Source organism: Mobula birostris, chromosome 10, assembly GCF_030028105.1.
Source record: "Mobula birostris isolate sMobBir1 chromosome 10, sMobBir1.hap1, whole genome shotgun sequence".
NCBI lineage: Eukaryota > Metazoa > Chordata > Chondrichthyes > Myliobatiformes > Myliobatidae > Mobula > Mobula birostris.
The window spans coordinates 43,937,736-44,081,914 of NC_092379.1; the positions used below are offsets into that span (position 1 = coordinate 43,937,736).

At 45.7% G+C, this 144,179-nt stretch overlaps 2 protein-coding genes across 2 annotated transcripts; both read left to right on the top strand.

The window, feature by feature from the left end:
• Positions 1 to 320: 320 nt before the first annotated feature.
• Positions 321 to 59,414, top strand: LOC140204491 (tubulin polyglutamylase ttll6-like). Its single transcript, XM_072271197.1, has 10 exons — positions 321 to 404; positions 3,569 to 3,699; positions 11,682 to 11,838; positions 19,433 to 19,576; positions 34,642 to 34,727; positions 40,152 to 40,377; positions 43,671 to 43,852; positions 50,431 to 50,598; positions 52,964 to 53,137; positions 59,343 to 59,414. The coding sequence occupies exons 1-9, from the start codon at positions 384 to 386 to the stop codon at positions 53,079 to 53,081; spliced, it is 1,233 nt and encodes a 410-aa protein (XP_072127298.1). The 5' UTR covers positions 321 to 383; the 3' UTR covers positions 53,082 to 53,137; positions 59,343 to 59,414.
• LOC140203643 (uncharacterized) lies at positions 54,143 to 66,773 on the top strand. Its single transcript, XM_072269691.1, has 5 exons — positions 54,143 to 54,183; positions 55,515 to 55,632; positions 59,343 to 59,819; positions 63,733 to 64,162; positions 66,520 to 66,773. The coding sequence occupies exons 1-5, from the start codon at positions 54,143 to 54,145 to the stop codon at positions 66,771 to 66,773; spliced, it is 1,320 nt and encodes a 439-aa protein (XP_072125792.1).
• Positions 66,774 to 144,179: the final 77,406 nt, after the last annotated feature.

Below are 144,179 nucleotides of genomic sequence, written 5' to 3' on the forward strand. Positions count from 1 at the left end.
TGAGGACTGAAAAGGGTTTTCGGCTTGAAACATCGACTGTGTATTCAATACCTTAGATGCTGCCTGACCTGCTGTGTTCCTCCGACAGTTTGCATGTGTTGTCTGGGTTTCCAGCTTCTGCAGAGCCTCTCGTGTTTATGAAGACCCTCCCCATTCCTGCAATTGTTGCTCCGGTGTTTCTCCATTCTCCAGTCCCCCACCTTCCTTCCTTCCTCCTGCGACGGCGGCAATCTACTGGTCTCCAGTCTACAATCACAAACTGAACTGGCATTATTTCTTTCGCAGTTTGCCGTGCAGCCGCACTCTTTGGGTTGAAAGAGGTCGGCGAAGATGAGCAACGGACATTGCTGTGGTCGGACAATTTCGTGTCACGGGATAAAGCCATGTCACTAAAGCGGTACCAGGTAATTGACCCACGGAAGAGCCAATGAGAAGCTCCCATTCCGCCCCCGCCCCCAGAAACTGCACCATTGTGAAACTCCACTCAGCTTTTAAATTTCATGATGTTGATGCTGTAGTTACAAGGCATTCCTTCCCTCCACTAGCCTGCATGTCAGCCTTGGGCAAGGTGTAGCACCTGGTTAGACCCCCCCCCCCACCACTGATCAGGGTCACGTGAAGCCATGGGGGCAGCTGGTGGATGGTCGTATGAGCAGCCAGTGCAGATCAAAAGTCCTGGTGATATAACCACTGACGCCAGGCAAACAATCTCCGAAGAGTATTGACAATGGTTTGGTGGGCGAGGGGGTGGGGATTAACCATAGAACATAGAATAGTACAGCACAGTACAGGCCCTTCGGCCCACAATGTTGTGCCAACCCTTAAACCCTTCCTCCCATATAACCCCACCACCTTAAATTCCTCCATCTCCCTGTCTAGCAGTCTCTTAAATTCCACCAGTGTATCTGCCTCCACTACTGACTCAAGCAGTGCATTCCACGCACCAACCACTCTCTGAATAAAAAACCTTTCTGTAATATCCCCCTTGAACTTCCCACCCCTTACCTTAAAACCATGTCCTCTTGTACTGAGCAGTGGTGCCCTGGGGAAGAGACGCTGGCTGTCCACTCTATCTATTCGTCTTAATATCTTGTATACCTCTATCATGTCTCCTGTCATCCTCCGTCTCTCCAAAGAGTAAAGCCCTATTTCCCTTAATCTCTGATCATAATCCATACTCTCTAAACCAGGCCCCATCCTGTTAAATCTCCTCTGTACCCTTTCCAATGCTTCCACATCCTTCCTAAAGTGAGACGACCAGAACTGGACACAGTACTCCAAGTGTGGCCTGAGCAGGGTTTTATAGAGCTGCATCATTACCTCGCAACTCTTAAACTCTGTCCCTCGACTTATGAAAGCTAACACCCCATAAGCTTTCTTAACTACCCTATCTACCTGTGAGGCAACTCATATTGTCCCCACCTTCATCAAGTTCCCTCTCATTGGTAAATACCGAAGAGAAGTATTCATTGAGGACCTCGCTCACTTCCACAACCTCCAGGCACATCTTCCCACCTTTATCTCTAATAGGTCCTACCTTCATTCCTTTCATCATTTTGTTCTTCACATTATTGAAGAATGCCTGGGTTTTCCTTTACCCTACTCGCCAAAGCCTTCTCATGCTCCCTTCTTGCTCTCCTCAGCCCCTTCTTAAGCTCCTTTCTTGTTACCCTATATTCCTCAATAGATCCATCTGATCCTTGCTTCCTAGACCATGTATGCCGCCTTCTTCCACCTGACTAGATTTTCCACCTCACTTGTCACCCATGGTTCCTTCAGCCGATCATTCTTTATCTTCCTCACCGGGACAAATTTATCCCTAACATCCAGCAAGAGATCCCTAAACATCGACCACATGTCCATAATACATTTCCCTGCAAAATCATCATCCCAATTCACACCCGCAAGTTCTAGCCTTATAGCCTCATAATTTGCCCTTCCCTAATTAAAATTTTTCCTGTCCTCTCTGATTCTATCCTTTTCCATGATAATGTCAAAGGCCAGGGAGCGGTGGTCACTGTCCTCCAGATGCTCACCCACTGAGAGATCTGTGACCTGACCTGGTTCGTTACCGAATACTAGATCTAGTATGGCATTCCCCCTAGTCAGCCTGTCAACATATTGTGACGGGAATCCATGCTGGACATACTTAACAAACTCTGCCCCGTCTAAACCATTGGAACTAATCAGGTGCCAATCAATATTAGGGAAGTTAAAGTCACCCATGACAACAACCCTGTTATTTTTGCACATTTCCAAAATCTGCCTCCCAATCTGCTTCTCGGTATTTCTGCTGATACCAGGGTACCTATAGAATACTCTCAATAGAGTAACTACTCCCTTCCTGTTCCTGACTTCTACCCATACTGACTCAAAAGAGGATCCGGCTACATTACACACCCTTTCTGTAGCTGTAATAGTATCCCTGACCAGTACTGCCACCCCTCCTCCCCTTTCCCCCCTCTCTATCCCTTTTAAAGCACTGAAATCCAGGAATATTGAGAATCCATCCCTACCATCTTGTAAAGACAATACCCAGAAGAAGGCGATGGCAGACCACTTCTGTAGATAACATTTGCTGAGAACATTCACGGTCAGCAGACCGTGATTGCCCACGTCATATGACATAGTGGTTATGATGTGCACACAGTACTGTATTTGTCATCGTGGAGCAGAAAGCGAGTTTGTAACTCCGGCGGGAACAAAGGATTTTGGGAATGGCGAGGGTGGAGCACCCCAGGAGGCGTGTGGGACAGGTGGCAGAGAAGGAGTGCCAGGGGTGGGGGGGTGCAGACACACCCAGCCCTGAGACACCAGGCAAGGTCACTTGATTCCAAAAATTGGTTTATTAATCATTACAGGATGTCTCTCTGGTGCCTCCCCCTCCCTTTCCCTTTTTCCAACCATGATTCATTCCCCTCTCCCTGCCCCACTTCCCACTCAGTCCGCAATAGACACCCGTATCAAAATCAGATTTATCATCGCTCACACATGTCATGAAATTAGATTTCTTTTGTGGCAGCAGTACATAAAATCACTACAGTACTGTGCACCCTTGATCTTTAGATGTGCTCCTAAGACTTTTGTACAGTACTCTTCCTCATTATGATCTTGCATTTTGCCATTTACCTGTGCTGCATTTTCTGGGCAGCTTTTACACTTTATTCTGTACTTTGATTATTTTACCCTGTTCTGCCTCATTGTACTGATCTGTGTGAACAGTAGGCAAGACAAGCTTTTCACTGATTCTTGGTATGTGCATGAAAATCACAGGAGGTCAGCAGTTTCTGACATACTCAAACCACCGTCTGTCACCGGCAATCATTCCACGGTCAAAGTCACTTAGATCACAAATTCTTCCCCCTCTATTCTGATGTTTGGTCTGAACAATGACTGAACTTCTTGACCATGTCTGCATGTTTTTATGCATTGAGTTTCTGCCACATGCTTGGCTGATGAGATATTTTATATTAAGGAGCAGGAGCACCTAGTAAAATGGTCACTGAACGTATGCCACGTCATACTGGTATACCGTCTGCATGGATTGATACTTCTTTTCCTCACACAGAAAATGAATTACTTTCTTGGGATGAACGGAATCTGTATGAAGGATTTGCTGGTCATGAACTTAAATCGCATGCTAAGGCAATACCCAGAAGATTACAACATCTTCCCAAAAAGCTGGCGTTTACCATCTGAGTAAGTTTAAAGACCACCTCGAAATGGAGTGGGGCTCTGTTCATGCGTGTGTGTGTTTCAAACTTTCAAAGTACATTTATTATCAAAGAATATGTAAATTATGCAACCCTGAGATCTCCTTGCTTGTCAGCAGTTGCAAAGGAAGAAATCCAAAAGAACCCAATTAAAACTAAAGGCCAACACCTGATGCGCGGAGAAAGGGAAAAAGCACAAATCATGCAAACAGTAGAAGCAGCGACAACGTTGTGAACCAAAATCTGTATGGTCTCTCTGAACCATAAAGTGTGTGTGTGTGTGTGTGTGTATAAGTTATGAAAAGATTAAAGATTAGCCTTACTTGTCACATGTACAGTACATCGAAACATGCAGTGATATGTGGTCTCAGGCACAGAGCCGAGAGTGCATCGAACCGGCAGAGCCCGGGTCACAAGAGCGAGGAACGACCTGAGATTTGGACGATTTAAGTGCCGGGCCAGATTGAAAAGGTCAGGAGGTGATGAATGGGCTGGTATTCAGCTCACTGCTTGGCAAGGTTTATTGAGCAGTGCGCTGAACTGAGGCCGTGGCCTGCAACGAACAGGCTCCTGGACTGGCTGCAGTGACGACTGGCTTCATGTCAGTGCATTCACTTCTGTCAGCTTCAGTTCTGAAAGTTATTTGCTTACTTTTATTGTTGGCACGATTTAATTTTGTTTCTGCCCATTGGGTGTCTGGCAGTCTTCACTTTTTTAATGGGTTCTTTTATGTTTCATTGTTCTGTGGCTGCCTGTAAGGAGACGATTCTCAGGATTGGATGTCGTATACCTACTTTGATAATAAATGTACTTTGAACTGCGTCAATGACACTTAGCACCACTTTCCCATCTCTATTACATCAAAGATTAAAGTTCAAAGTAAATTTATTATCAAGGTACATATATGATATGACCTTGAAATTTGTTTTCTTGCAAGTAGGATAGAATTTGTGAAAGACTATAAATAACAAAGACTGACAAACAACCAATGCGCAAAAGAAGACGGATTGTGCCAAGTTGCAGAGTTCTTGAAAAAGAGTCCATAGAGTTGTAGAATGAGTTGAGGGTGGAGGTGAGTGAAGGTATCCATGCTGATGGTTTAGGGGTAATTACTGTTCCTGAACCTGATGGTGTGGGACCCCAGTCTGCTTGGACCTCTTTGTCCAATGAGCTAAGAGCATGGGTGTGGATGTTGGATGCTGTTTTCTTGTGGCAGTTAAGTGTACTCAATGGTGGGGAGGATTTTGCCTGGCATGGACTCTCTATAAACTCTTCCATTAATGCACTTTGGTCTGAAGATGAGATACGTTTAAAAAAAAAACCTCAACATATTTCATCTTAGCAATCTTTGTTGAACATACACTCAAGTTGCAAGGGTCCATTAAGTTAACACCTAATGGAAAGAGATATTAAATGACCATTACCAGTCTCTCCTTCCATGTCCCCACCATCGCCCCCTCATACTCTCCCTGTCACTTCCTCTGTTGCTTCCTCTTCCCACTCATCCCCACTCCCCTCTTCCAATACTCCTCCCACTCCCCTGCCACTCTGCTCTTGCACTCCCCTGCTCCCAATCCCCCATGCATGCCCTCCAACACACACCTCCCAATCCCCTCTTTCACTCCCCCCAACACCCCTCCCACTCCCCTCTCTGAGTCCTCTCTCCCACTCCTCCCTCCACTGCCGCCTCCCCTCCCCTCTCACATCTGTATCATACAGCTCTCCAGTGATGTGGATGCAGTGTATAAGATATAGCTGACCAATCTCCCATCATTGCCCAAAGGCAAAAGTACCCACATGATCCACCTCCAAGTTTGCGGATGACACGAAGCTGGGCGGCAGTGTTAGCTGTGAGGAGGATGCTAAGAGGATGAAGGGTGACTTGGATAGGTTAGGTGAGTGGACAAATTCATGGCAGATGCAATTTAATGTGGATAAATGTGAAGTTATCCACTTTGATGGTTAAAAACAGAAAACAGATTATTATCTGAATGGTGGCCGATTAGGAAAAGGGGAGGTGCAACGAGACCTGGGTGTCATTATACACCAGTCATTGAAAGTGGGCATGCAGGTACAGCAGGCGGTGAAAAAGGCGAATGGTATGCTGGCATTTATAGCAAGAGGATTCGAATACCGGAGCAGGGAGGTACTACTGCAGTTGTACAAGGCCTTGGTGAGACCACACCTGGAGTATTGTGTGCAGTTTTGGTCCCCTAATCTGAGGAAAGACATCCTTGCTATAGAAGGAGTACAAAGAAGGTTCACCAGATTGATTCCTGGGATGGCAGGACTTTCATATGAAGAAAGACTGGATGAACTACGCTTATACTCGTTGGAATTTAGAAGATTGAGGGGGGATCTGATTGAAACGTATAAAATCCTAAAGGGATTGGACAGGCTAGATGCAGGAAGATTGTTCCCAATGTTGGGGAAGTCCAGAACGAGGGGTCACAGTTTGAGGATAAAGGGGAAGCCTTTTAGGACCGAGATTAGGAAAAACTTCTTCACACAGAGAGTGGTGAATCTGTGGAACTCTCTGCTACAGGAAACAGTTGAGGCCAGTTCATTGGCTATATTTAAGAGGGAGTTAAATATGGCCCTTGTGGCTAAAGGGATCAGGGGGTATGGAGAGAAGGCTGGTACAGGGTTCTGAGGTGGATGATCAGCCATGATCATACTGAATGGTGGTGCAGGCTCGACGGGCCGAATGGCCTACTGCTGCACCTATTTTCTATGTTTCTGTGTTTTCTATGATTGTTATAATGACTGCATCTCTCACCTGCTTAAAAAAATTATGGTGTCAAAGGCAAGTTCTCATTCAATAGTCAACAAATTAGGAAAAGAGGTGGCGCGGTGGGACTTGTGAGGCAAAGGGATGGTGTGGTGGGACTTGTTAGGCAAAGGGATGGCGCGGTGGGACTTGTTAGGCAAAGGGATGGCCCGGTGGGACTTGTTAGGCAAAGGGATGGTGTGGTGGGACTTGTTGGGCAAAGGGATGGCGCGGTGGGACTTGTTAGGCAAAGGGATGGCCCGGTGGGACTTGTTAGGCAAAGAGATGGCCCGGTGGGACTTGTTAGGCAAAGGGATGGCGTGGTGGGACTTGTTGGGCAAAGGGATGGCGTGGTGGGACTTGTTAGGCAAAGGGATGGCCCGGTGGGACTTGTTAGGCAAAGAGATGGCGTGGTGAGACTTGTTGGGCAAAGAGATGGCCCGGTGGGACTTGTGGCCTCCAGTTAAATTGACAGCAACAAAAGAGAGTTAATTTAAAATAAGTCTCTGCAATCAGCAGCAAATATAATTCAGCCATGTCTCCTGACTAAAAGCAGTGAGTGAAGGAGAGCTGAACAAGGTACGGAGGGAATGGATCTTTGATGTAGAAAGGAAAGCTAAGGGTCCAAGTTCATAACTCCCTGCAAATGGCCATGCAGATAGGTAGGGTGGTCAAGAGGGTGTACAGAAGTCTTTGCCTTCTTGGTTGTACACTCAGTACCCGAGTAAAGACAACATTTCACAGCTGTAAAAAGCTTCAGTCAGCCTCCATTTGGAGTATTGTTGCAGTCTGGTCACCCTATTGCAGGAAGGATACGGAGGCTAAGACTGCAGGACCATAAGACACAGGTGCAGAATTAGGCCATTTGGCTCATCGAGTTACACAGGCGTGGGGACACTTGGTTGGATTTTGAGGACGGGTAACTAGACCATAGACAGGGACTTGGCCTCCACAGCTGTCTGTGGCAACAAACTCCGCTGATTCACCACTCTAGCGGTAGCTCGGGAGTTACCAACCTGTTTTATGCCATTGAACCCTACCGTTAACCAAGGGATCCGTCGACCACAGAATGGGAATCTCTACAAGACTAGCTGAGAAATTCTTTCTCGTATCCGTTGAAAATGGACGTCTCTCTATTTTGAGGCTGTGCCCTTTGGTCTGAGACTCACTTGAGAGAGGATGCAGAAAAGGTTGGCCAGGATGCTGCCTGACTGAGAGAGTATAAATCTCCTTTGTCTCTACATTGAGGTTGGACAAGATTGGGATTTTTTTCTTGGGAGTGCAGGAAGCCGATGGAAGTTTATAAACATTGGACAAGATTAGATTAAGAGATTAGATTATGAGGACACTGAGTCCATGTTTATTGTCATTTAGAAATGCATGCATTAAGAAATGATTCAATGTGCCTCCAGCATAATATCACAGAAACACAGGACAGACCAAGACTAAAAGGGACACAAACCACATAATTATAACACATAGCTACAATAGTGCAAAGGAATACCGTAATTTGATAAAGAGCAGACCATGGGCATGGTTTAAAAAAAAGTCTCAAAGTCCCAATAGCCCCAACATCTCACGCAGACAGTAGAAGGGAGAGACTCTCCCTACCATGAGCCTCCAGTGTTGCAAACTTGCCGATGCAGCATCCTGGAAGCACCCGACCACAGCCGACTCTGAGTCCGTCCGAAAACTTTGAGCCTCTGACCAGCCCTCCGACACCGAGCACCATCTCTGCTGAGTGCTTCGACCCCGCCCCGGCCGCCAAGCAACGAGCAATGCCGAGGATTTGGGGCCTACCCCTCCGGAGATTTCAGATCACACAGTAGCAGAGGCAGCGAAACGGGCATTTCAGAAGTTTCACCAGATGTTCCTCCGTGCTCTCACGTCTGCCTCCATCAAATCAGAATTGTGCACGGCGCCCCACTTGACAGATAACAGATATTCATCACCGGAGTGGCCGCAGCGCGCTGTGTCGTGCCATCATCTTCTCCTCTGCAATTGGGTTATTTTATCTGGAGGATGAGGAAAGTTTATAAAGGTTGGACAAGTTTGGGTTATAGACAATGGACAATAGGTGCAGGAGTAGGCTATTCGGCCCTTCGAGCCAGCACCGCCATTCACTGTGATCATGGCTGATCATCCACAATCAGTACCCCGTTCCTGCCTTCTCCCCATATCCCTTGACTCCGCTATCATTAAGAGCTCTATCTAACTCTTTCTTGAAAGCATCCAGAGAATTGGCCTCCACTGCCTTCTGAGGCAGAGCAGTCCACAGATCCACAACTCTCTGGGTGAAAAAGTTTTTCGTCAACTCCGTTCTAAATGGCCTACCCCTTATTCTCAAATTGTGGCCCCTGATTCTGAACTGCCCCAACATCGGAAACATGTTTCCTGCCTCTAGCGTGTCCAATCCCTTAATAATCTGAAATGTTTCAATCAGATCCCCTGTCCTTCTAAATTCCAGTGTATACAAGCCCAGTCGCTCCAATCTTTCAACATATCACAGTCCCAGCATCCCAGGAATTAACCTCGTGAACCTCCGCTGCATTCCCTCAATAGCAAGGATGTACTTCCTCAAATTTGGAGACCAAAACTGTCCACAGTACTCCAGGTGTGGTCTCACCAGGGCCCTGTACAACTGCAGAAGGACTTCTTTGCTCCTATACTCAACTCCCCTTGTTATGAAGGCCAACATGCCATTAGCTTTCTTCACTGCATGCTTACTTTCAGTGACTAATGAACAAGGACACCTAGATCTTGTTATACTTCCCCTTTTCCTAACTTGACACCATTCAAATAGAAATCTGCCTTCCTGTTCTTGCCACCAAAGTGGATAACCTCACATTTATCCACATTAAACTGCATCTGCCTGCTCAACCAACCTGTCCATCCTGCATTATCTCAACATCCTACACACATTTCACACTGCCACCCAGCTTCGTGTCATCTGCAAATTTGCTAACATTACTTTTAATCCCTTCATCTAAATCATTAATGTATATTGTAAATAGCTGCGATCCCAGCACCGAGCCTTGCAGTACTCCACTAGTCACCGCCTGCCATTCTGAAAGGGACCCATTAATCCCTACTCTTTGTTTCCTGTCTGCCAGCCAATCTTCTATCCCTGTCAGTTCCCTACCCCCAATACCAGGTGCTCTAATTTTGCCCACTAATCTCCTATGTGGGACCTTATCAAAGGCTTTCTGTAAGTACAGGTACACTACATCCACTGGCTCTCCCTTGTCCATTTTCATAGTTACATCCTCAAAAAATTCCAGAAGAATAGTCAAGCATGATTTCCCCTTCATAAATCCATGCTGTCTTGGACTGATCCTGTTTCTGCTATCCAAATGTGCCACTATTTCATCCGTTATAATTGACTCCAGCATCTTCCCCAGCACTGATGTCAGGCTAACTGGTCTATAATTCCCTGTTTTCTCTCTCCCTCCTTTCTTAAAAAGTGGGATAACATTAGCTACCCTCCAGTCCTCAGGAACTGATCCTGAATCTATAGAACATTGGAAAATAATTACCAATGCGTCCACGATTTCTAGAGGGTTGTTTTGTCTGGGGTGCAGGATAGAAACATAAGGTTTCGGGGCTAAGGACTGGAGGCCTGTCTGAATGTATGAGTGGATGGGTGAGTGGCAGAGTGAGAAAGGAGCTTTACAGAGTCATAGAAAAGTACAGCACAGAAACAGGCTCTTTGGCCCATCTAGTCCATGCTGAACCATTTAAACAGCCTAGTCCCATTGGCTGCACCGGGACAACAGCTCTTCATACTTCCTACCATCCATGTACCTATCCAAACTTCTCTTAAACATTGAAATCGAGCTTGCAGGCACCACTTGCGCTGGCAGCTCGTTCCACACTCTCACCACCCTCTGGGTGAAGAAGCTTCCCTTCAGGTTCCTGTTAAACTTTTCAGCTTTCACCTTTAACCTGTGACCTCTGGTTGCACTCCCTCCTAACCTCAGTAGAAAAAGCCTGCTTGCTTTTACCCTATCTCTACCCCTCATAATTTTGTGTACCTCTCATTCTTCCGCATTCCAAGGAATAAATTCCTGACCTACTGAGCCGTTCCTTGTAACTCCTCCAATCTATCTCCCAGACCCGGCAGCATCCTTGTAAATTTTCTCCGTATTGTTTCAACCGTACTTACGACTTTCCTGTACGTTTGTAGGTGACCGAAACTGCACAGAATACTCCAAATTTGCCATGTTTTGTTGCTTGTGTTGCTCTGCTGAACATCGTGGGCATGCTACGTTGTCACCGGAATGTGCTGCCCCCCAGCACACTTTGGTTGTGTTGTCTGTTAACACAAGTGGCATGTTTCACTGTCTGTTTCAGTGCACCTCCGATAAGTAAATGAACCTGATCTGATCTGAATTGTGGTCTGTAAAAAAATAAGGTTGTATAATCAACGCATAGAGTTGGCATGATGTTTATCATTGTTTTATGCCCCAAAGCTGGTTTGTTTAAAGATGATCTTAAAGGAGAGTTTAACCTGTCAAATCTCACCCATTTTTGCCAGAATGTGTGTTGATATTTGTCCCTGCTGATCCTTTGTTTTGCCAATGCAAATGACACATTTCACTGTATGTTTTGACGTACCTGTGACGTATCTATGAATCTGAACTTTTAACAGTGAAATCAGCAAATCTGGTTGATGGAGGGTTTACAGAAACGTAAACCACAGTAGACAGTAGTGATGGCTGGAGTTGAGTAGTGTGGAAGAGAACAGGGGTGCAGCGGGCGTGCTGGAATCCGTGCTGGTCTGGGGTGGCTGGTTGCTCCTGTCGGTGCTGTCCTCTAGTGTCCACTCCATGGAATACAAGCTTGATTGCTTGCGGCGGACCCAGCACGAGACAAGCTCATTTGCCCTCGCCTGCTGAACCGGGGCAAGTTGAGGAACTGCTGCATGCTTATTCCTGCCTCCAGGTAAACATCCCAAGCACACCATCAAACTTCAGGCCTGTGCTATAATTTTTGGTGACTGTATGTCCTATCATAACTGTATGTACTATGTGTGTCTTTGTGTGCTTGTGCTTTGCAACTTTGGCCCCAGAGAAATGCTGTTTCATCTAGCAGCATACATGTGTACGGCCAGATGAGAATTAAACTTGAGCTCAACCTTGAACTTAAAGACCTTATGACCTTCTTCTCTCAGTACTAATGAGTGCTTCTCGCTGCAGATATCTTGATTTTGCGGCCTACTATAAAGCCGGGAAACCCGAGACCTTCATCTGCAAGCCAAATCCTGAATATGACTGGCGTGACATCTTTTTGACCCAGGACATCAGAGATACGCAGTCCGGGAAGGACGTGATCTGCCAGATCTACATTCCGAAGGTACTTTACTGCACTCATGACTCTCTGCCTAGAACGTTAACTCTTTATCTGCATTCTGGTTTCCCTCTTGCCCCTTCTCTTCTCCTCCTCCTTCCCTTTCTCCCACAGTCCACTGTCCCCTCCTATCAGATTCCTCCTTCTTCAGCCCCTTGCTTCTTCCACCTATCACCTCCCAGCTTCTTACTTCATCTCCTGCCCCGTCCCCACCCACCTTTCTCCTCACCTGGTCTCACCAATCGAGCTCAGCTCTCCTCAGGTCTACCACCAGCTCCTTAATCTTTTTCACAGTAAGCTGCAGGTAATTCTGCTCACACCATGTGACACAGTTTCCTACTGTAGCCCTGTACTCAGCCTCATCTCCCTTGCTGATGCATCCAACTATGGCAGAGTCATCAGAAAACTTTTGAAGATGACAAGACTCTGTGCAGTAGTTGAAGTCCAAGGTGTAAATGGTGAAGAGAAAGGGAGACAAGACAGTCCTCTGTGGAGCCCCAGTGCTGCTGATCACTCTGTCGGACACACAGTGTTGCAAGCACACGTACTGTGGTCTGCCAGTCAGGTAGGCAAGAATCCATGACACCAGGAAAGCATCCACCTGCATCGCTGTCAGCTTCTCCCCCAGCAGAGCAGGGCGGATGGTGTTGAACGCACTGGAGAAGTCAAAAAGCATGACCCTCACAGTGCTCGCTGGCTTGTCCAGGTGGGCGTAGACATGGTTCAGCAGGTAGACGATGGCATCCTCATCTCCTAGTCGGGGCTGGTAGGCGAACTGGAGGGGATCTAAGTGTGGCCTGACCATAGGCCGGAGCAGCTCCAGAACAAGTCTCTCCAGGGTCTTCATGATGTGGGAGGTCAATGCCACCGGTCTGTAGTCATTGAGGCCGCTGGGGTGCAACGTCTTCAGCACAGGGACGAGGCAGGATGTCTTCCACAGCACAGGAACCCTCCGGAGCCTCAGGCTCAGGTTGAAGACGTGGCGAAGTACTCCATATAGCTGAGGGGCACAGGCTTTGAGCACCCTGGTACTGACACCATCCGGTCCTGCAGCCTTGCTTGGGTTGAGACGTTTCAGCTGTCTTCTCACCTGTGCAGCTGTGAAGCCCACTGTGGTGGTTTCGTGTGGGGAAAGGGTATCATCATGAGAGCAGAGTGGGCGGCTGTGAGGAGGGGTAGGAGGGGAGAGTGGAATATGTGTTGGTTGCGGGCCGACAACAAGTGACTCATGTGGAGGATGGGCAGGGGCCACAATGTCAAATCTGTTAAAGAACAGGTTAAGTTCATTGGCCCTGTCCACACTGCCTTCAGCTCCTCTGTTGCTAGTTTGCCGGAACCCAGTGATGGTCCTCATCCCACTCCAGACCTCTCTCATGTTGTTCTGCTGGAGCTTCCACTCAAGCTTCCTCCTATACCTGTCTTTAGCCTCCCTGATCCTGGCTTTCAGGTCCCTCTGTATTGCCCTGAGCTCCTCACTATATCCATCTCTAAACACCCTCTTTTTAGCGTTCAGGATGTCCTTAATGTCCTTTGTTACCCGTGGCTTGTTATTTGAATAACGAAGGACAGTTCTTGTCGGAACATTGCAGTCCTTCCGTGACCATGATAGTTCTTGGCCAATTTTTCCACCGAAGTGGTTTGCCATCGCCCTGTTCTGGGTAGGGGTGGGTGACCCCCAGCCATTATCAATACTCTTCAGAGATTGTCTGCCTGACACCAGCGATCGCATAACCAGGACTTGTGAACTGCACCGGCTGCTCATACGACCATCCACCCCCTGCTTCCACGGCTTCACGTGACCCTGATCCAGGAGCTAAGCAGGTGATACACCTTGCCCAAGGGTGACCTGCAGACCTTACATCTCCTTTGGTGGAGACCTATCCCACCCCGTTACTCAACCAAGATAATGGAAATTTTATTACTGCCCTGGTGGTAATTTTGTGTTTGGACCGGGTATCCACAGCATTCGGTCACTGTGAATGATAGGCTGGTGGGAATGGTGGAAATTTGGGTAAGAAGGAAATCGGGGGATTTGAAGATGTGTGGGTTGAGTGGGATAGTGGGGGGCATAATTCACGAATGGAATAAGGACTTGAGGGATAGGGTGGGCAGGAATTTCCATTAGCAAATCCCTTTTCTGATTGTTGAGCCAACTTCACATGCTAAACTGATTATGCATTGGAAAACCATAGAAAACTACAGCAGAGAAACAGGCCTTTTGGCCCTTCTTGGCTGTGCCGAACCATTTTCTGCCTAGTCCCACTGACCTGCACACGGACCATATCCCTCCATACACCTCCCATCCACGTATCTGTCCAATTTATTCTTAAATGTTAAAAAAGAACCCGCATTTACCAGCTCATCTGGCAGCACATTCCATACTCCCACCACTCTCTGTGTGAAGAAGCCCCCCCTAATGTTCCCTTGAAACTTTTCCCCCCTCACCCTTAACCCATGTCCTCTGGTTTCTTTCTCCCCTTGCCTCAGTGGAAAAAGCCTGCTTGCATTCACTTTATCTATACCCATCATAATTTTATATACCTCCGTCAAATCTCCCTTCATTCTTCTACGCTCCAGGGAATAAAGTCCTAACCTATTCAATCTTGCTCTGTAACTGAGTTTCTCAAGTCCTGGCAACATCCTTGTAAACCTTCTCTGCACTCTTTGAACCTTATTTATATCCTTCCTGTAATTTGGTGATCAAAACTGAACACAACACTCCAGATTCGGCCTCACCAATGCCTTATACAACCTCATCATAACATTTCAGCTCTTATACTCAATGCTTTGATTAATAAAGGCCAATGTACCAAAAGCTCTCTTTACGACTCTATCTACCTGTGACGCCACTTTTAGGGAATTTTGTATCTGTATTCCCAGATCCCTCTGTTCCACTGCACTCCTCAGTGCCTTACCATTAACCCTGTATGTTCTACGTTGGTTTGTCCTTCCAACGTGCAATACCTCACACTTGTCTGTATTAAACTCACTCTGCCATTTCTCAGCCCATTTTTCCAGCTGGTCCAAGTCCCTTTGCAGGCTCTGAAAACCTTCCTCACTGTCTACTACACCTCCAGTCTTTGTATCATCAGCAAATTTGCTGATCCAATTTACCACATTATCATCCAGATCTTTGATAAAGATGGCAAATAACAATGGACCCAGCACTGATCCCTGTGGCACACCACTAGTCACAGGCCTCCACTCGGAGAAGCAATTCTCTACTACCACTCTTTGGCTTCTTCCATTGAGCCAATGTCTAATCTAATTTACCACCTCTCCATGTATACCTAGTGACTGAATTTTCCTAACTAACCTCCCATGCGGGACCTTGTCAAAGGCCTTACTGAACTCCATGTAGACAATATCCACTGCCTTAAGTGCACTTAAAGGATTGACGGTGGATATGCAATGGCAAGCATTTAAAGGTTGCATGGATGAACTACAACAATTGTTCATCCCAGTTTGGCAAAAGAATAAATCAAGGAAGGTAGTGCACCCGTGGCTGACAAGAGAAATTAGGGATAGTATCAATTCCAAAGAAGAAGCATACAAATTAGCCAGAAAAAATGGCTCACCTGAGGACTGGGAGAAATTCAGAGTTCAGCAGAGGAGGACAAAGGGCTTAATTAGGAAGGGGAAAAAAGATTATGAGAGAAAGCTGGCAGGGAACATAAAAACTGACTGTAAAAGCTTTTATAGGTATGTTAAAAGGAAAAGACTGGTAAAGACAAATGTAGGTCCCCTACAGACAGAAACAGGTGAATTGATTATGGGGAGCAAGGACATGGCAGACCAATTGAATAATTACTTTGGTTCTGTCTTCACTAAAGAGGACATAAATAATCTTCCAGAAATAGTAGGGGACAGAGGGTCCAGTGAGATGGAGGAACTGAGCGAAATGCTTGTTAGTAGGGAAGTGGTGTTAGGTAAATTGAAGGGATTGAAGGCAGATAAATCCCCAGGGCCAGATGGTCTGCATCCCAGAGTGCTTCAGGAAGTAGCCCAAGAAATAGTGGATGCATTAGTGATAATGTTTCAAAACTCGTTAGATTCTGGACTAGTTCCTGAGGATTGGAGGGTGGCTAATGTAACCCCACTTTTTAAAAAAGGAGGGAGAGAGAAACCGGGGAATTATAAACTGGTTAGCCTAACGTCGGTGGTGGGGAAACTGCTGGAGTCAGTTATCAAAGATGTGATAACAGCACATTTGGAAAGCGGTGAAATCATCGGACAAAGTCAGCATGGATTTGTGAAAGGAAAATCATGTCTGACGAATCTCATAGAATTTTTTGAGGATGTAACTAGTAGAGTGGATAGGGGAGAACCAGTGGATGTGGTATATTTGGATTTTCAAAATGCTTTTGACAAGGTCCCACACAGGAGATTAGTGTGCAAACTTAAAGCACACGGTATTGGGGGTAAGGTATTGATGTGGATGGAGAATTGGTTAGCAGACAGGAAGCAAAGAGTGGGAATAAACGGGACCTTTTCAGAATGGCAGGCGGTGACTAGTGGGGTACCGCAAGGCTCAGTGCTGGGACCCCAGTTGTTTACAATATATATTAATGACTTGGATGAGGGAATTAAATGCAGCATCTCCAAGTTTGCGGATGACACGAAGCTGGGTGGCAGTGTTAGCTGTGAGGAGGATGCTAAGAGAATGCAGGGTGACTTGGATAGGTTGGGTGAGTGGGCAAATTCATGGCAGATGCAATTTAGTGTGGATAAATGTGAAGTTATCCACTTTGGTGGCAAAAATAGGAAAACAGATTATTATCTGAGTGGTGGCCGATTAGGAAAAGGGGAGGTGCAACGAGACCTGGGTGTCATTATACACCAGTCATTGAAAGAGGGCATGCAGGTACAGCAGGCGGTGAAAAAGGCGAATGGTATGCTGGCATTTATAGCTAGAGGATTCGAGTACAGGAGCAGGGAGGTACTACTGCAGTTGTACAAGGCCTTGGTGAGACCACACCTGGAGTATTGTGTGCAGTTTTGGTCCCCTAATCTGAGGAAAGACATCCTTGCCATAGAGGGAGTACAAAGAAGGTTCACCAGATTGATTCCTGGGATGGCAGGACTTTCATATGAAGAAAGACTGCATGAACTGGGCTTATACTCGTTGGAATTTAGAAGATTGAGGGGGGATCTGATTGAAACGTATAAAATCCTAAAGGGATTGGACAGGCTAGATGCAGGAAGATTGTTCCCGATGTTGGGGAAGTCCAGAACAAGGGGTCACAGTTTGAGGATAAAGGGGAAGCCTTTTAGGACAGAGATTAGGAAAAACTTCTTCACACAGAGAGTGGTGAATCTGTGGAATTCTCTGCCACAGGAAGCAGTTGAGGCCAGTACATTGGCTATATTTAAGAGGGAGTTAGATATGGCCCTTGTGGCTACGGGGATCAGGGGGTATGGAGGGAAGGCTGGGGCGGGGTTCTGAGTTGGATGATCAGCCATGATCATAATAAATGGCGGTGCAGGCTCGAAGGGCCGAATGGCCTACTCCTGTACCTATTTTCTATGTTTCTATGTTTCCCTTCATCCACTCTCCTGGTAACCTCCTCGAAAAACTCCAACAGATTGGTCAAACATGACCTACCATACACAAAGCCATGTTGACTCTCCCTAATAAGTCCTTGTCTATCCAAATGCTTGTAGATTCTGTCTCTTAGTACTCCCTCCAATAACTTACCTACTACCTACGTTAAACTTACCGGCCGATAATTTCCTGGATTACTTTTCGATCCTTTTTTAAACAACGGAACAACATGAGCCACTCTCCAATTCTCCGGCACCTCACCCGTAGACAGCGACATTTTAAATATTTCTGCCAGGGCCCCCGCAATTTCAACACTAGTCTCCTTCAAGGTCCGAGGGAACACCCTGTCAGGTCCCGGGGATTTATCCACTTCAATTTTCCTCAAGACAACAAGCACCTCCTTACTTTCAATCTGTACAGTTTCCATGATCTCACTACTTGATTCCCTTAATTCCATAGACTTTATGCGAGTTTCCTTAGTAAATACAGATGCAAAAAACCTATTTAAGATCTCCCCCATTTCCTTTGGCTCCGCACGTAGCCGACCACGCTGATCTTCAAGAGGACCAATTTTATCCCTTACAATCCTTTTGCTCTTAATATACCTGTAAAAGCTCTTTGGATTATCCTTCACTTTGACTGCCAAGGCAACCTCATGTCTTCTTTTAGCCCTCCTGATTACTTTCTTAAGTATTTTCTTGCACTTCTTATACTCCTCAAGCACCTGATTTACTCCCTGTTTCCTATACATTTCATACAACTCCCTCTTCTTCTTTATCAGAGTTGCAATATCCCTTGAGAACCAAGGTTCCTTATTCCTATTCACTTTCCCTTTAATCCTGACAGGAACATACAAATTCTGCACACTCAAAATTTCTCCTTTGAAGGCTTCCCACCTACCGATCACATCTTTACCAGAGAACAACCTGTCCCAGTCCGTGCTTTTCAGATCCTTTCTCATTTCTTCAAATTTGGCCTTCTTCCAGTTCAGAACCTCAACCCTAGGACCAGATCTATCCTTGTCCATGATCAAATTGAAACTAATGGTGTTATGATCACTGGAACCAAAGTGCTCCCCTACACAGACTTCTGTCACTTGTCCTAACTCATTTCCTAACAGGAGATCCAATATTGCATCCCCTCTAGTTGGCCCCTCTATATATTGATTTAGAAAACTTTCCTGAACACATTTTACAAACTCTAAACCATCTAGACCCCTAACAGTATGGGAGTCCCAATCAATATATGGAAAATTAAAATCCTCTACCACCACAACTTTATGTTTCCTGCAGTTGCCTGCTATCTCTCTGCAGATTTGCTCTTCCAAGTCTCGTTGACTATTTGGTGGTCTGAGTGGGATTGATCAGAGGGAATTTTGAGGGTTTCTGCGTCGAGGGCTGGAGTAGGGGTAAGTCTGAAGGAAAGAACCAGATGCAGGTAGACACAAGAGTTTCTGCAGGTCCAAAATGCTGGGGGAAGTTAGCAGGTCAGGCAGCATCTATGCAAAGGAAAAAAGAGTCGACATTTCAGCCCAAGACCCTTCATCTGGAATGCAGACACACATTTCAAAAATTAGTTACCAATGCGGATGGCAACCGGATGCCTGCGTTCTGATCACTGATGGGATCCCTCTGCCTCCAGGGAAGGAGCCTGTGGCAGCCTATCGCTGTGTGGTGGCTCAGGTGGCCAGAGGGTAGGCCTCTACAGTGTCTCTTTCTCTTTTGACAATGGATTTTATATTCTGGGTTTTTCCCCATTCTTTCCTGTTTTTTATTTGAGTGGGCAGAGGGTGGGGGGATTTGGGGGTTGATGTTCTGTGTTTTGTGCAGGGGGTGGGGGATTTGTGGGGGTTGATGATTGTGTTGCTGTTCTTTTTTCTATGGGGGGTGGGTGCATGTGTTTGATGTTTCTCTTTCAATGACCTCCATGTTTTTTCCTTTGTTTCGTGGCTATCTGGAGAAGATGAATCTCAGAGTTGTACACTGCATACATACTTTGATAATAAGTGAAACCTTTGAACCTCACAGTGTGTTAACTCTTCCTCTACTTGTGCAGCCCTTCACTTTGGATGGTTTCAAGTTCAACCTCAGGCTCTACGTCTTGGTTACTTCCTGTGACCCTCTGCGGATATACCTCTACAATGAGGGTCTGGTCTGCTTTGCCACTAAAAAGTATTCCGAACCGACCGAAAAGAATTTAGTAAGTGACACATTGACTTATCTTGAAGACATACAGTTAATTCTCTGAAAGTACGATCCTACTTTTATAAGAGGTTAATTCTTGCCTAATTCACTGTTGTATGGAAGTAATCGACTCGGGTGGGATCTTGCTGTTACGTTCCCAACCCCAGCCAAAAGCTGACTACTCTGTCTGTGGGGGCGGGGAGTGGGAGGTTGGTGTGGTTACAGAAGCATCTCCTAACGAGTCTAGTTCGCAAAGTTTACAAGACAAGGTCAGGAAAAGCCCTTCCCACCATTGAGCATGTCTACAATGAGCGCTGCCATAAGAAAGCAGCAACTATCATCAGGGATACCCACCATCCAGACCATGCTCTCTTCTCATCAGGAAGAAGGCACAAGAGCCATAGATCTGTCACCGTAAGTTTCTGGAACAGTTATCACCCTACAACCATCAGGCTCCTGAACCAGTGTGGATAACTTCACTCAGTTCAACACTAAACTGGTTCCACAACCTATGGACTAACTTTCAAGGGCTCTACAACTCATGTCCTCAATGCTTCTGTCTGTCTTTATGTATTTGTGCAGTTTGTCTTCTTTTGTACGGGTTATTTGGCCGTGTCTGTGTGTTGTTTTTCGTCAGTTCTATTGTATAAGACCATATGAGATAGGAGCAGAATGGGCCGTTCAGCTCACCGAGTCTGTCACCATTTCATCATGGCTGATCCACTTTCCCTCTCAACCCCAATCTCCTGCCTTCTCCCGGTAACCTTTCACACCCTGAGTAATGAACAATCTGTCACCTCTGCCTTCAGTATACCCAATGACCTGGCCTCCACAGCCCTCCATCTGCACAGTTAATTCCACAGATTCACAACCCTCTGGATAAAGAAATTCTCTTCATCTCCATTCTAAATGAACGTCCTTCTATTCTAAGGCTGTGCCCTCTGGTGCTGGAATCCCCCACCATAGGAAACACCCTCTTCACATCTAATCTGCCTATGCCTTTCAACATTCAATAGGTTTCTTTTTTTTTAAATTTTATTTTTATTTGGATAAGGAATTCACAAATATCATGTACTTTTTTCACACATATAACCTTTTCCATTTTTTATATGTATAAAACTACAATTATTTATACATTCTTAAGTACACATTGAGATGATATAAAAGGAAAATAAACATTTAAATAGATAATTATGTACTGTGGTAAATCTAACCTATTAGGCTAAGTAATGGAATTAGTTGTTAAGAAAAATGGTAATAATAGTTTCCATATAACCCCTCTGGACCATTTCCACTGGTCCAAAATGTTGTATATAAGCCTATATATCAACCATTGTAGGTGTTTATATCCTAATTTGTTCATGCTTGCTCCTGCCCGCAGACATAATTATCCAATCCCTATGTACTTATTTACTTAATTTTTTCATTTTTTTATCCCTTTCCCAAATCTTTCCCTTTACTTGTGTTAATTCTCTATTTTCCAAAAGAAAACAAAAAAAAAAACAAACATTTAGACTAGGGGTGCTTACGTTAGCAATATTACTGTGTTGATGAGAAGAGCAGTATAAATCATTAGGAGAGTCATCTAAAGTCTGCTCGCATTGGGGTTATATATTCAATCCACTTATTCCAGATTTGATAAAATTTTTCTTTTTGAGTTCTCAGGGAGTAAGTCAACTTTTCCATTTTAAATATTTCCAAGATAATTTCGTACCAATCTTCTAATGTAGGTGGTATTGGATTTAGCCATTCTCTAGTGATTGATTTCTTACTTGCCGCTAAGAGGGCCTGCAGCAACTTTATATCTTCCTTCTGTTCAAGAAACAATACATGCCCCAAATAGAGCGTCTCAAAGTTCAGAGGTATCTGGGACCTAAGCACCTTAACTAATGTTCTATGAATACCTTCCCAAAATAGACTTAATTTAGGGCAATCCCAAAAAATATGAAAATGATTTGCCTCCTTGGAGCCGCACCTTCTCCAACACATCACATTTGTATCTTTATATTTTTCCTGATATGGGGTCTTGAAGTATCTTATAATGTTTTTCCAACAATGTTCCCTCCAAGTCAAAGAATTAGTCGAGGACCATTGAAAGCTGCAGATTTTCTCCCAAGCCTCCTCTGAAAGTACCAACCCCGCTTCTTTCTCCCACTTCTCTTTAATATACAGTGTATTTACATTTTTAGCATGGGAGAGTGCATTATATAATCGAGAAACTGATTTACTAGGTATTGAACTGCAAGCCGAATTCAGAATCTTGAAAAATTCTAATTCTACTGTTGATAGGTCTGTATATCTACAACTCTGGTTAACATAGTTTCGTACTTGAAGGTACCTAAAAAAGTCATTATGTTCTAGGCCATGTTTGTCCTGCAGGATTTGGAAACTTTGTAATACTCTTTTATCTATAAACGAGAGGTAGGTTGTAAGACCTTTCTTTATCCATAGCTCAAATCTTTTATCTCCTCTGTTGGGAAGGAATTCGGTATCATATGCACACCATCTAAAGAGTTTTAACATGTTATTAATTCCACGTGAATTAACCACCTTCTGCCATACTTTTAATGTAAGATTTATCCAAGCGTTTTTAAATTTTTCCAACTGGGCCATCAATCCTTTGTCAGCTATTGAGGCCTGAAGAGGAAAACTGTCAACTAATCCAAATTCTATTTCCTTCCATCTAGCCTTATATTCCCTATTACACCAATATAACAGAGGGGTTATCATAAAAATAATTTCTCAGGCAAGGAAGAACCATACCTCCTCCTTCCTTCCCTAACTGTAAGGTGTTATATCGAATTCTAGGTTTCTTTCCTTGCCAAATGAAGCGGGAAATCCATTTGTCCCATTCCCTGAATTGATTATCATCCACCTCCACCGGTAAAGTACGGAAAAGATACAATAACCGAGGAAGAATATTCATTTTTATAGTATTTATCCTTGAATTTAAACTTAAAAAGAGGATAAGATTCCATCTATGCATATCTGCTTTTATCTCTGAGATTAATGGCCCATAATTTCCCTGTGACTGTGTTGAAAGATCCTTCGGCAGGGTTATTCCTAAATATTTTAATGATTTAGCTTCCCACTTAAGATCATATGTATCCTGCAATTTTTTGGATGGTGTATAATTTAGGGACATAACCTGCATTTTCTTTACATTTATTTTATAACCTGATATTTTCCCAAAGTTATCCAACAGTGTAAACAATCCTATAAATGATTTTTCTGGTTCACTCAGATAGACCAAAACATCATCTGCGAATAACGCCACTTTCTGTTCAATCCCTGCCACCTTGATACCTTTTACGATTTCGCTCTGTCTTATTAGTTGGGCAAGCGGTTCAATATATAGCGCAAAAAGGAGAGGAGAAATTGGGCATCCCTGTCTAGTGCTTCTCTCTAAGATGAAGGAGTCAGAGAGGTCCCCATTTATCTTAATTCGGGCTGTAGAGCTGTCATATAGAGTCTGAATTACTTTAATAAACTTTTCTTGAAAGCCGAATCTTCCTATACTCTGTATAGGAATGCCCAACTAACCGAATCAAAAGCTTTCTCAGCGTCCAATCCTACTACCATTGTCTCTGTCTCATTCTTATTAACCTGTTCTAATATGTGCAGAGTTCTCCTTATGTTGTCCTGTGTTTGTCTTTGTTGAATAAATTCAGTCTGGTCTAAGTGGATTAGGCCAGGTAAAAGTTTTTCCAATCTGCGTGCTAATATAGATGTAAATAGTTTGTAATCTAAGTTAAGAACACTAATTGGCCGATAATTGCCACATTCTAGTTTATCTTTACCCTCTTGAGGAATAACTGAAATAATCACTTCTCTCCAGGAAGGTGGAGTTTCTCCTCTCTGCAAGATCCAATTAAAGGTGTTAAGTAGTAATGGGGCTAACTGTGTCTTCAGGGACTTGTACCACTCTGAGGTAAACCCATCAGAACCCGGGGACTTTCCAGCCTTTAACCTAGAGATGTCCACGTTCAGTCCTTTGACAGTTACTGGTTCTAATAAACTTTCATTTTGTAAATCTGTAAGTTTAGGTAGATCTAAAAAATTCAATACACTGTCTATATAGGGCTCATTGGGGGCCCGGGGTTGGGAGTACAGCTCTCGATAGTATGTTTCAAAACTCTCTTGAATTTTCCCTATTGTACTCTCCACAAGCTTTGTCTTTGGATTCTTTATTTTATGAATTGTATTGTCTGCTTGTTGTTTTCGTAATTTATATGCTAATAATCTAGCTGATTTACCTCCTACTTCATAATTCCTTTGTCTCAGGTAAAGAAAGTTTCTTTGAGTTTCCAACGTATAAATATCGTCAATTTCACTTTGCAATTTCCTAATTTCCTGTTTTCGATTTGAACTACTTTTGTTGCTATCTACAACTTGAAGTTGTTTTAATTTTCCTTGAAGGTCTGCTAATTTTTGTGCATTGATTTGTTTCATGTGAGTGGTAATGGAAATAATTTTCCCCCTCAGTACAGCTTTCAATGTATCCCATAAGATCACTGGTGATGTTTCTCCCGTGTCATTAAGGTCTAGATATTCTTTGATTTCTCCCCTTAATCTCTCCATTACTTTCGGGTTATTGAGTATATGTGAGTTTAGCCTCCATAGTGTTTTCCTCATTTTCCTTTCCAGGATTAGAGACATAGAGACTGGGCTATGATCCGACAGATCAATTGTTGCAATATTACAGTTTTTTATCCTGAGTCTATCTGTATTAAAGATAAAGAAATAGTCTATCCTTGAATAGGCTGAATGAGGGAAAGAGTAATATGTATAATCTTTACTAGTAGGGTGTAATTCCCTCCAGACATCTATAATTCCCAACTCCTCCATCAATGAATTCACTTTCCGAGTCAGAGGTTTATTCTGAGTAACTGTTCTTGAAGGATCTAATATAGGATTTAATCTAATATTAAAATCCCCTCCACAAATTACTACCCCTTGAGAACTGACCATTAGGTCAAAAGTGTGTCTATAAAATGACCATTCACAACCTGGAGGAGCATAAACATTCAGCAATGTTATTTCTGTACCTTCTATTCTTCCTGTGATTTTTACGAACCGTCCTTCTTTGTCTCTAGTCTCTGAAATATGTTCATAATTAAGAGTACTTGATATTAAAGTAGCTACCCCTCTTTTGTGATTCAATTTATATGATAAATAAAATACATGCTTAAAGCCCATTCTTTTTAATTTTCCATGTTCAGATTGGCTAATATGTGTTTCCTGGAGGAAAGCTAATTGTGCCCTCTCTTTTTTCAACTTAGACATAATCTTATTTCTTTTAATTGGATTCAAAATCCCATTAACATTATAGGAAATTATTTTTACCAATTCAGTTTGCATTTTTCTCTAGTAGAAAAAAAAACACTCTCCTTTTCTAACCAAACAGTAAGCAATCCCTTCTCAACAGTAAACCAAGACATATAACCACACCCTAGACATTTTTGAACGTGCAACATTTGAAAATTTTTCCCGACTTCCCACAGTGAGGCCTGAGCACCGACCCGCCTCAGTTCAGAGGGATAACCTTAGAGGGCCCTCAGCAGTTTGAATAATCATGGAGAATTCTCTCCTATTTATGTCTCGACCATATTGCTATCATTCAAGTTATTCCGTCTAGTTTATTTTCAGTTACCAGTTTTCATTTTACCTTTAAGTCCGATTTACTCTTTTCAGTCATTTCTCTTAATTAATCTGTGTTCTCTGTACATTTGCGTCTGAATACTTGCAGCTTTTCCTTGTAGTTTGACACTCTGGTTCGTGTGGAGCGTCCTCGCCGCACTAACTGCCACGACTTCTGCCGAATCCTCTCCAGTAGCGACTCCGGTTAGGTGATAACTTTAATCGGTAGTCCCCGGTCCGCCAGGTCCAATGTTGCCTCCTCCACTGTAGCGTAAGTTTTTGTCCCTTCGTCGTAAAAGACTCTCAGCCAGCTGGATACAGGGTCTGGAATCTGATGTTGTTTTCCTTCAGGACTCTCCATGTTTCCATATATTCCTTCCGTCTGGCAAGAATCCCCGGTGCGTAGTCGTGGCCTAAACTGATTTTACAGTTGTTCCACATGAAACCTTTCTTTTGCCATGCCCTTTTAAGCACCTCTTCCTTCGTTCTGTAACTGAGAAATCTGACCAGAATCGATCTGGGCTGGGCGCCTGCTGGAGGCTGTGGTGCCAACGCGCGGTGAGCTCTTTCTATCTGTAGGTCTTTTGCGGCCGGTATATCAAGGTTCTCTCTAAGTAGCTTCTCCACGAAGGGAATCATCAATCCGGGTTTACCTTCAGTTCCTTCGGGAACTCCGTAAATCCTCACATTTTCCCTTCTCGAGCGGCCTTCTTGATCTATTAGTTTCCACTGGAGCTGGTCTTGCAGCTTCAGCATTTCTGCTATCACTTCCTCTGCGTTTTGTAGCTTCTCTTCAATTCCAACAATCCTCGCTTCAGCTTCATCTATCTGTGAGTTAGTTTTTACTATTTCTCCTTTAATATCTTCCAGCTGTTTGCCGTTATCTTGTTGGAACTCGCGAATCTCTCTCAGAATCAAGGACAGAGTCACCGATTCCCCCTCATTATCTCCGTCCTGGCTTGCTGTGGGGGAGCTAGGCCCGTCTACATTCAATAGGTTTCAATGAGATGGCCTCTCAGTCTTCTAAATTCTCATGCGTACGGGCCCAGAACCATCAAGCGCTCCTCCTGTAGTCATTCTGGTGAACCGCCTCTGAACCCTCTCCAATGTCTGCTTATCCTTTCTTGGATAAGGGCTCACGATACTCCGTGAGGCCTCACCAGTGCTTTATAAAGCCTCAACATTAACTCCTTGTTTTTATATTCTAGTCCTCTCGAGATGAATGCTAACATTGCATTTACCATCATCACCACAGACTCAACCTGCAAACTAACCTTTAGGGAACCCTGCATGAAGGCTCTCTCATCCCTTGCACCTCAGGTTTTTGGGTTTTCCGCCTGCTTAGAAAATAGTCTACCCTTTTGTTCCTTCTGCCAAAGTGTATGACCATAAACTTCCCGACACTGTTATAGGACGCTCAAAGCAGCTGTGCAGGTTGACTCTGTGGTTAAGAAGGCATACGGTGTATTGGCCTTCATCAATCGTGAAATTGAATTTAGGAGCCGAGGGGTAATGTTGCAGCTATATAAGACCCTGGTCAGACCCCACTTGGAGTACTGTGCTCAGTTCTGATCGCCTCACTGCAGGAAAGATGTGGAAGCCATGGAAAGGGTGCAGAGGAGATTTATAAGGATGTTGCCTGGATTGAGGAGCATGCCTGATGAAAACAGGTTGAGTGAACTCGTCCTTTTCTCTTTGGAGCAACGGAAGATGAGAGGTGACCTGATAGAGGTGTACAAGATGATGAGAGGCATTGATCGTGTGGATAGTCAGAGGCTTTTTCCCAGTGCTGAAATGGTTGCCACAAGAGGACACAGGTTTAAAGTGCTTGGGAGTAGGTACAGAGGAGATGTCAGGGGTAGGTTTTTTTAGTGAAAGTGGTGAGTCCGTGGAATGGGCTGCCAGAAAGAGTGGTGGAGGCGGATACGATAGGGTCTCTTAAGAGACTTTTGGGTAGGTAGATGGAGCTTAGAAAAATAGAGGGCTATGGGGAAGTCTAGTAACTTCTAAGGTAGGGACATGTTCAGCACAACTTTGTGGGCTGAGGAGCCTGTGTTGTGCTGTAGGTTTCCTATGTTTCTATCCATGTGGCAATCTAAGTGTTTCTTAAATGCCTCTCATGTATCTGCCTCTACCAGTGCCACTGGCAGTGCATTCCACACACCCATTGCTCTTTGTGTAAAAAGATTACCTCTGACCTCCCCCTTCCCCATACTTTCCTCCGATACCCTCTTGCTTTAGCATTTCCCTGGCTATCCACTCCATCTATGCCTCTGATCAGTTTCTACACCTCTATGGAGTCACCTCTCATCCTCCTTCACTCCAGGGAGAAAAGCCATAGCTTTCTCAACCTATCTCAACTCTGTGGCTAAGAAGGCATACGGTGCATTGGCCTTCACCAATCGTGGGATTGAGTTTAAGAGCCGAGAGGTAATGTTACAGCTATATTGGACCCTGGTCAGACCCCACTTGGAGTACTGTGCTCAATTCAGGAAGGACGTCGAAACCATAGAAAGGGTGCAGAGGAGATCTACAAGGATGTTGGGGAGCATGCCTTATGAGAATAGGTGAACTCGGCCTTTTCTCCTTGGAGCGATGGAGGATGAGAGGTGACCTTATAGAGGTGTTTAAGATGATGAGTGGCATTGATTGTCAGAGGCTTTTTCCCAGGGCTGAAATGGCTAGCACGAGAGGGCATAGCTTTAATGTGCTTGGAAGTAGGTACAGAGGAGATGTCAGGGGTAATTTATTTACTCAGAGAGTGGTGAGTGAGTGGAATGGGCTGCCGGCGGTGGTGGTGGAGGCGGAAATGACAGGGGTCCCCACCTTTTTTGCACCACGGACCGGTTTAAGATTGACAATATTCTTGCGGACCGGCCAACGGTGTGGGGGGTGGGGGTTGTTCAAATTCGACAGTGTGTGACAGGGAATGAGGAAAGGTGCAGCTGATTCATATCGTTTCATATTGCCAAATCATATCATTTCCTCGCGGCCCGGTAGCACATGCTTTGTGGCCTGGTACCTTTCCGCGGCCCGGTGGTTGGGGACCACTGTTTTAAGAAACTCCTGGATGGATACATGGAGCTTGGAAAAATAGAGGGCTATGGATAAGCCTAGGTAATTCTAAGGTAAGGACATGTTTGGCACAGCTTTGTGGGCCGAAGACCTGTGTTGTGCTGTAGGTTTTCTGTGTTTCTATCCTCATAATCCAATCCAGGCAGTATCCTGGTAATCCTCCTAAATATTGAAGAAAATTGATGATTCCATCGTAAATCAGATTGAAAATGGGAAGTTGTCTGATATGACACTCAAGGATATATCTAGCCAGGGTTATTGGCCCTGCATCTTGCCCGGAGTTAATCTGCCTTGATTTCAAGAAAAAGCAATAGAGTCATAGAAAAGTACAACACAGAAACCGGCTTTTTGGCCCGTCTAGTTGGTGCCAAACCATTTAATCTGCCAAATCCCATCAACCTGCACCCGGACCATAGCTCTCCATACCCCTCCCACCCAAACTTCTCTTAAATGTTGATATCAAAATCATATTCACATGAGGTTACGCATTGTATCGGAGGGATAGGAAGGTAGGCAGAGGGGGTGGTGTTGCTCTGCTGGTAAAGAACAGCATCAAATCAGCAGAAGGGTGTGGCATAGAATCAGAAGGTGTTGAATCCTTGTGAGTTCAGATAAGAAACTGCAAGGGTAATGGCAGTTATATACAGGCCTCCCAACAGTAGCTGAGACATGGAGCACAGATTACAACAGGAAATGGAAAAAGGTGTTTCAAAAGGGTAACGTTATGGTAGTCATGGGAGATTTTATCATGCAGCTCGATTGGGAAAATTAGGTCGGTAATGGATTTCAAGAGAGTGAGTTTGTTGAATGCCTAAGAGATGGATTTTTAGAGCAGTTTGTCATTGAGCCTGCTAAGGGATCACCTACACTGGATTGGGTGTTATGTAATGAACTGGAGGCGATTTGGAAGCTTGAGGTAAAGGAACCCTTAGGAGTCAGTGAACACAATATGATTCAGATAGGGAGAAAGTAGAGTCTGATGTAGCGATATTTCAGTGGAGAAAAGGAAATTGGAAAGGAAAGTAAAGTAAAGGTATGAGAGAGGAATTGGCCAGAGTAAATTGGGAGGAGATGCTGGCAGGGAAGACAGCAGAGCAGCAATGGCACAAGTTTCTGGGACAAAATGGGGAAGGTGCAGGATGAATGTATTCCAAAAACAAAGAAATACTCGAATGGCAAAATGCTACAACCGTAGCTGACAAGGGAAGTCAAAACTAATGTAAAAGCAAAAGAGAGGGTATACAACAGAGGAAAAATTAGTGGGAAGAAAGAAGGCTGGGAAGCTTTTAAAACCCTAGAGAGAGCAACTAAGAGAATCATTAGGAGGGAAAAGATGTAATATGAAAGCAAGCTAGCAGATAATATCAAAGTTGATAGAAAAAGCATTTTCAAGTATATAAAAGATAAAGGAGAAATGAGATTTGATATAGGACCGCTGGAAACTGAGCCCAGAGAAATAATAACGGGGGACAAGAGGTGGCAAATGAACTAGGTAAGTATTTTGCACCAGTTCTCACTGTGGAAGACACTAGCAGTGTGCCAGATTTGAAGAATGTGAGGGAAGAGAAGTGAGTGCAGTTTCTATTACAAGGTTGAAGGTGCTCAAAAAGCTGAAAGACCAAAAGGTACTTTTTTTACCTGGACCAGATGAACTGCAAACTGGGGGTTTGAAAGAGGTAGTGGTAGCGAGTGTTGAGGCATTTGTAATGATCTTTCAAAAATCATTGGACTCTGGTATGAAAATTCCAAATGTCACTTCACTCTTTAAGAAAGGAGGGAGGCAGCAGAAAGGAGATTATAGACCAGTCAGCCTGACCTCAGTGGTTGGGAAGATGTGGGAGATGATTGTTAAGGATGAGGCTATAGAGTACTTGGTGACACAGGACAAGATAGGACAAAGTCAACATGGTTTTCTTAAGGGAAAATACTGTCTGACAAACCTGTTGGAATTCTTTGAGGAGATTACAAGTAGGATAGATAAAGGGGACGCAGTGGACGTTGTATATCTGGGCTTTCAGAAGGTGCCACACATGAGGCTGCTTACCAAGTTAAGAGCCCATGGTATTACTGGGAAGTTATTAACATGGTTAGAGCATTGGCTAATTAGTCGGAGGCAGCGAGTGGGAATAAAAGGATCCCTTTCTGGATGGCTGCCAGTGAGTAGTGGTGTTCCGTAGGGGTCGGTATTGGACCACTTCTTTTTATGCTGTATATAAATGTCTTAGATGGTGAAATAGATGGCAAGTTTGCAGATGATACGGAGATTGGTGGAGGGGCAGGTAGTGTGGAAGAAGCAGGTAGGATGCAGAAGGACAGATAGATTAGGAGAATGGGCAAGAAAGTGGCAAATGAAATACAATGTTGGAAAATGCATAGTTGTGCATTTTGGTAGTAAGAGATAAATGTTCAGATTATTTTCTAAATGGGAAGAAAAATTCAAAAATTTGTGATGCAAAGGGACTTGGGAGTCCTTGTACAGAACACCCTAAAGGGTAACTTGCAGGTTGAGTCAGTGGTGAGGAAGGCAAATGCAATGTTAGCATTCATTTCAAGAGGTCTAGAATACAAGAGCAGGGACAGGATGCTGAGGCTTTATAAGGCACTGCTGCGGCCTCACCTTAAGCACTGTGAACTGTTTTGGGCTCCTTATCTAAGAAAAGATGTGCTGGCATTGGAGAGGGTTGAGAGGAGGTGCACAAGGATGAATCTGGGAATGAAAGGGTTCACATATGAGGAACATCTGATGTATCTGGGCCTGTGCTCGCTGGAATTTAGAAGGATGAGAGGGGATCTGATTGAAATCTTTCGAATATTGAAAGTCCTAGGCAGAGTAGATGTGGAAAGAATGTTTCCCATGGTGGGGGAGTCTAGGACAAGAGGGCAGAACCTCAAGGTAGAAGGGCATCCGCTTAAATCAGAGATGCGGAGAAAGTTCTTCAGTCAAAGGGTGGTGAATTTGTGGAATTTGTTACCACAGGCAGCTGTAGAGGACAGGTCGTTGGGTGTATTTAAGGCAGGAATTGATCAGTTCTTCAATGGCCGTGGCACCAAAGGTTACGGGGAGAAGGCTGTGTGGTGGGGTTGAGGAGGGGAGGAAAAGGATCAGCCATGATTGAATGGCGGAGCTGACGATGAGCCAAATGGCCTAATTCTGCTCCTGTGACTTATGATTTTATGGTAGTACAGAGAATTTAACACTGTGAACGTTAGGACTGAGAAATGCATTGAAGCAGAGAGATCCGTAACTTCTTGAAAAAGAAATCACAGGTAGGTAGGGTCGTAAAGAGAGCTTTTGGCACACTGGCTTTCATAAGTCAAGGTATTGAGTACAGAAGTTGGGATGTTATGTTGGAACCACTTCTTTTTACATTATATATCAAGGATTTCGATGATGGAGTTGATGGCTTCGAGGCTAAGTTAGCGAACGATCCGAAGATCGGTGGGGGTGGGGGGTGCAGGTAGTATGGAGGAAGCAGAGAGGTGCAGAAGGATTTAGACAGTGTAGGAGAATATGCAAAGAGGTGGCAGACGGAAAACAGTGTTGGGAAGTGTATGGTCATGCACTTCGGTAGAAAACTTAAAAGCATAGACAATTGTATGACTGGAGAGAAAACTCAAAAATCAGAGGTTTTTGTTGGTTAACTCAGTGATAAGGAAGGTGTTAGCATTCATTTTGAGAGGAATAGAACATAAAAACAAGGATATAATGTTTTATATGGAACACTCGCAGAATGCTGGAAGAACTCAGCAGGCCCAGGAGCATCTATGGAGTATTTGGGGCCCTGAATGGAAGTGAGAGAGGAGGTGTAGGGCAAGCGGGTGGAACAAGCATTGCACCTAACACTACACCTCGTCCTCACTGCCATTCAGGAGGCAAAACTTCATCTGTGAGTGTGTTGGGGTTCATCTACTGTATCTGATGCTCTTGGTGTGACCTCCTGTATGTCAGTGAGACCCGACGCAGATTGGGAGACCGCCTTGCAGAGCACCTACACTCCGTCTGTCAGAAAAACCCATTTCAAGTCTACTTCCCATTCCCATTCTGACATGTTAGTCCTCGACTGCCACGATGAGGCCACACTCAGGTTGGAGGAGCAGCACCTTGTATTCCGTCTGGGTAGCCTCCAACCTGATGGCATGAATGTCGATTTCTCTAACCTCTGGTAATTGCCTCCAACTTTATCATTCCCATTCCCGTTTCCCTCTTTCACCTCATCTCCTTACCTGCCAATCACCTCCTACTGATGCTCCCTCCCCTTCCCTTTCTTCCAAAGTCTTCTGTCCTCTCCTATCAGATTCCCCCTTCTCCAGCCCTTTACCTCTTTCACCAATTGACTTCCCAATTCTTTACTTCACCCCCTCCCCCTCCAGGTTTCACCCATAACCTGCCACCTTGTACTCCTTCCTCTCCTCCCCCCCCACCTTCTTGCTGTAACTGCTCATCTGTCCTGATGAAGGGTCTTGGTCTGAAACATCAACCTCTTGCTGTTTCCCATAGATGCTGCCTGGCCTGCTGAGTTCCTCCAGTATTGTGTGTGTGTTGCTCAGATTTCCAGCATCTGCAGGGTTTCTCCTCCTTGAGGCTTTAGAAGGCACTGGCGAGGCCTCCCTCCCTTGGGGTATTGTGAGCTGTTCTGGGCCCCAGAAAGGATATGGTGACACTGGAGAGGGTTGAAAGGAGGTTGACAAAAATGATTCTGGGATTGAAAGGCTTATTATATGAGGAACATTTAATGGCTCTGGGCCTTAACTGACTGGAATTTAAAAGAATGAGGTGTTGGGGGAGGGTGTGAAATCTTATCAAAACCTATCGAATGTTGAAAAGCATTGACAGAGTGGATGTGGAGAGGATGTTTCCTATAGTGGGGGAGGCCAAGACCAGAGGACACAGCCTCAGAGTAGAGGGACGTTGATTTAGAACAGAGATGAGGAGGAATTTCTTTAATTTGTAGAATTCGTTACTACATGCTGTGAAGGCCAAGTCGTCGGGTATACTTAAGGCAGAGCTTGTTAGGTTCTTGATTAGTCAGGGCATAAATGGATACAGAGATTGGGGCTGAGAGGAAAATAGATCAGCCATGACGAAATGTCAGACAAGACTGGATGGGTCAAATGGCCCAATCCTGCTCCTACATCTTACAATCTTGTGACGTGGACTACTCCGAAAAGAAAAACTCAGCCCATATTTCATAACCAGAATTGGAATCAGAATCAGGTTTACTATCATTGTCATTTGCCATGAAATTTGAGGTTATGCGGCAGCAGTACATTGCAGTACGTAATAATGAAAGTTATAAATTACAAAAAGAAATATATTTTAAAAATTAAATAAGTTGTGCAAAACAAGACCAAGAGACAAATGTTATTGAGGTACTGTACATGGGTTCATTGTTCATTCTGAAATCTAATGGCGGAGGGGAGCAATCTGTTCCTGAATTGTTGAGTGTGTGTCTCCTCCCTGACGGTAGAAATGAAAAGAGGCTTTACCTGGGTGGCGAGGCTCCCTCAAGATGGATGTTGCCTTTTGAAGATGTCCTCGAAGGTGGGGAGGATTGTGCTCAGGATGGCTGATTTATTATCCCTCTCGACTGTTTTCTCCTGCCTTCTCCTGTTAACCTTTGGTGCCCTGACTAAACAAGAACCTATCAACCTCTGCTTTAAATACACGCAATGACTTGTCCTCCACAGCCGTCCGTGGCAGCAAATTCCACAGATTCACCACCCTCTGGCTAAAGAAATTCCTCACCTCTGCCCTAAAGGGAAGTTCTTCTATTCTGAGGCTTTGCCCTCTGCTCTTAGAGACAGCCGTCCCCCCTCCCACTACAGGAAACATCCTCTCCACGTTGATTTTCAATATTTGATGGTTTCGTTGAGATCCCCCATCATCCTTTTAAACTTCAGCGAGTACAGGCCTAGAGGGAGCAATGCTCCTCAAATGACAACCCTTTCATTCTCGTGAACCTCCCCCAGACCCTCTCCAATACCAGCTCACCAATTCTTAGATAAGGGGCTCAGAACTGCTCACAATACTCCAAAGTTCGGTCTGAGTTATAAAGCCTCAGCCTCACATCCTTGCTCTGACTGACAGCACCCATCCTTCTGCACTGCGCTTCAGGTGAGCGATCCTTTGACTTGGCGATGTTTTGGGGCTGCAAAAACTGCTTTAAGATGCAAGGCTTCCTTCAGTTTCACCTTCTTGCCACCTGCTGACTGCTCTTCATCACCGCAGGAAAAGTGAAGCCGAGAGGAATGAGGAAAATAGCATTTGAGCAGCATCTGGCTGGGGTGGCGTTAGTGTGACGCAATAACTGAGGGCAATGTCCCTGACTGAGAAACCAACATCTTTATCTTCTGCCTCTCTCACAGGATGACGTCTGCATGCACCTCACCAATTACGCCATCAACAAGCGTATCATGAACTTTGTCCCGGATGAAAAGAAAGGCAGTAAAAGGTGAGACCATATGCAGCAGGGTGCACCCTTCACCACAAGCAGGCACATTATAGAAGGTCAGCGTTGGAGTGATTTTTGGGGTTAGGACATAGACATTTAGCAATTGAATTTGGCTACCAGTCTTCATATCTGAATATGTGTTGTGGATTTTATTTGGAGTGCAGATCTGAACTTTATATGTAGGCGTCTGTCTTGTGAGACCATGGAAGGTTCCCCTTGGAAGTTTACACCTTGGAAGCTTTCCAGGGCTCAGGCCTGGGCAAGGTTGTATGGAAGACCAGCAGTTGCCCATGCTGCATGTCTCCCTTCTGTCTCACCGATGTTGTCCAAGGGAAGGGCATTAGGACCCATACAGCTTGGCAGTGGTGTTAATGCAGAGCAATGTGTGGTTAAGTACCTTGCTCAAGGACACAACACGCTGCCTCGGCCAAGGCTCGAACTAGCGACCTTCAGATCACTAGAGGGACACTTTAACCACATGCCAACACGTGACCAAGTCCGAACATGTGGCCAGCTCTGAACAATGGGTTCCTAAAACCCATGAATCCCAGCCGACAATGGTGATTAAAATTCATTTGGATGTGTGTGGTGTGGCTGTGAATCAGGAGGCGTGAAGGTCGAATGTAGTTTCAAAGAAAACATTGTCCATGTGTTGTATGTATGGAGTTGCCCTTTGCCGTTTGGCACATAAAATATCGAGCCCCACGTCAGGCCGGCCAGACCTTTCGACCAGAAGTGTCTCCATAAAATGCCTTCTCTACCTTGCTTTGTCGAATAAAGAAGCTGCTTTGTATCTACCAGTAATTTTCTTCGCTGGCTTCATTCACGCAACAACCTTAGCGAGCAGGCACATTGTAGAAGGAAGGGGCACACAGCAGCAGCTTAGTGAAGCCCTTAACTCTGTTGCCACTACTTTAGGTTGTCATAACTGGCGGAATGCTCCCAATGGCATGCTATAAGACCGTCAGATATAGGGGCAGAAGTGGGCCATTTGGCCCATTGAGTCTGCTCTGCCATTTAATCATGGGCTGATCCAATTCTTTCAGTCATCCCTACTCCCCTGCTTTCACCCCATACTCTGGCTAATCAAGAATCTATCTATCTCTGCCTTAAATGAACTCAATGACTTGGCCCCCACAGCCGCTCATGGCAACAAATTCCACAGATTTACCACCCTCTGACTAAAGTAATTTCTCTGCATCTCAGTTCTAAATGGACGTCCTTCAATCCTGAAGTCACGCCCTCTTGTCCTAGAATCCTGTACCATGCCCTCCAGTAACTTCTGACAACCAAGTCTAGCTCCTGGCCTTCACATGTGGCTTAGCCATTAAGCTGGGCAGAATCATTTCTACTGACAGGAGAAGGGGCAAAGGTGAGTTAATGGCATCTTAAATCCAGTCGCTTCAGGCAGATGGGACTCATCAACCATGGCTGGCCCCTCATCTAGGAGAAGGAAAACTCTGATCTCAAACCTCCCATTGCCCTGCGACTACACCCACTCATAGGGAAGGCTTCAGGAGTAAACCCTGAGGGAGAACATCTGCGGCAGTCCCACGTTGAGTTCAACACTGACTGGCAACTCCTGCGATGCTGCTGGTACCAGGCTGTGTTGCTCTCTGCCGTTCCTTTGGGTTCATCAACTGCGTGGAGATGGGGAGCTTGCTACATGGGCAACAGCTTGCTCTCCATATCCGGGCTTAGTAGCTAAGCCACACGTGAAGGCCAGGAGCTGTGACTTGGTTGTCAGAGGCAATATTGAGGCACTCGCCATTGGGAGCATTTAATAGGCGGCGGGAGCTCGTCCCCATTACCACCCCATGGCTATAACAACCTTAAGGAACGGAGTGAAGCTGAAATTGTTGCAATGGACGACTGGAAGCGGACCCAAGTGCAGAACATCGACACGGAGGTAGAATTAACAGAAGTGTGCTTATTAATAGTTGCGAGGAAGGCCGGAGAGTGAGGATTAGATGCTTACATGGACAACAAACCGGAGTAGCCTGGACCCAGAGCTTGGTTATGCAGCTTGGACACGGAGCCCGGACTCGGACTCGGACTCGGACACGGAGCCCGGACTCCGACTCGGGCTCGGACTCGGACACGGAGCCCGGAGTCGGACATGGAGCCCGGACTCGGACTCGGACACGGAGCCTGGACTCGGACACGGAGCCCGGACACGGACTCGGACTTGGACACGGAGCGCCCGGACTCGGACACGGAGCCCGGACTCGGACACGGAGCCCGGACTCGGACTCGGACTCGGATACGGAGCCCAGACTTGGACTTGGACTGGGACTGGGACACGGAGCCCGGACTTGGACTCGGACTCGGATACGGAGCCCAGACTTGGACACAGAACAACAAAACCAAACAACAACAGACAATTTATATCTTGATTCGGAGTAGCAGCAAACGGCCAGCAATACTCAGCAGGACACGAAACTACAAAACCAAACAATGACGGTCCGTTCGTATCTTGACTCGAAATAGCAGCAAACGGCCGGCAATACTCAACTGGACACGAGACAACAGAATTCCCAAAGCAACCCCAGGCACCGAAGCAACTTAGAGTCGACTATTCTTAGTGGCCCGGAACGTGCTTTGCCGCACTGGCTGAGGTGACGGTCCAGTCCCAAGTAGATTTCAGCCGGAGTTATTATGTTTCCAGTTCAGATGGGAATCAGGTGCCTTAGTCAAGGAGGTAAAACACGGGGAAAAGGAAATGAACAGAAATGAGGAGTCAACTGACTGGACCGTGACTGAAATAACAGATAAAAGTGAGTGGAAAGACAATGCTAAACACTCTCTCATTCAAATCTGCAGACAGGAGTCATTATTAATGATGAATAAATAATGACAGTAATGAGCAGGAGTCAATTCTACGTCCCTTGCCACAGGGAATGTCCCTGGACTGGAATATCTCTTAGGATGTCCTGCTAATTGGGATCGTCCCAATCTGGTATTTCGTGTCCAGCAAGAACCATGGACCTAGAAAAAAGAAATGTGAGCTAAATCCCATGAAGGCAGACAAATTTACATAAGTGATCGGATAAATCTGGAATAAAGGTCTGTAAGACATGGCAACTATTGAGCTGTTGTTTAAAAGCTCTTTAGTGAGGGAAATCTCCCATTTCCTCTTCATATTTGAGGCCTACAACACTGCTGTGGCCTTACCATTGCTTGCAATGGGCCGTAAATTCATGGACCCTATGCAGATTACAGAGAAGGAGATGCTTGCTGTCCTGAGGAAAATCAGAGTGGGTAAATCCCCAGGGCCTGACAAAGTGTTCCCTCAGACCCTGGGGGGAGGCTAGTGCAGAAACTGCAGGGGCCCTAGCAGAGATATTTAAATAATTCTTAGTGACAAGAAAGGTTCTAAACATAGACCAGGAAATTACAGACTGCTCAGTCTGTCATCAGTAGTGGGATAGTTATTGGAAAGTATTCTAAGGGACTGGATATATGAGGATTTGGATAGACATGGGACTGATTCAGGATAGTCAGCATGGCTTTGTGCATGGTAAGTCATGTCTAACCAATCCTGGAGAGTTTTTTGAGCAAGTTACCAGGAAAGCGGATGAAGGCAAAGCAGTGGATGTTGCCTACATGGACTTTAGCAAGGCATTTGACAAGGTCCTGTATGTGAGGTTGGTCAAGAGGGTTCAGTCGCTTGGCATTCAGCATAGGTTGTAAATTGGATTAGACATTGGCTTTGTGGGAGAAGCCAGAGAGTGGTAGTAGAGGTTTGCCTCTCTGACTGGAGGCCTGTGACCAGTGGTGTGCTGCAGGGACCAGTGCTGGGCCCATTGTTGTTTGTCATCTCTATCAGTGTTCTGGATGATAATGTAGTTACCTGATCAGTAAATTTGCAGATGACACCACGTTTGAGGATATAGTGGACAGTGAGGAAGGCGGTCATGGCTTGCAGAAGGATCTGGATCAGCTGGAAAAATGGGTTGAAAAAATGGCAGCTGAAAATCAATGCAGACAAGTGCGAGGTGTTACATTTAGGTAGGACCAGCCGGGGAAGGTCTTACACAGTGAATGGTAGGGCACTGAGGAGTGCGGTAGAACAAAGGGAACTGGGAATAGAGGTCCAAAATTCGTTGAAAGTAGTGTCACAGGTAGAAAGAAAGCTGTTGTCACATCGGCTTTCATAAATCAATATATCGAGTACAAGAGATGGGATGTTATGTTGAAGTTGTATAAGACATTGGTGAGGCCTAATTTGGAGTATCGTATGCAGTTCTGGTCACCTACCTACAGGAAAGATGTATAGTAAATAAGGTTGAAAGAGTAGAGGAAAAATTTACAAAAATGTAGCTGGGTCTGGAGGACCTGAGTTATAAGGAAAGATTGAATAGGTTAGGACTTTCTTCCTCAGAATGTAGAAGGTTGAGAGGAGATTTGACAGAAATATTCAAGATTATGAGGGGTAGAGATAGGGTAAATGCAAGCAGGCTTTTTCCACTGAGGTTGAGTGTGACCACAACCAGGGATCATGGGTTAGGGTGAAAGGTGAAAAGTTTAAGGGAAACATGAGGAGAAACGTCTTCACTCAGATGGTGGTGACCAGTGTGGAATGAGCTGGCAACACAAGTGCTGCATGCGTGCTCGGTTTCAACGTTTCAGCGAAGTTTGGATAGGATGGAGGACTATGATCCTGGTGCAGGTCAATGGGTGTGGGCAGTTTAGCAGGTTTTGGCATGGACTAGATGGGCCAAAAGGCCTGTTCCTGTGCTGTACTTTTCTATGACAATGACTCTAGAAACACTGATTCGTTACGTCAGGCTTGTTACACGGAGCTTGGGAGGGTGAGACTAGAGCTAGAGCTCGTGGGTTAAGGGTGAAAGGTGAGAAGTTTAAGGGGAACATGAAGGGAAACTTCTTCACTCGGAGGGTGGTGAGAGTATGGAGCAAGCTGCCAGCAGAAGAGATAGATGGAGGTGTGATTTCAACATTTAAGATAAATTTGTACATGGATGGCAGGGCTACAGACTGGGTGCCGGTCAATGGGACCAGACAGATTAATGATTCAGCATGGACTAGATGGGCCAAAGGGCCTGTTTGTTTACTGCAGTGCTTTCTGACTGTGAATGTAAACCACCAGACAACTTCACAAGATGGAATATCGTGGGTTCAGGGTGCGGTCAACCTTTTCAAAGGCAACTATGAATCGGCAAGAAATCACTTCCAATAAATCCTGTCAAAAAGGGGGGAAATTAATCAAGAGAGCTGATATTTCCTTCAATGGATACGCAGTCTATCTTGTGGCTTGCAGTGCTATTGACCTGTCACACAATAACACAAATGGTGGGGCAGAGTACTTGATCAGCGAAGTCACTCGGCAATGCCATCCGATGGATGAACGGTGGCCTGCGATAGATTAGAACTGACGGCTGTGTAAAATGTTGTTCCTTGCAGAAAGCTGTCTTTCTTTAACCAGTACATGGAGAGCAATGCCTATGACCTGGAGGTGCTGTGGAGCAGTATTGAAGACGTGATCATCAAAACCATTCTGTCTGTGTATCTGGCCCTGAGGAACACCTACTTCACCTGCTTCCCAAATCACGTGTCTGGGAGTGCTTGCTTTCAGCTCCTCGGCTTTGACATCCTGCTGGACCACCCCTTGAAACCCTGGCTGATGAAGGTATGCGCACCTCTGGGATACATAAAGATTAAGCAGATAATTTAGGTGACCGCATAAAACATGCAAATGTAACATCATGATGGGATGGCCAGTAATATCGTGAAGGATCCCACCAACCCTGCTCACTGTTTGTCCCCACTCCCATCAGGGAGGAGGCTCTGTAGCATCCACACCAGGACCAGCAGACTCAAAAACTGTTACTTTCCCCTAGCAGTCCTCCAAGAGGACCACAACCGTGTTGTAGGGTTTGGAGGCTTGCGCGCCTCAATGACCCGGAGAGGTCTGCACGCTGGAGCCGGGGCTTTAGGCTTTGGCTCTGGATAGGGTCACCCATGACAAACAGGTCAAAGGGTAGAGGCCAGACTGAGAGCGGTGTACCGGACCTCCAGGTTCGAGGGCTCAACTCAGCACTACCAGCACTGACCACTAAAACAAAACCGTTACGCAAACAGCAATGAAGAATCCTCCTACATCTGAGTCTGGCGGTGTTCCTGAGTCTCCACCTGGGATTTACATGTCCAACAGTAGTGAAAACCGAGCGGAAGCTACGGGCATGATCAAGGAATCTCTGAACACCACCACAGATGGAGGACCTTCACCGTTGTCCTAAACACCAGCGCTGTAATGGTCAGTCAGTAATTCCCCAAGTACTGAGGCTGATCAACACCCCCACCCGCTAACCCACCCCTCCACATACCCGCAACCACCACTACTTTATCATTTCCTGTCAGAGTCACCTTATGTACAGAAACTCCTGTGCCCAGCGTCACTTTATGGACATACAGTCAAGCTATGCATATAAGCTATCTAATGTATTTATATTTACTGTGTTTTTTCCCATTATTATTGTTTTTTTTCCACTTTTCCATTATTATTGTTATCGAAAAGGTGTTATATTTGGACATGTGCAGTGTACAGAATAAGGTCGATGAACTAGTGGCACAGTTGCAGATTGGCATATATGATCAGAATTAGAATTAGGTTTATTATCACCGGTATGTGTCGTGAAATTTGTTAACTTAGCAGCAACAGTTCAATGGAACTGTTCAGGAACAGTTATTACCCCACTCAACCATCAGGAAGAAGGTACAGGGTCGTGAACCAAAGGGGATATCTTCGCTTAACTTTACTCACCACAGCATTGAACTGCTCCCACAGCCTATGGACTCACTTTGAAGGACTCTTCATCTCATATTCTTGATATTTATTGTTTGTTTATTTATTTATTCTGGATGTTTTGTTTGATTCCTTTTAAATACTGTGAATGTCCTCAAGTAAGTGAATCTTAGTGAATCAACATATGCCTATGGTCATATGTACTTTGATAATAAATTTACTTTGAACTTGACTTTGAGTAGAAGAGTGAACACAGTGCAGAAGCAGTTTGACAATGACAGCCTTAAAGTAAAAAAAAGTTAAACCAACTTTCTGACTGTTATCCCAAAATCTGCTCCCTGTGGAAACAGATAGATGGGTTCATAAAGAGAGATTTTGGCACATTGGTCTTCATTAATCAAATTGTTGAGTACAGAAGCTGAGTTGTTAGATTGAAGCTCTTGAAGATATTGGTGAGGCCTACTTTGGAGTATTCTGGTCACCTAACTACAGGAAAGACATCAATGATTTGAAAGATAGCAGAGAATATTCACAAGGATGTTGCTGGGTCTCGAGGGCCTGAGTTACAGGGAAAGTTATTCTCTGGAGCACAGGGAATCAAGGAAGATTTGATAAAGGTGTACGAAACCATGAGGAACATAGAGTAAATGGAAGCATGCTTTTGCTGCTGAGGATGGGTGAGACTAGAACTAGAGGTCATGGGTTAATTGAGAAAGGTGAAATGTTTAAGGGGAACATGAAAGGGATCTTCTTCACTCAGAGAGTGGTGAGGGTGTGCCAGCAGAAGTGGCGGATGCGACATTTAAGAAAAGTTTAGATAAGTATGTGGATGGCAGGGGTATCGAGGTCTATGGTACAGGTGCAGATTGATAGGAATTGGCAGAATAATATTTTGGCATGGACTAGATGGGCCAAATGGCCTACTTCTGTCTTTTAGTGCTCTTAGACTATGACACAATGGAAGATATGCATCTGTAGATGGGTGGAAGACCATGGTCGTTTATGATAGTTCCCATAGACAAAGACCTGGCATTTGTCCATAGTTAAATCCACATTAAAATGGTTCCAGAGAGGAAGACACCAGAGGGTGATTAAAAACAAGAGAAAATCTGCAGAGGCTGGCAATCCAAAGCAACACACACACACACACACACACACACACACACACACACACACACAGACACACCCAGACGGAATAAGGAGTTGTTCCTCCAACCTGAGTGTGGCCTCATTGCGGCAGTAGAGGTGGCCATGGACTGACATGTTGGAATGGGAATAGGAAGTAGAATTAAAATTGGTGGCCACCAGGAGAAGTGCCACACCTGCACTTGGATCTCCTCCCTCACTACCATTCGGGGCCAAACGGTCCTTCCAGGTGAGGCGACATTTCACCTGTGAGTCTGTTGGGGTCATCTGTTGTATCCGGTGCTCCTGGTATGGCTTCCTGTATATCGGAGAGACCCGGCCCAGTTTGGGAAACCGCTTCAACGAGCACCTACAGTCCATCCACCAGAGAAAAACGGGACCTCCCGGTGGCCACCAATTGACCTGGATGAGGAAGTGGAGGGATGGGTTAGTAAATCTGCTGATGACACAAAGGTTGGAGATGTTGTGGATAGTGTGGAGGGCTGTCAGAGGTTACAGCAGGACATTGATAGGATGCAAAACTGGGCTGAGAAGTGGCACCCTACCTGGGTCACCTTCTTAATGGCTCTGGTCCAGGGCTCCAGCCAGCATTGTTCAATGGTCTTTACCCCCAGACCCGTGCCTTTGTTTTTTTCAACTTGGCCTGGTTCAAAGCAGCTAAGGTAGCTGACCCAGGCACTGAGCCTAATGAGGTTGTAGATTTCTTCTCCAAGTCTGCCACTTTACATTATAAATAGCTGCTTGTCTGAGAGTGGTCCCGGGTTAGCCGGTCGTTAGCTGAAACTCCTTGCGTCCACATTCAATTGCTCTGATTCGATAATCCCAGAGCTAGAATCGAAGAGTTCACAAAATGGAGGGTGTGCAAGGACAGTCTCACAAAATGGCCACCTCCACCTCCTTTCAGCATGTGGTAAGAACAAAGACAGTTTGTTTGCCTACTTCCACTGCCCTTGATTCATTTGAATTCACTGATTTGTAGACTGTTGTTCTTTTTGGCCAACACTATTAATTTTTAATTATTAATGTTGCAGGTTAAGCATTCCCTGAGCTCTGTGATGGACTCCAATCTTGATCAAGAGGTGAAGGAGGATCTTCTTTATGATACACTCTGCATGATTAACCTTGCAGCTTGTGGCCGGCAGGAAGACATGGAGGAAGAGAGGCCGCGAAAGAAGGAACAGCTGCCTAAGATCTGGTGGTCGCGGGAGTACAGGTGACTGAAAGACTGAAGAGTGCCACGTTGGGCAACGATAATTAATGAATATTCCTGCTGTCAAATTCAGCTGCACACACAAAGTGCTGGGGGAACTCAGCAGGCCAGGCAGCACCCATTTAGAACAGAGATGACGAGAAATTTCTTTTGCCAGAGGGTGGTGAATCTGTGGAATTCATCGCCACAGATGGGAGTGGAGGCCAAGTCATCGGGTATATTTAAGGCAGAGGTTGATAGATCCTTGATTAGTCAGGGCATGAGGGGTTATGGGGAGAAGGCAGGATATTGAGGCTGACATGGGAAGGGATCAGTCGTGATCAAATGGCAAAGCAGCTTCGATGGGCCAGATGGCCTAATTCTGCTCCTCTTACGCAAATGAACAAACAGTCGCCATTTTGGGCCGAGACCCTTCTTCAGGACTGGAAAGGAATAAAAAGGTGTGGGGAGGGAGGGGAAGGAGGATAGCTAGAAGGTGATAGGTAAAGCCAGGTGGGTGGGAAAGTTGAAGGGTTGGAGAGGAAGGAATCTGATAGGAGAGGAGAGTGGACCGTGGGAGAAAGGGAAGGAGGAGGAGTGCCCAGGGGAAGGTGACCGGCAGGTGAGAAGAGGTGAGAGGCCAGAGTGGGAAACAGAAGCAGAGGGAAGGGGGAAGGACTATTTCCCCAGAAGGGGAAGCCGATGTATGCGTTCAGAATAAAGAAGTGGGCAGGAAAATCACTGAAGACTGTACCCACCCTGCAAACTCACTTTTCCAAAAGCTCCCTTCGGGAAATCACCTTGGGTTTCTGAAAACGAGACCTCATGCCATCTCAAAAGATTTTTTCCCCTCAGGCAGTTCATCTGATCAACCATCCTAGTTACTCCCCCACCGACCCCCAACCCCCTCTAACTATTACCCTGTCACTGCACTGAACTGTAAACACTATAAACCACATTTTGATACGCTGTCTACTTTGTAAATCCATACTAGTATTTATATATTTATGCACATTATATTCCATATCCAAACTTTAACCTCTGGCTTACCTTTGTCTACTTCCTTATTCTTTAATGGAGTGTCTTGGCCAGAAACATTGACTGTTTATTCCTTTCCGTAGATACGGCCTGACCTGCTGAGTTCCTCCAGCATTTTGTGTCTGTTACTTTGGATTTCCAGCACCTGCGGAATCTCTTTTCTTTATTCTGTATAATTGTTGTACATTGTTGGATTTTGTCGCCTGTCATGCCCTGATCAACACCATGCAGTGAATTCCAAATACGTGCAAACTTATCTGGTGCATAAAATTAATCCTCGATCTTAATGTTAGCCTCTCCTATCCTTTTATAAAAACCTCCCCTCCAATGTATCGCTGCTATTCCCTGCACATTTTAAAGTTCCACATTTTCCCACTGCTCAGGCATAGCCGCCGAGCGCCTCTGTGCCATCCGCCACCAGCGTGACATTCTGGTGGCCAAAGATTTTAATTCTGATTCCCATTCCCAGGTGTCAGTCCACGGCCTCCTCGTGCCAAGGTGAGTCCACCCTCAGGGTGGAGGAGTAACACCTTATATTGTGTCTGGGTAGCCTCCAACGTGACAGTATGAATATCGATTCCTCCTTCTGGAAAACAAATTTCGACCCTCCCCCATTCTTCACTATTCCTTCCTCCATTCCTTTCTTCTCACGTGCCTATTACATCCTTCTGTGGCCCCTGCTCCTTCCCTTTCTCCTGTTGTCCACTCTGCGCTCCTATCAGATTCTTTCCTCTCCTGCCCTTGACCTTTCCCACCCACCTGGCTTCACCTATCACCTCCCAGCTATCCTCCTTCTCCTCCCCTCACCTTCTTATTCAGGCATCTTCCTCTTCCTTTCCAGTCCCGATGAATGGTCTCAGCCCGAAATGTCGACTGTCTATTCCCTTCCACAGATGCTGCCTGACCTGCTGAGTTCCTCCAGCATTTTGGATTTCCAGCAACTGCAGACTTTCTTGTGTCAGAAGTTCCTCCTGCTGCTTAGAGCTGCAACAAAGGGGAAAGGAGGTGGATTCAGCAGGCATGCAGAGGTGGAGTGAGGACTGTGGGCTAGACTGCGCTCAAGAGGACTAGAACATATCACCAAGGAAGTAATGCTGAGGCTTTATAAGGCACTGGTCAGACCGCACTTGGAGTATTGTGAGCAGTTCTGGGTGGCAGGCGGAGTTACGTTTCTACCAAAGGAGGTGTAAGGTGCCCCTTCCCCCCTCTAGCCTGCAGGTCACCCTTGGACAATATGTAGCACCTGGTTAGCCCCCTGATCAGGGAGTAGGTGGTGGACAGTCGTATGAGCAGCCGGTGCAGATCGCAAGTCCTGGGTATGTGACCACTGACGCCAGGCAGACAATCTCTGCAGAGTATTGATAATGACTGGGGTCACCCGTCTTTTAAAGACACTGGCCCAGAAGAAGGCAGTGGCAGACCACTTCTGTAGATAACTTTGCCAAGAGCAATCAATAGACAATAGGTGCAGGAGTAGGCCATTCAGCCCTTCGAGCCAGCACCACCATTCACTTTGATCATGGCTGATCATTCACAATCAGTACCCTGTTCCTGCCTTCTCCCCATATCCCTTGACTCCACTATCATTAAGAGCTCTATCTAGCTCTTTCTTGAAAGCATCCAGAGAATTGGCCTCCACTGCCTTCTGAGGCAGAGCATTCCACAGATCCACAACTCTCTGGGTGAAAAAGTTTATCCTCAACTCCGTTCTACGTGGCCTGCCCCTTATTCTCAAATTGTGGCCTCTGGTTCTGGACTCCCCCAACATTGGGAACATGTTTCCTGCCTCTAGCGTGTCCAATCCCTTAATAATCTTGTATGTTTCAATCAGATCCCCTCTCATCCTTCTGAATTTCAGTGTATACAAGCCCATTCGCTCCAATCTTTCACCATATGACAGTCCCGCCATCCCGGGAATTAACCGCGTGAACCTCGACTACACTCCCTCAATAGCAACAATGTTCTTCCACAAATTTGGAGACCAAAACTGTACATGATACTCCAGGTGTGGTCTCACCAGGGCCCTGTACAACTGCAGAAGGACTTCTTTGCTCCTATACTCAACTCAACTCCCCTTGTTACGCCATTAGCTTTCTTCACTGCCTGCTGTACCTGCATGCTTACTTTCAGTGACTGATGAACAAGGACACCAAGATCTCATTGTACTTCCCCTTTCCTAACCTGACACCTTTCAAATAGTAATCTGCCTTCCTGTTCTTGCCACCAAAGTGGATAACCTCACATTTATCCGCATTAAACTGCATCTGCCCACTCACCCAACCTGTCCAAGTCATCCTGCATTATCTCAACATCCTCCGCACATTTCATACTGCCACCCAGCTTTGTGTCATCTGCAAATTTGCTAATGTTACTTTTAATCCCTTCATCTAAATCATTAATGTATTATAAATAGCTGTGGTCCCAGCACCGAGCCTTGCAGTACCCCACTAGTCACTGCCTGCCATTCTGAAAGGGACCCATTAATCCCTACTCTTTGTTTCCTGTCTGCCAACCAATTTTCTATCCCTGTCAGTACCCTACCCCCAATACCATGTGCTCTAATTTTGCCCACTAATCTCCTATGTGGGACCTTATCAAAGGCTTTCTGAAAGTCCAGGTACACTGGCTCTCCCTTGTCCATTTTCATAGTTGCATCCTGAAAAAATTCCAGAAGATTAGTCAAGCATGATTTCCCCTTCGTAAATCCATGCTGACTCGGACCGATCCTGTTACTGCTATCCAAATGTGCCGCTATTTCATCCTTTATAATGGACTCCAGCATCTTTCCCACCACTGATGTCAGGCTAACTGGTCTATAATTCCCTGTTTTCTCTCTCCCTCCTTTCTTAAAGAGTGGAATAACATTAGCTACCCTCCAGTCCTCAGGAACTGATCCTGAATCTATAGAACATTGGAAAATAATTACCAATGCATCCAAGATTTCTAGAGCCACCTCAAGTACCCTGGGGTACAGACCATCAGGCCCTGGGGATTTACCATCCTTCAGTCCCATCAGTCTATCCAATACCATTTTCTGCCTAATATGAATCTCCTTCAGTTCCTCCGTTACCCTAGGTCCTCCGGCCACTATTACATCTGGGAGATTGTTTGTGTCTTCCCCAGTGAAGACAGATCTAAAGTACCTGTTCAACTCATCTGCCATTTCCTTGTTCCCCATAATAAATTCACCCGTTTCTGTCTTCAAGGGCCCAACTTTGGTCTTAACTGATTTTTTCCTCTTCACATACCTAAAGAAGCTTTTATTATCCTCCTTTCTATTCTTGGCTAGCTTGCCTTCGTATCTCATCTTTTTTCCCCATATTGCCTTTTAAGTTATCCTCTGTTGCTCTTTAAAAGTCTCCCAATCCTCTGGCTTCCCGCTCATCTTTGCTATGTTATACTTTTTTATTTTTATACTATGCTTGACTTCCCTTGTCATCCATGGTCGTCCCTTACTCCCCTTAGAATCTATCTTCCGCTTTGGAATGAACTGATCCTGCACCTTCCCAGAAGTACCTGCCATTGTTGTTCCACTGTCATCCCTGCTAGGGTATCTTTCCAGTCAACTTTGGCCAGCTCCTCCTTCATGGCTCCATAGTCCCCTTTGTTCAACTGCAATACTGACACTTCCGATTTTCCCTTCTCTCTCTCAAATTGTATTTGAAAACTTATCATATTATAGTCACTACCTCCTAATGGCTTCTTTACCTCGAGTTCCCTTATCAAATCCAGTTCATTACACAACACTAAATCCGGAATTGCCTTCTCCCTGGTAGGTTCCAGTACAAGCTACTCTCAGAATCCATCTTGGAGGCACTCCACAAACTCCCTTTCTTGGGGTCTGGACCAACCTGATTTTCCCAGTCTACCTGCGTGTTGAAATTCCCCATAACAACCGTAGCATTACCTTTGCGACATGCCAATTTTAACTTTTGATTCAACTTGCACCCTATATCCAGGCTACTGTTTGGGGCCCTGCAGATAACTCCCATTAAGGTCTTTTTGCCCTTACAATTTCTCAGTTCTATCCATACTGACTCTACATCTCCTGATTCTGTGTCGCCCTTTGCAAGGGACTGAATTTCATTCCTCACCAACAGAGCCACCCCACCCCCTCTGCCCACCTGTCTGTTCTTTTGATAGGACGTATACCCTTGAATATTTATTTCCCAGCCCTGGTCCTTTTGCAGCCATGTCTCTGTTATTCCTACAACATTATACTTGCCAATTTCCAACTGAGCCTCAAGCTCATCCACTTTATTTCTTATACTCCGTGCATTGATATATAATACTTTTAATCCATTAGAGTACTCCCCTCACCTTTCACATCAATTCCTATTGCACTTGGCCATATTCTCCGATCCCTTCCTGAGCTTTCTGCCCTGTTAATTCTGTTGTCTTTCTTAACTTTCCTTATTCTCTCTTTCCCTTTAACTCCATCCTTATATTTCCTCTCTTCCCCCCCCACTATTTAGTTTAAACACACCAGTGTAGCAGTTGTAAACTTGCCTGCCAGAATGCTGGTCCCCCGCCTGTTAAGGTGCAACCCGTCCCTTTTGTACAATTCATCTTTGCCCCAAAACAGATCCCAGTGGTCTAAGAATCTAAATCCCTGCTTCCCATGGGGCCATGGCCCAATCATGGCCATGGGACCAAGATCGCCCATGTCATACAGCACGGCACATAATGATGATGTCATATGACCCAGCACATAATGATAGAAACATAGAAACGTACAGCTCAATACAGGCCCTTTGGCTCACAGAGCTGTGCCGAACCTCGGGTTACCCATAGCCCTCCATTTTTCTGAGCTCCATGTACCTATCCAGGAGTCTTTTAAAAGACCCTATCATATCCGCCTCCACCACCGTTGCCGGCAGCCCATTCCACGCATTCACCACTCTCTGTGTGAAAAAACTTACCCCAACATCTCCTCTGTATCTACTTCCAAGCACCTTAAAACTGTGCCTTCTCGTGCTAACCAGTTCAGCCCTTTAACATCAAAAAAAAGATGGGCTGGCATTGGAGAAAGTCCAGAGAAGGTTCAAAAGAATGATCCTGGGAATGAAAGGGTTAAGTTTTGAGGAGCGTTTGATAGCCCTGGGCCTGTACTTGCTGGAGTTTAGAAAAATGTGGGAGGATCACATTGAAATCTATCAAATATTGAAATGCCTAGGCAGAGTGGATGTAGAAAGGCCGCTTTTTCTGTACGGGAATCTAAAACCAGAGGACACAGCCTGAGAATACAAGAATGTCCCTTTCGAACAGAGACAAAGAAGGATTTCTACAGTCGGGGGTGGCGAATCTGTGGAAATAATTGCAAAATATGGCTGTGGAGGCCACGTCATTGAGTAAGTGGAGGTTGATAGGTTCTTGTTTAGTAAGGGGGGGTCAAAGGTTATGGAGAGAAGGCTGGAGAAAGAAAATATCTCAGCCGTGATGGAATTCTGGAGCAGGCTTGATGGGCTGAATGGCCTCATTTTGCTCCTGTGTTTTCTGGTCTTATGGCAAGAGATCGATTTTCAAAAGGAATAACTGACACCTCCTCTTTGCTTTCATATTAGAGCTGACGAGACACGAAACAACCAGGCTACCTGGGTGGAACAGGTGGAGAAGTACGAAGACGAAAAATGGGGAACTTCAAAAGGATCTACCCGAGCTCCACTTCAGAGAAATACGAGAAGTTCTTGGGAACAGTTGACTCCAAGTCTCGGGAAGAATATGTCAGGCAGGTTTATACTGCCCCTCCCAGTCCTGCCCCCTCCCTCCCTCCCTCTCCAGTGACCCACAGCCACCCAGTGTGCCATCACCTGTCAAACGGTGAAAGGCCTCGAAAGAGTGGATGTGGGAGATGCTTCCTATGGAGGGAGAGTCTTGGACCAGGGAACACAGCCTCAGAACAGAGGCGGAGGAGTGTCCTCTTAGAAAGGAGGAGAGGAGGAATTTCTTTAGCCGGAAAGTGGTGAATCCGTGGAATTTGCTCCACAGGTGGCTGTGGAGGCCAAGTCATTGGGTATATTTAAAACAGATGCTGATAGATTCTTGATTGGTCAGGGCATGAAGCGAAAAGGGGAGAAGGTAGGAGATTGTGGCTGAGAGGGAAAATGGATCAGCCATGATGAAATGGCAGAGCAGACTTGATGGGCCAAATGGCCTAATTCTGATCTGCATCTTATGGTCTTAACCACATTCTCTACTACCCCTCTATAATCCCTCCCCAATCCTTTTACCCTCTTTCTAATCCCACATCACTTCCCCACTACCCACAACACAATTGTGTCGCGTTCTGGTTGCCTCATGATTGGAAAGGTGCAGAGGAGGTTTACCAGGATGCTCCCCAGATCAGAGAGCATGTCTTTATGGGAATGGGTGAACGAGTTAGGGCTTTTCTTTTTGGAGCAAAGGAGGGTGAGAGGTGACTTGATGAAGGTGATGAAAAGGGCATAGATCAAATGGGCAGTCAGAGACTTTTTCCCAGGTTGGAAGTGGCTAATGGGGAAGCGGGGCATCATTTTAAGGTAACTGGAGGAAAGTATAGGGGGGATGTCAGAGGTAAATTCTTTACACAGAGAGTAGTGAGTGCATGGAACACCCTGCCAGGGGTGGTGGTAGAGGCAGATACATTAGGGACATTAAAGACACTGTTAGATAGGCACATGGATGATAGAAGAATGGAGGGCTCTGTGGAAGGGAAAGGTTAAATTGACCTTAAAGTAGGTTAAAGATTAGCACCACATCGTGGGTGAAGGGCCTGTACTGTGCTGTCAGGTTCTATGTTCTGTCCCTCCACAGCTATATATTCTTACCATCATTAAGGACCCCCACCACCCAGGACATGCACTCTTCTCATTGCTACCATCAGGGAGGAGGTACAGGAGCCTGAAGACCCACAGTCAATGATTCAGGAACAGCTTCTTCCCCTGTGCCACCGGATTTCAGAATGGACATTGAGCCCAGGAACACCACCTCACTGTTTCGTGCAGTCTTTTTGCACTACTCATTTAGTTTAATTTTTAGTATGTTTCCTATTGCAACTTACAGTGTTTTTATGTCGCAAGTTTTGCAACAACTTTCCCAATATATCTCAATGATGTGAAACCTGATTCTGATCAAGTGTGGTGATTCATCACTGGTGATACGGAACAGAATCAGAATTTGGTTCATATCACTGGAGTACGTCGTGAAACTTGTTGTTACGTGGTAGCAGTACAATGTGATACATAATAATCAAAACTGTGTATATATATAATAGTTAAATTAATGAAGTAGTGCAAAAAGAGGGGGAGAAAAGTAGTCAGCTCGTGTTCATGGTTTCATTGTCCATTCAGAAACCTGATGGCTGAGGGGAAGGAGCTGTTCCTGAGTTGTTGAGTTTGTGCCTTCAGGCTCCTGTACCTTCTCCCTGATGGTTGCAATGAGAAGAGGGCATGCCCTGGGCGATGGGGGTCCTTGATGGTGGAGGCCGTCTTTTTGAGGCATCGCTCCTTAAAGATGCCCTGGATGCTGGGGAGGTTAGTGCTCATGATGGAGCTGACTGAGTTCACAACTTTCTGTAGCTCCTTTCGGTCCTGTGCAGTGCCCACCCCCCCACCATACCAGATGGTGATGCAGCCGATTAGAATGCTCTCCATGGTACATCTGTAGAGATTTGCAAGTGTGTTTGCAGACATACTAAATCACCTCAGCTTCCTCATGATATATAGCCGATGTTGTGCCTTCTTTGTAACTGCATCGATATCCTCAGAGATGTTGACACCCAGGAACATGAAATTGCTCACTCTCTCCACTTCTGATCCCTCTGTGAGGACTGATGTGTGTTCCCTCATCTTACCCTTTGAGGTCTGCAATCAGTTCTTTGGTCTTACTGACGTTGAGTGCAAGGTCAGGTACACTTCCCATTCCTATGTCAAAGAGCACCCCACCCCCCTCAATGTTAGACTCGCCGGTTATTCTTGCCCCCGGTACTGCTCCCTCTGGAACAGCCGAGCGTGCTGGCCCTACTGCGCATGAGGTTGGAACATTGAAGGGGTGGGAGAGGGCATTGTTAATATTGGTGCAATGGCTTGGTATTGAAAATCTCGCTATCTGTCCAGGCAGCTGCGCAGGGAAATTCAGCAGAGTCAGGAGCAGAAGGAAATGCTCCTCAAAGAACGGGGGTTCCCTGAAGAGAACCTGCAAGAAGAGTCCCAGTTGCAGGAGAATCCAACCCTGTTGATCTTGGTGAAGCCAAAGTCACCAGAAGGACTGCAGACGTCATCATCCTCCACTCCTGTAAGAGTTTCTCTTGGTTGACGTGCTAAGTCGCCTTAGGTGGGACTAATGATTTAATCTACGAGATGTAGATGACTTCAGCTGAGCTGACATCTTGTAGATGATTTACAGCTCAGCTCAAAGCAACCTCTCAGCTAGGTCAAGATTGGGAATTAAATATCCAAGGATATCAGGTTATACGGTATGATAGGCAGGAAGGTAAGGGAGGTGGAGTAGCGCTCTAAGGATGAGATCAGTGCGACAGTGAGAGACGATATAAGATCTAAGGAGCAGAACGTTGAGTCCATCTAGGTAGAGATTAGGAACAGTAAGGGAAAAAAATCCTTGGTGGGAGTTGTCGATCAGCCACCAAATAATCACATTACAGTGGCACAGGCAGTAAACAGAAATATCTCAGGCACGTGAGAATGGAACGGCAGTTATCATGGGAGACTAACTTGCACATAGATTGGGTGAATCAAGTTGGTCGAGACAGTCTTGTGGAGGACTTCATATAACGCATAAATGATGGCTTTCTTGAACAGCGTGTTACTTAACCTGCAAGAGAATGTGTTATCTTAGATCTGGTCCTGTGCAATGAGAAAGGTAAAATTAGTGATCTTGTAGTTAGGGATCCTCTCTGAAAGAGTGATCACAGTATGACTCAGTTTCCCATACAAATGGAGGGTGCAAAAGTAGTCTGGGAATACAGGCTATATGGTGGAGCAGTGGAAGTCTTTCAAAGAGATTTTTCCCGGTGCTCAACAAAAGTATATTCCAGTTAAAAGCACGGACAGTAAGGGTGGGGAGAGCCAGTCTTGGATAACTGAGGAAATTAAAGAAGGCGTCAAACTAAAAGCGTGTGAATAGAAAGCCTCCAAGAGTAGTGGGAAACTGGAAGACTGGGAAAATTTCAAACAGCAACAAAGACCCATCAAGCAACTAATAAAGAAAGGGAATAAGGAAAGAAAATAAACTAAAATTCTCTGGATTCTGGGCAGGTTCTGGTGGATGAGAAGACGGCGAATGTCACGCCACTGTTCAAAAACTGATGTCGGCAAAAGCAGGTAACAACAGGTCAGTAAGTTTAACATCTGTAGTTCGGAAAATGCTTGAAGCTATCATTAAAGAAGAAATAGCAAGACATCTGGCAAGAAATGGATCCATCAGGCAGATGCAGCATGGATTCAGCAAAGGCAGATCCTGTTTGACAAACTTACTGGAGCTCTTTGAGGTTATAATGAGCGCAGTGGATACAGGAGAACAGATGGACGTTATTTACTTGGATTTCTGGAAGGTGTTTGATAAGGTGCTGCATAAAACACTTATCCATAAGATAAGGATGCAAAGAGTTGGGGTGATGTATTAGCATGGATACAGGATTGGTTAACTGAAAGAAAGCAGAGTTGGGATACATGGGTGTTACTCTGGTTGGCAATCGGTGGTGAGCAGTGGTGCCATACGGGTCGGTGCTGGGCCTGCAACTGTTCACGATATATATTAACCATCTCGAAGAGGGAATCGAGTGTAGTGTATCTAAGTTTGCTGATGATACCAAATTGAGTGGAAAAGTAAATTGTGTAGAAGATACAGAGAGATACGTATAGATAGGTTAGGTGAGTGGGCAAGGGACTGGCAGATGGAGTACAATGTTGGTAAATGCGAGGTCATCCACTTTGGAAGGAAAAATGGAAGAGCAGATTATTATTTAAACGGTAAAAATTTCCAGCATACTGCTGTGCTGAGGGACTTGGGAGTACTTGTGCATGAATCACAAAAGGTTGGTTTGCAGGTGCAGCAGGCTATCACAAAAGCAAATGGAATACAGTATTGGCCTTCATTACCAGAGGGACTGAATTGAAGAGCAGGGAAGTTATGCTGCAACTGTACAGGGTACTGGTGAGGCTGCACCTGGAGTACTACATGCAGTTCTGGTCTCCATACTTGAGGAAGGACATACTGGCTTTGGAGGCAGATTGATGGTCAGGTTGGGATTGGTGCAAGGAGAGTCGAGGGCAGTGCATTCAGTGGAGGAGTGATGAAGTCGATGTCCTGTCGGGAATTCGAGATGAGAAGATCCAGAGCAGGCAGAGAACCAGAGCGGGGAGTCCCAGGGAGAGGAGGAGGTGAGTGAGGGTAATTTCAGAGATGTGAGAGCGGATCTTTTACACAGAGAGTGGTGGGTGCTTGCGGTGGTGGCTGAGATAGATACATTAGAGATTTTTAAGAGACATTTAGAGAGGCACATGAATGTGAGGAAGATGGGAGGATATGGACATTGTGTAGGCCGGAGAGATGAGCTTAGTTAGCTATTTGATTACTAATTTAATTGGTCTGGCACAACATTGAGGGCTGAAGGGCCTTTTCCTGTACTATACTGTTGTATGTTCTATTAAAGGACTCCTGACCTCAGCTGCAGGGATATCGTTGAAGGAACGTCTGAGGGTCACGCCAATGGGTCTCTTCACTGCTTTAGCCTTCAGCCCAAGCGGGGCTTTGGTTTGGAGGTTGGGAACGTGAGCTGGCTTTCAAGTTAGCAACCAAACCTGGTGGCAGATGTTTGCCCTGGCCAGACAGCTTGGTGTCAGTGTGAGCGAGAGAGAGAGAGGATTCCAGTCTTTCTGCGTGTAAGGATGTAATGCTGAGGCTTTATAAGGCAGTAGTGAGGCCTCACCTGGAGTCTTGTGTGCATTTTTGGGCCCCTTATCTCAGAAAGGATGGACTGATATTGGATGTTTGAATAGGCAACTCAGGCAACGCATCACCAAATAATTAGATAGGGCGTCAGAGGTTAAAGGAAAAATGGGTTTGAGAGGGAAATGGATCAGCCATGATGAAACAGCGGAGCAGACTCGATAGGCTGAAAGGCCTAACTCTGCTCCAATGTCTTAAGTTCTTCCGGTCTTTCATATGGAGACTGTCCTCCAGTCGGCTGAAGGAGTCTGTTAATGAGCTAGACCTGGAGGTCCTCCATTGGTTGGAATGGACCATGGATGTTGTGACCTAGCTGTCTACATGATGTGCAAGCCAGGGAAGTACAACACGGAGAGCAAGTTGTTGCCCACACAGCAGACGAGCTCTCTCCGTGCAGCTGATGAATGCAAAGGAATGGCAGAGATTGACAGTTTGGCATCAGCCCAAAGCGACTGGTTTTAAGGCATCAGTAACCCACCTGGGTGCCTTCTCCTGGCAGTAGAAACTGTTCCGCCAGTCTTAGTAGCTCAGCCAGACGTGAAGGCCAGGAGCTGGACTTGGTTGTCAGAAGCCTGCCCTGCCGTGCAATGTGATCATGTCTGCTCTATGCTGACTACAATTCTTTTTTTCTTGTACTGGTTTACGTATTAATAAACAGCCAGTAGGTGGAGATTGTGTCTTTCTCAGGTTTTGGCAGTCCATCAGGGTCAAGCATATTTTGCTTCCAACCCACAACACACACACCAAGTGCTGGAGGAATTCAGCAGGTTAGGCAGCAACTCTGATGAGGAATAAAGAGTCGATGTTTCAAACCGAGACCCCCTCATCAGGACTGGAAAGGAACTGGGAAGAAGCCAGAATAAGACTGGGAAGTGGTGGGAGCGTGGAGGGAAGGAGTACAAGCTGGCAGGTGATAGGTGAGACCAGGTATGGGGGAAGATGGATAAAGTTGGAAGCTGGAAGGGTTTAGGTCAGGGGTTCCCAATATCATAAAACCACAAGATATGGGAGCAGAATTAGGCCATTAGTCTGCTCTGCATTTCATCATGGCTGATCCATTTTCCCTCTCAGCCCCAATCTCCTGCCTTCTCCCTTTATCCCTTCATGACCTGACCAACCTCTGCCTAAAATATACAAAAATACTCGGCCTTCACAGCTGACTGTGGCAATAAATGCCACAGATTCACCACTCTCTGGCTAAAGAACTTTCTTCTCTTCTTCCTATTCATCTCTAAAAGGACACCTCGCTATTATGAGGCTGTCCTCTGGTCTTAGACTCCCTACCATAAGAAACATCCTCTCCACATTCACTCTGAGACCCCTTGCTTAATTGGACTGGTCCATGGCAAGTAAAAGGTTGGGAACCCCTGGTAGAGGTGGAAGAGTTAAAGGGCTGAAGGAGGAGGAATCTGATGGGAGAGGAGAGTGGAGCATGGGAGAAGGGGAATTAGGAAGGGAAGAGGGTGAAGATGGGAAGGTCTTCATTGAGTTCACAACATCCAATCTGCTCTGGTACCTCATGTGGGCTGTCCTGCTGAGACTCTGAACAATGTTGGCCCCTCCAGGACATTGATAGTTGGGTCTTAAACAACTGTTGGGTTATTGAATATCAGGGGTAAGCAGTTAGATGCCCTCTTGCTGGAGATGTCATTACCTGGTGTACTGGTGGCATGATAACTTGGCTTCCTGGTGTCTGGCTATAACACTGAAGAGTCCCAAGCCTACTGTCTCCCCTGTACCACTGGGACTTTTCTTACCTGTCTGCTGTAGTAGTGAAATCTGCCCCAAAACCTTGTAAATTATAATTCTTTGAGGACAAAGAAATCTGGCTGTGGGAAACAAGCTTCGATTGTGTAGAGCTTTTCATTGATGGCATGAACTTCTATTTTTCCAACTACCGGTAATTTTTCCCTCCTGCTTCCAATTCCCCATTCTGGCCTCTTTTCCACATCTCCCTATCACTTCCCCTGGTACCCCTCCCCCTTCCCTTTCTCCTGTGGTCCACTGTCCTCTCCTATCAGATTCCTCCTTCCCCAGCCCTTTTACCTTTTCCATCTATCGTCTTCTAGCTTCTTACTTCATCCCGCTCCCCCACCCACCTAGCTCCACACATAATCTTCCAGCGAGTCCTCCTTCCCTTCTCCCCACCTTTTTTATTCTGGCTTCTTCCCCCTTCCCTTTCCAGTCCTGATGTAGGGTCTTGGCCCGGAAACGTCAACTGTTTATTCATTTCCGTAGATGCTGACTGACTTGCTGTGTTCCTCCAGTATTTTGTGTGTTGAATTCCATTTGCCTTTGCCATTATCTACATTACTCACAGCTAACTTTCTGTGACCCCCCCCAGCTCTCCCTGTACAGTAACATTCTGTGATGTCGCTCTCTCTCTCTCTCTCTCTCTCTCTCTCTCTGTTTAAAGGATATTTTACTTTCTTACTCCTTTCACCATCATCATTATGTATCATGCCGTATGATGTGGGCAATCATGGTCTTTGGCACTGTGGGCAATGGCAAACCTCTTCTGGGCCAGTGTCTTTACAAGACGGGTGACCCTAGCCATTATCAATACTGTTCAGAGACTGTCTGCCTGGCATCAGTGGTTGTATAACCAGGACTTGTGATATGCACCGGCTGTTCGTACAACCAACCACCACCTGCTTCCGTGGCTTCATGTGACCCTGATCGGGAGGGCTAAGCAGGTGCTATTCCTTGCCCAAGGGTGACCTGCAGACTAGTGGAGGGAAGGACCACCTTACACCTCCTTTGGTAGAGATGTATCTCCACCCCACCACCCAGCTACACCTTTAACCACACATTATAGTCCAGCTCCCCTGTGGCGTTTACCCTTCAGGGAAATATCTAAAATAACTCACACAAAATGCTGGAGGAACTCAGTAGGCCAGGCTACAGTGAATTCTAAATCACAACTGTCTATGTTAAAAAGAAATTACTTCATTGCCCCTCTGACCCAGGCCTAGGCTGATTCCAGACCGAACAAGAGGCCTGAGCGGAAATCCAGGAACTGGAATCTCAGTAGCCAAAGTGAAGAGATTTATGGCAACTTGAGAATTATCCTCAATCTCTTTCCTCCAGTTATTGACCCTCCTGCCACTGAAAGCAGTTTCTCTTGACCCACCGTCCAGTATTTGATTGCCTCTAATAAATCTGCCTTTATCACCTGTCTCAAAGGGCAGTAGCACTGGGGCTTCTCACATCTCACCACATTAAATGGTCCCCTCTCCCTGGGCCAGCTGCTCACTGACATGTTCCGGTATCAGGAATGGCATTATTAGTGTCATGTTATTCTATAATATCATGGAAATAAATCTTTGACTACATCGTGTTCTTGTCACTGGTGCCATTGTCAAGGATTCTCCTGCACGCCTCTCTGAGTCTTTGAGGCGAAACTGAATGGTATTCTGAGCGTCACAAGTTCAGGAAGTTCATCTGACACTGACTGCCAAGATTGTTTTTTTACTGAGTGTTTTAAAATGCCAGCTGTTTTCAAAGTTTTTTTTTCTTCTGTATTCTTCAGACCAGCCAAGTGCTAGGAATTGTCTCCAGCCCAAGCCAGCGAGCAGGCGGCTGGGAGGAGAAGAATGTGGGCCACAGCTGTGAATTGTCTCCAGGCAGAGCAGATGTTGAGCCAGAGCTGGTTTCTGAACAGAAGGCTGATGGCACAGAACACTGCTCGCTGCTCCAGAACCAATCCCAAGCAGAGCAGAAAGAACCAGGCCAGAAGCAGCAGCAGACAGAGGTTCCATCGGAGATCCCTGCTGAAGCACAAGAGGGAAATGCTGTGAGTGAGGCAGTGAACCAACCGGAGGCCAATGTGCAAAAGTTACAACAGCAGGCCCAAGTCCTGGATAACCAAGAGGCCGAAGACGGGGATCAGCAGCAGGTACAAGATCTGGTCCCACTGGAGCCCCAAGCTGTGAAAGAGGCCAAAGACCTGGCGCAGCAGGAGGCGGGAGATGAAAATGGGCAGGAGTCACAATCTCCACCTCTACTGGTAATGTTGCAACTCTAACAAAACCCTAGTTAGACTACGCTTGGGAGTATTGTGTTCAGTTCCAGTCACCTCATTACAGGAAGGATGTGGAAGCTTTAGGTAAGGTGCAGAGGAGATTTACCAGGATGCTGCCTGAACTGGAGGGCATGTCTCGTGAAGATAGGTTTAGCCAGCTGAGGCTTTTCTCTTTGGAGCAAAGAAGGATGAGGGGTGACTTGATGGAAGTGTGTAAGACAGATCAATTGGACAGCCAGAGTTTTCTTCCCAGGCAGAAATGGCAAATGCCAGGAAGCATAATTTCAAGGCGATGGGAGGGAAATATAGAGGGGATGATAGAGGCAGAGAGTAGTGGGTGCATGGAACACCCTGTCATGGGTGGTGCTAAAGGCAGATACATTAGGGGCATTCAGGAAATGCTTAGATGGGCACATGATGATGGAAAAATAGAGGGTTAAGTAGGAGAGAAGGGTTAGATTGATCTTAAAGTAGGTTAAAAGTTGGTACAACATGGTGGGTAAAAAGGAATGCACTGTGCTGTGGTGTTCGATGATCTATGTTCTAAATCACACATAGGCAAGTTGAGAATTTGAATTGACCAAGGCCTGTGTCAACAGGAAGCCCAAGTCATAGTCACAGAGCTATCAGTCCCTTTGCCCTAATGCTAACCACGATTACAGGGACTTGAGGACCTGAGTTATAGGAAAAGGCTGAATTGTTTGGGACTTCATTCCCCGGGGCGTAGGAGGTGGAGGGGAGACTTGATTGAGGTATACAAAATGATGAGAAGTATCCATAGTGTAAAGGCAGGCAGGCTTTTCCCACTGAGATTGGGTGGCACTGAACTGGAGGTCATAGGTTAAGGGTGAAAGGTGAGTGTTCAAGGGGAACCTGAGGGGAATCTTCTTCACTCAGAGTGTGGAATGAGCTGCCAGCGGAAGTGGTAAATTGTGGTTAGATTGCAATATTGAAGAGAAGTTTGGATGGGTCCATAGATGGGAGGGTAGGGATGGCTACAGTCCAGGTGCTGGACGACAGGACTCGGCAGCTTAATAAATTGGCACGGCCTGGATGTGCTGAAAGGCCTATTATGAACTAAATGACTCTTTGGCTGCTAATCTGTACTCAAATACTCTACCACTGAGCTTATAAAATTAATTTTAAAATGACAAAATTTTAGAAAATACTAGAAACTGGAGCAGACCATGAATTTTTTGGCCTCTGTAAGACCATAAGACATAGGAGCAGAATTAGGCCATTTGACCCATTGAGTCTGCTCTGCCATTCCATCGTGGCTGATTTACTATCTCTCTCAACCCTGTTCTCCTGCCTTCTCCCCATATCATTTGACACCCTGACTAATCAAGAACCTGCCAACCTTCGGTTTAAATATACCCAATGACCTGTCCTCCGCAGCCGTCTTGTGGTAACAGATTTCACAGATTCACTACCCAATGACTGGATGCATTCTATGACCCTTATAGGATTCCATGCGTTTACAGGCTCTCTCAGGGTTAAGACAGGGTTCAGTTCCTGAGAACGGTCTGTAAGATGGAAACGAACAGAAATAGTGCACGGGACAGGGTCACGGGAAAAACTACGACAGGGGAGCGAACAGGTGTGGCAAGAGCAGCTGCCAGCCCGTCTCACTGACCCAGTGAGAGGCCAAATTGAATTTGATTGAATTGAATATTATTTCTTATATCCTTCACATACACAAGGAGTAAAAATCTTTATGTTACATCTCAGTTTGAATGTGCAAGGTGTAAATTGTAGTAATTTGTAATAAATAGTATGTCCAGTAAGTTATACAACAGTACAGTCAATATAGCTCAGAAATACAGTTGTGTCAGCGTGAATTAATCAGTCTGATGGCCTGGTGGAAGAAGCTGTCCTGGAGCCTGTTGGTCCTGGCTTTAATGCTGCGGTACCATTTCCCGGATGGTAGCAACTGGAACAGTTTGTGGTTGGGGTGACTTGGGTCCCCAATGATCCTGCAGCCCCTTTGTACACACCTGTCCTTGAAAATGTCCTGAATCATGGGAAGTTCACAACTACAGATGTGCTGGGCTGTCCACACCACTCTCTGCAGAGTCTTGCGATTGAGGGAGGTACAGTTCCCATACCAGGCACTGATGCAGCCAGTCAGGATGCTCTCAGTTGTGCCCCTGTAGAAAGTTCTTCGGATCTGGGGACTCATGCCGAATTTCTTCAACCGTCTAAGGTGAAAGAGGCGCTGCTGTGCTTTTTTCACCACACAGCTGATATGTACAGACCACGTGAGATCCTCGGTGACGTGTATACCGAGGAACTTGAAGCTGTTCACCCTCTCAACCCCAGATCCATTGATGTCTCCATTCCTCCTGTAATCCACAACCAGCTCCTTTGTTTTTGCGACATTGAGGGAGAGGTTGTTTTCTTGACACCACTGTGTCAGGGTGATGACCACTTCTCTGTGGGCTGCCTTGTTATTATTTGAGATCAGGCCAGTCAGTGTATAGAGAGTCTGTTCAGTGGTCCCATCACTGCTCGGCCTGAACCGGCCCCCTGATTGTAGTGGCTTGGCTGGATCGAGAATGCAGTGTGGGGAGTGAACACCAATTTACAGAATCACCAACGCCATCTGGGGCACAGGCCTTTGACAGCAGCTCACCAGAGTCCTCCATCCTGGGAGTCTTTCAACCTGTTTCCAGGTGTGGCCCATCTTCTTGGCATATCCTTCCTCTCCCAGGGATGGAGCTTCTGTTGGGGTTTCTGTAGCTCTGGGTTTTTAACCCCATGCCCAGGTGGGAGGGTTGGTGGGAGTGAAAGCAGTTGGGAAAGCTCCATTCCCACAAGGTAGAAGATTCCTGCGGCGTCGGAGAGTCATAGAAAAATACGGCAGAGAAGCAGGCCCTTCAGCCCATCTAGTCCATGCCGAGCCATTTTAAACCGTCTATTCCCATCGACCTGCACCAGGACCATTGCCATCCATATCCCTACCATCCGTGTACCTATCCAAACTTCTCTTAAACGTGGAAACCGAGCTCGCATGCACCACTTATGCTGGCAGCTTGTTCCAAGCTGTCCCCACCCTCTGAGTGAAAATGTTTCCCCTCATGTTTCCAGGTGGCAAATGCAGTTACTGCTTTGCCCATCCTGAAAGAAACTGTCCGAGTTTTGAACAGATACTAATGGGTCCCTTGCAATTATTTCCCGAGAACATTAAACTGATCCAACACCGTGCCTTTTCTTTAAAATATCTCAGTCAGGTTAGACTGGAATGTCTAGACAGAGCGGACGTGGAGAGGATGTTTCTGAAAGTGGGAGAGTGGAGTACCAGACAGTGCAGCCTCAGAAATGAGGTTCGTCACTTTAGAATAGAGATGGGGAAGAATTTCTTCAGCCAGAGGGTGGTGAATCTGGAATTCATCGTCACAGGCGGCTGTGGAGGCCAAGTCATTGGGGATATTTAAAACCAGAGTTTGATAGGCTCTTGATTAGTCAGGGCATCAAAGGTTATGGCAAGAAGGCAGGAGAATGTGGTTGAAGTTATAAATCAGCCATGATGGAATAGAAGGACGTCCCTTTAGAACGGAGATGAGAAGGAATTTCTTTAGCCGAAGGGTGGTGAATCTGTGGAATTCATCGCCACAGACGGCTGTGGAGGTGTACTTAAAATGAAGGTTAAGAGGCTCTTGATTAGTAAGGGTGTCAGAGGTTACGGGGAGAAGGCAGAAGGCTGGGGTTGAGATGGACAATAAATCAGCCATGAAGGAATGATGGAGCAGACTCGGAGGGCCAAGTGGCCTAATTCTGTTGCTAAGATTTATGGTCGGTCTACGAATAGGTTATGAGGTCAGCACAACATCGTGGGCTGAATGGCCTGCAAAATTATGTGTTCTAAACCTTTCATCTATATTTCTGTTTTCTTCAGAATACCCAGTCGGAGATCTTTGAGGAGCTTGACCAGAAGAGTACAATTGTTGCGGAGGAAACCGAACCAGCGGATGCGTGCAGCACGCTGCCAGCCGAAAGCACAGAGCAGAATGGGAGCTCGAGGCAATTCCTCCCTGAGGTCCAGAGTCAGCCCAGGAGCCAAGGTGGCCTCGAGGCCCAGGCATTCCCCCAAGAGGGGCAAAAGGCCGCAAGAGAGACGCTGAGCGCAACGGGCAACCCGCATGCCACCTCGAAGGCCATCAAGAAGTTGTCTAAGGTCCTGAAACGCAACCGCAGCCAAGTGGGCCTGGCAAGCAATGTGAATTGTTCCAGACAGACTGATGCTGCAGGGCACGCTAATGTCACTGAGGAGATTTCAAATGCACCTCGGGATCAGCGTGATTCCTGTTGCAACTGCTGGGGTTACAGTAAGTGAAATACAACCTTTTAGCCTTCTAAACTCGAAATCTGGGTTTCCTCACTTGCAGGGACTCCACAGTTTGTGTTCTCAGTATTACTTGTTTAGTCTTTGTATTTGCACAGTTTGTCTTCTGTTGCACATTGGTTGCTTGTCAGCGATTGTATGTACAGTGCCTCCAAAAAAGCATTCGTCCCCCTTGGAGGTTTTCATGTTTTGTTGTTTTACAACACCGAATCATAGTGGATTTAATTTGGCTGTTTTGACACTGATCAACAGAGAAAACCTCTTTTGTGACCAAGTGAAAACAGATCTCTACAAAGTGCTCTAAATTAATTACAATTATTAAACACAAAACAATTGACTACATAAGTATTTTTCCCCTTCAAGTCACTATTTAATAGATGCACCTTTGGCAGCAATTATAGCCTTGAGTCTGTGTGGACTGGTCTCCATCAGCTTTGCACATCTGGACACTGCAATTTTTCCCCTTCCCCTTCCTTCTTTACAAAACTGCTCAAACTCTGCTGGATTTGCATGAGGATTCCGTGGGGCAACACCGTAGCGTAGTGGTTAGCGCAATACTTTACGGTACCGGTGACCCCAGTTCAATTTCAGCCGTTGCCCGTAAAGAATTTGTATGTTCTCCCCATGACCACGAGTGTTTCCTCCAGGTGCTCTGGTTTCCTCCCACAGCCCAAAGACCTACCAGTTGGTAGGTTGATTGGTGGTTGTAAAACTGTCCTGTGATTGGGCTGGGATTAAATCGGGGGATTGCTGAATGTGTGCTAGATTTTATTACAGCCTTGTGGGCTGAGCAAAACTGAATTATTAGTTGTTGAATTAAGTGTTTCAGGAAACAATTAAGTGCCCAACGTGTCACCAGCACCAGACTACCAGCCATCAAGGATGTATTCCAAGTTCAAAGTACAAAGTACAGTAATTGTCAAAGTATGCTTACGGTGCACAGCCTCGAGGTTCATCTTCTTGCAGGCAGCCACAAACAAAGAAATGTCAGAGAACCCACTTAAAGAAAGCACCCCACGAAACAAGACCATCAGACGTGCAAAGTCACGCAAACAACAGAAACAACAAACGAGTAACGCTCAGAACATCAAACATCAGAACGCAGGATCCCCAGAAGTGGGTCCACACCCACGAGCCACCGGGGGGTGAGTGAAGCCGGTCCAGGAGCTTACCCACCATCAAGGGCCGGGAAAGGGCCAGTAACGTCAGGGAGGATCCCACCCACCCTGCTCACGGACTGTTTGTCCCTCTCCCATCGGGGACGAGGCTGCATAGCATCCACGCCTGGACCACCAGACTCAGAAACAGTGACTTTCCCCAACACTAACCCACACCCCAACCACCACCACCTGATCATTTCCTGTCAGAGTCACCTTCTGTACAGACACTGAGTGATTCAGGAACAGCCTCTCCCCCGTCATCAGATTTCTGAATGGACATCGAACCTGTGAACACTAACTCACTATTTTCTTTTTGTCTTTTTGCACGACGTGTTTAATTGTTTAATTTTTTAATTTTTTATATATTTACTGTAATTTACAGCTTTTATTTTCAATTGCAAGGTACTGCTGCCGCACAACGACAAATTTCATGGTATATACTGATTGATTGTGATTTTGAGACACTCCTGTGCCTAGAGTCACTTTATGCACGTACAGTCAATCCATGTATATAAGCTATCTTATGTATTTATATTTATTGTGTTTTTATTATTATTATTATTGTGTTCTTTATCTTATGGAGTTTATCTTAGTAGTGAGTTAAGCATCGATTTGTCGAACTTCTAGTTTTCTTCTTCACCATTCCCCATTCTCATTTCTCTCTCTCACCTTATCTCCTTACCTGCCCATCACCTCCCTCTGGTGCTCCACCATCGTCCCCTTCTTCCATGGCCTTCTGTCCTCTCCTATCAGATTCCCCCTTCCCCAGCCCTTCATCACCTCCACCAATCGACTTCCCAGCTCTTTACTTCACCCCACCCCCTCTTCCGGTCTCACCTATCACCTACCACCTCGTACTTCTTCCTCTCCTCCCCCACCCTCAACGTCTTCTCCCTTCCTTTCCAGTCCTGATGAAGGGCCTCAGCCTAAAGCCTCGACTGTTTACACGTTTCCGTAAATGCTGCCTGACCTACTGGGTTTTTCTGGCACTTTGTGTGTGTTGCCTTGGATTTCCAGCATCTGCAGATCTTCTTGTGTTTGGCTTGGTGTGCTTTATTTATCTCCTGCATCCCATCCAGAGTTACGATTATTTCGTTCTCCTTGACACTTGTGTACTGAAAATGACACTAAACAATCTTGAATGTTTTTCGTTAGCTAAAGTATTCAGTTCATACCCCAGACAGGATCTGCTGCAGGAGCTGGTTACGGGACAGTGCCGTGGAACGCGACTGCAGGAACCCGCCCGAGCACCAGCAGAATCAAGTTGCCGAGAGGTTTCCCAACGCGTCTGCCTATCCCGAGAGGGTGACCGAGGACAGGAGCAGAGGGAAGCTGTGCGTGTCCTCCGAGCCCCCAACTTTGCACCTCCGTGGCTCTACCTGTTCCACAAAACCCAGGATTAGACAAAGGGACCTCAACAGTCATGGCAGGTAAAAAAAAAAGGTGAACGCCAGAAGTTTTCTCTAGGGTTTCCTCTGGGTGCTCCGGTTTCCTCCCACTGTCCAAAGACATACCGGTCAGTAGTTTAATTGGTCATTGTAAATTGCCCCATGATTAGGCTGGTGTTAAATCGGGAGATCGCTGGGCGGTGAGGCTCGAAGGGCCGGAAGGGTCAATTCTGTGCCTTCTCTCAATCAATGAATCAACCAACCTAACCCTCCCCTCCCGCATAGCCTGCCATTTTCCATCATCCGTCAGCCTATCTAAGTGTCTGTAAAGCACCACAGTCAGCGTAATGCCTTCAGTGCCACCAGGTTCAGGAACAGTTATTACCACTCAACCATCAGGGTGAAGGTACAGGAACCTCAGGACCCACACCACCGGTTCAGGAACAGTTATTACCCCTCAGCCATCGGGAAGGACGTACAGGAGCCTCAGGACCCACACCATCAGGGTCAGGAACAGTTATTACCCCTCAGCCAGGGGTGCAGTGCTGCTGGATCTCACCGGAGTGCCACTCTGGCACCTCTGTAAAAAAATGTCAAAATATACAAGCGGGGAATTTAACAGTGGCCGCTATAGTTGATTGGAAAGAGGCTCTTTTTCTCTTTGTGTTGATAGGAAAAAGAGTAGTGAGCAATGAACGAGACGAAATACATTTCCAAATCTCCCAAATGGCTGCTCTCCTCCCCTGTTAACATTTCTCACTTACAAAATATGATATTTTCTATTCGTACAGATACAATTATAATTTCTGTAAAGATTCAAGCTTCTTTCACTTTTTACATACTTAAAGACTAAACAGGATCTGTATTGGTCTAACCATGTAATACCCGATGTGTGAGGATATTGTGAATATCCAGACACACAGGTACACTTCCTGTCCAACCATTTCTGCGAGAGAAACGGTACGAGGCAGAGTTGCCAACCTACCGCTTTTGATACTAATATTCACCAATATTCGTGGCTTTACCAATCGTTCTTCAGGCGTTCTTGTTTCATACTTGATTACTTGGTTCCAGTTTATGTGGCTGAAAGTGTAAAAAACTTATTTGCTTTGTTTCTGTTATTTTGATACCTGCTTAGGAACACTGCTCAGCACTGCGGGCCCTGCTGTCTGCTCTGAATCAGCCGTAGAAGTAAGCCTACATCTGTGGTGGTCGCCAATACAAAAGTAAATTTTTCTCACTAACAACCCTATGGCTTCTAAGCAAACAACGTTACCTTACTTGCTTGATAATTATATTTTATGATAATTAGTAATACTTTGTCATATTATTAAATTAAGTATTATATGTTTTATTGTACCAGTTGTACACTGAAGTGTAGTGATAGGCTATAATCTTGTTAATGTTGTAACTATCACTATATTTCTGTGGAGCTTGGGAATTCATGTATTTCTTTCATCTTGGTTCAGTGCCTGACATTATAAGAAGCCCTATTCACATATATATGTCACACCCAATTTGTGTACCTGCTCAAGGCGAGTGAAGAGGACGGACGAGTGCAGGAGCGGTCGGCGGTTCCGGGATGGCGGATACCGGAATTCGACGGTTCGGAGGTTGTTGGAGGTTCGGAGGTCGTTTGTGGACGGATCGGGGAGGTGTGAGCTCCAACGACTTAATTTGGTGCACAAAACTGACAAATTTACTGAGTGGCACCTTTGTTTTTTTTTTGTGTCCACTAACCACACCACCAAAAAGAGTTATAAAGTGTAACTTAACTGTACATTGTGTATTGTCTGATATTTTACAGTGTGGGCTTGTATCGGGGTGCATTACGTAGCGTCTACGCAAACGTGAGTACACAGTTTGGTAGGGCCTACGGCAGTTCCCCTAGACGGACGTGAGTTGATCGAGCCGAGCGTTACATATCTATCTAGCTGGGGTGCCTGAGACTTTTGCACACACCGCTGTATTTGTCAACATGGAGCGGAGAGCGAGCTTGTAAATCTGGCAGGAGCAAAGAATGTTGGGAATGGCGAGGATGGAGCACCGCAGGAGGGGTGTGGGACAGGTGGCAGAGGAGGAGTGCCAGTGCACTTGGATGGCATGGTTGCAGACACACCCAGCCCTGAGACACCAGGCAAGGCCATTTGATTCCAAACAATTGGTTTATTGGTCATTACAGATGTCTCTCTGGTGCTTCCCACTCACTGCCTCTCCCTTCCCCTATTCCCAACCATGATCCCCCCTCTCCCAGTCCACAATAGAGACCCACATCAGAATCAGGTTGATCATCACTCACATACGTAATGAAATTTGTATTTTTTTTTTTGCAGCAGTACAGTGTAATCCATAAAATCACTACAGCACTGTGCAAAAGTCTTTGGCACGCTATTTATATATATGTTTGTGTGTGTGTGTGTCTGTCCCTAAGAATTTGGCACAGTACTGTACATACTTTGATAGAAAATTTTTCAAAGTTCCAAGTTCAAAGTAAACTTTCACTTTTCATCTTGCAGGCGGTAACAGTCCACGTTGGCAATGATCTGCACAAAAACCGCTTCAGTCGTTTCTAGGAGATTCAACGCCTCTACAGTGCACTGATGCCCCTGTCCACTTACGCTCCAGCCTCTTCCGTCTTGGACGTGATACGACGCCGCTTAAATTTGAGAAGAAATCATTTTATAACTTACTAATCTACTGTGTGGAAATTTTAGTCTTTAACTTCCTACTTTTTGTAAATGTATCTGTTTCCAAAACGTATTAAATATATTTAAAGCTTGCAAACCACTGTAATGTTGCATCAGTTCTTTTGCCTCCCCAGTAGATAACGTGTTGATGATATTTTACCTGTATGGTTGAGAGAGGGAGAGATAGCGGTGGGAACATTGACACATAGAAACAAAGAAAATTTACAGCACAATACAGGCCCTTTGGCCCACAAAGCTGTACCGAACATGTCCCTACCTTAGAAATTACCTAGGGTTACCCATAGCCCTCTATTTTTCTAAGCTCCATGTTCCTACCCAGGAGTCTCTTAAGAGACCGTTTTGTTTCCGCCTCCACCACCACCGCTGGCAGCCCATTCCATGCACTCACCACTCTCTGCATAGAAAAACTTACCCCTGACATCTCCTCTGTACCTACTTCCAAGCACCTTAAAACTATGTCCTCTCGTGCTAGCCAGTTCAGCCCTGGGGAAAAGCCTCTGACTATCCACACAATCAATGCTTCTGATTATCTTGTACACCTCTATCAGCCACCTCTCATCCTCCGTCGCTCCAAGGAGAAAGGGCTGAATTCACTCAATCTATTCTCACAAGGCATGCCCTCCAATCCAGGCAACATCCTTGTAAATCTCCTCTGCACCCTTTCTATGGTTTCCACATCCTTCCTATAGTGAGGCGACCAGAATTGAGCGCAGTACTCCAAGTGGGGTCTGACCAGGGTCCTAAGGAGCTGCAACATTACATCTCGGCTCTTAAACTCAATCCCACAATTGATGAAGGCCAATGCACTGTATGCGTTTGTAACCATAGAGTCAACCTGCGTAGCAGCTTTGAGTGTCCTATGGACTCAGACCCCAAGACCCCTCTGATCCTCCACACCGCCAAGAGTCATCATTAATACTATTTTCTGCCAACATATTTGACCCACCAAAATGAACCACCTCACACTTATCTGGGTTGAACGCCATCTGCCGTTTCTCAGCCCAGTTTTGCATCCTATCAATGTCCCACTTTAACCTCTGACAGCCATCTACACTGTCCACAACACACCCAACCTTTATGTCATCAGCAAATTTACTAACCCACCCCTCCACTTCCTCACTTCCTCATCCAGGTCATTTATAAAAAAATCACAAAGAGTAGGGGTCCCAGAACAGATCCCTGAGGGACACCGCTGGTCACCGGCCTTCATGCAGAGTATGACCCATCTACAACCAGTCTTTGCCTTCTGTGGGAAAGCCAGTTCTAGATCCACAAAGCAACGTCCCCTTGGATCCCATGCCTCCTTACTTTCTCAATAAGCCTTGCATGGGGTATCTTATCAAATGGCTTGCTAAGATCCATGTACACTACAACTATGGCTCTACCTTCTTCAATGTGCTTAGTCACATCCTCAAAAAATTCAATCAGGATGTAGGGCACGACCTGCCTTTGACAAAGCCATGCTGACTATTTCTAACCATGTTATGCCTCTCCAAATGTTCACAAATCCTGCCTCTCAGGGTCTTCTCCATCAACTTACCAACCACTGAAGTAAGACTCACTGGCCTATAATTTCCTGGGATATCTCTACTCCCTTTCTTGAATAAGGGAACAACATCCGCTACTCTCCAATCCTCCGGAGCCTCTCCTGGCCTCATTGATGATGCAAAGATAATTGCCAGAGGTTCAGCAATCTCCTCACTTGCTTCCCACAGTAGCCTGGGGTACATCCCGTCTGGTCCCGGTGACTTATTCAACTTGATGCTTTCCTAAAGCTCCAGCACATCCTCTTTCTTAATATCTACATTCTCAAGCTTTTCAGTCCACTGCAAGTCATCCCTACAATCGCCAAGATCCTTTTCCGCCAAGACTATATGGTCAGTAAAGAAACGAAATAAAAACAAGGGCCCAATCTTATCAAACAGACTGTTGCGCAAAGTTGGAACTCACTGATAAGTCGATCGTTCAACTGCGACTTCCTCCGACCGTCGCTGCCCTTCGGACTCTCGCTCCACGTCCGGCGGTCTCCCAACATGTGTAGATGTAATCTAAGGCGGGGGGCGGGGGTTGTTGTCCCTGATGATGGAGACTGGTTCCCTGTCACATCGCTCTGGGTAGTTTTTTTCTGGATATCCGTTCTGACACGTGATGTCCGGCGCCGAGAGGAAAACTTCCAGGAGCTAACCTGGCAGGGGAGAGACGGTGATGAAGAGCTAAGATCAAACGTTCTTTACCGGAACGCTCTGATCGCCGGTGGTCATTTCAGCACACAGAGAGCGTTGGCAGGGGAGCGGCCTCGGGCTGACACGGGGTGGAATGTGGAGGGAATCGGCTCCGAAATCTGGCCCTTTCCCCCTGTGCAGCGGCGATGGAGGGAAGGATGGCTGGAGAGACGAACGCATCAGAGAAGAGGAAGGCTGGAGAGACCAGCGCTTCGATTCGTGGGGCTGGGGTCAAGAAGACGGTCAGACTGAGCGTTCGAGATTTGAAAGAAGGCAACGGTTTCAGTAGGGAGACCTTCATTTGCAAGGTGCTACCGGATTGCCGTGGCTTCAAGGTGAACGATCTTTACAGCGTCCGGGATTTCGCCGGTTACTACGACGTCACCTTCGGGCATGCCCCAGGGTGGCAGAAGTTACGTGACTGCTTCAGTGAGAAGGGGAGCGAGGCGCCGCTGTCGCTACTAAAAGCGCAGCCCCTCTACGCCGACGTAACGCAGCAAGAGAGAACGGTTCTGGTACAAATGTTCAACCCCTATGTACCGGTCGTTGGCATCCTCACATTCCCAGCGCGATATGTGGAGAGCGTGGGCAAGTGTGAGAACGTCAACGACAGTCTGGGAGTATGGACAAGTAAAGGGCAGGTCAGGGTGAAGCTGAGGGTGGACACCAGCGGCTGTGTCATCCATCCATCCTCAGTGTTCGCAACAGGAGGGAACCGGGGCTTCCTGGTTTATGCCGGGCAACCCAAGGTGTGCCGGAACTGCGGTAAGGCGGAGCACATCGCAGCCCAGTGTAAGGCTGTGCTGTGCAGAAACTGCAAGGTGGAGGGACACGGAGGCCAAGTCCTGCCACCTCTGCGGGCAGGCGGACCACCTGTACAGGGCCTGACCGAAACGGGCGGGCTCCTACGCACAGGTGGCCGGGAGAGATGATAACATCGGAAAGGCCCGGGATGAGGAAGAGGCACAAAGATCTTTCTTGCTTTTTAAATCTATTTATTGAATTAGTACACAAAGAGTAAAATATATAGCAACCAATACATTGTTAGGATATAAATATAAAAGTAATATTAATACAAAAGAAAACAACACAACGTATGTTAATTATAGAATAACAAGGTAATATAATTGCATACTAATTTTTCATAGATACCAACAAAACGAAAAAAAACAGAAAGAAAACCTACCGTGCAACTAACCTAACAAAGCAAAGCAATAGGCTAACTGGGTATATACTGGACTTTAAACAATTAAACAATCGCGTCCTCAAACCCGGCAGATAAAATCCACGAAGGGAATGTATACGTGGTCAGAGAGAAAAAAAATAGTTACATTAAATGAAAATATTGAATAAATGATCTCCAGGTCTGTTCAAATTTAACTGAAGTATCATAAAGATTACTTCTGATTCTTTCCAAATTTAGACACAGTATCGTTTGAGAGAACCAAAAAAACGTAGTTGGGGCATTAATCTCCTTCCAATGTTGTAGAATACATCTTTTCGCCATTAAAGTAAGAAATGCAGTCATTCTACGCGCTGAGGGGGGTAAATTATTAGAAGGTTTAGGTAATCCAAAGATAGCAGTAATAGGATGGGGAGAAATATCACTATTCAGAACCTTTGATATAATATTAAAAATGTCTTTCCAAAAAGTTTCCAGAGTAGGACAAGACCAAAACATGTGGGTAAAGGAGGCTATCTCCCCATGACATCTATCGCAAAGAGGGTTAATATGAGGGTAATAACGAGCTAATTTATCTTTAGAGATATGTGCTCTATGGACAACTTTAAATTGAATTAAAGAGTGTTTGGAACAGATAGAGGAGGTGTTAACAAGTTGTAAAATATAGTTCCAGTCCTCAGCCAGGATAGTAAGACCCAATTCCCTTTCCCAGTCAGTCCTAATCTTGTCGAGTGGAGCTTTCCTAAATTTCATGATAGTATTATAAATAGTAGCCGTTACACCTTTCTGAAACGGGTTAAGGTTGATGATAACGTCTAAAATATTTCCGGGGGGTGGGGGTAAGGCCGGAAAGGAAGAGAGTATGGTATTTAGGAAATTTCTAACTTGCAAATATCTAAAAAAATGTGTTCTTGGTAAATTGTATTTATTAGATAATTGTTCAAAAGATATAAGGGAGCCATCTGAAAATATGTAAGGGATGTAAGGGATAAATTTGTCCCGGTGAGGAAAGAGAAGCAGAATAAACAGTGTAAAGACAGTAAGGTAGAAGGGCTGAAATGTGTATACCTCAATGCAAGAAGCATCAGGAACAAAGGTGATGAACTGAGAGCTTGGATACATACATGGAATTATGATGTAGTGGCCGTTACAGAGACTTGGCTGGCACCAGGGCAGGAATGGATTCTCAATATTCCTCAATTTCAGTGCTTTAAAAGGAATAGAGAGGACGGAAAAAGGGGAGGAGGGGTGGCATTACTGGTCAGGGATACTATTACAGCTACAGAAATGGTGGGTAATGTAGCAGGATCCTCTTTTGAGTCAATATGGGTGGAAGTCAGGAACAGGAAGGGAGCAGTTACTCTACTGGGGGTATTCTATAGGCCCCCTGGTAGCAGCAGAGATACAGAGGAGCAGATTGGTAGGCAGATTTTGGAAAGGTGCAAAAATAACAGGGTTGTTATCATGGGTGACTTTAACTTCCCTAATATTGATTGGCACCTGATTAGTTCCAAGGGTTTAGATGGGGCAGAGTTTGTTAAGTGTGTCCAGGATGGATTCCTGTCACACTATGTGGACAGGCCGACCAGGGGGAATGCCATGCTAGATCTAGTACTAGGTAATGAACCGGGTCAGATCACAGATCTCTCAGTGGGTGAGCATCTGGGGGGCAGTGACCACCGCTCCCTGGCCTTTATAATTATCATGGAAAAGGATAGAATCAAAGAGGACAGGAAAAATTTTAATTGGGGAAAGGCAAATTATGAGGCTACAAGGCTAGAACTTGCGGGTGTGAATTGGGATGACGTTTTTGCAGGGAAATGTACTATGGACATGTGGTCGATGTTTAGAGATCTCTTGCGGGATGTAGGGGATAAATTTGTCCCGGTGAGGAAGATAAAGAATGGTAGGGTGAAGGAACTATGGGTGACAAGTGAGGTGGAAAATCTAGTCAGGAGGAAGAAGGCAGCATACATGAGGTTTAGGAAGCAAGGATCAGATGGGTCTATTGAGGAATATAGGGAAGCAAGAAAGGAGCTTAAGAAGGGGCTGAGAAGAGCAAGAAGGGGGCATGAGAAGGCCTTGGCGAGTAGGGTAAAGGAAAACCCCAAGGCATTCTTCAATTATGTGAAGAAAAAAAGGATGACAGGAGTGAAGTTAGGACTGATTAGAGATAAAGGTGGGAAGATGTGCCTGGAGGCTGTGGAAGTGAGCGAGGTCCTCAATGAATACTTCTCTTCGGTATTCACCAATGAGAGGGAACTTGATGATGGTGAAGACAATATGAGTGAGGTTGATGTTCTGGAGCATGCTGATATTAAGGGACAGGAGGTGTGGAGTTGTTAAAATACATTAGGACAGATAAGTCCCCGGGGCCTGATGGAATATTCCCCAGGCTGCTCCACGAGGCAAGAGAAGAGATTGCTGAGCCTCTGGCTAGGATCTTTATGTCCTCGTTGTCCATGGGAATGGTACCGGAGGATTGGAGGGAGGCGAATGTTGTCCCCTTGTTCAGAAAAGGTAGTAGGGATAGTCCGGGTAATTATAGACCAGTGAGCCTTACGTCTGTGGTGGGAAAGCTGTTGGAAAAGATTCTTAGAGATAGGATCTATAGGCATTTAGAGAATCATGGTCTGATCAGGGACAGTCAGCACGGCTTTGTGAAGGGCAGATCGTGTCTAACAAGCCTGATAGAGTTCTTTGAGGAGGTGACCAGGCATATAGATGAGGGTAGTGCAGTGGATGTGATCTATATGGATTTTAGTAAGGCATTTGACAAGGTTCCACATGGTAGGCTTATTCGGAAAGTTAGAAGGCATGGGATCCAAGGAAGTTTGGCCAGGTGGATTCAGAATTGGCTTGCCTGCAGAAGGCGGAGGGTGGTGGTGGAGGGAGTACTTTCAGATTGGAGGATTGTGACTAGTGGTGTCCCACAAGGATCTGTTCTGGGACCTCTACTTTTCGTGATTTTTATTAACGACCTGGATGTGGGGGTAGAAGGGTGGGTTGGCAAGTTTGCAGACGGCACAAAGGTTGGTGGTGTTGTAGATAGTGTAGAGGATTGTCAAAGATTGCAGAGAGACATTGATAGGATGCAGAAGTGGGCTGAGAAGTGGCAGATGGAGTTCAACCCGGAGAAGTGTGAGGTGGTACACTTTGGAAGGACAAACTCCAAGGCAGAGTACAAAGTAAATGGCAGGATACTTGGTAGTGTGGAGGAGCAGAGGAATCTCGGAGTACATGTCCACAGATCCTTGAAAGTTGCCTCACAGGTGGATAGGATAGTTAAGAAAGCTTATGGGGTGTTAGCTTTCATAAGTCGAGGGATAGAGTTTAAGAGTCGCGATGTGATGATGCAGCTCTATAAACTCTGGTTAGGCCTCACTTGGAGTATTGTGTCCAGTTCTGGTCGCCTCACTATAGGAAGGATGTGGAAGCATTGGAAAGGGTACAGAGGAGTTTTACCAGGATGCTGCCTGGTTTAGAAAGTATGCATTATGATCAGAGATTAAGGGAGCTAGGGCTTTACTCTTTGGAGAGAAGGAGGATGAGAGGAGACATGATAGAGGTGTACAAGATAATAAGAGGAATAGATAGAGTGGATAGCCAGCGCCACTTCCCCAGTGCACCACTGCTCAATACAAGAGGACATGGCTTTAAGTTAAGGGGTGGGAAGTTCAAGGGGGATATTAGAGGAAGGTTTTTTTACTCAGAGAGTGGTCGGTGCGTGGAATGCACTGCCTGAGTCAGTGGTGGAGGCAGATACACTAGTGAAGTTTAAGAGACTACCAGACAGGTATATGGAGGAATTTAAGATGGGGGCTTATATAGGAGGCAGGGTTTGAGGGTTGGCACAACATTGTGGGCTGAAGGGCCTGTACTGTGCTATTCTATAAGTCAGAAAACCATGATATACCATTAGTCTTCCAAATTTGAAAGGCACGGTCTGTAGAGGAGGGGAGAAAAATATATTGCCAATAATAGGAATCGCTAGCACAAATTGATTAAGATCAAAAAATTTTCGGAATTGGAACCAGATACGTAAGGTATGTTTAACTACTGGGTTGCAAACCTGCTTATATCGTTTCAAATCGGAGGGAAGAGAAACCAAGTGCATAGCCTTGAACAGAATGTAATTCCAATACTACCCATTTAGGAATGGATGGTGTATCTTGGTCAAGTAACCAAAATTTCATGTGTCGAATATTAATTGCCCAGTAATAAAATCTAAGGTTAGGTAGTGCCAAGCCTTCATCTCTCTTAGCTTTCTGTAGATGTATTCTACCCAACCTCGGGTTTTTATTTTGCGGAATAAATGAAGAGATTTTAGAGTCTACTTTATCAAAAAAGGATTTTGGAACAAAAATTGGTAATGTCTGAAATATATATAAAAATTTTGGCAGAATAAACATCTTAACAGCATTAATACGACCAGTCAAAGTTAAATAAAGTGGACACCATTTAAAGGAAAGTTGTGTGATATTGTCAATTGAGGGTAAATAATTAGCCTTAAATAAATCCGTACGTTTACAGGTAATTTTAATCCCAAGATATGAAAAATGATTATTAACCAATCTAAACGGCAGGTTCTGATATAAGGGAACTTGCTTATTAATAGGGAAAAATTCACTCTTATTAAGATTTAATTTGTATCCTGAAAAAAGACTAAATTGGGCTAATAAATCTAGAGCTGCTGGGATAGATTTTTGAGGATTGGAAATATATCATCAGCGTAAAGTGATACTTTATGAGACTTTAACCCACGACTTATATCAATAATGTTAGTAGATTCTCGAATAGCAATTGCTAGTGGTTCTAATGCTGTATCAGCTAACAAAGGGCTAAGAGGACACCCTTGTCTGGTACCTCGAAATAGAGGGAAAAAAGGTGAGTTTTGAGTATTAGTACGAACTGACGCCATAGCTGTGTACATACATCTATTGATGCTTCTGGACACATCTTCAGTGATGTTCCTGAAATCATCCGGTGTTTCGGGTCTTTCAACATCATACAACCTCCTCCAGGTGACCCAGCCGGGGCTGATCAGACCCCAGCTTGTGTCCAGATGGCTAGCTACTTATGACTCCATGGCTCCCCTCTTTTGAGCCACAGCCATCTTGAGGCCCTCTCTGCCGTATCCGTGGTACTGCGGATGGCTCTCCTCTTCCTCTCTCCCTCCATGCCCAAAATGCTGAAGGCTCTAACTAAAGAATGGGCTACGAATCCCCTACAACCAACCTCCACTGGGAGACACCTCGCTCTCCATCCGGCCTGCTGACAGTTGCTGACCAGTCCTGCGTACTTGGAGAGCTTCCTTTCAAAGGCCTCTTCTAAGCTATCTTCCCATGGGACGGTCAGCTCCAGCAGCACCACTTGTTTAGTCAACTCAGACACTAGGACAATGTCAGGTCGCAGGATGGTGGCTGCGATATGGTTGGGGAACTTCAGCTGCCCTTCGAGGTCCACCAACAGCTGCCAGTCCCTTGCAGAGGTCAGAATGCCTGCAGATGGAGAATGGTATAACAATTTAATCCAGGTTATAAATTTCGGGCTGAAGTTAAACATTTCAAGCACCTTAAATAAGTAGGGCCATTCAACCCTGTCAAAGGCTTTTTCAGCGTCTAGGGAAGTGACACATTCAGGATCGGTTTGTGACGGGGTATAGGCAATATTTAGAAGTGTACGAATATTATAAAAAGAATAGCGATTCTTAATAAAACCCGTTTGATCTTCTGAAATAATATAAAGAAGTGCTTTTTTCTAGTCTATTTGCTAATAATTTAGAAAAAATCTTGGAGTCAACATTTAACAAGGATATTGGTCTATAAGATGCGCATTGAGCGGGGTCTTTATCCTTCTTTAATATTAAAGAGATCAATGCTCTATAAAAGGATTCTGGTAGTTTACCAAGTTTTAATGAGGCCTCCAGAACCCTGGATAACCAGGGGACTAATGAGGGTGCAAAAGATTTAAAAAATTCTAGGGTAAACCCGTCAGGGCCAGGAGCTATCCCCGAGTTCATAGAAAAAATAGCATTCTTAATCTTATCAGTAGTGAAGGAAGTTTCTAACATAGAACATATATCGTGTGATATCTTAGGGAAGTCTAGGTTATCTAAAAAGTCACACATATGTTTAGAATCTCATGGAGATTCTGATTGATATTAAGAGGAATAAAAATCAAAGAAGAATTGATTAATCTCAGCTTGATCAAACGTCAGTTGATCTTTTTGATTATAAATCTGATTAATTTGAAGTTTAATAGAGTTAGTCTTCAACTGATTAGCCAACAGTTTACCAACTTTGTCACTATGTATATAAAATTCACTTCTTGTCTTCATTAATTGGTTTGCAATAGAGGACGAAAGTAATAAACTGTGTTCCATTTGAAGTTCAGTTCTTTGTTTATACAGCTTCTCAGAAGGAGCTGTAGCATATTTCTTATCTATTTCCTTAATCTTGTCCACAAGAGCAAGCTCTTCCTTCTTCAACCTTTTCCTCAAAGCAGCAGAGTACGAAATAATCTGGCCACGAATATAAGCTTTGAAGGAATCCCAAAGGGTGTTCACGGACATATCCTCTGTACTGTTAATTGTGGAAAAAAAGATCAATTTGTTCATTCATGAAGTTAACAAAATCCAAGTCCTGAAGCAACAGCGAATTAAAAAGCCATTGTCTATTGTTATGAGCATTGGCCAATAATTTAATAGAAAGCTTAAGTGGAGTATGGTCCAAAATGGTTATAGAGTCATATTCGCATTTAACTACTGAAGAAATAAGACGAGAGTCAATAAAAAAAAATCAATTCTTGAGTAAGAGTGTTGAAGTGGCACAAAGATCAGCTGCTTCACCACCATTCAGGCTACATCCCAGCTGGAACATTACCTTCCTCTTCTCAGGACTCCAAACACATTCTGGCCAACCATTGCCTAATGGATCTCTGCTCAATGGGGCCCCTACTCAGGACTTTCTCCACCTGGAACGAGAGGACAGGGCTGCACTCCACCATAGCAGAACATCCTGCGTATGCCCAGAACATTCAGATAGAGCATCAAAGTCAAAGTCGAGCTCACTGTCTCACACACACAAGTACATGTATGAACACAGGAGCAATGAAACGCTTGCTGCAGCATCACAGACACGTGGCATCAGATGAGCTGTATTCACAAGAAAAACATCAATCATACAGTTTTTTACAAGGAAGCACAACTAGAACAAAATAAAGCTCAGATTGAGAGCAAAGTGCTCATAGTGTTGCTAAACCAAAGTGATTAGGGTTTTAACTAGTTGGGTCGATAACTGAATATTTTAAGGAAAGTAGTTGTTCTTGAACCTGATGGTGGGGGATTTAGGACCTAAGAGGGAAGGTGACTAAGGTATATAAAATTGTGGGAGATAGAGATAGGGTGGTGTTGGTATTAGCATTAACTTCTGCAAAGGTAGATGTCAAGTCTTCACTTAGAACAGCAGTTCCCAACCTGGGGTCCACGGACCTCTCAATGGGAAGCCTCCATAGCATAAGAAAGATTGGGAGCCCCTGACTTAGAACAGTCTACACAATGGCAATGTCTTCGGTTTCTCGTTGGACCGGTTCTTCCCCCTGTGGAGCTCTCAGTATTTGTTGTAAGCCACCCTCTCTTCGGTTCAGCCTGCTCTGTATGCTCCTCTACCTCCCTGGATTTTGATTTGGGAATTGCTTCTTTTATTGGTTTAGACTTGTTCTTGCTGCTCCTTCAATCACTCGCACACCTTCAAGTAACTCCCTGGCCTTTAGCATTATCATGGAAAAGGATAGAATCAGAGAGGACAGGAAAATTTTTAATTGGGGAAGGGCAAATTATGAGGCTATAAGGCTAGAACTTGTGGGTGTGATTTGGGATGATGTTTTTGTGGGGAAATATACTATGGACATCTGGTCGATGTTTAGAGATCTCTTGCAGGATGTTAGGGATAAATTTGTCCCGGTGAGGAAGATAAAGAATGGTAGGGTGAAGGAACCATGGGTGACGAGTGAGGTGGAAAATCTAGTCAGGTGGAAGAAGGTAGCATACATGAGGTTTAGGAAGCAAGGATCAGATGGGTCTATTGAGGAATATAGGGAAGCAAGAAAGGAGCTTAAGAAGGGGCTGAGAAGAGCAAGAAGGGGGCATGAGAAGGCCTTGGTGAGTAGGGTAAAGGAAAACCCCAAGGCATTCTTCAATTATGTGAAGAAAAAAAGGATGACAGGAGTGAAGGTAGGACCAATTAGAGATAAAGGTGGGAAGATGTGCCTGGAGGCTGTGGAAGTGAGTGAGGTCCTTAATGAATACTTCTCTTCGGTATTCACCAATGAGAGGGAACTTGATGATGGTGAAGACAATATGAGTGAGGTTGATGTTCTGGAGCATGTTGATATTAAGGGAGAGGAGGTGTTGGAGTTGTTAAAATACATTAGGATGGATAAGTCCCCGGGGCCTGATAGAATTTTCCCCAGGCTGCTCCACGAGGCGAGAGAAGAGATTGCTGAGCCTCTGGCTAGGATCTTTATGTCCTTGTTGTCCACGGGAATGGTACCGGAGGATTGGAGGGAGCCGAATGTTGTCCCCTTGTTCAGAAAAGGTAGTAGGGATAGTCTGGGTAATTATAGGCCAGTGAGCCTTACGTCTGTGGTGGGAAAGCTGTTGGAAAAGATTCTTAGAGATAGGATCTATAGGCATTTAGAGAATCATGGTCTGATCAGGGACAGTCAGCATGGCTTTGTGAAGGGCAGATCGTGTCTAACAAGACTGATAGAGTTATTTGAGGAGGTGACCAGGCATATAGATGAGGGTAGTGCAGCAGATGTGATCTATATGAATCTTAGTAAGGTATTTGACAAGGTTCCACATGGTAGGCTTATTCAGAAAGTCAGAAGGTATGGGATCCAGGATTGGCCAGGTGGATTCAGAATTGGCTTGCCTGCAGAAGGCAGAGGGTCGTGGTGGAGGGAGTACATTCAGATTGGAGGATTGTGACTAGTGGTGTCCCACAAGGATCTGTTCTGGGACCTCTACTTTTCGTGATTTTTATTAACGACCTAGATGTGGGGGTAGAAGGGTGGGTTGGCAAGTTTGCAGATGACACAAAGGTTGGTGGTGTTGTAGATAGTGTAGAGGATTGTCGAAGATTGCAGAGAGACATTGATAGAATGCAGAAGTGGGCTGAGAAGTGGCAGATGGAGTTCAACCCGGAAAAGTGTGAGTAGTACACTTTGGAAGGACAAACTCGAAGACAGAGTACAAAGTAAATGGCAGGATACTTGGTAGTGTGGAGGAGCAGAGGGATCTGGGGGTACATGCCCACAGATCCCAGAAAGTTGCCTCACAGGGAGAGGGGGAGATCCAAAATAATAGGAAAAGACAGGAGGGGGAGGGATGCAGCCAAGAGCTGGACAGTTGATTGGCAAAAGGGATATGAGAGGATCATGGGACAGGAGGCCCAGGGAGAAGGAAAGGGGGGAGGGGGAGAAACCCAGAGGATGGGCAAGGGGTATAGTCAGAGGGACAAAGGGAGCAAAAGGAGAGAGAGAGAGAGAAAGAATGTGTGTATATAAATAAATAATGGATGGGATACGAGGGGGAGGTGGGGCATTAGCAGAAGTTAGAGAAGTCAATGTTCATGCCATCAGGCTGGAGGCTACCCAGACGGAATATAAGGCGTTGTTCCTCTAACCTGAGTGTGGCTTCATATTTACAGTAGAGGAGGCCGTGGATAGACATATCAGAATGGGAATGGGATGTGGAATTAAAATGTGTGGCCATTGGGAGATCCTGCTTTCTCTGGCGGACAGATAATCAACATGGTGCCCCAGGAGTGGATGGAATTGTTAATTTGGAAAAAGCATTAGAGCCAACGCCTGCCTTTATTGTTGATAATTTTATTGTTAATAAGTCTTAACTCTCGACCAAGGGTTGAGAGTAAATGAACGGTTTATTGTAAACATCTTTCATTGGTATATGAACAGAGAGTCAACGCATAATTTTATTGAAAATAATTTTATTGAATACGGACTCAGAGTCAACGAATTTTTTTCTTATATGCAAATAACTTTATTTTGTAATAATTCTGAATAAAGTATTTTTGGAAAAAAAAACTCTTTGCGGAAGCCATCGGGAGGGATGAGGGCATAAGAGGGGTGACACTGCCAGGCAGTGGAGGGACCCAAGTAAAAACCCCCCTGTACATGGACGACGTCACCGTCTTCTGCTCTGATCCGAGGTCAGTTCGCAGGTTGATTGGCATCTGCGAACAGTTCGAGCTAGCGTCGAGGGCCAGGGTCAACCGCACGAAGAGCGAAGCCATGTTCTTCGGCAACTGGCCCGACCGATTCACCATCAGGTCTGACCACGTGAGGGTGTTGGGGATCTGGCTCGGAGGGGCCGAGGCGTGCAACAAGAACTGGCAGGAGCGGACTGCCAAGGTGAAACGGAAACTGGGACTGTGGGGAGGGCGCTCCCTGTCGATAACGGGCAAGAACCTGGTCATCAGGTGTGAGGTGCTCTCAGCGCTGCTGTACTTGGCGCAGGTGTGGCCCGTCCCCCGCTCCTGCAGCTCGGAAATCACCTGAGCTGTCTTCAGATTCGTCTGGGGATCCAAGATGGAGCGGGTGAGACGGACCGTCATGCACAAGTCCCTGAACAATGGGGGCAAGAACGTCTCCAATGTCGCCCTCACCCTGATGGCCAGCTTCGTATGTGGCTGCATCAGGTTGTGTGTAGAACCCAGGTATGTGGGCACCAAGTACCACTATGTGTCCAGGTTCCACCTGTCGCCCTGGCTACGAAGGATGGGTTGGCCCCACACCCGCGCAACGCCCCAGTCAGCTGGTCGTTGCTGGCATACCTGTCCTACGTAGAAAAGTTTTTCCAGCAGAACGCCTTTGACCACAGGGCCATCAGGCAATGGTCGGCACGTAATGTCCTGCAGGCACTGCAGGAGAAGGACGGGATGGACACAGTGGTGTGGTTCCCTGAGCAGACCGTCCAGTTCATCTGGCAAAATGCCTCATCACCAGATCTCACCAATAGGCACCAAGACCTCGCCTGGCTGGCGGTGAGAGGGGCCCTCCCAGTCAGATCCTTCTTGTACGCCCGGAACGTCGTCTCCGCACCCAACTGCCCCCGGGAGGACTGCAGTGAGGAGGAGTCTGTGACCCACCTCTTTGCACACTGCCAGTTCGCAGAGAGGGTGTGGAGGAGAATGGACGGGCTAGTGTCACGTTTCATGCCCAGCAGCTGCGTAACAGAGGACTCTCTGATCTACGGGCTGTTCCCGGGGACGCACACGGAGCTCAACAATGATGTGGTGAGGTGAACAACTGGGGTGCCACGTGAGTGGCCATAAGTATGGATATGTACAGACTATAATGGAAACGAATGTAAAGGATGAAAAGTTATTGAATGGTTTATTGTATATAATTTTATTTTTGAATAAAGTACATTTTGAAATATAAAAAAAAACTGGCCCGACCGATCCAGTGTCGCCTTCAGTATCAGGTCTGACCACATGAGGGTGTTGGGGATCTGGTTCGGGGGGCGGGGGGGGCGAGGCGTGCAACGAGAACCGGCAGGAGTGGACTGCCAGGGTGAAACAGAAACTGGGACTGTGGGGAGGGCGCTCCTTATCCATAACGGGCAAGAACCTGGTCATTAGGGCTGCTGTACTTGGCGCAGGTGGTTCCCTCAGCAGACTGTCCAGTATATCTGGCAAATTGCCTCATCGCCACACCTCACCAACAGGCACCTTGACCTCGCCTGGCTGGCGGTGAGAGGGGCCTTCCCAGTCAGATCGCTCCTGTACGCCCGGAACGGCGCCTCCGCACCCCGTTGCCCACGGGAGGACTGTGATGGGCTGCAGTCGGTGGCTCACCTTGTGGGTTCGCGAAGAAGGTGTGCAGGAGAATGGAAGGGAGGGGCGGTGTTAACATTCATGCCCAGCAGCTGCGTTACCGAGGACACCGTCATCTACGGGCTGTTCCGGGGACACACACTGAGACAAACATCCGGTGCTGCTGGCAGATCATCAGTTCAGTGAACGACGCTCTGGTCGGCCCGAAACTGGTTTTTATTGTTAATAATTTTATTGTAAATAATCATAATTCTTGACTAAGGTTTGAGAGTAAACGAACGATTTATTGTAAACATCTTTCATTTGAATATGGACTGAGAGTCAACGCATAATTTTATTGTAAATAACTATTTATTGAATAAGGACTCAGAGTCAACGAACGTTTTTTTAAGTAAACAACTTTATTTTGTAATATTTCTGAATGAAGTATTTTTGGAGAAAAAAGCGCCATGGAAGCGGAAGCGCTCGCACGTTCGGACAGGCGCTCCGCTGGTGGACTGCCGGCAGATGGTGATTCATTGTCTCCTACCGCTTCATTTCCTGAGGCTTGGCTCCCTCCGTTCTTCGTGATCACTGTTCGGGTTCTCTTCTTCGGCCCGGCCATCGCGTGTCAGAACGGACACCCAGGCCAGGCGAGAAACAAATCAAACCTGCCAGTGGCGGGACCGTGATCGGGAGCTCTGATCAAGGCATAAGAGCGCTGACGGATCCACTGTCCCCGTCACCGTGAGGGGTTGAAGGTGTTGGGGATCTGGTTCAGAGGGGCCGAGGCGTGCGGGAACAACTGGCTAGAGCTGACTGCACTGCCAAGGTGAAACGGAAACTGCGACTGTGGGGAGGGCTCACGGCTCGCCTCGCTGCTGCTGACGTCCCAGCCGGAGACATCAACTGCGCCATTGATGCGGCTGGACAGTACCCCCAGACTCCTGATGGGAACAGTGAAGACAGCCCAGCTGCGAGACGCCTTTGGCACCCCCACAGGTGGAACACAGCCACAAAGCCACCTGGACACGATCGGACGGCTCAGCCCACTCCTGGATCGACTTCCGCTTCCCCTCAGAGTCCCTCACGGTCAGGTCCACCGACGTCAAGCCGCTGTTCCTCTCTGACAACTGTCTTCTGCGAGCCACCTGTCACTTAGGAAGGCAGGAAGCTGAACGTTAAGCTGCCGACGAGAGAGAATATTAGGGAACTCGACAAGGAGTACACAGGTTGGAGAACCTTGAAAGCCTTCTTTGATTCCTCGGTGCTCTGGTGGGAAGCCACCAAGGAGAACATGAAGAGATTCTTCATTCGCAAGGATTTCCAGAAAGCGAGGCGGGAGCAGAGGGAACTCCGTTGCAGCAACTTCTCCTTCTGCAGTCCAAGGGGCTGTGGTGGATGTCAGGGAAGATTTGCGAGAGGTGAAGGGCCGATAAGCCCGATACTTCGCCGCCGAATCCTCCAAGATCATCTTCCGATCAAGGGTCCAAACCGTGGAGCAGGACGAGACGTGCTGACGCTTCTTCTTCCAGAAGGTGCACAGGGGAAGCTCTGTGATCCACAGCCTTAAGGAAGAGGACGGCTCAGTCGCGTCCTCGCAGACAGACATATTGAGGATCTGCACGTCCTTCTATGCCGGTTTGTACTACGAAAAGGCCACAGCTTCCTGCAACTTCCAGTCGTCTATCACGCAGGTCTTAGACGACGGCAAGCGGGAGAGTCTGGATCAGCCTCTGACCCTGGACGAGCTGACTGGCTCCATACGTTCTTTTGGGTCGAATAGGGCTCCCGGAGGCGACGACCACTAATAGGTAGGGCTAACTTAAGCAACCCCTAGTGGTCGACACCGCCGAGTATATTTAGCAACGTCTGCGTGGTCCCTGAAGCAGGCGATCGACCGTGGACTGGCTAGGGTGCAGGTCCTTCGCGCCGGTGTCTGAACCTCTGACATTGGGGAGTTGTATGGAGGGGGAGCCGGTCGTCCCAATGCGGCCGTCATCATTAAATCGTCTGTTTCACTATAGGGTGCCGATGGGGCACTGGCCGGTACGAGGGGTCCGGGATAAAGTCCCGGGGCAGTTTTCTTCTCAGCCCCAGCCTTCTCTGTTTCAGGCTGCTTACTCTCCTGTTTCTTTGGAGGTTGGCGTCTTTTAGCCACCTACTTCCATCGTTTAAAACATTTTAACATGTAATCAACATCCCAATTGGGGTCGCCGTCCCCATTTCGGGTGGTGTCCTCCCAGTGTTGGATTAGACTCAAATGAAAACTTCCCCCATACGGCCGATCCCCCATGTGACCGCTCATACAAATCACTACTGAACGTTACCGCATAACCATCATACCCGGTCTCTCTAATTACCGTATCGGCCGGGGTCCAGGCGGAACCAGGGGGTCTCCTAACTGCTGGCGGTGCCGTTTTACCTGTTTAGTAGTTTTGGCGTCTTTTTTCCTACCTGCAGTTGAGTATTGAAAGCCCTCGTTTTACCTCCGGACCTCTTCGGTTTACTGGCAGGATCCGCGCTGGGGGGGTGATCGACTGCCGGCAGTTCCCATTTTTCCTGTTTAGGATTTTAATTTCAGTTAAAACAACACAAAGTCTCTTTATACGCACTATGAACACAATGAGCGCTCACTGAATCTCCATCTACGAACCTGGAAATCTCCCCACCCCCTTCAACTCGGGCAGGCCCTTATTTTAATGCGGACGCCACTCCCCCACCCCACCCCTTCAGCTAAATCAGTCCCTTATTTTCATTCGTTTTAAGAGTTTATGATCATGATACCGTGGGGAGTCTCCACCGCCACCAGAACTCTGATTTTTAGGTTATACATAGATCATATTTATACTGCAAGACAAACAACTTCACATAACTTTGTTAAGCATCCCACGGTCAGTACATGATCAATCGTTTAAAAGACACGTCAATTATCTCTCAGCGCGAGTCTAACAGTCCTCTTTGTTCCCTGTTATCAGGGCTCATGATTTACTTCTGAGAGCGAATCTTTGTTTTCCTGTCATCAGAACTCATAACTTACCCCCGGACGCATCCTCCCTCCTGGTTCCAGGGGTTTAATATGCTGTTCATTTTAATTCCTGGCGCGACGCTAATCATCCAAGGTTGTTCTCGACTCGCATCAGTAGCCTTAAGTCCAGCTGCTCCAGAATGGTCAAGTATCCCAGCATACACCAGCTTTAACCATTTCCACCACATAAAATAACCCTTTCATTCCCGGAATCATTCTTGTGAACCTCTTCCAATCCCTCTCCAATGTCAACGCATCCTTTCTTAGATAAGGGACCAAAACTGTTCGCAATACTCCAAGTGAGGCCTCACCAGCACCAAATAAAGTCTTAACATTACATCCGTGTTTTTATATTCTAGTGCTGTCGAAATGAATGACAAGATTGCAGTTCCCTTCCTCACCAATCAAATCAACCTGCAAGTTAACCTTAGAGAATCCTGTAGAAGGACTGGCAAGTGCCTTGAGAACATAGAATAGTACAGCACAGTACAGGCCCTTCTGCCCACAATGTTGTGCCGACCCTCAAACCCCGCCTCCCATATACCCCCCCACCCACCTTAAGGACTGCCAAGTGCATTTGCACCTGAGATTTTGAACTTTCTGTCCTTTTAGAAAATAGTCTATGCTTTTGTTCTTTCTACAAAAGTGAATGACCAAACACTTCCCTGCACAATATCCCATCTGCCACTTCTTTGCCCATACTCCAAATCTGTCTCAGTTCTTCTGTTGACTCCCTGCTTCCTCAACACTACCTGCCTCTCCACCTATCTTTGTATCACTCACAAACTTGTCCACAAAGCCATCAATTCCATCATCCAAATCATTGACATAAAACTAAAAAGAAGTGCTCCCAACACCAACCCCTGCAGAACACCAGGGTCACCAGCAAAGTAAGGAGGTATGGGATCCAAGGGGACATTGCTTTGTGAATCCAGAACTGGCTTGCCCGCAGAAGCAGAGTGGTTGTAGATGGGTCCTATTCTGCATGGAGGCCAGTGACCAGTGATGTGCCTCAGGGATCTGTTCTGGGACCCCAACTCTTTGTGATTTTTATTAATGATCTGGATGAGGAAGTGGAGGGATGGGTTAGTAAATTTACTGATGACACAAAGGTTGGAGGTGTTGTAGATGGTGTGGAGGGCTGTCAGAGGTTACACCAGAAAGTTGATAGGATGCAAAACTGGGCTGAGAAGTGGCAGATAGCGTTCAACCCAGATAAGTGTGAGGTGGTTCATTTTGGTAGGTCAAATATGATGGTAGAATATAGCATTAATGGTAAGACACTTGGCAGTGTGGAGGATGTGAAGGATCTTGGGGTCCGAGTCCATAGGACACTCAAAGGTGCTACACAGGTTGACTGAACTCCCTGCCACCATTCAGGTCTCATCACATACGCAGCCCCAGTAGCGTTATACGGTTTACTTTTTCACTTGTGTCGTAAATGCACCTTGCTATTAGTTAATTTATTTCTGGTAATGTTACCTTATGTGTTGTGTGTGAGTTATATACACCGCATTGTGCACTTTGGCCCAGAGGAATGCCATTCCGTTTGGTAGTATGCATATCCACGTTTGAATGGCAAAAAAATCTGGAGCTTGTCACAGGTAACCAGGGTGGTGAAGGCATTCAGCACGCCAGCCTTCATCGGAATCAGGTTTAATACCACCGGCACGAGTCGTGAAAGCTGTTAACTTTGCAGCGGCGGTACAATGGTAGTGTAGAAACAGAATGGTGAATTACAATAAATGGTTAAATTAAATAAGTAGTACAAAAACAAATTTAAAAATCAGGGCACTGAACAGAGGAACTGGGACAGTTGTAGTTGTTGGTCAGGCTGCACTTGGAAAATTTGGTACAGTTTTGGTCACCATGTCTGGGAGAGATGTGATTAAACTAGAAAGAGTACAGAAAACATTGAGGAGACTGTTGCCAGGACGAGAGGGCCTGACGGATCGGTCATTATTCCTCGGAACGTAGAATGAGGGACGACCTTATAGAGAAGCTTGAAGTTCTAAGGGGGCGCGGATAAGGTGGGCAGTAACAGGCAGGGAGTCCAAAGCTAGCGGGCAGAGACTTAGGTGGAGAGAGTCCAGAGGAGGTGCGCGAGGATGATTCCGGGAATGAAGGGGTTAACATACGAGGGACGTTTGGCAGCTTTGGGCCCGTACTCACTGGAGTTTGGAAGAATGCGGGGTGGGGGGGGGATATCATTGACACGTACCGGATGATGAAAGGACTGGATAGGGTGGATATAGAGAGTCTGTTTCCTATGGTAGGAGTATCCAGAACCCGAGGGAACAGCCTCAAAATTGAGGGTCTGTCTTTCAGAACAGAGGTAAGGGGCACTTTTTTTAGCCAGCGCGGAGCGAATCTGTGGGATGCTCTGCCACAGACTGTGGTAGAGGCCAAGTCCAGGCGTGTATTTAAAGCGGAAGTTGATCCGTTTCCTGAACGATCAGGGCATCAAATGGCCAAATTCTGCTCCTATGTCTTATGGTCTTTATGGACAGGAGAATGATTTAAAAAGGACCTGATGGAACTTGGACAAGCAGAGGGTGATCAGTCTACCAGAAGTGGTTGAGGCAGGTACAAAGATATAATTAAACAGCACTTGGACAGATTCGTAGAGGGCAGGGCCTTGAGGATACGGGCTGAAATTGGGACGATCTGGGTCAGCATGGAATTGGTGGGCTGAAGGGCCTTTATCTGTTATATTGCTCAATGAACTGACCTCGGCAATCCCCTTCCTCCAGCTCTGTCACAGCAGTTTCCTCACTGACATTAACCCCATTCCCTCTCATCGTCCCTCAGAGACTCCAATCTCCCCTACTGGCCTGTCACAGACCGTATCCTCATTGACATTAACCCCATTCCCTCTCACTGTCCCTCAGCAATCCACCTCTGCTAGTGCCCTATGTCCCCCATTGATAATAACCCCTCTCCCAGCTCCCTAACGCCATCCCTCAGTGACCCCTCTCCCCCATCGCCCAGTATCACTGACTGTATCCCCACCGACAATAACCCCGTAATGTGATGAACGAGGCGAACCCAAACACAGGACACAGGCACGGAGATTGAGTTAGGATGCTGACGCGGGCGTGAGCGTTGAACAGCAAACAGGAGGGATCTTGACACGGAGAGACGGAGTTTCACAGGTAATCCTCGGAACTGGAGCAAAACTTAGAACACGCGGAGAGCCCACAGTAAGCGGCTGGGAAACGTTAATTACCACACAGGCAAAACCAACGATCTGGCAACTAGTGGTTGTAATGCCGGGGTTCTTATGCTGCAGGTCCTGATGGCAACCGGGTGTGCCGTCATCAAAGAGAATTAGGAGGAAATGGGAATTAACGGTCGGAACCACGGCAGAATCAAAGGAAATTAGATGAAAATAGGAAATTAACGATCGGGACCATGAAAGGAAACGGCCCCCCGCCCTCAACTTGAGCCTCCAGGCGAACCACCAGTCTTGGCCGGATTGTCTCGATGGAAATCATGGATGAGGGAAGGGTCCAGGATGAAGGAGCGGATAAGCACATCTCTCCTTCATTCTTAAGGGGGATGTCTGTTGACGAGAGCCAAACCTTCTGCCCAAGCCGATAACTGGGTGCAGGAACTTGATGGTGATCGGCAATCCTCCGGTTGCGGTCGGCTGAGCGGAGCAGGGCCGCGCCTGCATCCTCCCAGACCCGGCGGCACCGGCGGAGATGGGCCTGAACTGAAGGCACAGCAACGTGCAGGAAACAGAGGGAGCATTGGAAGGGCGACATTCCGGTGGCGGTACTGACCAGGGAGTTGTGGGCGTACTCTACCCAAGCGAGATGGGAGCTCCAGGATGAAGGATTGTTGGCGGTTATGCAGTGCAATGCTGCTTCCAAATCCTGGACTGCCCGTTCTGTTTGACCGTTAGTCTGCGGGTGGAAGCCGGAAGACAGACTTACTGAGGCTCCAAGGGCTTGAGAAAAGGATCTCCAGACTTGAGAGATGAATTGGGGGCCACGGTCAGAAATAATGTCAGGGGGAATTCCAGGAAGGTGGAAGATGTGACGAACAAGGAGGACAGCTGCTACACGGGCTGTAGGGAGTTTGGGAAAGGCTACGAAGAGCGCGGCTTTGGGGAAGCGGTCCACCACGGTGAGTACAGCAGTGTTCCCATGTAAAGAGAGTAGTCTAGTAACGAAATCCAGCGCAATGTGAAACCAGGGGCGGCTAGGCACAGGTAGGGGACGAAGCAGCCCAGCGGGTGGTCGGTGGGAGGCTTTTCCGCGGGCACATACAGAACAGGCAGAGACGAAGGAGCGAGTGTCGGCATCTATGGAGGGCCACCAGAAATGTCGCTTCAGAAGGGACAGAGTTCGATCGATCCCGGGATGGCGGGCGGAACGAGAGGTAGGCCCCCACTGGAGAACCCGAGACCGAACAGAATCCGGCACGAAGAGGCGATTGGAGGGTCCATTGCCTGGGTCAGGTCAGCTTGAGTCCGTTGGGCCTCTTTGACTCTGGATTCGATCTCCCAGGAGAGGGGAGCCACAACACAGGATGGTGGAAGGATGGTCTCGGCGTTGGGGAGGCCCTCCTCGGAGACGTATTGACGAGACAGAACATCGGGCTTCCCGTTCTTGGACCCCGGACGATAGGTGAGGGTGAACCTGAAATGGGCAAAAAATAACGCCCAACGGGCTTGGTGGGAATTCAGGCGTTTGGCGGTTTGGATGTCTGCGAAGTTCTTGTGGTCTGTCCAGCCGATGAATGGATGTTCCGCTCCCTCCAGTCAGTGCCTCCACTCCTCCAAAGCGAGTTTGACGGCCAGTAACTCCCGGTTCCCTAAGTCGTGGTTCCGTTTGGCGGGGAACCGCCGGCGAGAAAAGAAGGCGCAGGGATGGAGTTTTCTGTCTGGGCCGGAGCGTTGGGAGAGGACCGCTCCCACCCCAGAGTCACAGGCGTCGACTTCCACAATGGGTGGGCGAGAGGGGTCTGCTTGGACCAGGATGGGAGCGGAGGCGAAACACCTCTTCAGCTCCGAGAAGGCTGAGTCCGCTTCGGGGGTCCAGTGAAAAGAGGTCGCAGGAGAAGTGAGTCGAGCGAGGGCGCTGCCACCCGGCTGTCATCCCTGATGAAGCGACGGGAGAAGTTTGCCAACCCCAGAAATCGCTGGAGTTGTTTGAGTGGCGTGGGTTTTGGCCACTCCGCCACCGCCCGGATCTTTTCGGGATCCGCCCTCACTTGCCCGCTCTCGATGATGTACCCCAGGAAACTGACAGAAGGGACATGCACTTCTCTGCCTTAACGAATAGCTTGTTCCCCCAAAGCCCGTGCAGAACCTGACGGACATGGTGGATGTGTTCCTGAAGACTGCGGGAGAAGATTAAGATGTCGTCCCAATAAACGAAAACGAAACGGTTAATAAAGTGCCGAAGGACATCGTTTGCCAGGGCTCGGAAGATGGCGGGAGTGTTGGACTTTTCTATGACTCTATGACCTATGGAAGGCTATCTTAAGTATGAAAAAACAGTTCCAAGGGAAGCTAGAGACAGAATCGGACGCACCTTAGCTTTGGCAGAGTTTGCATGCTATTACTTCCTACAAGGTGAAACCTAACATCATAAATGGCTGAATTAAGATGAATGCCTTCTAGGAGGGGTACGGAGGGCGAGGTTCAGGCGCAGGCAGCTGGGACTAAGCGGAATAATAGTTTGGTAAGGACTGAGGACCTGATTCTGTGCTGTAGTAGCCTATGAGCCTAAAGGTGAATTATGACCGAACTGGAACTGACAGCTACACAGCAGAAGGTCCTGACACACTCGTAGCAGCAGCATCAAACACAATTCGAGACCAGGCCGTGAAAGGAGATATTAGAACAGGTGTCCAGAGTTTGGTCGATGGGAAGTTTCATAGGAGCATCACAGAGGTGGGGAGAGAGGCAGGAAGGTTTTGGGAAGGGATTTGAGACACAGACAGCTGAAGGCACAGTCATCAATAGCAGAGTGCTTACAGTCATGGTTGAACAAGATGCTGGAATTGGGGGTGCAGAGATTGGGGGTGAGGTGATTTGCAGGAGTGGGAGAGGATGCAGAAACGGGAGACGGGATTGAAAACAAGAGTCTTAACATTGAAATGTTGTTTAACCAGGAGCTTGGGTTGTTTGGTGAGGACAGAAGAGATGGATGAAAGGTCTTGGTGCATGTTAGAACAAGGCAGCAGTGTTTTGGACGATTAAAAATTGTTACTTGTTAAACAGGAGATTGGGCAGGTGGTTTGACATTTTTTGGAAGGAGGTGCAGAGATAACAATGCAAGGTGGGAGTCTCAGAGTGTGGGGACATCTGGAGAATTAGAATCCAGAGCTGGAACAGGGGAAGACAAGATTTGGGATACTTAGCTGGGAAAGGCTAAGTGGGCTAGGTGGGGTGAAGCCATGGCAGGATTTGTAATTAAGGACATGAATTTTGATATCAATCCCTTGTTTGCCAAATCAATGGAAGTCAGTGGGAGTAACTAAGGAGTATGGCATAGAAGCATTTGCAGCTCCTCAGTATGGCCATTTGCAAGAGTGCTACCGGACCTCTTCCTTAAAGCTGTGGATCAGAGAGCTCCCCCTTAACCTTTTGGAAGAGGTAATGTGAGTACATCTCATCCCGCTTCATGGAATGGATTCTGAGTTGGAAGATGATCTTGGAGGGTTCTGAGACAAAGACTGAGGCCTGCTGGCTCTCCACTTCTCGGAGTTCCTCCCTAACATCCACACCCTTGACTGCAACAGGAGAAGATTGTGCAAGCACGTCAGAAGTTGACACAAGTCCTGCTGACCCTGTCTTGGTTTCTGAATACCTTTTCATATGAAGGATCTCTTGATGATTTCCTTAATTGCTTCCTACTAGTGCTTTGGGAGTCAAAGAGGGACTTCATCATTCTCCGACCTGGCTAAGTCCTTCTTTAGCTCCTCGATAATCTCTGTGGTCAGCAGCTTGACATTCAACTTCCAACTCCTACTGCCTGCCTTCTGGTCTTTCTGTAGGTAAGACTCAGCCTGAAGGAGGTCGTGGTCAGTTTAATGTCCAGTTCCATGACCACCAGATGCTTCAGTTGTCCCTAGGCTGCGCACTTACCAAGTCAGCCCCAGCAGTCGCCTTTGTGTGAAAGTGGCTGTAGCTAAGTTGTGGCGCAGCTATAAGGAGACTCATTCGGTATGGATCAGTGCACCCTACACAGAGTTGGCTGAAACCCACCTGCTGAATTGAGATGGCACGGCCACTTCCGATGCTATCTGCCTTACTGTCCGGACTCCTCCTTTCCGTATCGCTTCCCCGCCGAGCCTGTGGAGGGAGCGAGAACACAGTATTATAGGCAATGCTACAGGGGCAGCTCTTAACAAAAGCTGTATCCTAGGAGTCCCACAGTAACAGAACGAAACAGCCCTGCGTGGGTTAATCCCGTCTCAATCATTAGAATAGCACTGAAAGAGGGCCGGACGTACGTAACCTTAAGCTGCTCCCAGCCTTGCAATGAGGATAATATTTTTGTGCAGCTGACTGTTTCAGAGGTCAGTTAAGAGTCCATCACACTCTTGAGACAGAAGTCATGCACAGGCCAGACACAGTAAGGCTGGCAGATTTCCTTCCCTGAAGGACATCAGTGATCCAAGAGAGTTTCTTTGACAATTCAATGGTTTCATGCTCACCATTACTGAAGCTACATTTTATTTTGTCCCCAAATTCTGGATGAAAATGGGTAAAATTGGTTTATTATTGTCGCATGTGCGGAAGTACAGTGAGAAACATGTTTAGCCACTGGTACAGATCATTACATTACAGCAGCACATTGAAGTCGTATAAAAGAGTGCAGAATAAAGTGTAACAGCTACAGAGAAAGTGCAGTCCAAGTAAACAGTAACGTGTAAGGACCATGATGAAGTAGACTGGGAGATCACAGGTCCGTCTTAGGGGACTGTTTATTTGATTAACTGAATCTAACTATTTAATCAGTTGATTAACTGAATTTCAATTGTCACTGCCACAATTTAACCACTCCTGCTGTTACTATGCTACCTCCCGTCAGCCAACTCCATACAAAAGGGTATCGCAGTTATAACACTGCATGACCACAGCTGCTTCCCAGACACCCTTCCTGCCCTCCCCTAGTATTGATCACACCACCACATGCTTCCTGTCCTGCAGCAGGTCTCATTCCTCTATCACCACCTTAGGATTGACCAATGCTGCCTTCCTACAGCCTCAGCCCACCTCTTCTCTCAACATATCCCCTCCAGGAGGATCTACATCAACAAACCTTTGCCCTGCTTTGGTGGTGGAGATTTCACTCAACCTGATTCTGCCTCTGGGACATCCTCCCAAAAGCTGCTGCTCCTTCTCTTTCGAAAAATAATTCTCAAATCTCCATTTATTTCTGTCCCAGTGGCCCTTTCTCCCCCAACACTGATTTATGAAGCGATGAGAGACAGTTCAATATACTAAAGGTGCTGTAAGACTGGGCGTTGTTGATGCTTTCTGTCATCCTAACAGCGAGCTGGTGAGGCTGTATGTACTGAGGGCAAGGCTGGAATTGAGGGCAACATGGATGGGGATTGGTTATCAGTGCTGTGGGATACTGCAGGGATCAGTGCTTCACTCTTGCCCCTCATCATCCAGCAACAAATTAGCTCAGGGCACCAAATGTCATCATTCCAAGTTTGCTAACAATAGTGTCACAGGGTGAAACTGCACAGAAATAGGCCCTTTGGTCCAGCTTGTCTGTGCCAGTTGTGTTGTCCAGCTAGCTAGTTTCATCTGCCCATTTTTGACCCTTGGCCCTATAGGGGGAAGGGGGAGGGGGGAGGGGGAGGAGGAAGAGTGTGAGAAAGAAGGGAGAGATGGAGATAGATGAGGCAGGGATTAAATGAGAGGTAAGCAGAGAAAGAGGCAAACAGACAGAGAGCAAGAGAGAGAGAGACTGGGGAGCGAAATATGTAAAGAGGGAGAGGGAGACAGGGGCAAGGAGACAGAGAGGTGAAGGGGAAGAGCAGGGAGGTGACAACGGGGAGACAGAGAGACAGCAACAGTGAGAAAGACAGTGGAGAGAGCGCAGCACATTCTAGAATTATAAATATTCCTCTTTGTGAGCTGTTTCCTTCTGACAGAAATTATGACGTGGATGGCAGTACTGTAGAAAGATCTAAGAATTGTCTGTAACAGTCCACGGGTTGTGGAAGTTCTGACTCACACACCATCTGAGCCAAAGGATAACATTTCTTGGCTTGGAGGTTAAAGCACTTGTCAGGTCAGGACTGAAGAGGATGATCTGATGTACTTTGATATTTTGGCATCGTAATACAGTTAAAAGCTTTAAACCTCCTATGGAGAGCAAACTGCTGGCATTATACAAAGCAACTAACAACAGGTGCACTATCCTCACTGCCAGTATGACATCCTGTATAAGAATCTAGAAAGCAAATAAATAAAGCCTTCTTCCTTGCTTTGATAATAAGGCATGTAACGGGTTCCCCTCAGCTCCACCGGATAGGGTCAGTTCAATTCAAACAGGACAGACACAAAGATGCTGTTTCACTTGGCTGGAACCAGGAACTGCAGACTCAGAGCGAGGAGGATGGCCATTCAGACGAGAAGATTTTTTTCCATGTAGCGGGAGCCAGGGTACTTCCTGGCTTAAAGTCAAAAAAGGCCTGGAGAGCTGTCGTCAGAATGGGAATCCAAAGCCACTGTCGCACTGAAGGTTCAATCCTCAAACAGGGAGTACTGAGTCACAGTACAGAAACAGGCCCTTTAACCCACCATGTTGTATCACGTACATTAATCCCATTTACCCACATTACATCCATAGCCTGTGTCACGACAAATCTTGTTGACTTGTTGAGATGCTTCTTAAATGTTGTGAGAGTCTCTGCCTTCAGCACCCTCTCAGATAGATTCCCGTCACCCCCCTCTGCCCCTCCTGGAGAAAAAATTCCTCCCTCATATCCCCTCTAAATCTCTCATCTTAATGGTGATGCCGCATCTGTCATGCCAATAACACAACAGTGGTGGGACTCATCAACAACGATGAGATGGCCTGCAAAAAGCAGGCGGAAGAACTCGAGACCCAGTGCCATGTAAATAACCATGTAAATCGACGTCACTAAGACAAAGGAGATGGTGATCATCTCCACGGGAACTCACACCACTCACACCCCTCTTTACATCAGCAGCACAGCACTGGAAACTGTCAGCAGTTTCACACTCCTGGGAGTGCACATCTCATGGTCCCAGAACACATACCGCACAATGAGGAAAGCTCTCCAACACCTCAACTTTCTGAGGAGGCTGAAGAGAGCAGGATTATGTACATCTGCTGTATCCTCATGTCATTCTACAGGTACGCAGTGGGGATAATCCTAACACACTGTGTCACTGCTCGGTACAGACACTGCTCTGCGTCAGACAGGAAGTCTCTACAACAGGCAGTCAAAGCTGCCCAACACATCACCGGTACTAACCTACCCACCATCAAGGACACACAGTATATACAGAAAGGTGCCAGGAGAGGGCCAGTGATATCGTGAAGGATCCCACCCACCCTGCTCATGGACGGTTTGTCCCACTCCCATCAAGGAGGCTGTGTAGTATCCTCACCAGGATCACCAGACTCAAACACAGTTACTTTCCCCAAGCAGAAAGGCTGATCAACATGTCCACCCACTAACCCACCCCTCCACACTCCCAACCACCATTTCTTTATCATTTCCTATCAAGTCACCTTGTGTACAGACACTCCTGTGCCTAGCATCACTTTATAGACATACAATCAATCTATGGATATAAACTATTTATATTTATTGTATTTTGTTATTATTGTGTGCTTTATCCTATTGTGTTTTATTGTGCTACATCGGATCTGGAGTAACAATTATTTTGTTCTTTACACTTGTGTACTAGAAATGACATTAAACAATTTTCAATCTTGAATCTTAAACCTGCACTCTCTTGTTTTAGACACCCCCACCAAGGCAAAAAGATTTGTATTAGCTCCAGCTCTATCAGGTCATCCCTCAGCCTCTTCCACTCCAGGGAAAACAAACCCAGCCTTCCCAATCTCTCCTCATAGCTCTAATGCTCCAACTCAGGGAATATGCCCGCAATTTCCTCTGCACTCTCTCCAGTGCAATAACATCCTTCCAGGAATGTACAGGCTACACCACCACTGATTTGTAAAGTTGTCAAAGCTCTTGTACTCTATGCGATGACTGATGAAGGCAGGCATCCCATGTGCCTTCTCCACCACCTTATAACCATTGAGCCCTCAAACCCCAGATTGTCACCGTCTCGCTATATAATGGCTTGGTACAGCAACTGCTCTGCCCACGACCGCACCAAACTGCAGAGAGTTGTGGACACATCTCAGGACGACACTCTCCTCTGTGGACATTGACTACATTTCTCACTGCCTCAGTAAAGCAGCCAGCACTATCAAAGAGCCCACCTACCCAGGACATTGGCTCTTCCCCCCCTCTCCCATCGGGCAGAAGATACAAGAGATGTCCCAAAAGGTTCAAAGACAGCTTCTATTCCACTCTTAAAAGACTCTTAAACAGACGATAAGGTGGACTCTTGGCCTCACAATCTACCACATTATGATTTTGTACTTCATTGTTTACCTGCACTGCATTTTTTTGGCAGCTTTATTCTGCATTGCTATAGTTTCTGGTTCAGTGCAATGTGTAATGATCTGATCTGTATGGACACCGTGCAAGATAAGTTTTTTACTGTATCTCGGCATATGTGACAAAAATAAAGCAATTCCAGTACCAGTACCGTCAGAAGCAGTCCCAATCATTGCTCACAATTACAACAGTGCGTGGTGTCAAATCCCAAGGTGGCACCTGAACCAAGTTACACATCGAGACAGCATGTTCAGACGAGTGTTGAAGGGGATCTGTGGAACCTGCTTGCCATCTGATCTGCTTCCTGATAACCTCTTACTAGGCAAGTACTTACTGTGAAAAGGCTGAGGCGTCACTTCAAGTGCTTGCCGACAGAACCGGGTCCTGGAGACTTGAGAGATGTCGGCTGCCAGTTCCCGGTGACTTATGTTTGAAGTGGAAGGAAAGGATGAGGAATACTCACCCATGTTGCTTGTGAAAGATGGTGTGGCAGGAAACAGAGGAAAAGATGAACACAGAATCAGCTTTACAATCAGAAAGATTAAGCACTCTTTCTCCAAGAAACATTGGAACTGAAGATAGTTAAACACACATACCAAAGGATCACAGCATGACATTGTATGCACCATGACTACAGGTGCTGAGCACTCCCTCTTTGTTTGCTCATTGAGCCCACAGAAAACTAATAAAGAAATCATAATCTTTGTCCCATGTTCTTAATTTCTGGTGGTTAAGAAGGAGTATGGTGTTTTGGCAGTTTTTAGTCGGGGGATTACCGTGAGGTAATGTTGCAGCTCTATAAAACTCTGGCTAGACCACTCTTGGAGTACTGTGTTCAGTTCTAGTTGAGTCGTTGTGGGAGGGATGTGGAAGCTTTAGAGAGGGTGCAGAGGAGGTTTACAATAGTGGTGCGGTAGCAAAGTGGTGAGCACAATTGCTTTACAGTGCCAACGGTCCCGGTTCAATTCCCACCACTCCTTGTAAAGAGTTTGTATGTTCTCCTCGTGGCTACATGGTTTCCCTCCCATACAAGACATACAGGTTAGGATCAGTAAGTTGTGGGCAGCCAGAAGCATTGAGGTACTTGCGGGCTGCCCCTAGCATTTCCACAAACTGTTAGTCTTTAATGCAGATGATGCACTTCATTGAACACACATCAAAGTTGCTGGTGAACGCAGCAGGCCAGGCAGCATCTCTGGGGAGAGGTACAGTCGACGTTTTGGGCTGAGACCCTTCGTCAGGACAAACTGAAAGAAGAGCTATTAAGAGATTTGGAAAGGGGAGGGGGAGATCCGAAATGATAGGAGAAGACAGGAGGGGGAGGGATGGAGCCAAGAGCTGGACAGTTGTTTGGCAAAAGCGATATGAGAGGATCATGGGACAGGAGGCCCAGGGAGAAAGAAAATGGGGAGGGGGAGAAACCCAGAGGATGGGCAAGGAGTATAGTGAGAGGGACAGAGGGAGAAAAAGGAGAGAGAGAGAAAGAATGTGTGTGTGTGTGTGTGTGTGTGTGTGTGTGTGTGTGTGTGTGTGTGTGTATATAAATAAATAACGGATGGGGTACAAGGGGGAGGTGGGGCATTAGCAGAAGTTTGAGAAGTCAGTGTCCATGCCATCAGGTTGGAGGCTACCCAGACGGAATATAAGGTGTTGTTCCTCCACTCCAACCTGAGTGTGGCCTCATCTTTACAGTAGTGGAGGCCGTGGATAGACATATCAGAATGGGAATGGGATGTGGAATTAAAATGTGTGGCCACTGGGAGATCCTGCTTTCTCTGGCAGACAGAGCGTAGGTGTTTAGCAAAACGATCTCCCAGTCTGCGTCGGGTCTCGCCAATATATAGAAGATCCTCTCTCTAGAGGTGCTGCCTGACCTGCTGCGTTCACCAATAACTTTTCTGTGTGTTGCTTGAAATTCCAGCATCTGCAGATTTCTTCGTGGATGCACTTCATGGTATGTTTTGATAATCAGGTGACAAATAAAACTAATCTTTAAAAGTGAGTGGAAAGCACTGGTAGAGGCAGTTATGTTAGGGACATTTAAGAGACTCTTAGATAGGCACATGGACGCAAGAAAAATGGAGGGCTAGGAGGAAGCGAAGGGTCAGATTGCTCTTGGAGTAGGTTAAAAGGTCAGCACAACATTGTGGGCCAGAGGACCTGTACTATGCTGCATTGTTCCATGTTAATGTACTGTGAGAAGCCAGGGGCTTGTAGCCATGAATACCCATTTGATTTGTTCTGGAGCAACTGAGCAAGTTCTCAATCCAAAATATTGAGCGCCGCTCTTCCTGCACATTTGCTGCCTGACCGCTGAGTTCCTCCAGTGATTTGTTGGCTCCACATTACCGCATCTGAAGTCCTTTTTGTCTCCAGATCTAGTTAAACCTCATACATGGGGTGTGGCATCAAGGGGGCTGACACTACTCCGGCTGCCCACACGCCATCACAGAGCACACAAGCAGACTCTGGAGATGGGCAAAGCCAGCTGCTACTGGGTGTGACCAGAGATCGAAGAGGAGAATCCACAATTGTGTATGTGGGGATCACTGATACCAGTGGGATGGGACACTGAGGAAGAACAATTCATTCACTTGCTGGATTCTCCACGACTTCTCATCAACTTTTTAAAAATATTATTTGCCCACAGGATGTGCGGTAGGCATTTATTGCCCATCCTTAGCTACTCCTGAGCAGTGGCTTGCTGGGCCAATTCAAAGAGCAATTGACAGCTAACATACTACTGAGATTACAGGTGTTTACAGACCTTGCTGAACCAGGTGAACTTGGACATCAATCCAGTGCTTTACAGACACAAATAATGACACTAATTTTTAATATTTGAAATTGCTTTAATGATTCAGATTTAAATTTCCCAGCTGCGATGGTGAGATATGAACTCGTTTTGATGGATTTAAGAGCGCAGTTCTCTAGGAGCAAGTCTAGCAACTTAGCCACTGTGCTACTATATATACTAATGACACCCATTAACAATCAACTGGTTGCAGCCGCCCACAGAGACCTCTTCAAGGTCAGGATATCTGTGGGATGACCCACTTGGTATTGGAAGTTAAGAATGAGTTACCCCTCTGTGGAAAACCCTGTCCAGTGTTTGTCCATACTCCTTGAATGTCCATTTGGCCTGGTAGACTTCTGTCTGAGGGAAACAACTCTTCCCACTAAGATGATGGTAATGCTGCACAACACCTCAGTGCTGAGTTCCTCCAGCACTTTGTGTGTGTTGCTTGAATTTCCAGCATTGCAGACATGTGGTTGGATTATAGCAGCTCAAGAGATGAGCTGGTGACTTGATACCACTGACACTCTCAGTGCAGTACCGAGGGAATGCTGTACGGTCAGAGGTACCATCATTTGCCTGAGATGTTAAACCAAGACCCTTTGTAAACGGATTTAAGATATCTTACAGCATCACTGATTTGGAGAAGGGAAGTTTCTCACAGTGTCCTGGGGCAGATATTTACCCCTCAAACAAGCGGCTGGTATAGCAGTTCGCATAACGCCATTACAGTGCCAGCAACCTGGGTTCAATTGCCACCGCTGTCTATACGGAGTTATAGTTTGTTCACCCTGTGACTGTGCGGGTTTCCTCCGGGTGCTCTGGTTTCCTCGCACTTTGCAAAGACATCTGGGTTAGTAGGTTCATTGGTCACGTGCACACAAGAGATTTTGCAGATGCTGGAAATCCAGAGGGACGCACACAGAATGCTGGAGGAACTCAGCAGGTCAGGCAGCATCTATGCAGAGGAATAAACAGTCCATGTTTCAGGCACAGAGCCTTCTTCAGGGCTGGAGAGGAATGGGGAAGACGCCAGAATAAAAAGTGGGCGGGGGGAGGATAGCTGGAAGGTGATAGGTGAAGCCAGGTGGGTGGGAAAGGTAAATGGCTGGAGAAGGTGGAATTTAATAAGAGAGGAGAGTGGGCCATGGGAGAGAGGGAGGAAGGAGGGGCACCGGGGTAGGGGAGGTGACAGGCAGGTGAGGAGATGAGGCAAGAGGCCAGAATGAGGAATCGAAGCAGAGAGAAGGGAACTGGAAAATAAAATCTGTCATGGCATCGGCTTGAGAACACCTAGACAGAATATGTTGCTCCTCCACCATGAGAGTGGCCTCATTGTGGCAAAAGAGGAGGCCATTATCTGGTATGCCTGAATGGGAATGGGAATGGGTATTTCCTTTAGAAATTAACCTTAGCTCTCTATTTTTCTAAGCTCCATATACCTGCCTAAGAGTCTCTTAAAAGACCCTATCACATATGCCTCCACCACTGTTGCTGGCAGCCCATTCCACGCACTCTGCGTAAAAAACATACCCTTGACTTATCTCTGTGTGGTGCGTGGCCAAGTGGTTAGGGCGTTGGACTAGCGATCTGAAGGTCATGGGTTTGAGCCTCGGCCGAGGCAGCGTGTGTGTCCTTGAGCAAGGCACTTGCACAATGCTCCAGTCTACCCAGCTGAGAATGGGTATCGGCAAAAAAATGCTGGGGGTTAACCTTGCGATAGACTGGCGTCCTATCCGGGGCGGGGGAGTCTCGTACTCTCAGTCGCTCTCTGCCACAAGGCTTGTAACAGACGTTAATCTATCTCCTTCCATATAACCATATAACAATTACAGCACGGAAACAGGCCATCTCGGCCCTTCTAGTCCGTGCCAAACTCATACTCTCACCTAGTCCCAGCAACCTGCATTTAGCCCATAAACCTCCATTCCTTTCCTGTCCATGTATCTATCCAATTTAACCTTAAACAACAACATCGAACCTGCCTCAACCACTTCTGCTGGAAGCTCGTTCCACACAGCTACCACTCTCTGAGTAAAGAAGTTCCCCCTCATGATACCCCTAAACTTTTGCCCTTTAACTCTCAACTCATGTCCTCTTGTTTGAATCTCCCCCGCTCTCAATGGAAAAAGCCTATCCACGTCAACTCTATCAATTCCCCTTACAATTTTAAACACTTCTATCAAGTCCCCCCTCAACCTTCTACGCTCCAAAGAATAAAGACGTAACTTGTTCAACCTTTCTCTGTAACTTAGGAGATGAAACCTCCTCTGTACTCTCTCAATTTTATTGACATCTTTCCTATAATTCGGTGACCAGAACTGTACACAATATTCCAAATTTGGCTTTACCAATGCCTTATACAATTTCAACATTACCTCCCAACTCTTATACTCAATGCTCTGATTAATAAAGGCCAGCATACCAAAAGCTTTCTTCACCATCCTATCCACATGAGATTCCATCTTCAGGGAACAATGCACCATTATTCCTAGATCCCACTGTTCTACAGCATTCTTCAATGCCCCACCATTTACCATGTCTGTCCTATTTTGATTAGTCCTACCAAAATGTAGCACCTCATATTTTTCAGCATTAAACTCCATCTGCCATCTTTCAGCCCACTCTTCTAACTGGCCTAAATCTCTCTGCAGGCTTTGAAAACCACAACGCCACCTATCTTAGTATCATCTGCATACTTACTAATCCAATTTACCACCCCATCATCCAGATCATTAATATATATGACAAACGACACTGGACCCAGTACAGATCCCTGAGAAACACCGTTACACGCCGTCCTCCAATCTGACACACAGTTATCCACCACTACTCTCTGGCGTCTCCCATCTAGCCACTGCAGAATCCATTTGACTACTTCGATATTAATGCCGAACCATTGAACCTTCCTAACTAACCTTCCATGTGGAACCTTGTCAAAGGCTTTACTGAAGTCCGTATAGACAACATCCACCGCTTTACCCTCGTCAACTTTCTTAGTAACCTCTTCAGAAAATTTCAATAAGATTTGTCAAACATGACCTTCCATGCACAAATCCATGTCGACTGTTCCTAATCAGACCCTGTCTATCCAGATAATTATATATACCATCTCTGAGAATACTTTCCATCAATTTACCCACCACTGACATCAAACTCCCAGGCTGATAATTGCCAGGTTTACTCTTAGAACCCTTTTTAAACAATGGAACTACATGAGCCAATCCTCCGGCACCATTCCAAGCACCTTAAAACTCTGCCCTCTCATATTAGCCATTTCAGCCCTGGGAAAAAGCCTCTGACTAGCCACAAGATCAATGCCTCTCATCATCTTATACACCTCTATCAGGTCACCTCTCATTCTCCGCCGCTCCAAGGAGAAAAGACTGAGTTCACTTGGCATGATCCCCAATCCAGGCAACATCCTTGTAAATCTCCTCTGCACCCTTTCCACAGTGTCCACATCCTTCCAATAGTGAGGCGACCAGAACTGAGCAGAGTACTCCAACTGGGGTCTGACCAGGGTCCGATATAGCTGCAACATTACCCCCCCCCCGGGCTCGAAACTCAATCCCACGGTTGATGAAGGTCAATACACTGTATGCTTTCTTAACCACAGAGCCAACCTGCGCAGCAGCTTTGAGTGTCCTATGGACTCGGACCCCAAGATCCCTCTGATCCCCCACACTGCCAAGAGTCTTTTTCTTCATTAATCTTTTCATTGATTTAAAAAAAAGCATAAATACAATCAAGAGGAGAATTCATTCAAATATATGTACCTGTAACAATATACTCCAAGATTAAGTTAGACATTGTCAAAATCATAGATATTGTTAAACTAGTATAAAATATATAATAAAAAATGAAAATAACAATTCCCTTAGCAGATTATGAAGAGAAAGGGAAAAAACATCGGGTCTTAAATGAAAAGGAAAAAAAAACCACTACACTAAAAAAAAACCAAAACAAAAAAAAAGGAATGGCAGTCCATTTTGAAGATATGATGAAAAAAGAAAGAAAGAAAGACTTTCAGATCAAATCTAAAACTTTGAAAAAAAAAGACTGAAAGACTGATAAACAATTAAATGAAACTATTGGATAAAAGGTCACCATATTGCTAAGAGTCTTACCATTCATACTATATTCTGTCATCATATTTGACCGACCAAAATGAACCATCTCTCACTTATCTGCGTTGAACTTCATCTATCACTTCTCAGCCCAGTTTTGCATCCTATCAATGTCCCGCTATCCACACCATCCACAACCCCGCCAACCATTGTGTCGTCAGCAGATTTACTAACCTATCCCTCCACTTCCTCATCCAGGTCAATTTGTGGCCACTGAGAGGTCCTGTTTTCTTCTGCTGGATGGACTGTAGGTGCTCGTCGAAGTGGTCTCCCAGTCTGGGCCAGGTCTCACAGGTAAAATGTCGCCTCACCTGGAAGGATTGTTTGGGCCCCGAATGGTAGTGAGGGAGGAGATCCAGGGGCAGGTGTGGCACTTCTCCTGGTGGCCACCAATTTTAATTCTATTTCCCATTCCCATTCCAACATGTCGGTCCATGGCCTCCTCTACTGCCGCGATGAGGCCACACTCGGGTTGGAGGAACAACTCCTTATTTCGTCTGGGTAGCCTCCAACCTGATGGCATCAACATCAATTTCTCCTGCTTCCGGTAATGACCCCCCCACTTCACCATTCCCCATTCCCATTTTGCTCCCTCACCTTATCTCCTTACCTGCCCATCACCTCCCTCTGGTGCTCTTCCCCCTTCCCTTTCTTCCATGGCCTTCTGTCCTCTCCTGTCAGATTCCGGCTTCTCCAGCACTTTCTCTTTCACCAATTTCTCAGCTCTTTACCTCACCACTCCCCATCTCCTGGTTTCTCCTCTCACCCACAACCTTGTACGTCTTCCCCCGCCTTCTTACTCTGATCTCATCTTTTTTTTTCTAGTCCTGATGAAGCATCTTGGCCCAAAACGACAACTGACTGGTACAAGCTGACAGGAAGGTGACAGTAACTCAAATCACCTCACGTTACAACAGTGGTGTGCAGAAGAGCATCTCTAAACACACATGTCGAACCTTGAAGTGGATGGTGAAGAATACCATTTTCACAATACCAGTAATATTATTGAAAAAAAAATAACGTTGACTTGCAGTCTATGCAGAAGTAAACATCATGGTACTTGCAGCTGCCTAAATTGACATACAGAGGCAGGAAAACGTTTGGGCACCCTTGGTCAAAATTTCTGTTACTGTGAATAGTTAAGTGAGTAGAAGATGAACTGATCTCCAAAAAATCATAACGTTGAAGATGAAACATTCTTTTCAACATATTGAGCAAGATTAGTGTATTATTTTGGTTTTGTACAATTTTAGAGTGAAAAAAAGGAAAGGAGCACCATTGAAAAGTTTAGGCACCCCAAAAGATTTGAGTTCTCAGATAACTTTTACCAAGGTTTCAGACCTTAATTAGCTTGTTAGGGTTATGGCTTGTTCACAGTCATCGTTAGGAAAGGCCAGGTGATGCAAATTACAAAGCTTTATAAATACCCTGACTCCTCAAACCTTGTCCCAACAATCAGCAGCCATGGGCTCCTCTAAGCAGCTGCCTAGCACTCTGAAAATTAAAATAAATGATGCCCACAAAGCAGGAGAAGGCTATAAGATGATACCAAAGCGTTTTCAGATAGCCGTTTCCTCAGTTCATAACGTAATTAAGAAGTGGCAGTTCCAGGAACGGTGGAGGTCAAGTTGAGGTCTGTAAGACCAACAACACTTTCCAAGAGAGCTACTTGTAGGATTGCTAGAAAGGCAAATCAAAACCCCTGTTTGACTGCAAAAGACCTTCAGGAAGATTTAGCAGACTCTGGAGTGGTGGTGCACTGTTCTACTGTGCAGTGACACTGAACAAATATGACCTTCATGGAAGAGTCATCAGAAGAAAACTTTTCCTGCATCCTCACCACAAATTTCAGCATCAGAAGTTTGCAAAGGAATGTCTAAACAAGCCTGATGCAGTTTGGAAACAAGTCAACGATAGAATTGAGTTTTCTTCAGTTGGCGGTTCTCCTAGAAGTGCCAGGATTTGTTTTTCTCAAAGACCGTTTCTATATTTTAAAGATTCTTTGCTTCCTGCAAGGGAGGAGGTGTGAGGTTATTTGACTAACCATTAGTGGTAAGGTAATTTAGATTAGGAATCAATTAAAGCCAATTGTATGGACAACTGTGAACTTTCCCCTTATTTTTTTTGCCTCGGAGAACAATTTAGAGTGATTTCTTTTTTTTAATCCCAACTTGCCCAAAGAGGTGAATATTAATGTACTGGGATCATGAATGTCATTCTGTGTCGTTTTCTTTACTGTGTACATTGGAACAAAAAGTCTGACTCACTTTACATCGCACGCTGTCGGAGCAGTGCTGCCAGGATAATCAAGGACACGACCCACCCAGCCAACAGACTTTTCGTCCCTCTTCGCTCCAGGAGAAGGTTCAGGAGCTTGAAGAATCATACAGACAGATTTTGGAACAGCTTCTTTCCAACTGTGATGAGACTGCTGAACAGATCCTGACCCAGATCTGGGCCGTACCCTCCAAATATTTGGACCTGCCTCTCGGTTTTTTTACACTACCTTACTTCCCATTTTTCTATTTTCTAATTATGATTTAAAATTCAAATTTTTAATATTTACTATTTTTAATATCTTTAATATTTAATATTTGTAATCAGGGAGTGTGAAGCGCAAAATCAAATATCGCTGTGATGATTGTACGTTCTAGTACCAATTGTTTGGCGACAATGAGGTATAAAGGTAAACTTGAGGGCAGGGTGAAAGTTGGAGGCAAAGTTAACGAAGTCAACGAGCTTAGCATGCATGCAGGAAGCAGTGCCAATGCAGCGAGCTCAGCATTAATTAGCTTGTTTATTTCAGCCCTTTTAAAAAAATGTGCTGGGTGTGTCCTGGCTACCGCTGCACCACTGCATGCTTCGCGGATCGGTATCGGTCCGCGGCCCGGAGGTTGGGGACCACTGCTCTACATATATTATTTCTACTTTATATAGGCTGTTGTGGTCACGCTGATATGCAACGAGTGAAAGCAACACACTGAGTCGAGCATGGTCTGGTTGAACTGTTTACTGTTTCAAACTGCGCACGCTTAAGTGCCTGCTCCCAGCATCCCCCGCTCTTCGCAGGGCGGAAGTGACGTCGGCTTTCAGGCCGAGGTCTGCCCCGCGCTCAGAGCCCTCTCGGTTGCCGCTGGCTGCAGACTCGCCCAAGACTGCTGGAGCCGGTTCGCTTCCCGTGTGGGCGAGCTGCCACACTGTGTATTTATCATATCATTCCTGCTTTTACTATATGTTAGTGTTATTTTAGGTTTATATGTTATTTGGTATGATTTGGTAGGTTATTTTTAGATCAATTTGGTTGAGGGGGTGTTTCTTGTATGGTTCTTTCAAGGGTAACATGTTTGAGATGAACATTAAACTTTGAGAGTTTGTGCCAATAGGTTGGAGCAGTTTAGTGAAATATATGGAAGGATATAATGGGACACTTTGAAAGGGCAGGGAGGGGGCAATCCAGTGGACGGATGTGCAGACTTTAAGTTGCTGGATGTTAAACTTTTGCAAACTTCCTGACCATCTAATCTTTATTTTATCAAATCAGAAAATACTAACAGCTCAGGAACTAATCTATTGCCATTCACTTGCCCTTGTGCAGTCTGCTTCCTCAGAAGTGAGTGTACTTGCATCAAACGAAGCTGATAGGAAGAATAACTCCAGCCCTGGTTTACAGTCATGCCAAGGATCCTGCAGCTCGTCTGACGAATCTGTATCTGTGACACAATCAGGTATGAAGTTTCCAACAGCTATGTGTGAGCTTTTCAGTATTTATACTCGGTAGGTACTCACAGAATTCCATGTAAGCACAGCTAACATTACAGCTCAGTACTGATGGGACAGTCTCAGTAAATCTAGTTGCTAATGAAGGGTTGCAATTGTCCATATCAGCAGAATTGTATTCAGCTGCAAACTGTAATCTTGAGGCCTGGTCTATCACTCCTTTTGACCATTACTATCAAGCTAGGGACCAATGCCAGTTCAGTGGCGAGTATAGAAAGAAGTTTTACAAGTTGCATTGGGTGGATCTGAACTGAATAGAGCTGCTACACAGAACCATCAGCTTGTTAAATGGCAAAAGCAGCATGCAGTAAACAGATGCATCACACACAATGCTGGAGGAACTCAGCAGGCCAGACAGCATCAACGGAAAAGAGTAAGCAATCGATGTTTCAGGCCGAAAACCTTCACGACTGGAATGGAAGGAAGAAGGAGTCAGAAAAAGAAGGTAGGAGGAAGGGAAGGAAGAGATACAAGCTGGCAGGTGATAGGTGATACTGGGAGAGGTGGAGGGGTTAAAGTAAAGAGCTGGGAAGTTGATTGGTGAAAGGGGTAAAGGGTTGGAGTAGGGGGTATTTGATAGAGGACAGAGGACCATTGAAGAAGGGAAGGAGGAGGAGCACCAGTGGGAGGTGATGGGCAGGTAAGGAGATGAGGTGCGGGAGGGAAATGAATGGAGAGGAGGAGGGGCAGTTACTGGAAATTTGAGAAATCGAAGTTTGAGAAATCAATGTTTGTGCCATCAGGTTGGAGATGACCCAGACAAAAAATAAGCTGTTGCCCCTCCAACTTGAGGGTGGCCTCACAGTGACAGGAGACCATGGACTGACATATTGGAATGGGAAGTAGAGTTGGAATGGCTGGCCACCGGAAAATCCCGCTTCTTGTGGCAGATGGAGCGAAGCTGCTTGACAAAAGTCTCCCAATCTGGTCTGATCAATATATAGGAGGCAGCACCAGATACAATGTGATCCCAACAGACGCATGGGTGAAGTGTCACCTGGCGTGGAAGGGCTGTTTGAGGCCCTGAATGGTAGTGAGGAAGGAGGTGTAGGGGAAGATGTGGCCCTTGTTCCAGTTGCAAGGATAAGTGCCAGGAGGAAGATCAGTGGGGAGGGATGAGTGGACAAGGGAGTCGTGTAGGGAGTGATTCCTACGGAAAGATGTGCTTGGTGGTGGGTTCCCTTTGGAGATAGCAGAAGTTACAGAGGGTTACGTGCGGGATGCAGAGGCTTGTGTGGTGATAGGTGAGGACAAGAGGAACCCTATCCCTCGTGTGGCGGCAGGTGGAAGGGTTGAGGGTGATTTGTGCAATGTGGTTGAGGGCTGCGTTGATAGTGGAGGAAAGGAAGCCCTTTTCTTTGAAGAAGGAGGCTATCTCAGTTGTTCTGGAATGAAAAGCTTCATTGTGGGAGCAGATGCAGTGGAGATGGAGGAACTGACGCTAGGGAATGGCAATTTTGCAAGTGATAGGGTGGGAAGACGTTTTGTCCAGAGAGCTGTGAGAGTCAGTGGGTTTGTAAAGAGTATCAGTAGATAAACTGTCTCCAAAGATGGAGACAGAGATCGAGAAAGGGGAGAGAGGTGTCAGAAACGGGCCAGTTGAGGGCAGTGTGGAAATTGGAGAAAGTTGAGGAAAATGATGAGCTCAGCATGGGTGCTGGAAGCAGGACCAATGCAGTTATCTTTGTAGCGTAGGAAGAGTTGTGGAGTGATGCCTGTTTAGGTTCGAAACATGGACTGTTCCACGACTGTTAACTCTTTTCCGTAGCTGTTGCCTGGCCTGCTGAGTTCCTTCAGCATTTTCTGGGTATTACTTTGGATTTCCTACATCTGCAGATTTTCTCATCTTCAATGAAGAGTTCAGCAGTTCCCCAACCAATGGATCTGATCAAAGTTCTGCCACCCTGGTTCACACAGTCGTGATGGTGATAGGTTAGCTAACATGAGGACACTTCTCCAGTAAAGATCCCCACCTTCAATTAAACCAGAGCCTGGAATAAACTTTGTGAAACTATATTCAACTGGAAGAACTGAGTGAATGATGCATCTGTGCTTCCTCCCAAAGTCCTCACTGTTATAATGGTAGTTTTCAGCCAAATCAAAGAATGAGCGAGTAGCAGGAACAGCAATAATAATGAAAATGGGTAACCTCCGATGTGTCGTGCTCAAAGTTGCACTTCAGAACTAAATGCCTAGCATGCCAAGCATATCCAGTACAGGTCTGACAGGGTGTGGGATTAAATAGCCCGAATCAAATTGAACTCTGGAAATCAACATGAAAACTCACTGGCAAGATTTGTACCACACAAAGGAAAAGGTTTAAAAGCAGTGGTCAGTGAGTTCTAACTTTGGTTAGTGAAATGCTGCGTGTAATCTATTTTGCAGCAAGTGTTTCTCTGCCTATTGATGCAATGCTCACCATTAACTTTGATTTTTTTAAAAATCCAATTTTATATTTAAATTGTTTCCTGATGTTTCCCTGCTTGTGATCTCAATGAGTCCACAACTGTATTTGCTGTTGAGAGTGTGAGCCACGTCTCCAACGAGGCCGTGACTCTGGCCGGTCGGTGTCCGACGAGGTTGGGGCTTTATGTGCGTAATTGGTATTTTGGGGGATATCAGTATTTCTTTCCTTCCCTGTTTGCCCTTCATCTGTCGGCTTACTGGGCCAATTAAGAAGGTATTTAAGAGTCTATGGCTTTGCTCAGCTGTGTGTTAGTAGTATTCTGAGCTTTAAGAGTGCATTTAGTGCGTTATGGATCTGATTGCACTGTACAGTGACAGCTTTTGATTATATTTACGGGAGAATGGTACCAGGAGGACAGTGTCAAAATCAAAATGCATTTCCTGCCACTGGAGATCTCAGGACATGTGTGATAAACAAAACAAAATGGTATGTGAGAGTTTCCATTTAATTCTTGCAGCTATTTCTGCATTGAATCAGGTGGATTTTAATTGGAAATTTAAGCTTCAAGTAGCAATAAATGAATAGAAACTAAGTAAAATTGTTAGTTGATTTCACCCTGCTGAGATATGTATTTTGAATGATAAATAATTGGTTGAATTGGAAGCTACTACTATTACAACTTTGATTTGATTGCATCCCTAACAAAGAAAGTATCTGAGCAGAGTGATATCGAGGGGAGGATTCATGCACTGAAAGATGATCTGAGGAAACATAAATCTGTTGTAAACAAATTGAAGAAAGAGCAGAAGCTTCGGAAGGAGAGATTGAAGGCACAGGAGGCCAGTCTCATTAAAGAGCTAAGGGTAAGATTATCGTCGTACCTTCTCACCTTGACTGCCCTGCCAATTTTTGATTAGGGCAATAAGAAACTTGTAAGTATATACTACTCCAAACTCAATTTGCTATCCACAATATTCATTGTTTAATTTGGAAAATTGTTGAGGAAATTAAGTAACACATAACAGTTGCTGGTGAACGTTTATGTGTGTTGCTTGAAATTCCAGCATGTGCAGATTTCCTGGTGTTTGAGGAAATTAAGTATATGATTATTCAAGGGACTTGATCTACCTTTATTCTTTTTGTTTCTGTTCCATTGCTGGAAAATCCTTTATATCACCCTCAACTCATTCTTATGGCTCTTTGAATTGCTATATTGCTTCTGACTTCCAAAAGTCTTTGAAAAGTATGCAGCATTCAATAGTGCGTTCGGTTGTCTCTCCCCAATCGCTGCTATTCTCCTGCTTTGTATCTGCTATGTTAAAGCAGCAGGAGGCAATGCTTTCTGAAAGTTTGGAGAAATCTGGATTGTTGCAGTCTTTACAATTTATTTTTTACAGCATTTAGCCAAATTGATTTGCCATCCTCTGAATATTTTCAGTTGTCAGCCTTGATTAATTTACCAACTAAAATTGGATTTATTAAGTTGAAAATGCTTTTGCTGATTTGTTGAGTTTGCAGCCACTGTCTTCGTATGCCGATGGAAAGCTGTTTCCAATATTCTGAGACATATGTGAATTTTGGACTGTACTTCATATTGGTTTCCTTCAGGTTTTTGGTGTTTTCTTAATTGTGGCTGGTTGGTGGGTGGGTGAGCTGTAAATATTTTGTGTGTAAGGTGGGGTTGGGGGTTTCGATGTTACTGTGACTGGTCTGTTTTGCAGGCGAGGGGGTCGGGGATTGTTATTGTAATTTTTTTTCCTGTGGGGGAGCAGTGTGGATTTAATGCCATTGTCTCTGATTTTTCTGCAAGTGAGCAGGTCAGGGATTGTTACTGTTGCTGTTTTTCTCTGTGAGTCAGGGGATTGCAGATTGTTATTGTTGCTGTTTTTTTTATGTGAGTCAGGGAGTCGGGGATTGTTAATGTTTCTTTTCTTTTTCGTACTGATGGTGGGGAGAGTTGGTGTCTTTTCTTTCATCAACTCTCATGTCTTTCTGTATTTCAGGACTATCTGGAGAAGACAAGTATCAGAGTTGTACGTGCATACTTTGACAATAAAATGAACCTTTGAACATTTCACCGTTTTCTTTCTCTTGTATTACCAGTCCTGTGATGAATCGATTAAAAGGACTCCAGCAAAACTAAGCAAAGTGTCCAGTTCCACCAAACCACAAATCAAAACCCCTTCCTCCATTGCTGCTGAGAAGCCCAAGGCTGAACCACTTTCTCTACAAAGGTAATGTCACTGGGCAATACAGCCTTAGTTGGAAAAGGACTTCTCAGAATATTGGTAGTATCACTGTTTTATAAGTTAAACATAATGGGATGCCTTCTCCCCTATTGAAAGTACTTTTTTAAAATTAGGTTGCACGTGACTGTTGTTCATTTATTTAGCAGACTTCTTTAAAGAGTAGTACAGTATTTTCTACTGAGGAGGTGAAGCATGAAACAATGACAGTGACTTTTGAAATATTATTTCAGTAATTTTGTTTCTCTCTTTTTAGACACTGCTTCACCTGCTGAATATTTTGTCATTCTCTTTACATTTCCAGCATCTGTGATATTTTGATTTCTGCTTTCAAAAAGTTTACCTAAATTTCTAGCAGGTTTTCTTTCAATAGCTGATTGTTCCATCCAGTGACATAATTCATTCTATTCTGCAGTTTAATGATAATCTATGATATTTGCTGTGCTTCTGAGACTCTGGGATTTGGCTCAGAAATGTTGTGAGTAGCTTGCTGTAACACGCACGGAATCAGGCAGAATTTGTGAAAAGAGAAGCAGTCTACAATGTCGATCTGTGATCCTGTGTCACTGCAAAATTCCAAAGACAATATGATATTTATCTGCCAAGCTCTTAAGCTCAAAATTAGTTTTCTGCTTTTTGTTTTCAGGACTGAATCTGCAAAGAGCTGGAAAGGGTGAAGGATCTAATGTGTCATTGAGTTGCATTGTTAAAAAGGGTACGTCTGCATCTCAAAATGTTCTCTCTGTAAACACCTGAGATGACACATTCCAAAAACACTTGATAACAGGAAGTCTTTTAAGTTGAAAGTTTACAAGTATAAACACTTTCAAAAATTAGTTGAACAACTAAATTGCGTTTCTGAAAATAAAACCTACCTGCTTATTTCCTCAGCCAATCTCACAGAACCATAAAAATGAATATGATGGGAATTGTATCTGTGATGGTCGAGAAAAGAGCTACCCGTTCTAATTCTACGTCCTACCTCAGGCTCTGTAGCCCAGTTGATCACAGCGCTTCAGATATTCATTTACTTTTTATATATGAGGGGAATTTACGCCTTGGAAGTATTTCAGATCCCTCTACCATCCTCTGAGTGAAAATACTTTTAATACTACTAGCAGTTTCTATGCTCCTCAGTTTTATTTTTAATCCCCGTTTGGGAAATAAGCCCTTCTCATTTCTGCCATTTAATCCTCCCAATTTTATACATCTCAAGACTAGAAAACAACCCAAACTTATCCAATCTTTCCTCCATAGCTACAGTTTTCCAGGCTTAACAATATCTCTTGTAAGACCGACCTGGAGTCCCACAATCCAGGCTATTCACATGGTTCGGTATTGAAGGATTACTCTACCAATAGAGATGCAATGGTATTCGGAAGCCTGTCTGGTTTTATCAATGTAACAAATAATGTTGTCCTAATTTTAAAATGTAGGAAGTATTCTTCCTCGAGTTCTTGCCAATGTTTTTCTGGCAACTGACACTTAGAACATTATCTGGTCTGTAATCTCTCCATCACTTCAATCACTTTCAGTTACTTGGCCCAGATCACTTTATTTTCACTATGGGTTTAGTGTTTATACATTTTCATCCCCTTCCAGGAAGTCCTTAAAGTTCTGCTTCTTTCTAGACAACAGACCTCATCAGTTCCCCTTCATCACCATCTTTCCTCACCTGGTAGAACTAGTTCTTACTCTCAAGTTTGACTTAGGTTTCTCCCACTTTCTCCAAACTAAAGGTGTAGCCTCGGACAGTTGCATGGGCCCCAATTAAACATGCCTTTTCAGCAGTTATATGGGACAATCCATGTTTCAAGCCTTCACTAGTAACGCCTTGGCTTCCTGCATATGGCGTGCACGCAGTAGCTTCATTTCGGGTACAGTGAACCAGATGCCCGATATGTTAACTCCACCTGCTCTCCTTGCTGATCTCCAGGGTCCCAAGCTTAAACCTCTCAGGCTGGGGATTGCTCTGCAGGTGATAGGGCATGGTCCTCAATTTCTCAACTCCCAGCATGCCCAGTAACTCGTAGATGAGTCTACTCTCGAAGTCCCATCCCTGGTCGCTATGTATCCGCCTGGGGAAGGCCATAATGCATGAAATACTTCTCCCATAACACTTTTGCCACCATAGTCGCCTTCTGGTCCTTGGGAGGAAAAGCCTGAGCATATCCAGTGTAGTGGTCCGTGATGACTAAGACATTGGCCGTGTTGCTGGCATCGGGTTCTATAGACAGGAAATCCATACACACCAGGTCCAGGAGCCCTGCACTCTGCAGGTATGACAAAGGAGCTGCCTGCACAGGCAGTGTCTTCCAGCGTATGCAGCAAATGCACGATTTGCAATACTCTTCAACCTCCAACTTCATTCAGGGCAAGAAAAACCATAGGTCTTTTCCACCCGCAAATGTCCAGAATCATCATGAAGTGACCTCAACGCAATGCTCCGATACTTCTCAGGCAGAACCAGCTGGCAACGCCGAGGTCGGTCCGGGGCTGACATGGCCGGTATAAAATTTGGTTCTTTAACTTCAAACGAGGCTATTCTCTCAGTAATGGAGGTACTGAAGCATGTTTTGTCTTCTCCGCCTGCGCCATATCCCCCTTTCCAAATACATACCAAATAGTGCCAGTGCCCGGATCATCTCACCGAGCAGCTGCCACTCCTCCAGAACTCAATTCCGGCAGCTGCTTGCTCTTCAGAACAGTCAGGTTACAGTAAACTGGAGGTAGGGTGTCATCAGAAGCCCCCAAATGATCCACTGCTCGATCCGCCCTTTCCTTTTCCTCGGCCTTCACGGTGATGGCAAACTGACACATGGCCTTCACCCCAGGGGCAGGAACACTCTCCCACTCCTCGTCCATGTCCAGTCCCTCATGCACCCGTCGGGACAAAGCATCTGCATCAATGTTCCGGCTCCCCAGCCGGTACTTCAGGCTGAAATCATATACCGACAAGGCCGCCAACCATCTGTGGCATCCAGTTTCGCCAAGGTCAGGATGTAAGTGAGGGGATTGTTGTCCGTCCTCACCTCAAACTTGGCTCCAGAGAGACAGTCACTCAGCTTATCCACCGCTGCCCATTTCAACGCCACAAATTCCAACTTGTGGGTGGGAGAGTTTCTCTCAGAGGGCAACAAGCTCCAGCTGATGAACACCACAGGCCTCAACCCGGTGCCCTGATCCTGATACAACATACGGTAGTCGGGGCTCTGCAAAAGCCAGCACCGGTGTCTGGGTCAGCAACTCTTTCAGCGACTGAAAAGCCTCCTCGCATTTTGCATCTGTTGAAAGGGCTCCGATGGGTTTAGATATTCTCCAACCTCCCGTCCCCTTTTCCCTTTCCCTTTCTTCCCCAAGGGAGGGTAACCACACTGAAGCTGGTTCAAGGGGTGACTCACTTTGGCATAGCCCTTCACGGATCTCCGATACCAACCACAGAACCCCAAGAATGAGCGCAGAGTAATCACAGACTGGGGCCTCGGCCACGTGGTCCCCAATTCTATCTAGCTATTAAGTGATTACACTTTATATCTCTTATTTTGTTGTGTGGTTAGTAGAGAAACCAAATATAAAAGACAAAGATGCCACTCTTGTTAAAGTTAACAGTTTGTGCACAAAAATCGTTGGAGCTCACGCCTCCGGTGTTCCTCCTCAATGACCTCCGCCGAAACGTTGCCAACCGCTGGACCCTCGAATTCCCGTAGACTCCATTCGGTGATCACCGAGCACTTCCCACACTCGTTCTACCTCCTCACTCGCCTCGACCGAAAAACCGCAAAAGCTCGGTTCCCAGACAAACAAGATAGAATAATGTGTCTCTCATTTGGTTAGTTCCCTGTTATCTGTAGTTAAAACCCAAATATCGCAGCTACAGACAAACTATTACATCAGCAGTTAGCATTACAGAGATGCCATTTCATTAGCCTTAGCAGTTAACATTACCAAGAACCCTACATGTGTTAGTCGGTATGTGTTCTAAGACTGGGGCTCTCAGTACATGTGTGATAAGCAAAACAAAATGGTATGTGAGAGTTTCCATTTAATTCTGGCAGATATTACTGCATTGAATCAGATGGATTTTAATTGGAAACTTAAGCTTCAGATAGCAATAAATGAATAGAAACTAAATAAAATTGTTAGTTGATTTCTCCCTGCTGAGGTGTATATCTTGAATGATAAATAATTGGTTGAATTGGAAGCTACTACCTATTATAACTTTGATTTGATTGCATCCCTAACAGAGACAGCATCTGACAAGAGATCTATTGTAGACAATTTGAAGGAAGTACATGAAAAGTATCAGAAGGAGAGATTGAAGGCACAGGAGGCCAGACTCATTAAAAAACTAGAGGTAAGATTATTGTTATACCTTCTTACCTTGACTGTCCTGCCAGTCTTTGATTAGGGAAATAAGAAAGTTCTATGTATATACTACTCCAAAATCAATTTGCTATCCACAATATTTATTGTTTAATTTGGAAAATTGTTGAAGAAATTAAGTATATGGTTATTCAAAGGACTTGATCTAGCTTTATTCGTTTTGTTTCTGTTCCATTGCTGGAAGATCCTTCATACCACCCTCAACTTATTCTTAAGGCCCTTTGCATTGCTATATTGCTTCTGACGTTCACAAGTCTTTGAAAAGTATGTAGCATTCAATAGTGCATTAGGTTGTCTCTCCCCAGTTATAAAAGACAAAGGTGCCGCTCTTATTAAAGTTATCAATTTGTGCACAAAAATTGTTGGAGCTCATGCATCTGGGGTTCTTCCATAAACGACCTCCGCAGAACCGCCGGCAACCTCCGGACCCTCGAATTCCCGTATATGCCGTCCTGTGACCACCGAGCGCTCCCCACACTTGTCCTTCCTCTTCGCTCGCCTCACCTGAAAGCCTGTGTACCAACTCAGTTTCCAAACATACAAGATAGAAGAACATGTCTCCCATTGGTTAGTTCCCCATTATCTGTAGTTATAACCCAAACATCACAGCTACAGAGAAACCATTACATCAGCAGTTAGCATTACAGGGAAGATATTACATTAGCCTTAGCAGTTAACATTACAGAGAAGCCACTTTAATAGCCTTAGCAGTTAACATTACTGTGAACCATACATACATACTATTCATTATAAATTGCACATTTAGACGGAGATGCAACATAAAGATTTTTACTCGTGTGTATGAAGGATGTTGGTAATAAAGTCAATTCAATCGAGCTCGCATCCACCACTTGTGCTGGCAGCTCATTCCACACGCTCACCACCTTCTGAGTGAAGAAATTCCCCCTCATGTTCCCCTTAAACCTCTCACCTTTCACCCTTAAACCATGGCCTCTGGTTGTAGTCCCACCCAACCTCAGTGGAAAAAGTCTGCTTGCATTTACCCTAGATCCCTCATACCTCTGTCAAATCTCCTCTCAATCTTCTATGTATCAAGGAATAAGGGCCTAACCTATTCAATCTTCCCTCATAACTCAGGTCCTCCAGTCCTGGCACCATCCTTATAAATCTCCTCTGTACTCTTTCAACTTTACTGACATCTTTCCTGTGGGTCGGCAGCTGAAACTGCACACGACACTCCAAATTAGGTCTTACTACTGTCTTATAGAAATTCAACATAACATCCAAACTTACCTTGATTTACGAAGGCCAAGGTGCCAGAAGCTTTCTTCATGACCATATCTACCCATGGCACCACGTTCAGTGAATTATGGTCCTGTATTCATGGAAATGGGTGACCAAAGCAGAGGCTTGGCACCTGTAGAAGGAGAAACCTTTTACTGACTGGGCTCAGGACTTGTGCTGATGAGAATAATGTTGTGCGGTGCCCAGTGGAGTGGCCAGTGTTATTACTCAACCTCATCAACTGTACTAATGAATTATGCCTGTACTATATAGCCTACTGTATAACATGGGACTATTTTATGTCGTAGTAACGCGTTATTGAGCATGCGCTATTAGGCGCGTATTGATCTGTATATCTGTGTTCAGTTCGGGTTCCGTCAGTGAGAAAAACCCTGTTAACTTGGCTCCAGTCTCCAGCATTTTTATTTATCGTTTTATTGTGTAACCCGGCCACATACACAACAATGCCCAAGCAAGAAATGGATTGAATCGCTAAATCGTGAGATCCAATCTTTCTATCACAACAATAACCTCACTCTGCTCTGGAAATAATGGTTTCTGCTATGGGTTTCTGTTCTGTTCGCCATTACCTGCATTTAATTGTTACAACAATTGTTACAGTGGTGTATTTTTGATTGCAGCATAGTTTAAGCAAAATATCTTTTTTTTTCCAGAATTCTGTTCAGGGTTGGATGGCATTGATCAATTTCATTTCTTTCCTTTCCCCAGTTACGGTTGAACAACATAAAGCAACTGTCCACAACTGCCTTGGCCTTGGGGGTAGAGCGTACCCGGAATGAGCTGCTCCCACTTCTGACTGGTAGGTACAAAGCTGCGTGTGGTTGAGCTGCCTCTCAGAGTCGCCTTGCCACTGATTTCTCGTCTCGATGCAGACACCATTTTCGATGAAGACGAGGCACTGCTGGCATTAGCAGAGCAACTAGGGAGCTTCACGGTGCTCGTTGGCGGACCGGAGTATGTTCACTGTTTGCTGGTAAGAGCGGACGTACATTTACAAAGCACTGCACAAGACGGACACGCGGTTAATGCCATTGAAGTGGTATTACTGTCTTAATAAAGGTTAATTTCCAGAAGATGATTCTCAAAGCAGCAGGGTACCACAGGCAATGATAAAGTAAATGACTTAATAATGAGTCATAGAAAAGTTCAGCACATGTTCCCCTTAAACATTTCACCTTTCACCCTTAACCCATGACCTCTAGCTGCAGTCTCATCCAACCTCAGTGGACAATGACTGCTTGCATTTACCCTATCTAAACCCCTCATAATCTTGTCTCCTTCTGTCATATCTCTTTGCAATCTTCTATGTTCCAAGTTAAAGAAGTCCTAACATATTCAATCTTTCCCTGTAACTCAGGTCCTGTAGACCCGGCAATGTCCCTGTAATCTTTCTTTGTTATGATGGGTTGCTTGAATGAGGGGTAAATGGACACATACAGAACCCTCTCTGCTTTTATTGTTTGCAATAAAATCTTTGAGGCAGATGAGGCTTTGTGCCACCCCAACATATTTGTAAGCAGGAGAAAGTCTGCAGATGCTGGAAATCCAAAGCAACTCTCACAAAACGCTGGAGGAACTCAGCAGCTCAGGCAGCGTCTGTGGAAAAGAGTAAGCGGTCGATGTTTCTGGCCGAGACCCTTCTTCAGGACCTGGTTGAAATATTGGAGGGGTGTTTCATTGAGAATTGCTGCAGTGAAGTGTAGTTACTCTACCCCTGATCCAGGTTCACCCGCGCAGCCTGTTGGAAAATGTACATGGACTGATACCGTCCCCCAAACACTGAAACCTCTGCTCTGTATTGACCAAATGTACGTTCAACATGAGCCCAACTGGGGGAAACAAAACACAGATTTTAATGCCCAGATGCAATGGGCCTACGCATTAAATATTTATTTAAAATAACATAATTGTATTGGTTTTAAATACCCGCAATGGGGAACAAGATTCTGAAATTAAATAACGAGGGCCTCAGGCTATTACAGGGCATAGTTCAAATTAAAATGATTTTCAGTGATCAGTTCATCATAGGACAATTCGGAATTAAAATAACGAACTCAATTTATGAAACTACCAAAGCAGCTCGATCAATGAGGTCTAACCAGGATGCTGCCTGCTTTAGAGGAAGTGCTGCAACTTTATCAGACTCTGGGTAGGCCACGTCTGGAGTATTGCATGCAGTTCTGATTGTCCCACTATAGGAAAGATGTTGGGGCTTTGGAGTCGATGCAGAAGAGGTTCGCCAGAATGTTGCCTGGTTTAGAGGACATGCGATCATGAGAGCTGGATAAACTTATGTTGTTTTCTCTGAAGCGCTGGAGGCCGAGGGGAGATCTGATAGAGGTTTGTAAGACTATGAGAAGCATGTGCATGGATAAAGTAGAGAAGAGTATCTGTTTCCCTGGATTTAAATGTCTAATACCAGAGGTATGCATTGAAGGTGAGAGTGGGTAGGTAGGTTCAAGGGGGATGTGAGGGGTAAGTTTTTTTACCATCAGAGTGGTGGATGCCTGGAATACATTGACTGGTATGATGGTAGAGGCTTTTCAGAGACTTTTGGATAGGCACATGGGTATGAGAAAGATGGAGGGAGATGGACATTGTGTAGGTAGGAGGGATCAGTTCTTGGTGGTTTCTGTTTTCTTTTTAGCTGGTTCAGCACAACATTGTGGGCCGAATGGCCTGTTTCTGTACTGTACTGTTCCATGTTTTACTTTATTGTTTGCAGTTGTTCCAAATTAGACATTCCAGCGTCAGTATGTTGCATATACAGTGTGTACGTTCTTTTTGTATTGATACTCCTTTCAAAACTGTTTTCTTTTTGTGTAAAATTACCTGCGAGTACAGGCAGAGAATTCTTAAAGCATTTACGTAAGGAATCCAATTCGCTCATGTGTGGATGGAGGCTGTATATAAAATATCACAAACTCTTAGCAGTGTTTCTTGAAGAACGCTGAGATGGCGTGGCTTTGTATTACAGAAAATAGCAATTCAGAAACGTTTTCTCGGAGCCCCTGTGATGCCTGCAATTCTAAACTGAAACGTGGGCACAGTTGTTGTTTGAATAGTTCTATTAAGATATAGGTGCAGAGTTAGGCTATTTGGCCCATCGATCCATTTTCCCCTCTCAGCCCCAATCTCCTGCCTTCTCCCTGTATCCTTTCATGCTGCGATTAATCAAGAGTCTTATCAATTTGTCTTTCAATCATGGCTGATCTTTTTTCCCCTCCTCTGCCCCACTCCCCAGTCTTCTCCCAGTAACCTTTGATGCCATGAACCTATCAAGAACCTATCAATCTCTGCCTTAAATATACCCAATGACTTGATCTCCACAGCCACCTGTGGCACAGAATTCCACATATTCACCACCCTCTGGCTGAAGAAATTCCTCATCATTTTCATTCTAAAAGCATATCCCTCTATTCTGGGGCTGCGTCCTCTAGCCTTAGACTCCCCTGCCATAGGAAACATCCTCTCCACATCCACTCTATTCAGACCTTCCAACATTTGATAGGTTTCAATGAGGTCTCTTCTCATTCTTCTGAACTCCAGCGAGTACAGGCCCAGAGCCATCAAACGCTCCTCACGTGACAAGCCTTCCATTCCCAGTATTATTTTTGTGAATCTCCTTTAAACTCTGCACAATGTCAGCACCTCCTTTCTGAGATGAGGGGCCCAAATCTCCTCATAATACTCTAAATGATGCCTCACCAATACATTATAAAACCTTAACATTACATCCCTGCTTTTATATTCTAGTCCTCTGGAAATGACTGCTAACATTGCATTTGCCTTCCTCAGCCTGCAAGTTAACCTTTAGTGAATGCTGCACAAGGACTCCCAAGTCCCTTTGCACCTCAGATTCTTGAATTTTCTCCCAATTTAGAAAGTAGTTTACACTTTTATTTCTTCCTACAAAGTGGATGACCATGGGCTTACCTCAAACTTTGGCAAAATTATTATGACAGGCAGCTTCATGTTTATTTGCATATTAAAACCTCATAGGCTGAACAATTATTGGTACTTAATGTGAAGACGAAATAGTAATTGCTGATAATTAGGGACGTGTCAGTATAATTTCCATTTATTTAATATTAGTACAGTGTTTTCTGGGTTAGGAACCTTCAGAATTTCTGTGATTGAGAAAATATGTCCTTTGATTTATACAGTTTTTGATAGTTTGTGTTTTGTCCTCCAGCACGGCTGTATATTGTTCTGCCTTTAAATGTTTCTCTGTCTCATTTTCTTTATGAGAATTCTTAATTCTCAGCAATTTAAGAATTTATCTTAAAGATTGTTTCTAAATATTGTGTTTCTTAGAAGTAGAGTAAAACGAAGATGTGTTTCAGTTTAATTCTTTCCCACTAATCAGCCTCCCTTGGAGAACCTGGCAACGGTGGAAAAATCGGTAGTACGAGATAAAGCCATCGATTCACTGCGAGCCATCTCACACGAGCACTCTCCTGCAGACCTAGAAGTCCACTTTGTGCCACTGGTCAAGCGCCTGACTTGTGGTGACTGGTTCACGTCCAGGACTTCGGCATGCAGCCTTTTCAGTGTCTGCTACCCTCGGGTATCCAGCTCTGTAAAGACCGAGCTGCGTCAGTAAGTACTTTCCTCCCTTGGAATGCTGCAAATGAACATGATAGAAGTTAGCTAGGAATATTACTGTATTATTGTAGAAAATCTACATCCTGTAGTATCGCTCATGATGTACCGTGTCGTATGGTGTGGGCGATCGTGGGTCTTTCCGTGGACATGATTGTTCTTGGCGAAGTTTTCTACAGAAGTGGTTTGCCATCGCCTTCTTTCTGGGCAGCGTGTGTCTTTACAAGACGGGTGACCCCCAGCCCATTATCAATACGCTTCCGAGACTGTCTGCCTGGTGTCAGTGTCAGGAGTTGAGATCTGCACCTGCTGCTCATACAACCGTCCACCACCTGCTCCCACGGCTTCACGTAGTCCTGATCGGGGAGGCTAAGCGGGTGCTACACCTTGCCCTAGGGTGACCTGCAGGCTAGTGGAGGGAAGGAGTGCCTTACACCTCCTTTGGCAGGGACGTATTTCCTTCCTGCCACCCAATTTCAGTATAATTTGGTTTTATTGACGATAAGATGCTACCACCATGGTGGACAGGACCTTGTTTTAACTGAGTGGGTAGAAGTTTCTAGTTTAGAGAATAATCAGCCCCAAAATAGCACAGAAAGTGTGGCATTTTTGTTTTTAATGACATAAACTGAAGGTTTTTTGTGTGTTTTTAGTGAGGAAGGAGCAAAAGCCGAGGTGCATCATAGTCGAGTGGTGCTCATCGCTTACTCTCGGCTGTGGGGTTGAAGTGGCCTTGTCATTTACAAAGGCGTGCTCTTTTTGAGAGCCGTGTCTTGTCAAGCCTGTTGCTCTGCTTCAGGGCCATTTTGATTAATCTGGCGCGCAGAGGATTTCACTTGTTCGGAGGTGTTTGAGTTTTGTCGGAGGAGAAGGTTGCTTTGGTAACTGTGTGCCCCTGCAGTCCACAACCAATGGCTCTGTTCTGCTCCAAGTGCAGGAGTCCCACATCTGGGGTTCACTTCCAGCCGCTTTACTCCCTGAATTAAAATTTTTTGTGGTGTCATTTGTGTAAACTTTCAGATACAGTCAGTTGTTTCAGAAAAAGACAGGGCTGTATGGTGGGGAAATTCTGGGCAGCTTCTAGAGTAGGTTACGTGGTCAGCACAACATTGTGGGCTGAAGGGTCTGTAATGTGCAGTAAATTTCTATATTCTGTTGCTATCTTGAAGTATTTCTCAGGATAAAATCTGAATACCACAAATATTGGATTTTTGGGTGGTGTGGTGGAGATGCGTGTCTACCAAAGGAGGTGTAAGGCTTCCTCCTGCTGGTTTGCAGGCCACCCTTGGGCAAGGTGTAGCTCCTGCTTCGATACCATCAACCCCTCCCCACCGCCCCCGCCCCGATCAGGGTCAGGTGAAGCCATGGGATCAGGTGGTGGATGAGCAGCCGGTGCAGATCACAAGTCCTGGTTATGCGACCCCTGACGCCAGGTAGACAGTTTCTGAAGTGTATTGATAATGGGCTGGGGGTCACCCACCTTGTAAAGACACACACTGCCCAGAAGGCGGAAATGTCAAACCACTTCTCGAGAAAACTTTACGGAGAACAATCAGGGTCATGGAAAGACCGTGACCACCCATAGCATATGACACAGCACATAATGATGATGGGTTTAGCAAAATATTTTAGTAGCTTCTGATTTAGAAACATTAATTGCAAAAATGTCAATTTTTAGTGCTTGTATTTCTGCTTGCGAATTGTTAAGTTCTGCATCAATGGGCGACTACTCCTATGTGACCTTTAATTTTATTTTTTCTGCAGACTTTTCCACAGCTTGTGCTCAGATGACACGCCAGTGGTCCGCCAGGCAGCAGCATCAAAGTTGGGTGAATTTGCAAAGGTTGTGGAGCTGGAGTTTTTGAAAAGTGACATTATACCCCTCTTCACTTCCCTGGCTTCTGATGAGCAGGTATGTAGTTGTAGAGCAGATACTGGGGTGGCAGCGGGAAGTCGAATTGAAGTGGGTGGCCATTGGGATACCCTGGCTCTGTCAGCGGACCCAGAGAAGGTGCTCGATGAAGAACCGCCCCCTCCCCAACCCCATCTGTGTTGGTCCTCCGATGTCGAGGAGGCCACGGCAGGAGCTCCAGATACAGCGAATAGCCCCGAGAGGAAAGCACCGCTTCGCCTGCAAGAACTGTTTGCAGCCCTGAACGGAGGCAAATGGGCGAGTGTAGACCTTGTCTTGCTTTCGGGGAGAGCGGCGAGGATGAATGAGTGGCGTGGAACCCTGAAGGGTGGGGTGGGTGAAGGGGGGTGTGATTAGTGGCAGAGGCCTCTTGCAGATAGCGGAGGATTGAGATTAGTCTAGGAGTCTATTGTGGGTGGTGGGGGCTACAGACACTGATGCGCTGGAAAGGCTTGTGGGGTGGGAATGCAGGTGACGTGGATGAGGGAAGCGTGGATTATAGTGAAGAAAGGTGATCTTATTCCCCATGGCTTGTCATGATTTATCTTCCTGAAGCTGCTGCTGTCACCTTGGCTTTATGTCACATGTGTATCAATTGCTTGTACTGAGGAGCCTCTGTATCCCACACGTCATGGCAGTGTGTGAAATAACGGAGAGCACTTGGCTCATTCCGGTCACAGGCTGTCTGTCATTCCGCTCACTGGAGCAATTGCATGATTTCACACCTCCCCCCCAACATTACCGTTTGCATTTTACTGTATGGATGAGCTGGAAGTGGGAAAGATTAGTACGGATGGTGTGTCCGTGGCAAAGAACTGAGTTGCGTCTGGTTAATATGTCTACGTACTCAATATGCTACGCCTTGTTAATGCCACTTCCTGCTTGCAAAGTTTCTGTTGTCGTAGTCTGCACCATCTGTTCACCTTTGTAACCGGGGTTCACAACCCTCTTTTACGCCATCGACCCCCTGCCATCAACCGAGGGGCCCCAGGTTGGGAGCCCCTGCTTTATAAAGTTCCTTTGTCCACAGCAGATGGAAGCGGTGCCTGTCAATCTATCGACATGATTACACCATTCCAGTACTCCAGCTGGAGATGCTCCTCCAAGAAGGTGGTTATCTTGAGGCTTTTGCCTGAAGAGCGAACTGTTTAATCAGTGTGTGTCCTTTCATATTCCTCCAACCTAAAGTATCCCGGGCAAAAGGCTTGACGCAGTCCGCAGTATCCTCGTGTACTAAGGAGCCAGAGTCGTACAGAAATAGTACGCTGAAGGGGAGCTGGGATGGACACTTTGACCCTCACCTAGCTTCTGGTTAACGGTTGGACGTGTGCTCCTTGGTGTTGAGTAAGCTTCTCTTCTGGTTACTGTCCAGTGACTCCTGGAAATAAACCTTCACATCTGTAGCCAAGGAGATGTTCACACTTGCTTCAGGTTCAGACCCCACCAATGATGGCTAGCGCATCAAAACAAGGGTGTAATGTTCACATTTTATAAGGCTTCACTTGGAATATTGAAGGTAGTTTTGGGCCCCTTATCTAACAAAGGGTGTGCCAAGACAGGAGTGGGTACAAAGGAGGGTCACGAAACTGATTCCAGGATTGAAAGGCTTGTCGTACGAGGAGCGTTCGATGGCTCTGTGCCTGTACTCATTTGAATTCAGAAGAATGAGGGGGAGGGATCTCATTGCAACCTGTCAAATACTGAAAGGCCTCTAGAGTGGATATGGGGAGGATGTTTTCTATGGTGGGACAGCCTAAGACCAGAGGAAGCAATCTCAGAGCAGAGGTTTATCCAATTAGAATGGAGATGAGGAAGGATTTCCTTATCCAGAGAATCTGTGGAATTCATTGTCACAGAGGCAAAGTCATTGGGTATATTCAGGGCAGAGAGGTTGATAGATTCTTGATTAGTCAGGGCATGAGAAGTGACCTGGTTGAAGCATATAAGATGATGAGAGGTATTAATCGTGTGGATAGCCGGAGGCTTTTTCCCAGGGCTGAAATGGCTAACATGAGGGGGCATAGTTTTAAGGTGCTTGAAAGTAGGTATAAGGGAGACATCAGAGGTAAGTTTCTCACCTAGAGAGTGGTGGGTGTGTGGAATGCACTGACAACAAAGGTGGTAGAGGTGGATACAGTAGGGTTTTTTAAGAGACTCTTAGATAGGTACATGGAGCTTAGAAAAATAGAGGGCTATGCGGTAGGGAAATTCTAGGCAGTTTCTTGAGTAGGTTACTTGGTCTGCACAACTTTGGGGCCGGATGGCCTGTAAAGTGCTGTAGATTTCCATGTTTCGATGAAGGGATATGGGGAGAAGGCAGGAGATTGGGCTGAAGGTGAAATGGATCAACCATGATGAAATGACAGAGCAGACTCGATGGGCCAAATGGCCTAATTCAGCTCCTATATCCTACGGTGAAAAGTGACCACTTGGGTGATTAGCTTGGAGATTCACTGAGCAGAGAGTGGTGCTTCAAGAGCAGGAGAAAGAAAATTGATTCATCAATAAATTTTTGCTCTGTCATGACATTTGCTAATATACTAATCCAAGGAATGCTTCCATCAAAGGTTGCATGTTGATACACTCCAGTACTTGTATCCTGGGAAGATTCCAGCACACATTGCAAAGTAATGAAACCTGTTGCTACGTTCTAGGTGATCTGAACGGATATCATCTGGGAAACAATTGTTATATTGTCAGTATTTATTTTTATGATTTTTTTGATGAGATTAGTTCTTCCTAATGTTAACTTCAGTAAATTAATTTTGTTTTTTAATGAAGAACCAGCTCAATCCCGGTTTGAACATCTTTTTCACAGGATTCGGTGAGGCTGTTGGCAGTTGAGGCTTGTGTGAGCATAGCCCAGCTGCTGCCCCAGGAAGACCTGGAAGCGTTGGTGATGCTGACCCTCCGGCAGGCAATGGACGATAAATCCTGGCGTGTTCGCTATGTGGTGGCAGACAAATTTTCTGAAGTACGTGTTATTGCTAAAGCACAAAGTGCATCTCTTTGGTATGATGGTATGGTGCATTTATGTTTTAAAACTAGTCTTTAAGTTTTCTGTTCCAGTTGGAATCCCTTCTGATTCTGTCAAAAGTCATGAAAACACGATTAGTTCCTCTAATATAGTTTTAAAAAATCATTAAATCAAGCACCTGTGTATTTTTAATATAATTGACTGACATGCCAAAAGGTGCTGAGGTTTCTTTCCAGATTCATTTAATTAGCCTGTTTTTAAACATGGATCTGAAATAGAACAAAGTTGGTCTGAATTGAGCTCAGATCTTTTTCAGTGTATCTGAAGGATAATCCTGTGACAGGGGTTTAGAACAAACTTGTTGGCATAGTGCCAGGGATCTGGGGATTCAGCACGTGCACAGGTTGATGACACTGATATTTTTCACTTTTGACTGGAGGAAGTTAAGGGGAACTTCAGTTCTGTTTAAAAATGAGCCGAAAGGTTGAAAAGCCAGGACGATCCTCAGAGACTTTGACACTCAGGAACTTGAAATTACTCACCCTTTCCACAGTCCCCTTGATTAGGACTGACGTGTGTTCCCTTGACTTCCCCTTCCTGACGTCCACAATCAGTTCCTTGGTTTTACTGTCATTGTGGTAAATTTTGTGATGTAGTACATGAATTAATTAATTAAATTAAAATTTTGATGGACTGGACTTTGCTGGTTCCTTCCCACTGCTGACTTCACACAGACCGGGTATGGGGTAGGGAGGTTGTGATTCAACTTCACCTTCCTCTGGTCCACAATCAGTTCCTTGGTCTTACTGACAAAGTGCCAGATTGTTGCCACACCACTCAACCAGCTGATCTATCTCACTCCTCTTCGGCTCCTTGTCACCATCTGAAATTCTGCCAACAATAGTTGTGTCATCGGCAGATTTATAGCCCTGAAGAGCAGTCTTGGCCCGAAAGATCGACTGTTTATTTCATTTCCATAGATGCTGCCTGGCCCGCTGAGTTCCTCCAGTATTTTGTGCTGGGTTTCCAGCATCTGCAGAATCTCCTGTGTGTTTATGTTTTTTGAACCAGATGGTCTTTGTTCTCAGTATAAAACTTGTTGCCTCAGGCTTCCTCCTGGTGCTCCGGTTTCCTCGCACAGTCCAAAAGCATTCCGGTTAGTATGTTAAAGGGTCATTGTAGATTGTTGCACAAGTTGGTGGGTTACTGGCGGTGCAGTTTGAAGGGCCGGAACAGCTTGTTGCGTTCTGTGTCTCCAATTAAATCTATGCCCTTTAGTCTTAGGCTTTCCCAGCCTGGGAAAACACTCGGATCAACTGAAATCTCCGTGCTTTTCTCACCACAATGTAATACAAATCCTCAAAATAAAGGCACATTGCCTACACAGGTTAATTGCAAACATTAACGATCAGGTTAACATTATTTAACAATTAAGAAGCATTATTTAATGATTAAATAACATTATTTAGTTGTTTTTTTTGACCTGAGAAATTAGCTGATTACAATTGCTCACGTTGTTGTCTGTGTACCATACTTTCGGATTCAGAGCCATCAACGACAATATTTTCTCAACTTTGCCTTTCTTTAAAAATTTAAAATTCTGTCTCTTAAGGCCAGGAAATTCCGGTCCCACCCCAAAGCATTGAGATTAAATCTTTCTGTTCTGTATGAGTGTAAAATCTGTACTGAAGCAGCTGGTTTATCTGTGGATATACTATCAAGGATAGATCATTACAGCTGTTTTACCTGGGTAACACTAAAGATTGCTGCTTCTAAATGGACACCATTTATCTAACCATTCCCTTTTTCTCCCCACTCATTTATTTCTTTACCAGAGCATGAGGTATCCACTCATTGATAAACATCTGAACACAATGGCAACATTTCTCTGGGTTTCTTTCCTCTTACCCCATGGCTTCACGTGACCCTGATTGGGGGGGTGGGGTTGGCTAAGCAGGTGCTACACCTTGCCCAAGGGTGACCTGCAGGCTAGTGGAGGGAAGGAACGCCTTACACCTCTCTTGGTAAAGATGTATTTCCACTCCGCCACCCATGATAAAATTGAATAATTCAAAACGGTAAACCTGATCGAAAATTAAAGCAAATTACAGATGGACCAGTGTTCAAAAGCACACAGAAAACACAGCCATTTTGTCAGCTTAGGATTATTACCCTTGGAACAGGCAAAGACGTTATATTGTCTGTCTTTATACGATAACTAACCCGTGTTCAAAAATAAGCTCCATATAAGGTAACACACACAAAAATGCTGGAGGAACCCAGCAGGTCAGGCTGCAGCTATGGAAGTGAATAAACAGTTGACGTTTTGGGCCAAGACCCTTCAGCAGGACTGGAAAGGAAGGGGAAATATGCCAGAACAAGATAAAGGTTGCCAGAGCACTTGTGAAATTGGCACCAACCCATTATTGGAAAACAATTGCATTAGAACGGTACGGAGTTTATTGTATTTATAAAGTTCTGCTATCATTGCTAATGACAGACCATCACAAAATGCACTTTCTATGCTCAAGATCACATATAAACTAATCTTGCAATGAAGTCTGTAGCTAAGGTACAGTTCAGATTTTCAATTTTGAAGTTCATATTTTCAGAGTACATACATGTCACCACATACAACCCTGAGATTCATTTTCCTGTGGGCAGACTCGGCAATTTCTATAGAATAGTAACTGTAAACAGGATCAATAAAAGATAAAGTACAAATGCAAATATAAATAAATAGCAATAAATAACAAGAGTATGAAATAACAAGATAAAGAGTAATTAAAGTAAGATCATTGCTTGTGGGAACATCTCAATCGATTAAGTCTACTTATCCCCTGTAGTTCAAGGGCCTGATGGTTGAGGGGTAATAACTGTACTTGAACCCGGTGGTGAGAGTCCTGAAGCTTCTCTACCTTCTACCTGATGGTTGAGGGGTAGTAACTGTTCTTGAACCCGGTTGTGAGAGTCCTGAGGCTACTGCACCTTCTACCTGATGGTTGAGGGGTAGTAACTGTTCTTGTACCTGGTGGTGTGGGTCCTGAGGCTTCTGTACCTTCTACCTGATGGCTGAGGGGTAGTAACTGTTCTTGAACCTGGTGGTGAGGGTCCTGAGGCTCCTGCACCTTCTACCTGATGGCAGCAGCAAGACGAGCGTGGAAAAGAAAGATGGTGTTGTCTTTGTGATTCCTCTGTTCACGTGTTAATGCACAGATTGCTGCTATTGAAACCCGCTCTATCTTTGTTACTCATTTGGTTTCTCTTGCCTTTAAAGCTTCAGAAAACCGTGGGTCCTGAAATTGCGGAAAATGATCTGGTTCCTGCTTTCCAAAACCTGTTGAAAGATTGTGAGGCTGAAGTGCGAGCAGCTGGGGCCAACAAAGTTAAAGGTTGGTTGGGAACTCTCATTCTTGTCTTTTCCATCCGGTTTAAGATGTTGTTGCTGAAGCACAGTGACAACTTTCTGGCAGCAAAAACAACTATCAATTACTTCATTAATAGACTCTTGTTCTGGGCAATGACACTGCAATCTGTGCCTGTAAGTTTCCTAGTGGAGATGAGCCTTTGATCCAGCTGTACAACCTGGCATTTTGCAGTGCAGTCCTGAACATTATTTGCTTCCGTTTCTTGTCTGCTCAATTTGTCTTTTTTTCCTGCGCATTGTGTGATTGATGGTTTTCTGTTTTTAATGGGTTCTGTTGGGTTCCTTTGCTTTGTGGCTGCCTGTAAGGACACAAATGTCAAGGTTGTGTATAGTACACATGGTGGTTGCACATTTTGTCCGACGATGACAGGAAACCTGTGCGGGAGAGTTTTTAAAATGGAAAAGCCTTTGCACTGTGGCAGTTCCACTCTCTTGGCCTCAGAAGTCCGGGTCCAGTGGTATGAACAAGCGCCAGAAGAAACTGGGGTCTTCTTGTTTGCAGTGGATGACCAGGACGTTTTCTGTGTCTTTTCATGCCCCTCGTTCTCCACGGAGTGATGCAGAGCCACCTTCCTGGCCGTTGGGCTTTACTGTAGATCGCACCCGCCCAGTCCGCTGAGGCTGACTTTGCGTGCTAGGACTGGCTTGTCCCAATCTCACCGGAGTATGAGACTGCTGTCACGTGCAAATGGCTGCTTGCAGCCACAGGGGAGAGATGAGTGTCCGGTGGGGAGCGAAGGTGAGTGAGCTGCCCCGGAATGGACACGACAAGCCCCTTCACCAGAGGTGCGACCCCTTCCCTGGACACCCCTGAACTTTGAACTCCTGTGAAAGATGTAAACAAGGTTGAAAGAATGCAGAGAAAATTTATAAGGATGTTGCCTGGTCTGGAGGACCTGACTAAGAAGGAAAGATTGAATAGGTTAGGACTGTATTCTTCAGAATGCAGAAGATGAGAAGAGATTTGATGGAGGTACAATATTATGGGGGGGTATGGATGGGATAAATGCAAGCAGGTTTTTTCCACTGTGGTTGGGTTGGACTACAACCAGAGGTCATGGGTTAAGAGTGAAAGGTGACAAATTTAAGGGGAACATGAGGGGAAACTTCTTCACACAGAGGGTCATGAGAATGGAACGAGCTGCCAGCACAAGTGGTCCATGCAGTTTTGATTTCAATATTTAAGAGAAGTTTGGATAGGTACATGGATAGTACAGATATGGGGCGGGGGGGATGTTATGGTCCTGGTGCAGGCAGATGGGAGTAGACAGTTTGAATTGTTCAGAATGGACGAGAGGGGCCAAAGGGCCTTTTCTGCGCTGTGCTTTTCTATGACTCTATTTAATGTGGTACCACATATCCAGGTGACACTTCTCCAAGTGAGAACAGCATGCCAGCATGCCTCCCCTTTGGCATCCTGATCTGATCCCAGAACTGGATGACAGCAAATGGAAAGGAATTGTGTGCCACTTGACTTCATGTTTCGATGGTGGCTGCTCCTTACAAAGTGCACTTCATTGCTTGTGCAGAGTCTTGAAAGGTTGTGAGATTGTGAAAAAGAGTGAGTGGTGTTCTTTACGTTTGTACCACTGACTGCCTAACCCGAGGCCCTCCGTTGGTCAGGGTCCACCATGGATGTTACGTGCAGCTGTCTACGTGATACGTAAGCCAGGGCAGTATGATATGGAGAGTAAGCTGTTGCCCATGTAGCAGGCTCCCCCTCTCCACGCATCTGATGAATCCAAAGAATTGGCAGAGACCGATACAGTTTGGTACCAGTGGCGTCGCAGGGGTTGACAGCGTTGAACTCAACGTAGGACTGCCTCGAAGAATCCGGCTCTGGATTTTTCCCTCTGGGTTTACTCCTGTGAGTGGGTATAGCCGCAAGGCATTGGAGGTTTGAGATCAGAGTCTTCCTTTTCCTAGATGAGCTGCTAACCATGAGCCCCATCTGACCGAAGTGACCAGTTTTGAAGTGTCAGTGACCTGCCTTCTGCTGTCAGTAAGCCACATGCAAAGGCCAGGAGCTGGACTTGGTGTGAGAGGCTGTTTGAGGTGCATGCCATTAGGAGCATTTAGTCTGTGGTGGGTGCTTGTCCCCATTACTGCCCCTGGCCATGACAACCTTAAGGAATCATTGACTGCCTAATAAGCTGCATCTTTTCTCGTGTACGTGTCACTTGATCGGATCTTTCATCAAAGAAACTGGGGTGGATGTTGGGCCACACAGCCACACCACTGTCCACCGATTGTGTCTGCAGAAGCACATCATCACATAGAGAGATAAACTGGAACTAGAAACTAGAGCACATCATAAACCTGAATGAGTCGAAATCTACTTCGATTAAAGCATGCTCAGGTACCATCGGCCGACAGCATCGGGGGAGAGAGGGAGATTCACTTGAGTGTGAGGCCCTTCCTTTGGGAACAGCCAGTGAGAGGCTGCCACAAGCTGGCGCCTTCTCCAGCACAGCCAGCGAGAGGCAGATAGACGGCACTGCATACTCGCTGGCCCTGCGCGCCTGACTTGATTTCAATCTTCTTCAGCGCTTTAATCGGCGAGAGGTGGAGGCAACCGTGGGCTTATGAAGCACTTGGAAACAGCAAAGTGCCCGATCAGCCCAAAATCGAGTCACCAGATTGGAGAGGACAGCCTCTGAAGTAAAACGAAGATGCGAAAGGGATTGCTTCATGAACCGTCCTTGGTAGTGTAATGTGGATTCCCTACTTTCAAGTAAGCAAGCTGGTAGACAAAGGTAGAAATATTGTGAGTTTGCTTCCCAGATGGACCCACTTCATCCACAAAATCTGGCTCCAATCATGCGTTTTGAAAAGGAATGCATGAGTTATATTTAGCCTTTCAGATTGTGGTAGTTTAGTCATGGATTCTGTCTTCATGCAAAGGGGAGCTGGCCGGGATAAGTATCGCAACATTAGTCGTCTTGGCCTGCCCAGTTTCCATAAATCAGATGTTTCAAGTGAATTGTGATGTGCCTGCCAAAGTTCTTTGCCAGTCATCTTCAGTAGCTGGTACATTAATGCCAACTCATTGAGTTAATTTGCACCAGAACAACTTGGCCGACACCATAGAGGAGGAGTGGGCCAATTTGATACCTCTGAATATCTATTTAGTAAGATTACAGTGCAGAATAGGTACACTGAGCCACACTGCCCAGCTATCCCCCAATTCAATCCTGACCTAATCACGGGACGATTTACCAGTTAATGACCAGTTAACTTATGAAATGTGCACTCGAAGGAAACCCATACCGTCACAGGGAGACCGTACAGATGTGCCAGAATTGAACCTGTGCTGTCTGACTCTTGATGTTTACACTGTATGTGCTGGCCTTGCTTTTCTTGTGCGACTTAAATTGTGCTTCAGAACGTATGTTTTCTCTTGCCACTATCTTCTGAGAAGATACAAATGTTAAGGCAGATGCTTTTCAGCAATTGCTTAATCTGTTAAACTTTATTGATTTATCATTGTGGTGAGAGTGTGGAACGAGCTGCCAGCGCAAGTGGTGCGTGCAAGCTCGATTTCAACGTTTAAGAGAAGTTTGGATGGGTAGTGGTATTGAGGGCTATGGTCCAGATGCAGGTTGATGGGAGTAGGCAATTTAAATGGATCGGCACAGAATACATGGGCCATTGTTTTGTTTGAGAATAACTCTCTTAACATGCAGTACTCTATCTTGCAGATTTCTGTGAAAACTTGCCAGTAGATTGCAGGGAGACTGTCACAATAAGTCACATCTTGCAGTATGTTAAGGTAATATGCCTTCTCAAATTCTTGGCTAGTTATACAGTCTATCTAAAATTAATGTAGCAACTCATCTCATTCACTTCAGGAAAAAGTCCCTCAGTATTTTGGGTGGGCCTGAAACGAGGATTCAGGCACCATTTATCAGTGTGAACTGCTTGTAACTGGAAAAGCTCAGTGTCCAAGCATGAGTCACATCTTGCCCCCTCTCCCGTCCCATCCCCCTCTCCCGTCCCATCCCCCTCTCCCCCTCTCCCAAAGGGCTGAGTTCTGCCGAAGGGTTTTGGACAGAAATGTCGACTGTCCTTTTCTCCATAGGTGCTGCCTGGCCTGCTGAGTTCCTCCAGCATCTTGTGTGTGTTGCTGGTTTTTTAACATGGTGTTGGCTGCCTGGAGTGATGGTGGAGGCAGATATATCGGGGACTTTTAATGACGTTTAGATAAGCACACGAATGTGAGGAAAGCAGAAGAATATGGACATCGTGTAGATTAGATTGCCCACTTGATTAGGAATTTAAGTATAACATTGTGGGTTATAGGGCCGGTTCTGTTCCATGATTTATATAAACTAGAATATCAAACTGTAGAAGAAATTATTTAAGAATGATCCGTGACTGACCAGGTGGATCATAAAAACGTGGAGCAGGATGGCAACATGACTGAGATATCTAATGACAAACAAGAGAAAATCTGCAGATGCTGGAAATCCGAACAAGACACACAAAATGCTGGAGGGACTCAGCAGGCCAGGCAGCTTCTATGGGGAACAGTACAGTCGACGTTTCTGTAGGTGCTGCCTGGGCTGCTGAGTTCCTCCAGCATTTTGTGCGTGTTGACTGAGATATCTGTCTAGGTTTTCATTTAATCATTTTATGTGTTTCTTTTCCAGGAATTCACCAGTTATCACAGTCTCTCCTGCCAGCCATTGTAGAATTAGCAGAAGATGCCAAATGGAGAGTGCGCCTTGCGATAATCGAGTACATGCCTCTGCTTGCAGGGCTGCTGGTGGGTGGTTTATTCTAAAATGTTTTTATAGTCTATTAGCAATGCTTCCATATGGATGATTTGCAGAATGGAAATGACTGCCTATATCAAATTGATACTTTAGTTTAAAGACGGAAATAACTTTGAACATCTTCTTTCCTTTTGCACCAGAAGCAAATGTGCGATAGTAGCAATTATACTTGTAGCCCAGTGACATGGGTAGTCTTAATTTAGACTTGGGGCTCCCAACCTTTTTTTTAATTGACCATTAACCAAGCAGGGGTGGAAACCCCTGGTTTAGACCATCAGGTTTAGACCCCTGTTTAAGGACTGCGGACTTTGTCAGACTTAGGGATTTTATATTCTGTTTTTATATTGCCTGTTTCTTTTCATTTTGTTGTGCGAGGGGAGGGTGTTTGGGGGTAAAATGTTCTGTTGGTTTTTGTGCGGGGGGTGGGCTGGGGTTGTTGCTGTTCCATTTTCTGTGTGGAGGGAGGGGTGGTTTTGGGGGGGGGCTGATGATCAGGATGCTATTCAATGACTTTCATGTTTTTTCTTTGTTTCATGGCTATCTGGGGAAGACAAATCTCAGAGTTGTACATGATAATAAGTGAGCCTTTGGCCTGCACATCAAACAGATCCAAACAGAAAGGGCAATAAACTCCATACAATCAGATGAGGGGGTGACAACGGTTGTCGCAGAGGAAATAAACAATATCTTTTTGAGATTTTACCAAAATCTGTACAGCTCAGAATATTCAGATTCAGCTCCACAAATACAAAAGGAATTTCTCGACTTGTTAGAATTTATGCCCCTGGATGAAACGTCCTTGACCTCGCTGGAGTTTAACTCAGAGGCTAACGAATTGTCTGCAGCTATAACTAACATGAAGGGAGGGAAAACTCCTGGGCCCAATGGAAATTCCGATTGAAATATATAAAATCTTTAAGACTAAACTAATACCACCTCTGCCTGATATGTATCAGGAGTTATTTGACACTGGATCCCTTGCCCCCTCTCTTAATATGGCAGCAATTACGCTACTGTTAAAACCTGGAAAACCACCATCCCTTTGTGGATCTTATAGGTCAATCTCACTTCTGAACAATGATCTCAAAATTCTCTGTAAGGTATTAGCTAGGAGGCTGGAGCCACTGTTGCCAAAAATGGTCCACCCTGACCAAAATGGATTTGTAAGGGAAGGCAGGGCTTCCACAACATTCGAAGAGTGCTTAATATACTTCATGAAAAATCTGGAAGCTTTGGCACACCATTGGCTCAAAGGAGTTAGCAAACTGTACTGGTAAGGAGCGAAAGATGAAGACGGCTAGAATGCAAATGTGGCAAGTTGGCATGTTCTACTAGAAATTCGAGGGGTTATTTTATCAACATTCTTTTTATTGTCAAAACCTGTTTAGGGAGTGGAGTTTTTTGATGAGAAGTTGAACTCCTTGTGCATGACGTGGCTGGTGGATCACGGTGAGTATAGCCTTGATGAATCATTACTTCTGTTGAACGAAAGTCCTTCAAAGTTGTCAAAGTCATCTTCCTGGTGCTTCCATGATGCTGAGTGACCCTACCAGGTGCCTAACCAAAAATCCTTCATCGTGCTTTGTCACATCCTCAAAGGATTGGGTCAGGCTCAAGACACGACATGCCCCTCACAAAGCCATGCTGACTCTCCCGAACCAGACTATGCTTCTTGTAAATCCTGTCTGTAAGAATCTTCTCCTGTAATTTGCCCACCGGTGAAGTAAAACTGACTGGTCCATAATTCCCAGGGTCATCCCTACTCTCTTTCCTGAACAAGGAAATAACATTTGCCAACTTCCAATCATCTGGTACTTCCTCCGGTGAGGACTGGCCAGTGAGGATGCCCAGATCGTCACTAAAGGTGCAGCAATCTCTTCCCTTGCTTCCCGTAGTAACCCTGGGGTATATCACATCTGGCACCCGGGGACTTATCTATCCTAGGGCTTTTCAAAATTCCAGAACATCCTCTTTCTCAATGTTAACATGTTGTAGCATATCACTGCCCTCGCAAGCATCAAGGTCCCTCACACTGGTGATTACTAAAGAAAAGTATTCATTGCGGATCTCCCCCAAAGTCCTCCACTCCAAACATTTTGCCTCTTTTAGCTCTGGCCGGCCCAGACTCTCACTCTGGCCATCCTCCTGTTTTTCAAGTATGTTTTCCTGAATCCAACTCACCAAGTCCTTCTCGTGGCCCCTCCTAGTTCTCCGAAGTCCATTCTTCACTCCCTCCCTGGCCACATTGTAACCTTCTGGAGCCCAGGCTGATCTTTGCATCCTATGCTTCTAGACTAGCTGTTGCGCATCTCTTGTCAAGCATGGCTCCTTCATCCTTCTGTTCTTTCCCTGTCTCAGTGGGACAAAACTCTGCAGAGCTCCATCCAAGTGAAGCCCAAAACGACTTCCACATTTCAATTGTGTGTTTCTGAGTGCATTCATCCCAGTTTGTACTCCCAGGTTCCTGCCCAATGTCCAATACCATCATAGTTCAAACACCGGCGCCCCCCTCCCCCCCAGTTATTACTTCTGCAAGCAATCTTGTCGTACTCTTGTACACATGGCAACAAGAAACAGACTTGACTTTGACCGATACGTTTAATTATTCCAGAATAGCATGGAACAGGCCCAACGAGACACACCGCCCAGCAACCAGCTGATTTAACCCTTGCCTCATCACAGGACAGTTTACAATGACCAATGAGACTACTAAGCGGGACGTCTCCAGACTCTGTGGGGTGTTGGGGGGGGAATCTGAGCACCCGGGGTAGACACACGATCCACTACGGTTCCTTGCCTCTTATTCCAAAAGCAGCGGAGCTGCAAATCTGAAATAGTAACTGAAAATTCTGGAGACACTCAACAGAGCAGGCCAATGAATGGGCAGAAAGTCACAGATACAGCTGTGCATCTCCCAACGTGATCTCATGCCAGCTCATCCACACCTTTTTTTCTGCCCCCTCTGTGTACAAGTTCTTAATCCTGCCTACGTTTCCAGAAGCCGCCTGTTCCATCTGCAGTGCCTCCCTGGTTTTCTTCTTGCCTGGTGGTCGAAGCTATGCTGTACTCAAGCCGGCTTTGCTCAAGGCAACATCACTCAGGTCCTGTGTGTTTTGTAAATGATAGTTCTCTTCGTTCTCTTGGTGTAAGCGAGTTGTGGTATTTAATTGATGCCAGAAGCCTCTCCTAAGACTTGGGCCACTCAGGTGTACTCTGTGTGTCACCCACCGTACTATCTCTCAGCCATTTAAATGGGAGCTTTCAAGCTGAGCTTCTGTACTGTTGTCAGTCAAGATGTAGTTTATACTTGCAACTGTTTGCAAGTGATATTCACATCCTTATCATTTTTATAAATGAATGGCAGATGAGGATTTTTTCCCTGTGCAAGTAATTTCCCAAAAATGGCAGGGCTGATTTTTCTTTAAAGTAAAGTGCATTTTGATTAAAGGCCAATAAAATTAACAACAAATTTGATTTGGACTGTTTTCCTTTTAGTGTAGGTCCCTTTTACCCTGGAATCTGAATATTGCAGTTAGGGCTTGAACAATGACTAATTATTCAATTACAATAATTAGTAATAAATAATGGTAACCTATTCGAAGTATTTTTTAAGTATCTAATGGGGCGACACAGTGGCGTCTGGTTAGCGCAACACTTTGCAATTGGGTTTGATTCCCACTGCCACCTGTGAGAAGTTTATAAGTTCCCCGCGTGACCGCGTGGGTTTCGTCTGGGTGCTCCTGCTTCCTCCCAGAGACCTACTGGTTGATAGGTTAACTGGACATTGTAAATTGTCCTGTAATTAGGCTAGGGATAATCGGGGGGTGGCTCGCAGGGCAAGAAGGGCCTGTTCCACACTGTATCTCAATAAAAAATCAATGATAAATAAGTATATTAAAATGCTACTTTCCAAGTGCATAATTTCCTCCACTGTGTGTAACTTGGTATGGAACAGGTTGACACTTTGAAGAAGGTGGTACGAGCATTTCATTTTGGAACTTTGTATTTTATCAGCAAGGTACATATTTGAAAATCAAGTAGTAACGGCGATCAGATCATTTCTTGACCTGTGAATGCTGTCTTGCAGTGTACGCCATTCGCGAGGCCGCGACCAACAACTTGACCAAGTTGGTGGAGAAGTTTGGCAAAGACTGGGCAGAATCCACCATTGTGCCGAAAGTACTTGCCATGGCCAGTGACCCCAAGTATCATCTAAGGCGTATGTGACTTTGGTCCCGCAAAATCCGTGAGGTTGGGATGTCTCGCCTACCCAAACCCCGGTTTGTGTGAATGTTGTGTGATTTACTGCCCCTGGCAATCGCCTGTCAGCAGAAAATAACAGATTGTTCACTACATAGAATTATTCAGGAGTATATTTAAGAATGTTAACTTAAGCAAACAGTTATTAAAGGAAAGAAAGAGAAAAAAACAAAAAGGGCCCATTCTACTTAAAAAGTCACGTATACAGTGGAGCTGAAATCTTGAACTTCTCTGTAAATCGCGTGCTGGACCTTCCCTCCATCTGTGTGAAAGCACACAGCACCTTCCGAAGGTCACTGGAAATCCATCTTGAACAAAGAGGCTTTCCCACGGGATTATTGGTCCTTCCTCCTCGAAGCCATTCATCTGCACAAAGCACCCTCATCGTCCACTATCTTTTCTCCTGTCTTCTCCCAGCTCCCGCCAAACAAAGACCTCTCTGCCCAGCATTCTCTAGCACCTTCTCCCAATTCTACCATCCTGATTGGATGACACCTCATTCCTGAGCTCAAAACCAAACAGGCTGAAAGCAGAACAGATTGCTCTTACAGAACTGCTAAAATGAAATGCCTACAACATGGCAGTAAAAATCTGAACCAGGGCATTGACTCTGACTGGGTCAGAACCCTGGATCACCCACCCTAACTGCATTGTGGGTGCACCCACACCTCAAGGGCTGCAGCCCACCACAAAGGAATTAAATACCACTTCAACCTGTGATGCCCACACATTCCTTGGAGGAATATGCAAAAAGAGCTTCAAGTAACAGAGTACAGGTAGTCCCTAGGAGTGGTCACATGTGACAGCTCTCCCAGTATTCAGCATGAGGTACAGGAGCAAGGATATCAGAATCAGGTTTAACGTCACCGGCATAATGTCGTGAAATTTGCTGTCTTTGTGGCAGCAGCACAGTGCAACACACGATAACAGAGAAAACTGAATTACAGTAAATATATGAAATAATAGTGTGGAAACAGAAATAAAAAGTAGTGAAGTAGAGCATGGGTTCAGTGTCCATTCAGAAATGGCAGAGGGGAAGAGACTGTTCTGGAATCGCTGAGTGTGTGCTTTCAGGCTTCTGTGCCTCCTTCCTGAGGGTAGCAATGAGAAGAGGGCATGTCCTGGGTGGCGGGGGTCCTTCACCATGGATGCCACCTTTTTGAGGCATCGCTCCTCAAAGACGTCCTGGATACGAAGGAGAAAGGCAAAACACAGTTGTACGAGTTATCAGGTTATAGTAGTACAGAACCTCAACCTCTCTGATATCAGCAGGAACGATTTCAAAGGGAATGGCCCAAAGCAGGGGGGATCCAGGAAAACTTTGTGAGAAACAGAGTGAGAGAAGGATGAAGGGTCTCGGCCTGAAACGTCGACTGGCCTGCTGCGTTCACCAGCAACTTCTATGTGTGTTGCTTGAATTTCCAGTATTTGCAGAATTCCTGTTGTTTGAGAGAAGGACATGGCTGGAAAACTCAAACAGGGCAAGAAGCCGATGTATTAGGAGTCTTTAGTGGGGTTGGAGACGGATATGTTTCCAAGGCCTGATGAAATGTATCCTTGGCTGTTATGGGAAGGAAGGGCTGAGCTCCCAAAGTCTCTTCGAGAGTTCAGTGAACCCCTCTCTCACTGCTCCCCCTCCGTGATCGCTGCTTCCTTTCGATGGGAGTCAGTGAAACCTTCTCTCACTCTGTGATATCTGCTCAGCTCTTTACTTCATCCCTCCCCCCTCCTGGTTTCACCCAGCACCTTGTATTTCTTTCTCCACTCACCTTCCCCACCCCCCCCCCCAACTTTTAAATCTACTCATCTTTTTTCTCCACTCCTGCCGAAGGGGTGATTCTGTCGGCCAATCTG

Bases quoted from the DNA above. Each gene is read 5' to 3' on its own strand.
- LOC140204491 (XM_072271197.1), top strand. From the start codon at position 384: ATGTCACTAAAGCGGTACCAG. The intron at 3,700-11,681 runs GTAAGTTTAAAG...TTCTCGCTGCAG, and splicing joins AGCTGGCGTTTACCATCTGA to ATATCTTGATTTTGCGGCCT. The intron at 43,853-50,430 runs GTGACTGAAAGA...CTTTCATATTAG, and splicing joins TGGTGGTCGCGGGAGTACAG to AGCTGACGAGACACGAAACA.
- LOC140203643 (XM_072269691.1), top strand. From the start codon at position 54,143: ATGTCACGCCACTGTTCAAAAACTGATGTCGGCAAAAGCAG. The intron at 55,633-59,342 runs GTGAGCTGGCTT...TGTATTCTTCAG, and splicing joins TTGGTTTGGAGGTTGGGAAC to ACCAGCCAAGTGCTAGGAAT. The intron at 59,820-63,732 runs GTAATGTTGCAA...TGTTTTCTTCAG, and splicing joins CACAATCTCCACCTCTACTG to AATACCCAGTCGGAGATCTT.